A 113136-nucleotide genomic window follows, 5' to 3' on the forward strand; every position below is an offset into this window, starting at 1 on the left:
TAAAGAGCATCATTACAACCTGTTGTCCCGCTGAGTTAATGGCAATCAATGATATTTTAAATGCTAAAAAGTCATATCATATGGATAAAATCAATGTAGGATGCTTATAATATACAAAATACAATATGAAAATTGCATCAGGAAAAAATTCAAATCATAATCAATCAATAACCAAACCTTTTTCTTAAGAGAAATACCTTAACCCTCAGGGTCAAGGTGACCCGAAAAGCCCTTAAAACACCACTACATATGTATTCCTGGAAGCCAGGGAAGTCGATCACCTTGACCCAGAGGTAACACAAGGGATACCTCAAACACATTTGTTTCCGGGTCTCAGGGTCAAGATAACAGTTAGCTCGGTGGACATGGTTCCAAGCAGAGAAAAAATGAAAAGCTTAATTCCATCGAGGAATACATTTGTCCTTCTAACATTACTTTACCAAAGTAAAAAAAAATATCAGGTTACATCAATCAGTGGACAAATGGACGTCCACTGAATGATGAAACCTGATGTTTTTTTTTGACTTTGGTAAAGTAATGCTAGAAGGACAAATTATGAACACAAATTTAAGGACATCTGTTGGTGACTGGTGTCTCTCAAACAAATGATTCACAAGGTTGGTTATAAAGTCAAAATGGCTAAGAATAATCATTAAGAACCATTTATGCTTCTTCCTTGCACAGCCATTAAACAGTCACAACTGACCTTAGTAGAGCGAGAGTCTCGGTCCTCTGGGATCTGTTGCTCTTTTGCATTAAAAAAAAATGATTGATGCGTCTCAGACGTCTTGTCAAGATGTGTCTCCAGTAAACTGATGGGGATTGAGTCAAATTTGTTGGAGGCTCCTTCGCTTACCAAAGACACACAAGAGCTTATGACCCTGTTTAAATGCTGAAGGAAAAGTTATAATATACAAGTCATATCGTATTTGTGTGGCAGCAATATCTGCTGCTCTGGTGGAGAAATCAGGCGCCCCGATGTGTCGTCCTCTAGAATCTTGAGCAGCAAGGGAAAGAGGAGGAGGGACGGCTTCTGTTCCAGAGATCCAGTCATGACTAGAATCTAAATAGTGAGTTTAAAGGGAATTATGTTCTCCAAACTACTTTGCAACAACACGGCAATATTGCCACTTCTCTTGGACAGGTTTCAAATGTGCTCGCTCATCCATAGAAAAGCACGGATTTAAACAGAAAGCTACATTTTTATGGCCTTCAATTCTGCCAAAACTCAAAGCCTTGGTCCGCAGTGATTACTGAGAAATGAAAGTATGTGTGGTGTTTACGTCCCTCTTGTGAGTGTTTTTCTTTTTCTTTTTTTCAAACTGATAGTTCATGCACAAAATGTCGAGTAGCTGCTGATAAGGCCGAGTTGGAAATTAATTTACCCACATAATTCTGTCATGGAGGCTCCCCTCCACATGAAAAGCGATTCGTCAATGCGACGTAAAACAGAGACGACAGCCGGGACAGGTTTAATATTGAACAAGCGACCCATACAGAAAGGGCGCTGCATAAATATGCAAAGGAGGAAAAGCTCAAATGTTTGTGTGGCTGTTCGTGTATTTAGATAAGCGGCCAGATAGCTGAGGGAATAAACAAACCGCAGTGCCCGATATGTTTAGATTTAGAAGCCGCCTGACTCGCACTCGACATTCAAAACTTGGTGTAGAAACTCTGATTAGATGAAGGCTGATTTCAAAAGACGAGAATAAACCATTCATTCTGCTCCACAATTTGATAAGTAGGTGGTAGAAGCGCCGTTTTACATTATCCACGGTCACAGCTGGACGCCCACACGCCAGCTTCCCTTCATGCCTCATCTGTATCAATGAGAGCAACCACGAGCACATTGATGTACACCCATGACTGTTCCATGTTACCATCAGAGTTTGACATTTCCTCGCAAAAAAAGGGTTTTGAGTCTAACAATTGTCATGATTTATTCATAATGAATCAGCCGTGTTAATACTGATTTTAGATTGAATGTTCAAAATCCAATGAAAAGTCATTTAAAGTGTGAGAAAGGTTGTTGGACTTTTAATAACTCAGTTACAAAAAAATGAATATAAATTTGATTCTGAATCTACAGTTTTTTCCTTAACATGAATCTGGATCTTAGATTTGTGCACGTAAATTCATCCCAAAACTTAAATAAGTCTTTATTTTAAGCCTGTTTTTAGCCGAAGATGCCAGCAATTCCTAATGTTAAAGCTTCAATACAAGAGGTGTGTGGTTTTGGTTAGAGCTGGACCCAAGTGCAGATACAAACAGAAAAAAACAGAAAGAGTCTAAAAATATTCAATCACAATAGTTGATTAAAATAAAAAAAAATCCTTTAGTGTCCATATCACAGTCCAAAGAAACTAAAAGCAGAGAAAAGACATGAGGAAATTAGAAAAAACACTCACATGGGGTAAAATGACAAACGTTAGGCCAAGGCACAAAGAGAACAAAAACACAAGAAAGAAAAGTTATTTGTTTATAGAATGTAAAGACCGTACATACCAGGGAGTGACATTCATAATCTGGCGCCTGTTGCTGTAGGAGAGGTGGGATTTAAGGTGTGCTGCCAAGGTGGTGATTGCAAGGCGAGCTGCAGGATCTGTCAGAGCAACAGGCGCTGTGGAACTCGGGAAGGACAAACAAAAGAAGTTTCAAAATAAAATCAGACATGACAAGAGGGACATTTTAGATGGGCACCACAAGGTATATAGATGTTTTTAGGACAAACTTTTTTACCTTTAACCCTAAAAAGGAATGAAAATACACTCTGAAAATAATCCCAATCCTGAGTCGAAATTCCGACTTCAAAATTCCAATTTAACTCATTTTCTACTCGCCCTCATATTGACTAAGGGTTGGGATTTTTTCAGAGTAACCTGTACCTTTTCATCTTCCTAATTTTCCTCCAAATGACCCTTAAAAACCTCCAAATACCTCTAATGTTCATCTTGTATTTTGCTAAGCTTGCTACTCGGCCAACATCCTACACAGACAGGAAGTACTCCAGGGAAATGTCGTGAGCGTCTGTGTCGACAATAGACTGGAAATCACTATGCAACGAATCCACTAATCTGTGTTGGATATTCCTGGTCAATTTGAATGAGCCAAACCTTTGATGATTTTAATCGGCGACCAAGTCCGACAAACAGAAGAGTCATTAAAAAGTTGATCCATCGGGGACATATGAAAGGAAATGAAATGTTGCTGGGAATCCATTCAAAGTGAAATTATTTCTCTGATTGATCAATTAAAAGCAGCATCTGTCGGAGCTCCAGGAACTCTGGCAATTATGTCTATTTGCTTTCAAATGCTCTGAGAGTTCATTTTAATCAGCTGCGTTACAAGAAGTAAGTGTTGTTGTTCAGGTTGTCTTGCGGTCCCAGTCCCCGACAGAAGGCTGAGCCATGCTCTCTGCACGCTGATTCCGGAAGCTTTTTAATTATGCTTTGGTGGCTCGGCTCCTCTTCAGAGATCAGGTGGCACGTTTTCATATCCCCAGACAACATGTCCCCCCCCCACGAACCTGCAGCAGTGAAGAGATGAAAGTAGAAGGATGTGAAGATAACAAAAGGAGATGGTGATGAGATATTCCCTTTGAGACCTGTTTCCTTTGGCAGCAGGCGCGAGGTTTTCCCAAGTCATCTGGGCAACTTTATACTCTTATCGTCTTATACATACACCACAGTAGAATCTCTTCTATCAACTCTATCACCGCCCCCCCCCCCCCCCCAACTGGTCCACCCTACCTGCACTTTCTTCTTCAGCTTTCTTCATCTCTCCAGCTTCTCATCCATGGATATCAGTTCCCAGATTTAGGCTCTTGATCCAATTTCCTGTAGCACATCAAAAGATGTATGATTTTATCCCAACAGAGTGAAAAATTAAAAAAAAGTTTTGTGTTATTTTGTTAATTGTTATTGACTAATTAATGTGTCAAATTGTGTCTTTTTTTTCTTCATTATAGAACAACACAAACAAAAGAAAGATATTTAGGCATTGAGTGTTTTAGGTTTGTTAAATTTGTAGATATTACAAGTTTTTGGCTTGTGATTTAATTTTCATTAAATTTCAGTTTTAGTTCATTTATATATTAGTATTAAAGTAATATGAGACTAGTTGGCCTCAGCACAAAAAGATACAGGCAACATTTGTAAGTAAGTAAGCAAGTAAGTAATTTTTATTTGTATAGCGCTTTTCCAGACCAGGGTCACAAAGCGCTTAAACAATCAAAACAATACTCAAAAAAGTATACATTTTAAAGATCAAGATAAAACTGATAACACAACAGGAGTTCCAGAAAATCAAGGAAAAGCCTGAACAAATAGAAACGTCTTAAGATGTTTCTTAAAGGAGTCAGTATATGTTTCTTGAGGACATTAGTACACAAACTAGTGTCGACCGAAAAACACTATTTTTATCAAAATATTTAGACAATTACGAAGGTAAACTCTAACTATGAACTATCTACTTTTATTTACCAAAAATAAAAAGCAAACAAAAAACGATTTATATATTAGTTTATCTGTAATATGAGACTAGTTGGCCTCTGTGGCAAAAAAAGAAGTTTGGTTTAAACAATAAAAATCTTGTCTCATGATTTTTTCAAAATAAGAGCTGAGGTCAGTTTAACATGACAAATACATTCGAATTTTTACAAAAACTTGAACTGTGTTTTTTATTTGGAATGTGGTAATGATGGGTTGATGAGGTTCATGAAACAGCTGTGTATCATGATACCGTGTCTTAACTTGGAAAGGCTACTGGGTGGCACTATGTTTGAAAATTATGCTAGGTTTCATTAAATTAATAGATCAGAGCCAAAGATTGTAAAGCAGAGAGTGCCATCTAGTGACCTTTCTGAGTCAAGACACTGTATCATGATACACAGCTGTATCATCAATCCATGACTAGAATTTAGTAACGTCTCAAAAATCCATTAAAAACACATTTAGACAATAATAAAGTTAAACTGTTTCCTCGGTTAAACTGGTTCCACGCACACGGTTCAGGACCAGAGGAGAGAAATCTTTTCAGGCTGTTGCTCCTAAGCTTTGGAACGATCTTCCTCTCCCTCTGTGTTTGATGGATCTACTGACTCCTTCAAGAAACATCTTAAGACGTTTCTATTTGTTCAGGCTTTTCCTTGATTTTCTGGAACTCCTGTTGTGTTATCAGTTTTATCTTGATCTTTAAAATATATACTTTATTGAATATTGTTTTGATTGTTTAAGCGTTTTGTGAATCTGGTCTGGAAAAGCGCTATTCAAATTCAAATTACTTACTTACTTACAGACCTCATGGAACAAGTTTCTAAGCCGCATTAATTCCGTACGTGTTCCTCCGGGGCGGCCGTTTAGAAGACATTTATCAACGTCCATCTCAGGGGCAGCCTTGTGACATAATTCTATTTTTCACGAGACAGCAAATCGCAATGCTGTGGCGACGCTTCCATTCGCGGCGAGCGCGGCGTTAAGTGTTGCGGACGACGAGTGACAAGGTTTTGTGGTATCGACCCAGAAGCTGTTGCTTCGGTCGATGGATCCATGCATGATCATGATGGATGTGCTCCTGAACATGAAGCTGGAAGCGATCTCAAGTCTTTTAAACCTACAAGTTCATTCAGGAAATGTAAGCTCGTCGGTTGCAACATAATTGTAAACTGCCGGCGTGAGGATTAGTTTTTGTGATAACTTGTCTCTGTACACACCGGCCTCGACTCCCGGCTTGACAGCAGTTGATAGCTGACGTAGTCCAGCAGGCCTTCAAGGTGGGTTTTTGGAAACACTTGCCAGCTGAACGCTCGCCAAGAGTCAGGCCTTGTGCAGTTTATTTCAGTTGTCATATAAACAAACGTCTGTATTTCATTTTAATATGCACTCAAAGATCCATACAGGAGGTTTATTCAGACAGATCTCAGGCCAGATCAGGTTTTAATAACAAAACTGACGTTTAAAATGTTTAATATTCAACCAAAAGACTTGCTGGAAAAATATGTATTTAAACTAGACAGTTCTTTAAAACTCCATAAAAGTATTTAGCCCTAATTCTAGGTTTACTATGGTTTTCTGTAACAATAGTTTGTGCGGAAAAGTCACTAAATCTATCTATCTATCTATCTATATATCATCTATTTACATTATTTAACACTTATCAACAAAATCCTCGTTTGTATTTATATTTAAATTTTCTTTTTATATATTATTGATTGATAGATAGATTAATTAATGCCATTTTTCCTTCCTTTTTTTTTTCATTTAACATTTTATTTCTCCATTTGAAGATGGACGTCTTTTAATTGAGTTCTTGCCCTCTTCTCAGATGTAATTGTTCGTTCCTGATGAGGACTCTTGCCGATCAATAAGTGATTGATAGAACGATTGAGGGGTGGAAAATACAGGAATCTCCTCAATTTGAAGCTAAAAATAGAGCATCACGATCACTCAATTCAGGTGCAGGCTTCATGGTAAATCCTCCCAGGGGAATATGTGGAAAATGTAGATAAAACAACCACACAAAAACACAATTTTACAACAATAACAACAAAAAACAGTTTGAATACCTCTGCCAGGGAGCTAATGGAATCATAAAACACACAGCAGGTGGATAAATCATTAACTTTTATGATTTAGAAATTGTGTTTTTACTGTGCACACATTAAATATTCATTTTTTAAAAATCAGATATTGACCAGGAATTGAATTTAAGCTGCAGCGGAAAAACAAACCAAAATCCTTACTTCACTGTCAACATGTCAACCCAGAAAATACCCACGGTGGTTTATTACAATTTATTTATTCGTTTTTGTATTCCTTGGAATCTGTGAGCAATATGGGGTGAACGAAGATACCTTGAAACCTTCCTATGACCGGATGGAATTCTCTTTTTTATGTATATTTAACTAATATTTTATCCAAGATTGTGGTTATTTTGCCAACAGAACATAACAGTCAAGTAAACACCTTGGCTGAGGCAACTATGTTTAAGCATATTTAAGAAAGTGACTCTATGGTCTCATAAATCAAAAATATTTCTTGCTTAAAAAGCGTCATGAGTTCCCTCCAGATGGTGTTTAGACACTCGCTAAGAGATGGGGTGAGATGTTAAAGGAATCTAGGAGAAAAATGTAAATTGAAGTCCAGTCGCTTAAACCTTGCTGACATGTTATGAACTGCTCGACTCAGAGAGTTAACACAGAAGAACACGCTGACTCACCACCAGTCCACTGCTGCTGTTATTAGTCACTTGCAGTAAATCAAGCGATTAGACTTTCGCCTCCAGGTGCTCACAAACACCTCCATTAGTCACGTTCTCTGTCGTCTACTCCGCTCTCTCTCTCTCAGACCTTCCATCACCATCAGTACAAGATCCACTCTAGAAGCAGGGAGGAAGAACAAGAGAACTTTACGAGTGTGTTGGGCAACAAGCCACGAAATGAATGCAGAAGCTGAACGAGGTGTTATTAGGGTACTTTATCCTTCACGCTCTCTGGCTTGTGCGAACTCACCGACGACTCTGAGGTCAGCGCCAGTAATTAGTTTGGAAGTCGGAGCTAATGGAAATTAATCACCAGCCGTGGATGCTGTCTTGACAACATCATCAAGCACTTAAATAATTTTATCCATTTAACTAATTATTATTAAGGGTTCGATTTAAATCTCTTGTTTTCCGGCAAACTCCTAGGCAAGTCTTTCTCAAGCAGTCAAAGGATTTGTCTGCCACTTTTAGTCAGGGAACTACATGAGTAAATGCAATTTTCCTAAATAATGTTGCACTTCTATGAGGTTTTAAGTGATGCTTTTGTGTGTGTCGCAGCGGTAGCTGCAGTGTAAAGAGACTTTTTGTGTGATTTTGTTTCCTCACCAAAGGCATTTATTCTGGCCACATGAGTTATGTGTCTGTGATGAAACAGCCCTTTATACTTGTTTCTTTCAACCGTCAATATGTAACTCGGGAAGAATGATTGACTCCACGTTACCATTCCTGGGAGTCCAACACTGATGCCTCGGGCTGGTGGTCTGGGATGCATTATTGTGTTTTGATCATTGATATAATCTCATTGTGACGTAGCTGCTGCTTTTTTTTCTGTTTAACTAACTTTCAATGCAGGAAGGATGTATTGTTTCCATGGAAACCACACAGACTTGGAGTGATATTTTCAGTGATGCGCTGATGTTGTGCTCATTTGATAACGCTCTAAACTTCTTATTGACCAATGACAATGCACGATCGGATCTACATGGTGTATAAATAACCTTGAAGTAGGTATTGAGAGGTGGATTCATTCAATCGAGCGCCACCGAAGTATTATTTCAAATTATTCTGATAGTCCTTTCAGACAGCTTCTCACTTAACATTAATATTCATTAGCTGAGAAGTGATTCCAGAACCCTCTCGTTCAGAGACAGAAACAGAAACCCCAATTTCTATTTTTTTTTCATCAAGCAAAACATAGATTCATTGGTCCTGTATGAACTGAAATTCAAAATGTACACTCAACAAAGGGCCACATAATGAGAGACAGTAACAAAAGATACAATAAAAACATACATAAGCATTAGCTTACAAACCCTTAATCATTTTAATACATTCAACATACTTTTTTATATAATATTTGAAGTAATTTTTGGGAATTTGTATTTATGAATGTGAAATTTGCTGATAAAAAGGAAAATATGTATCAAGTGCTCAATATTTTATCACTATGTTGATAATATAATAACATGTTTTTTAACCTAAAATTTAAAGTTAATACTTCTTTATATAAACAGTTCTAAATCCTGTGCGGAGATGTGGTTGACCAACGTTGCTATGTACTGTACGAGTCGTCATTTCTAAAGGTGTGATTGGTCGATTGTAAAAGCTACAAAATATACTTATAAATAAATTGTATGGTGTACCTTAAAAGTATCCTTTATTATTTTATTATTTACTTGCTAAAGTACGCAGCATTGCTCAGGGATTTTTATTAGATACTAAAGTGTGAAAAATATTTTAATAAAAAAAATGCAAAGGCCATGAAATTTTATAAATTCTATATTAGCATACTCTTTAACTTTTTGACTATTGCAACTTTTAAAAAGGCTGTAGCTCAAATTTAGTTTCAATCTAATTTGGCCTTTGCGGCCGGATAAGGCTCGTCCTGTCTGGGCTTTTTCTGATTATCTGGGTTTGGAAGTGTGAGGCAGCTACATCGTCTAGCTGTTCCTGGAGGACCCGAGGCCTTCCCATACCAGCTTAGAGACATATGGTTCATTTCCAATACAAGATCTAGAACCGTGGGGCCAAGTCTCATTCAGCCCGGCACTGCTTGGCCCACGCTTGAGTCGTGTTTCGACTACAAATAGAAGATTAAAAGTGGTGAGTTGCTCGACGTCAACGTTGCAAAATGGACGTTGCTGCATTCGTCCCTCTGCATATGTAAACATGTGTTCACAACAGAGATCTGAAGTCCAATCAGTTTATTATCATTAGAATAAATATGCAAATCTATATCAATAAATTGTGTTAACATAGGTATAGTTGTGATTTTCTGTTTACACGTTCATTCCTAACATTATCAGAAGCACTGATCAGGCATGTTTACTGTTTAACAGTCTTTCTTTCTTTAATCAAAGCCGTTTTTTTTTACATTTGTTAATGGATTGCATTGAAAACAGATGAAAACCGTCATCAGGTTATAATGTTGGATTAGTTAGAATGATGTGTACAACATAAATACATGTAAAACTTATATTAATAGATATAGATGTTACTTATACAAGTAATTAAATTTACCTAAATGACAAGACAAGATTTAGCTAAATAAATACAAGTATTGTTAAATTATTGAGAAAAATACAAGTATTAAACAACTGTACACAGTTGCTGTGAGACAATTACTCGTTCAACAGGTCTCAGAGGACACCGGAGAACACCTGGTTGAAGGGAGAACTCACCTCCATGTAGCTCTCTTGTACATCCTGTTGTTTTAATGAGCAGCAGGTCCTCTTCCTCCTCCCTGGACACAAGACATAAATATGCATAAGAACCAGAGTAACTTGAAGTAAAATACACACCACTGAGGAATTATTTAATTCCTAGCTTTTACGTTTCTCTCTACACTGCTTACACTACACTGTTCTGTCCACCACTTCCAAAAAAATACCTTCTTGTTCTTGGTCGCCCCAAACATTCATTCATTTCCTGTACTGTTTAATCCTTTATGGGGGTTGTCGGGGACAGGACACGCGTTTGTCGCAGGGCACACAAAGACACACAACTATTCACACACACAATCATACCTACAGACAATTTCCTAATATACCTCTGTATGTTTATTGACTGTGGGAGGAAACCGGAGTAAACACACGCGACCCATGAACATACAAACTCCACACAGAAAGGTAACAAGTTGGCTTCCGCTCGACCTGGAAGTGAACCGGCAACCTTCTGTGAGGCGATTTTGCTAACCACTGTGTTCTTCATTCCAAAACCAGGCTTCGGCAGGTTCTAAAACGATGCCTGATCCCCACTAGGAACCAGATCTTATGTCGCAGAAACACACAACTGGGGTATGGCCCTGTATGGCTATAGTAAGTAAGTAAGTAAGTAATTTATATTTATAGAGCGCTTTTCCAGACCAGGGTCACAAAGATCAGTGATGTAAGGAGGAGCTTGACCATGACTAGCTCTGAAAGAAAGTACCATGATTTTAAAGTTGATCCTGAAAGAAACTGGAAGCCATTAGAGAGATTAAGGATCAGAGAAATGTGAGTTCTTCTACTAGAGCGGGTCAGAATTCTCTCCCAAGCCACCTCGACTGACTCCTCTTCTCTATTCCGAGCCTCTTGACCTTAGGTAAGGGTGGGGATGTAGATGGACCGATATACAGAGAGCTTTGCCAAACCGCCTGTCAATCTCACGCCCTATTCCTTCATCACTCCTCAACAAGACCCAAAGATACTTCAACTCCTCAACTTGGGCAGTATCTCATCCTGAACTCGGGGAACGCCTCACGCCTTGATGCCGCTTAACACTCGGTTGCAAACCTTTCTGAAGGTCACTGCCAGAAGAGGCCGACAGGAACATGTCATCCACAAAAAGCAGTGACCCAGGAGACCCCCCTTGGGTCACCAAGCTCACTCAAGTGCCCTTTCTAGATATATATTTCATATTTGGTATTTGCCAACAACAAACATGATTCCTGCTTCATCCAATCTGTAGCGTTTCATTGTTTCACTGCCATACAGTGTTTGGTGAATATTTTTGACAATATATTTTCCTTACATAAACTTTAGGAAAATAGCCTGAAGACTTTATTGATCAATTGTGGAGACAATTCCGCAGTCAGTGGGCATATAGACAATAGAAATCAGTGTGTTGCCTCCAGCACAAATGCAGACGTGTAAATAACAGGAAATTATTTTAGAAAACAGCTATTGAGCAAAGATTTTGATTCCTAGGATCCATAAAGACAGTTTGAGTGACAAGGGGGAAAAAAAAGCTTTCATGTATTAGACACAACTTAAATCTTGATCTTGCAGGAAGCTTTGATGTAAGACGCTGTCGAAGTGAAATGTCGGCGAACACACACATGAACAACATCACAAGGATGGAACGCTAAATGAAATCTTCGTCCGGGACTTTGATGGGACCAATGATGATGTTTAGGGTCCAACATAAGAGATGATGTCAAAAGTCCATGACAAAGACCAAGTCCAGGGGCCAAAACGCTTATTTTTTTTTTAGCTTTGTCAGCAGAACTCGGGTTCCATCGCTCCTATTGAACGTCAACGCTGTTGAGTTATTTGTCATCTTCTGCAAATATTTAACTTGTGTCTGTGAATCTCTACGTCTTCCTCTCTCTCTTCAAGACACATCAGAGAGCGTTGGTGTCAGTGTGAGCGTTTGCTGCTCATTAAAAATGAAAGACTAGCTGAAGTTTTATGGTTAATAATCTTTTGAGGTGAAAGACTTCATAACATTGCTTTTTCCCCTCAAAAAGATAAGCATCAAAAACCAAAGTTTTCAAATCAATCTACCATCATCCACTGACGGAATTTATGATTTATTGCTTAACTTTTTTGTGGCTTAGCTTGCTTTTTAAAATCTCAAACATTCAGATTCGGTCTTTTTTTATTTTAAGAGGGTAGTGGTTCAACTACATCTGCTGATGAATCTTGCCATTATTTCACCTGCAGGAACATCTTACAAATGTCATGTCCACAAAACCTTAACCCTTATGTTAACCTAGTGTCCCAAAATCCCTTGTGTCGAAAAGGGCCGAAAACAAATGTGTTTGAGGTATCCCTTGTAGCCTCTGGGTCAAGATGAACGACCTCTTTGGCTTCCAGAAATAGATATGCATTGGTGGAGGTTGTTCATCTTGACCTAGAAGCAACAAGGGATACCTCAAACACATTTGTTTCCCGGCCTATTCGGTATATAACAGAAGGATTGAGTACAAATTGACCTCTTTCTCAACAAAAGCCTATTCTAAGTTTGTCAATTTCAGCTTTAACCAGGGTCAGGACTGTAATTCAGGTGGGTTTTGGACAAACTGAAATTAAGGTGAATATTTTAAACATTAGTTTGTGGATTTGTAGTGCAAAAACAATCTCTAATAATCTTTTTGAACAGATAACTGTTGTGAGTTCAGTTTCTCCAGCCTTCCTCCAACACTTTTTACGTCTTCCAACAATCTGTCCTTCTGAACCTTGTTTTCAAACAAAATGTCTGGTATGATCTTTTTTTATTAAACTTGGACTTTTTGGTTCACCACCAACGATGCCTTCAGCATTTTCATCTTGCAGTCTTTATCAATATTAATTGGGTCGTAAGCCAGGCAGCTGACTGGATTTACTTCTCACAACTATATAATGGACGTTGTAGTTCTTCGGTTGGATGAAGTTCATTTCTTTAAGCCGTAAAATCGAATTCCAGACTGGATTTTAAATGTTTTGTATTCCCAGGTGCGAATCACGCTGAACCAACGGAAAAAGAACAAGTTACAATCTAATTAAAAAAAAAAGTCAATTTGTTCAGAGTATCTTTTTTCTCACAATTAGATAAATGTCAAGCAGAATAAAGAAAAGCATTTTCGGCGATTCGGGCCGAAACTTTTAGCCAACGCTGCTGTCTGTGAACTAAGAGAAGTGTTGATTACATTTTCTTCAACGCAATTACGGTCGACGAGCGTGAGGTCAGAGATGTGAAGCGAGTAGAAAAACCATTAGATGAAGACAAAAGGTAAAGCCATGCAATAAAAGTAGAGGATGGCAGGGAGGTGAGTAAAGAGAGAGCACTGGGAAGTAGAAAGTCTGGAGGTGCCGCAGTGTACGTTTCAGAAGGGTAGATCGGGGGGGAGGTTAAAACGTCGGGTCAAAGAAATTGATGTAGTGCTGGATTGATAAGGAAGTGTCCATCTTGCAAAAGTGTTTCAAGGAACCAGGGGGGTGAGGGGAGGCAGTGGTAAAGGGGGGAGATATGCAGCACCAATGATTGGGTGAGTCGGAGAGGAGGGAGGGGGCTACATGCAGGGACTCTGGTGGGAAATGAATGGTTCAGAAGGAGACGGAGGGAGCTACTCAAACGGACGCAACAAACAGTCGATCCAACATCAGGGAGGAAAATCTCTCGGCGCTGGATGGAGTGATTCGGAACTGGACTTTAAGACGAGGAGGGACGGAAGACCGTTGGAGATAGGTAAGATGAAGATTTCAAAATATTATCAAGTGTAAAAATGACATCAAGGAAAGTGGAAAAAGTGAAAGAAAAAAAAAGAATTAAGAGAGTCATCAGCAGGTTTAATGGCACCAAATGCATTTTTAATGTCCCTGCATTGTCGGACTTTATGAGGAAGGGAAAGAGGGGGGGAGAGAGTTGAGGGCGCGTAAGATTTATATCTGCAAGGCTGTGGTGGCAGAGAGACGACAGTGGAGTATGTGTTGGACTCTGTGAATAAACCATGAGCTAGGGGGCGCATCAATCAACAGCTTACAGGTTTGACAACGCTGGACAGCAGGTTTAATATTCATGCGGCGACGGCGTGTTCGTCTCCCCAGGCGTTGATCATCAACCTGTTCGTATGCAAGTGTGGGCGAACACAAGTGCGTTAATGAGATATTCACGGGGCGGGTGAATCAATACACATTTTTTTACGAGTGAGGCTGAGGTGAGAGAGCGTCGCACATTTTCCCCCTGAGGTTTGTAATCCATTAAACGCCACCACAGCAGCGCACACCTGCATGAAGGCCAGCCGGTGCTGCTGCAGTGCCGCAGGTTTGGACCAGGACTCGCCACAGGAACCAAGTTTCACCACGAACTCCACGAAAAAGAAGCGACGCAGGTTAGAATTAAAGGCAGAGATGATGGCGGGAACTTTTTATTTTTTAATTCAAATGTTTTTTGCTACACCTCTCTTTAGGAAAAACTTTCCTGCTGCACCTTCAGGACCAAGTGGTCGCAAAAAAGGCACTGAGTTAGTGCATACCTCTGCCAAGATGCTCACATCACATTTATTGAACACAGCACACAATAAAATATATAAACCTTACATGAACGAAATTTAGTGAAAAAGCAAAGGTAAAACTTCCAGGTTGTGAACCCACTACTTAGCTTAGTTTGAAACCCTGAAACAATTTTGATTCAACAAAAGCGACAAACTTTGTAAAAGCACATCAAGTTTTCAGTTTCCTTGTCAGTTTAGAAATAAGCAACAGTGGGAAGTTCTTTTTTTTTTCTTTTTTTTTAGAATCCCTTATTAGTCCCGCGAGGGGAAATTCGGTAGTGCTTTTTACAGCCATTCACACACACTGATGGGAGTAGGCTGCACACCTGCGCCAAGTCTACCATCAGGAGCAATCAGGGTAAAGTGTCTTGCTCAGGGACACAACGAAGTAAACTGCGATTCCTTGAAACCAGAAAAACACCAAAAACCACAATGATTTTCTTGTTCTGTCCTACGTTTCCTAACAAGTTGGATTCGAAAAGCCATTTTGCTCTCTGTTGTTTTATCAACATTTCTCTAGGCCATTGTCTTTATGAGGACTGGGAACCTTTCCAGAGTGTCCACTGCTTCTTGCCCAAAGAAGCCTTATATTATCAAAAGGGAAATACCATAAAAATCATAGTTGTATGCTAACAGTAATCTCAAGTGACATTGCCTAATGTTCTTTGGGCTTGTGTTTAAAAAGTCGAAAAAAAAAATACAATAAAGCAGTTGAAGTAGTCGTTGACATGGCCAGGGAGGGGGATATGATGCTCTCACTTTTGCACCTGAAGAAGAGCCATTCACAGTTTCCGCTCTGTGCACTTGTATGGTACACATACTTTCATGACGTCACATACTTGTTCGGTTTCATTCTTTTCCTGCTAACAATCACGTTTTAATATATATTTTCTTGGGCTCATCTACACTTTTCATTGGTTGACTCTGGATGCAGCTCACTGGTTAGTTGCTGGTTAGTTAACTACCCTGAGCGACGGTGCTGATCCTCCGTTCCACCATGTCGGTCCAGCTGCTGATCCTATCCCTGACCTTCACACTGTGGTGAGTGACCTCTCGTCCCGCGTCACCTAAGAGGTCAAGCGTTCATATTGACATATCGACTTATGAGTCTCTATATGGAATTCATGATCAATTTTCAATCTCGAGTGTGTTTTTCCAACCAGTTGCTGCACATTTCCGAACCATCCGTGGGGGGATTGGAACGATTCACAGCTTCAGCCGACCATCCAGAAGCTGATGAAGGGATATAACCGATATCTCAGACCCAATTTTAACGGTAGGAATTCTAAAGGACAGTTCAGTGGAGTCGAGGTAATGACTTTTGTTCTCTGCTGGCAGCGGGTCCGGTGGAAATCGGAATGAGTCTGGATATAGCAAGCATTGATGCCATCTCCGAGATCAATATGGTAGGACACGCTTCAGGCCGGACGGTCCCAAACATCAGTCATCAATCTAAACAAGTCCCTCCGCTCCGCAGGATTACACCGCCACCATCTTCCTCCGACAGAGGTGGCGCGACTCCAGGCTGGTTTTCCCAGGAAACGAGAGCGTGAGCGTGGACGGACGTCTGGTGTCGCTGCTGTGGATTCCCGACACGTTCATCCCCGACTCCAAACGCTCCTTCCTGCATGACGTCACCGTGGAAAACAGGCTGATACGCATCTTCAGCAACGGCACGGTTCTCTACGCTCTACGGTACTTCGACATCCTCAAATAGGACGATCCGTTCACAGACGTGATGGTTAGCCTGCTAGCATTGGTGCGGATGCTGGTTTCCTTTGGCTCAGAGTGTGACTCAATTGAGAATGAATCCAATTCTCAGTCCATTGTAGAGCTAAGTGTTTACATATCTTGCAGTATCTGGCGGTTCCCTGTACCTACTTAAGTTTTGACAATTGTAGATGATAGCAAACTTCCCAATTCATGATCCAAATTTTAAGGAAGTGGCCAAAAAACAAGAAAGAGGCAACAAACTATTGTAAAAGCCTGATATCATGAAGTGCCACAAGATCGTACTTTCTTATTTTTGACCAGAGAACACTACAATACTGCCATTGAAAACATGGACGGTGTTTCATGAAGCTTTATCTATTCATCAATGTCATTTGGGGGCCTTTTAAACAACAACACAAGTATCAGGAAATGGTTGAAATTGAAGGATAATGGAGTAAACGACTGCTCTAACACATTAAGAAAAGTAGTAAGGATGGCTAGGATGTCTATGCAACGTTAGCCTTGGATGATACGATGAGTAACGGAGGTCCCGAAAAGACACTGGAGGGATTATTTAGGACCGAAATCTGAGATGTGAACACAAAAAAACTTTAGCCCTGGGTTTAACGCTTGTGTTATCTCAGGGTCAAGGTGACCCGGAGGCCTGAAAACAATTGAGTGTTGTGGTATCCCTTGTGTTGTACCTGGGTCAAGGTGAATGACCTCCACCACTGCCTATGTATTTCTGGAAACCAGGGAGGGCTAAGATAATACAATTGTAGAGGGAGTAGTAGTAGTAGGGTGTGATATTTTGCCAGAGTCAACTCTGAGCGAAACACAAAAACAGCAAAAGCAATCAGTAGCAAGGAAACAAGTTTTTGAATCAAAATTCTAGGGGCATAAAAGAGGCAAACGCTGATGTTTTCAGCCACATCAGCAAGCTTGGAAACTCCCAAATGAAAGGAAGTAGTTACTTCAACTGCCTCTGGCCCCTCGAAAAAAGAAGGATGAACCACATTTAAGTCAAATTTTCTTTGACGAGGCCAAGAAGACGCAATGCTTCAGGTCGTATCACAAACCATGCATCATCATTAGTCAGTGGACTCTGTTTGATATTTATTGTTTATTTCCCTCCAAACAAAGAGTCACCGCTGCCTCCAACTCTGTGTGAGCACGACATGATTTTTGAAAGAGGGAAGCTCGTTCGTTCACCTCATCTGTCGTCTACGGGAGAGGGCTCTGGGCGCTGCATATTTTATGGTTTCAGCAAATACGGCGGATACTGTGAAATAAAGATGACAAGCGTGACTGAGCCAGCCTCAAAAAGAGGACCTTGGGTATTATAATTGCAGGTTCTTTGTCAGAGAGTTTTTTTGCTTTTGTGTTCATGCATTAGCAGCCGTCGAGCCTTTTGGAAGTATCAACACAGGAATCTGTCAGCTATGTTCCATCATAATCAGCAGCAAACTATCGTTCACGACATGTTCTTGGATGTACATCAGAAATACTGCATGTTTCGCTGTATTATACTAGCAGGTTGATGGATCGTGTAGTGGAGGCCCACAAAACATCTGGACATAGATATAAACAAGCCCTTCTGTCCCTGGACAGGCCTTAGGTTTAATAATGGAGGCCATGTTAGTCCCGTTTTTATGCAGCATTTTTTGTAGAATGTCAGCTTGTTTTTGCTGTTGTAATGCTCAGTCAATTTAAGTGGTTTCCTCTGGGAACACATTTTAAAACCAGGAAAGAAAATTAGGTATGAACCCGTAGGTCGAATCTGGCCGACTGAGTCATTTTGGGTTGATAGAGGCCACAGGGTCGACAAGCAAAAAGAGATCTAGAATTGTGGTCGAAACACGATGGCAAAACATGAAGTAAGAAGGACTTGATAGAAAATTATGACATTTTGCAAAGGTTTTTGAAAAAAGCAAGATTCACTGTGACTTTATCATCTATTGGTAGGGATTTAATAACATATATAAACCATTCAAAACTATAAAAAAAAAACATAAATGTCATAAAAAGGCTCTTTGTTTTTTTAAGAAGAAAGTGAACCAAAAAGTAAGAATATATTTGTCATGGTTTTAGTTTAACCAGTGACGAGTAAAAAAAAAGAAAAAGCACTATACAGTGGCTGTTAAAGGGCCACTAAGTAAAAATCAAGGAACGAAAAGTATACAATAAAGTAATGAAATCAAGCCAAAATTATTATTTGATTATATTTAACATGACCTTCATTAGAGTATATATATATATATTTTTTTTTATTGTATTTTATATAACCTTCATTAGAATATATATATATATATATATATATATATATATATATATATACAAAAGCATGTTTTTTCTTCAAATATCTTTTCTAAAATTATTATTTTAATTTATTTTAAATAGCCTTTACTAGACAAAATATATACAAGCATGTTTTTTTCAAATACTTTTGCTAAAATTATTATTTTATTTTATAGAGCCTTTACTAGAATTGTTTTTATATAAAAGCATGTTTTTCAAATATTTCTGCTAAAATTATAATTCGATTTTACTATATACAGCGTTCATTAGAATATATATATATATTAAATATATATACAGTATATATATATATACACACAAGCATGTTTCTTTTCCAATATTATTGCTGACATTTTTTTTTTTTATAAATAGCCTTCATTAGAATATATAAATATAAATGTATATAACGTTCATTAGAAAATATATATTTAAAAGCATGTTTTCTTCAAAAATACTTTTGCTTCCATTATTATTTGATTGTCTTTTATACAGCCTTCATTAGAAAAAAAGAAATATGAAAGCATTTTTTTTTCATCATCTTCAGAGATTCCAGGTCCATTAAAATCAGCTGCCGCATAATTTCTGAGATTTAAAAAAATCAGATTTCATTTTAATGTCATTCCTCATAATTGCCGCCGACATAATCAAACCCACGAAAACCTTGATTTTTCTCTTCCTTCTTTTGACGATAAAATGAAAACCAAAAATGATTTTCCTTTCGCTCCGATTGATCCCTTTACCAGGATCACAGCCACCATCGCCTGCAACATGGACCTGACCAAGTACCCGATGGACAGACAGGTGTGCACGCTGCAGCTGGAGAGCTGTGAGTACCTGCCATCAATCATCCCCCCATTTCACAGAGAAATCATTTTCATTTCCATCTTCGCCGGGGAAGTGAGTACCAGCTCAGTTTAGTCTGACATATTGGGGTTTGCAGTAGAAGGTCCATTTCATGGGTGTGTGTGTGTGTGTGTGTGTGTGTGTGTGTGTGTGTGTGTGTGTGTGTGTGTGTGTGTGTGTGTGTGTGTGTGTGTGTGTGTGTGTGTGTGTGTGTGTGTGTGTGTGTGTCAGGGGGCTACAACCTGCAGGACGTGGTGTTCTACTGGACCAGAGGGAACGACTCGGTGAAGGGTCTGGACACACTGCGTCTGGCCCAGTACAGTGTGGAGACCTACTACACCTCCGTGTCCCAGGCGGTCTACGAGACCGGTGAGGATCCAAGTTGATGAAGCGTTAATGAACCTGTGACACATTTGTGTGTGTGTGTGTGTGTGTGTGTGTGCATGTGTGTGTGTGTGTGTGTGTGTGTGTGTGACCTCACAGGGCGATACCCCAAGCTGGTGCTGCATTTCGCACTGCGGAGAAACGTTCTCTTTTTCATTTTGGAGACGTACGTTCCCTCCATTCTGCTGGTGGTTCTCTCCTGGGTGTCCTTCTGGATCAGCCAGTCCTCCGTACCCGCCCGGACTTGCATCGGTGTGTTTAACCGACCACACACACGCACTCCCAACCGCAGTCATTAAAAAAAGAAGAAAAAAAAGAAATATCAGTTGCTACATATTATAACGCTAAACAAACAAGTGCGTCATTTTCACTTTCATCTTTGACGGAGTTTACAGGAAAGTACAGGAGGCTGGTTGCTAACGGTTAGCATCGATGGTAACATAAGTAACCAGAATAAAATTGACTTGAAAAAAAAAATGACAAAGGCAAAAGATAATAATAATTCAAATTAAAAACAACACTTTGATAAATATATTTTCTTCTACTTTTATTATTGGCTAATGTCAAGCTAATTTTTTGTGCTGTTTATACCAGGATTTTAAGTAAAAATACTATATTTATACTTGACAAACATGAAGCTAGCTGACCAAATCTTGCTTCTATTCTTTTATTTCTTTCTAGCATTATACGTTTATTATTAACTGACGCCTGTAGCTTTGTTTTTGTTCATTTATTGTCAGAAGAAGTACTTTTTATTAGTTAGCGTACATGCTATGTTTGCATTCAAGTATACAGTATAGTATTAGCTTACATCTGATCTTCACGATTATATTGTTTGAAAATACGCTTGTATTCTTTCTTTCTTTTTCAGCTAAACTCTCTTTTTTCAGTGATGATACAATGAAAAAAAAACAAATATGCTACATTAGCCTATTAGCATTTCATTGGATACATGTTTGTTTAATGTGTCAGAAAAGGAAAGTTATTGGTTAGCATAAATACTTCTTTTTGTTTTCAAATATAATCTTTTTTTTTATTGTTTTTCTTTTTTTTAATTATCGTCAAAGCAAACAAGAATTGCTAACATTTTATGTGCTGATTTTATGTATTATTAATAGAGTATACAGTTGTCTGCGTGCCAAGATAAAATGTGTTTTTTATGGTGGAAACAAGCTAGCAGGGATGTTAGCCGTAAAAACGTCTCCATTAAATGTTACCTCGTCGATGTGTTTCCTCTGCTGTGCCTCGCGGTCGAATTGTCACATTATTTATTGACGCTCGGTCGGTCCTGACTCATTGTTTGGGTCAAAATATGACCTTTATGACGAACGTCTGCTCTTAAAGCATCTCAGGCTAAGAACCATGTGTAGAAGTAAATAAAAAAAATGACGTGGTCTCTTGAACAGGAGTGACCACCGTCTTGACCATGACCACCCTGATGATGGGCGCCCGCACGTCCCTGCCCAACGCCAACTGTTTCATCAAAGCCATCGACGTCTACCTTGGCATCTGCTTCACCTTCATCTTCGGCGCCCTGCTGGAGTACGCCTGCGCTCACTTCTACACCATGCAGCACCAGACCCTGGAGGAGCTTCAGCGGGTCAGTGCCAGTCAGAACCGGGTCCTAACAATGACACAGAACTGATCTGCTTAGAACTTGTAGAAAATGTTTCAAGAAAACATTTTAATTTTGTGTATTTATTATTGTGTTAACCATTAATACAACTCGATTAGGTTCTTTGGGCAACACTTTTATTAAGAAGTTAACGCTAAAAAACACCTTAGTTCTAAAGTAATAGTAAATAAAAAGTATTTAGAGAATAACTTTGATTACTAGCGTTTCTCTATTTACTCTTTATTCAGTGTAACTACCATGAGAAGAGAGATTCACCATTAATAATACTGTCACTTTTAAAAGAAAAAAAGAATACATATTAAAGTGTTATTTGCTGCTTAAAAACCTAAAAATAATTATTTGTTATTGTGAATATGTATGTATAGTCGTTAGGAGGCTGTAAATACTCATCACTATGTCAAATGATTGTTAAAAAAGCATGAACTTTAGAATAAGGAACATAATCACAATTACAAATACTTGTTTTTTTTATATTAAGGATGATTTTAATATGTTTATATTCATGCTTTTGACCTTTAAAAAGGGACAGCATTATTTATAGATAATTACTTCTTGCATGGTACTTACACCGAATAAAGGGTTAGAGAAGCTAGTTTTCACCAAAGTTTTTCCCTTATTATTTCATATTAATAATAATTGATTAAGGTTCCGTGTCTCCTTAATGTCACAGTATTAAGGGTAGAAAATAGTCACGATGAACGAAGTGATGGTTAATTAAGTGGCTAATTTCCCTGTTAATACACATGTGAATAAGTAGCTTATTCATTCTTAATATGCGTTCACTTTAATAAAGTTTTACCGTTCTTTGTATAGGAATTTATTCCTTATGGTGAATATTGAGAGAATATTAAGATTAAATTTAGTAAAAATAGTTCTTTAATATCTGTCTTTTTATTTTTTTTTAATGAAAGATTCATACTTTATTTTATTGTCATAGTTATTTTAATGTTTATATATATTTGGCTCCTGGCTCAATGGTCCCTCACAACAGCTTCAGTATATAATGCGGCCCCCCCTTGAGGCAGTTAATGGAAGGCAATGAGAGAAAGTCCAGAGTCGTCTATGATTGTACCCGTAACTTATGTCTTGTTTCATTGAGTCAGACTAGATGCTACAGTACTATAGTAGCAAGTAAACATCTTTGTTTTAATGTTCGCCAGGATCCCGAGTCATTTACGACATGATGTTTTCCCCGAGATTGTTAATAGAGCAAAGAAAACAACACAAGTCAAAACCGAAAAAACACTGATTAGTTCTGTCGGGACAAAGAGAAAATCCTGCAGAAACACATAAAACGAAGGCAGAATGTTAATGTCTTTCCAGGGCTGCAGACAAAGGTTTCATCTTGGAGCGAACAGTTCATTTTAAGTGGCCATTTTTCCACGCGGGCCTTCTGTGGAGAAGTCGATGTCAAGCTGTGATGTATATAGTTTTTGTGTGTGTTGTGAGCTGTGTGTGGAATCTTAAATCAGAGAGATAGAAAACTGCTTTATGCTGAGTTAAACCAAACAAAAAACGAATGCTGTGCTGGTGAAGCTTCACGAACCATCACTCATCGCCCTCAGAGCTTCGTCAGGAAGCCGACTGTATCCTCTCGTCCTCAGGCACGGCAGGATTTCATTGTTCCTAAACATTTAATTGCATCTTTCAGGATCTCCTGAGGGACTTCAAGGAGTCCAACGGCCACGGATCCTTCCCGATCGTCACCTCCACTCACCCCAAAAAGCCGGCGGAGATCGGCTCCGCGGAGCAGGATCCCGCCGAGGAGCCCCAACCCGCCGAGACCTCCGACCCCTCCTCCCCGCCGGCGGAGAGCACGGCGGTCCAGACCTTCAGCCTGGCCTCGGTGAAGAGGGCGTCCCGGCACGTGGCCCAGGTCTTCACCGTGGAGAACCCGCACAACATAGACAAGCACGCTCGCACCGTGTTCCCCACCACCTTCTTCTTCGTCAACATCCTCTACTGGCTCTATTACCTCTGTTTCTAAGCGCCATCTTAAGTGACCGCCGACAAGCTTCTCTGCCGGAGTCGGCGGGCGAGGAGTTTTGTTCGAAGGTAAGTCCGGGAACACGAGTGGACGAGCCTTGAAACCAGTTGCCTGAACTGTCTCCACCTCAACTGTGCTGCCTTGATAAATGTAAACGCTTACGTTGTTACTTTGTACCAGAACATCTTCAGGAGATGGTCATGTGACATGGAAATAAAACTGTGATTTGGAATGTACCAGTGCATTGTGGATGATTTCTTAAGTTAAGTTAATTCAGGGTTATTGCGTAAAACTTGGCTCTAAATCCCCCAAATACGAAGTATTTAAAGCAGTACTATGTCAGATTAAAAAATACACATACATATTTCCTTTGAAGATTCATTTTGATGTTCAAAAGTAAAAGTGTCTTACAATCATTTTAATTTAAGTTAATCACCGTGACCACCAAACTGCTTTATGGCTCTTGGTCAGTGACGGTGTTTGCATTTATTTCCATAATGGCGAAGGTACTGGGAGATGCATGTCACAACATTGCAAATTCACTCTAACTCTAACACCAGGGGGAGCCACATACAAAACAAGGGGTAAAAAAAACTTTTTGTTCGACCTGTTAAATAGACTTTAGACTTTCTTTTATTGTCATTGCACAGAAAACACAGCAGTAAAACTGCAACAAAATTTTGTATATATATATATAAGTATAAAAATAAATATAAATAAGTTAAAAATAGTGCAATATAGCACAAACAGAATAGATAAATAACATTATAAATATTGCATATAATAATGAATGTATATAAAGTATAAATAGAAATAAGTTAACAATAGTGCTAATATGTTATAAATAGAATAAATACATAATATTTTAAAATTAATGTATGTATGAATGTTTCTAAATGACAAAATCACATTTAAAATCCTTACCTTAAGGAAAACATCCATGTTCTTCGAAGTCTGTTGGACTTGGGACATGGGTGAAGGACGAAGCTACACTGGAATCAAAAGTCGACATGACATTCGAAAACTGGAAAAGAACGGAAAATGCATACCTCTGCCAAGGAGCGCATTTAATCATTTTGTAAAACAGCATGAAGTCAGATCTAAGAATTGCGTCGCCACCAATGACCTGCATTCCCGTAACCAAGCTAATGAAGCAACACTAAAACAGTGTAGAATGAGCTACAATTGTTCGTCATCGTAGCTCCATGGACATAGATTTGTTTGTATTAATAAATAGCATGAAGTATTTATTATCCCTTTTATTTTAGCCAGTTCTGAACGGAGCAGCAGCAGTTTGAAGCCATACAAGTTGATGACGAGTCCATAAAGATGTCCCATTATTGACATTTTATTTAAATACACTCAGAACTTTTTAAAGGTTTGTTTCTGCCCTCGACGGAGGAAACTAAAATGATTGGAAACAAAAAGAAGATTTTTAAAAACTGCAGAAATGATTTCATTTTAATTTGAAGTGTTTTTATTGCATCAAATAGACAACAATTTGTAAAAGATTAGAGAATCATAAAGTGCAAAACTTAACGACAACGGCTTTAAGAACAATTTAATATGATGGAACTTTGAGTGGTTTTGAATTTGTGCTCTGCGGCTGATTGGTTCAAACTAAAACGACGGTCGTGACAAGAGCGAACCGAACATGGTTAAAATGTTTAAAAAAAAAAGAAAAAAGTAGTCACTTCTCTATGTACACGCATTAAAAAAAATCCCTCTCGTCTAGTCTTGACTTACCTACTCTCTTCCCTCTTCTTCTCACCTCAGTCACTGCCTTCACTGACGAGACAATACACAAGCTGTACCTCCACCTAGTGGTTGGTTCTCGTCATTACAGTAAGAAATAGAGGCAACTTGATAAAGAGTTTGTTTCAGGGTTGATTGATCCAAAAACTGCTCTTAACTGGTGCGATAAAGAGTCTCTGATCCATGATGACTTTCTTATTTTCCTTTCTTTGACTCCCATTCCTGAAACAAACCAAAAGAGAAACATGTTTTATATAGATTTAGATTTAATTTTTTAATATTATCAGAAAAATAAACTTGTATTTCCAGTGTCGTGGCATTACAGAATATAAAAATGAAATAATGCAACTGAAATAAAAGAGATTTATAAAGTAAAAGACAATATATTCAAATAAAATAAGATATTCTTATGATACGTTGAGTTCTTTAATAAGTCATGATTGTCTTATGATAGTTTGCAGTAAATATATTGTAAAAAATAAAATCTTTCTCCTTCCATATAATTTTTTTAAGTAAAAAAAGGGAAAAAGTACCTTTGCTTTCTGCATGACTGTGCCTGACGACGCATACACGGATGGAGGTCTTTTGTGCATCTCGTGAGCACAGTTTACTGGCAATGAATCGCTGTAGATGTTCTGGGTCTTTTTCCTTGAACTCTGAAATTAAAACCAAGGTTAGCGGAAGATCTGTAATTTGATTCTTTTTAATCATGATTCAAGTACCTTCACTGGTGCTACCTTCTCCACGGGGGCACCCAGAGCTCCGCCGGCCAAACTTTTCTTGATGTTTTCCTGCACGTGAGTGAGTCTGAGCTCCAGGTCCACCCTCTCGGCCTCCTTGGCTCGACACGTCTCCTCCAGCTGAGACACTCTCTGGTTCAGAACCAGCTTCCTTGTGTCTGATTTTTAAAAATATATTCAATATTATGTAGTTTTAGATGCCACCTAGCGGTCTGTTAGGAGATTACAATCCCAAAGATAAAACATTCTTTTGTCGATATCTTGATTAAAATAAAGAGTATGGAAGTATTTAATTGTCATCATAATATTGAATGTTTGAATTCAAGATTGATTTTACAACTTTGATTTTAAAAAAATTATTTACATGTTTGATAATCAATAAAAAATATTTTTTCCATAATCAATAGTTTTTTATCTGTAGCCTGTTAAATTAAATGAAAAAATGTTAATCTAATAGTGTCAACATGAATAATTGTTTGAAGAGTTTGACATCTATCGTTTGAAATTCTATATTTGAACTTTTAAAATTCAAAATTTGTTGAATTTAGAACATTTTATTTTTAATAAAACATTACAAGCCAATCATTTAGAATATTTTTTAATCTTAATAACGTTAAAAACCTCCAAATTAAATTTCAGATAAATTCCCATTATTAAATAAGAACAACTGAAACCTTTAAATATAGAAAATTTAATCATTAAATATCCTTAAAAATCCCCCAAAATGATGGAATTGATTAATTTACATACATGACTTTTTAAGAATTGCTGTTGAGTAAACCAAAAATAATTATCTGAATGTAATGGAAAAGTTTGACCCCAATTGGATTTATAAATTAAAAACTCTCCGGGTCTTAAAGTCGTGAGAAAAAAGCCAAACATGACGTGAGCAGCTGTTGTTTTTCTTACCGGAAGCGTTTTTTAATTCCTCTTTCAGCTCCTTCTTTTCCTGCCGCAGAGTCACCAGTGCATTCCGGATCCCGTCTCTCTCCCTTTCCATCTCCTCTTTCTCCTTCAGGTATCTCTTGGCGTCCTCCTCCGCTCGTGTCTTCCCGTACTTGTTGGCATCTGTGAGGAGGGCAGCAGATACCAGAGGTCACGTGAGGGTCGTGGGAAGAAAACGAGACCAACGTCCATTCTACAAAAAAAGTCTATAAATTAAGATCCAGCAGAAGAAGGTTTGAAGCCGTCCTGACATGATATCTCGCACAAGACGAGGGAGGAGGTCAGGAGGCGAGGGAGCGGATCTAATGGGAGTGTCCAATAAACCTCAGGTTACTAACAGAGACGCTCGCCGTGACGCTTTGATGTGACAGAACCAGGACAAATCGGAGGTGAATCAGCGCCGGATAGAAGTGATGGCAGAAACTCGAGGAGTGCGAGACCAAACCAAATTATTCTTCAGAAATACATTTTAATATTAGTGTAAAAATCAAGTTTTGGAGTGGGTTAGCAGACACTATAAATCTGACCCGGACAAAGTACTGCTTGGGGGCCGAACATGGGTTCCTTGACTCTACCTATGCGGCCCACATGAACTTAAAATAATATATTTTTTTGTGAAATGCTTCTACAACTCAGATTTTCCCAATGTGGCAAGAAAAAAATAATATCAATCAATCAATCAATCAATAAAAGCGGATCAATTAAAGCAAGTTTGATAATGACTTTGAAAATTCGCATTTCGAGGAGAAAATGCAGTGTGAAGCTGAATCTGCTGAATCTGTAAAGTGAAATGCTTAAAAGAACTGAATTAATATTCAAAATAAAAATGTGTGAAAACAGTGGCATAAAGAAAAAAGACTGATGTGAAGATGTTGAAATAAAGTGAAAAAGGTTGAGAAAAGGAAAAAAGACGAATTTGTAGTAGAATTAGAAGAAGTAGAAGAAGTAGTAGAAGAAGTAGAATAAGTAGTAGTAGTGCAAGAAGTAGAAGTGGACTAATAATAAGAAGTAGTATAATAATTAGTAGTAGAAGTAGAAGTAGTGGGAGAGGAAGAAGTAGTAGAAGTAGAAGTAGAAGAATTAATAGTAGAAGAAGTCGTTGAATGAGAAGTAGAAGTAGTAGAATTAGTTGGAGAATTATAAGTAGTAGAATTAGTTGGAGAAGTAGACGTAGCAGTAGAAGTAGTAGTACAAGTAGTAGTAGAAAAAGTAGTAGAATTAGTAGTAGAAGTATAATTAGTAAGAGCAGTAGTAAGATTAGTAGTAGAAAGGTGTGAGTAGATGAATGTACCTGAAGGTCAAAGTAGAAAGAGTTGAAACAGGAGTTGAAGAGTTTCCCTATTCAAGTGAATGGGGGAAAAAAAGTGTAGAAAAAGAGGAAAGGAAGAAAGAGTTGAAGTGATAAAAGACAAAAGTATGCCTTTAGCGCTCACACAATTAATAAATACAAGTTTCAGTTATATTTTATGACCTTTTTTAATGTCTTAACACATCAGCTAAAATCGACTTATAATGTGGAAAAACAGTTTGTGTCATTTGTATTTTTTGTTTAGATCACGGGTGTTGAAGTCAATCACACAACTAGACAAAATCTTCTCACAGTTTAAGTCACAAAGAATGATATATTTAACAAACTGTTACAGTGTCGAGTCTGAGAAACCCATACATTTGTGACCTAGAAAATATCTTATCTTATCTTAAATAATAGTTTCTTTAAAGCTCACAATATAAAGGTGGAATTTAATTTTCTTTGATTTGAGGCAACCATCCATCATTTACTCCACCAGCCATATTTGGCCCCTGAGCCATGAGTTTGAAAAAGTATCTTGGAGATAAAAATCACTAAAAGAATGTGTTTTACGGTAATATTCCGAGCCAACAACTGCAGTTTCAACTTACTGGAGCCGGACCTCTTGAGCGAGACTGTGGGTTTGGTCTTGTCCGAGTCGCTGCTGGAGAGACTGGAGCGACGCCGGCCTTGACCGCCGGGCTTCTGCGAGAAGAAACATGAAGATTGATTGATTGATGATTGATTGATGATTGATTGATGACGCACTGAAGGGCTGGAGGTGAGAGGTGAGAGGTGAGTGCTTGTCTGGCAGGTTAGAAAAGAGGTTTCACCAGCCGTTAAAGCTACATGACCTTTTGACCTTCTGTCAACTGGAGAACTGCTCCTCTCACTCACTACACACTCGCCTTGTAACTCTCTTCATGTGAGAGATGTGTGCACACATGATCATGTCTGAAGCCTTACGTGTGCTTCGTTTACATGCTTTAAAAGTGTGCGTTGTTGCCGTGTGTGTACGAGTGCTTGTTCTAAGTGTGTTGTGCATGCGTTGCGTGCATTTGTTGTATTAGTGTGTTTTGCATTTTTGAGTATGTTGTGCGTCTGCAAGTGTATGAATGTGTGTGCTTTAAGTGTGTGTGTGTTGAAAGTATGTGTGTTTTGAGTGTGTGTGTTTTTTTTGTGTGTGTGTTCTGTGTGCGTTTTTGTTATGTGCGTGTGTTGAGTGTCTGTTTGTTCCGTGCATGTGTGTTTTGTTCGTAGTATGCGTTGTTCGGATGTGTACTGTGCGTTTTTTTCTGTCGGTTGTGCATATGTTTGTGCATGTGTGCTGTGCGTATGTGTTGAATTTGTTTTTCTGCATGAGTGTTGTTTGTGTGTGTATGTGTTTTTCCTGTGTTGAGTTGCATGTGCTGTGTGTATATGCGTGTGAGTTCTCTGTCTGTTTGTTTGTGTTTGTGTGCATTTTGCCTGTGTTGGGTTGCATGTGCTGTGTGTATGTGCTTGTGAGTTGTCTGTTTGTTTGTGTGTGCGTATGTGTAGGTGTGTGTTGTAGGTGTGTGTGTTTTGCCTGTGTTGTGTTAGATGTGCTGTGTGTATGTGCATGTGAGTTCTTTGTCTGTTTGTTTGTTTGTGTGTGTCTTTATGTGCCAGAGTGTGTTTTGTGTGTGTGTGTGTTTTCTTGATTTGTGTGTGTTTGTCCATGTGTGTGTGTTTTGTGTGCTTTATTTGTTGGAGTGTGTTTTTGTTTTATTTCGTGTGTGATGCGTTTTTTAAGATGGTTGTTTGTCGTGCATGTGTGTTTGTGTGTTTTGCCTGTGTTGTGTTGCATGTGCTGTGTGTATGTGCATGTGAGTTTTTTGTCTGTTTGTGTGTGCGTGTGTGTAGGTGTGTGTTGTAGGTGTGTGTGTTTTGCCTGTGTTGTGTTAGATGTGCTGCGTGTATGTGCATGTGAGTTCTTTGTCTGTTTGTTTGTGTGTGTGTTGTGTGTGTTTTTCCTGTGTTGTGTTTATGTGCCAGTGTGTGTTTTGTGTGTGTGTTTTCTTGATTTGTGTGTGTTTGTCCATGTGTGTGTGTTTTGTGTGCTTTATTTGTTGGAGTGTGTTTTTGTTTTATTTCGTGTGTGATGCGTTTTTTAAGATGGGTGTTTGTTGTGCATGTGTGTGTTTTGCCTGTGTTGTGTTGCATGTGCTGTGTGTATTGTGCGTGTGTTTTGTGCCACACACACCTGTGTGTCCTCTAGTGGAACTTCGTCATACGTCCTGAAGTCTGTGATGACCCTGCCGGAGGACGTGGCCCATCTAAAGATCAGAGGAGGAGTCAGAAGTCAAGTGTGCATGCGTTGAAAACATCCTGCACTTTACTGACCCTCACATGACCCCCAAATGACCCCCCCCCCCCACCCCTCTAACAACCAACCCCTCCAACAACCAACCCCTCCTCGTTTGACTCACAGGAAGGAATGTCGCGCGGCGTCGCGGATGTTTGCAATTGTGTCCACGTCAACGTAGTCATAATGAAGGGACTCCGGTCCGGCCGAGGAGCCGGTCTCGGCCAACAGGACCCCGAGCCATTTCCCAAGATCGTCGGAGCTGCAAGCCTGAAAATAGCAGAGGAAACGTCCGGAATCAGATCCCGGCGATGAGTCTCGAAACAACAAAAGTTACCTCAAGAGCCGCCACTGTGGTGCTGGTGTGAAGAATCCTGAAGGCGAAGGGATGCTTGGGCCCCAGCCCCGGGATGACCTCGCAGCCGTGGAGGGGCAGAGGGTTCAGGGAGGTCCGGGGGTCTCCCCTGTCGTGGTAGAAGTGGAGGAAGCCTCTGCACACACAGCACCAATGCTCCTGCCACACCTGGTTCACCAGCACCAGCAGGTATCCTGTCACACAACACAACGTTATTGACGACAAGAACAACTTTTTTTTTCTTCCGCCTCAGGGCTGCGGGAGGTCGCGAACCTTGCCGGGGGTCACTGCAGGCGGTCCGAGATTCTCCCGGGCGAGGCGGCTTCTTTTTTGAAAAGCTGATGATTCGAGTGATCTTCCGTCCGGCGGCGAAGGCTCCGCGCTTCACCTTCCCTGCGTTACAAACGAGAGTCGGAGGGTTCCGTCAATCAGCCTGGCGGTCCTGGCCTGACAGTCCGGCTCCACTTCGAGTCTGAAGAGCCCCTCGGGGATATCGCTAAATGACATGTTCGTACACGTTTGGCAGAGACAATCTATGATTAAGGAGGTATAACAGAAGCCTGTTAAACGAGTCTGGCAAAAAAAAGGGCTCTAAAAGTCATCGTGAAAATTGCTTTTTCAGTTTTATGGTAAACGTTTGCAGATATCCTGGCAAACCAAAGTGGATTCGCTGTTGTTTCGTGGAACTGACAGAAGCATGTCTGCACAAGTTAATATTTTTAAGTACCGTGTGTCCCAAAGTTTATATACAAACAAGAACAGAAGACCTCTGCCAAGCAGCTCATTTACACCTATTTTGTGAGTTAGAATCAGTAATCAACATTATTAAACAAAATGTATTTTATCAATACCGTTAGAGCATGTTTGTCAAAATCTACCACACAAGGGGGCAAAACCAAATTTATATTAATAAACAGGAAGTATGAGTCTAAAGGCAAAATGTCCTTTTCATTTTTTGGAGGCTAAATCTATCCAAATTTTCTCTTTGTTTTCCTCCATAAAACACTACAACATCAGTTGTCGCTATTATCTGATGTCACTTCAAATGTTAACATTGATAATCTAACAGATAGTAGGTAATAGTTATTTTTAAAGCACCTTTCTAGACCAGGGTCGCTAATGAAACTAAAAATCTCTGTGTCTTATATTAAAAATGTTCTTTTATCTTTACAAGTCAACCACATGAAATGCAATCTATGATTTTTAGCTTAGCTTCCGAGCCATGAGTTTGATATATGCACGTTAAAGCCATTTAATGAATAAAGTTATAAGTAGGGAAAGATTTAAGAAAAAATAGATACAAGATATTTTTTTTATCAACTTTGACGTTTCAACGTTTAGTTCAACAATTAACATTTTTTGTGATCCAATTAAACTTATGGCCACTAGATGGGAGCAGTGAGAAAATCCTTTGTAGCTAAATGAACAATAAGATCCCACTGATCCCGGCGATGACTGTGGATTAGAGGATACAGTCGATTCCAGTAGCTTTTTAAAGCTGACGTTTGGGAAACTTTTGTTACTTTAAAAATAAGTTAAACCAGAGTTTATCAAGAGTCATGCGGACTACAAAGCCAGATTCAAGTATGGATTTATGGAAATATATCGTAATGCTGCCCCTGTATCGTGATACGTATCGTATCGCCAGATTCAGATAGAGGATGAGTCATATAAAAGTTACTACAAATACAATTTGAAACTTTTTTAGCATTTGAAATCTTGTTCATAGCAACAAGCTTGAAGATAGGTGGCTGAGATGTTCAAGAAATCTACATCCATATTTTTATCAATATAATCCGACACCTTTTTAAGCATTTGAAATATGTTTGCACCACAAACAGTGATTCATGGATCAGTTATTTAGCCATTTTGAAGGGCGCAGATAAAGTACTCACCATTTTCTCGGCACGTCGTCTCCACCGTGGACACACCGACACTGTCAGAGTCGGATGCGTTTCTCTCTGCAGACAATCTCTGAGGAAGAATAAGAATGTTAAGGATTTGGAAAACAAACTGGAGGACTCAGCTTTCATCTCTAACAACAGGATGTCGGAGGATGAAACGAGAACGTCTTCCTGACACGTCTGTTATTGACTAATAAATAAGTACAGATGACACAATGAAAGAAACACTGTCATTTCCTTTCTTTCTCTCTTCCTGTGCTTTCGTTTAAAGATCTGCCCCGGTCGACTACTCCTTCATGACGGTTCCCCCCCCTTTCATTGGCTCGTAATTACCCCACACTTACAGAAACACGGGTTAGAGTGCGCAACAATAGTTTAGGGTAATTACTGCTGACAGCACCGTTGATGCATGTGCTGACTTTTCCTCACCTCGGCTGCTGAAATGAATCACGTGTCGGTGCAGAAGAAGAGCCAGAAAAACACCCTCCTCCTCGCTTACCTTATCGAGTTCTGTTTTTCTTGGAGCGACGGGAGACGCAGACTCCTCTGGTGGGGCGCACTGACCTTTGACCTCTCTGATAACCTGATGGAATACGTCATGTTTTATTTCCACAGTATCTTAACATTCATTTAAAATCAGAATAGTTTGGAGGAATTTACCCTCAGCCATCTGTGCGCCTGCTCTTTGCTTTGAACAGCCAAGACGACGACGTCTCCGTTGGCGAGGGTGAAGCGCAGCTCGTGGTGCTTCCTCTTGCTGTCTTTGGGGGCGTAGACGACGGTGCACTGTGGCAGCAGCAGGTCCACGTAAGGACACGTGTCCTTTGAGCTCTTATAACACTGCAGACAGAAAATTATAGTTTAACATCCACGTCCAACGTTCAAACGCGTTTTCTCATCTCACCTGAAGTCGGTTTTCTCGTATGACCGTGAGCTGTTTGGCCCACTGACCGAAGCGCTTCTTGCGCAGGAGGAAGGCACAGATGCGACAGTCCCGGACCGGAGGCATGGAGCTCTCGTCGGAAGGCCACTGATGCGTGAGGCGACCGGCGGTGCTTCGCTCTTCCTCGTCCTCTTCGTAGGACTCGTAGGAGCTGCTCAGAGCGTCGGAATCATTGTCTGGGTAAAGAAGAAAACTCAATAAAGTTGGATGTTCAGGCTTGTTCTCCCTTAAAGATGGTCCTTATGAGAAGAGAAAATAGTTGATTCTGATGATTATATTCACCCATTTTCTAACAGAAATCATCTACATGTGCTAGTTTGTCTAAGGGTGATGAGGTGATACAATACGTATTACTTCTACGATTTGATATTTTAAGAACTAGTGTTGCAGAATTTACAGACCACTTGACTCTTTCATTGTTTTTAAACTAAAATATGTCTAAACGTCAGATTTAAAACCTGATGGAGTCGACTGTATCCTCTCATCCTCAGTCATCACTCAATTTATTGTTACTTTAGCTGCTGAGGATGTAATTCTGCCATCTAGCGGCCAGAAGTTTAATGGCAACACAAATATGAATATTTGTATGTCATTTTTAAATAAAAAATGATATATTTTAATCACTTTATTGAAATATAATCCATTAAAGAATTGATTTATAAATCAATTCAGTGCTTTCAAATATTTAGTATTTTGAATTTTTTATTTTTATATTATGATATTTTCCCTCTCCCTCGTTTTGTAGAAAATGCAATTCAGCAACTATGAAGACAATTTGTTAAATAATATTGAGTATTGCTGCTTTTACTCACATGAGTTTTTGCGTTTAGAGTTCACACAGTTTGCTGGGTAGCCATTTTCTGCTTCCTCGTATCCGTCCTCGATTGAATTGGGAGGACTGGTCCTGACTGTAAAAAAAAGAGAAAGAAAGACGTATATTAGAATATTATTATAACAAAATCCACTTTTCATCACTCCTTTACTTTTTTTTTCTTTGCCATGTAGGCTGATCAAGGTGAAGGGGAGAATGTGGGGCTAATTAGAATGTCATATGATTTTTTATTTTATATATAATAATTTTACAAGGTATATAAAATATAAAAAAATTATAATTAAATGAGGAATTTCCAATTCCACAAAAGCCCCACATTTTACTTGCATTTTGCCACTTGCTTGGAAAGCTCAATTCGTAGTGAACTCCACTGTGGATCCTGCACTCGGCATTTTCATTTTTACATGGTTATTTTAATGGACAGATTATCAGCATTAAAAAATAACATCTCGAGCGTATTGTGCTCCACCAATTGAACTATCAGGGCTAGTGATGAAGCAGAAGTGGATTGTAAAAGATACAATTCGTATTTAACAGTCGAGGCCAAGGGCCTAACAATGTTTTTTATATTCAACGAACCGTCTTTAACAGGAAGTATGAGTCTGATTACAACACTGTCTTTTCATTCTCCTAAACCAAGCTACCATCAAATACCTTTAGGGCTGATATCTGATGCCAACCACACCCATGACTTTGCGTTCGACAAACATGTTCTGAATAAAGTTAGAATAAAGTTTAAATACAGACAAAAGCTTCATATAAAAGGGATGCTAATGAGACATGTTTGGAACGCAGGTGAAGTGGTCTGATAATATTGCTGAGTTGACAGTTTCTCTGGAATAGAAACACATCCGTGCAAGAGAGGAAAACCACTGACCTCTTGTGATGATGTATTCAGGTAACTTGCCAGGACTGAGCGGCACCGCCTCCTCGTAGTAGTCCTCGGGAGGAGGCGTGTTGGGCAGAGGAGGAGGAGAGTCTGGGGAGTGAGGAGCTGGAGAGCCTTCACCATTCTGGGAAGATATTTTTTTTACAAATGTAAACATTGATTTCATTACAAAAATAGAGGTAATAAAGTTGTGTGACTGCTTGCCTGTTTGACTGCCTCGTTCCTCGTGTTCAAGTCTTGTTGCGTGTCCTCGGCTCCATCCTTTAAGTCTCCGATTTCACAGTCTGCGTGACGACATCAGAGCATCAACACACTCGGTTCACAACCGTCCCACACTTCATCGCCACTCACCAAATGTCTCAAAGAGGGACTCCACAAAGCTGGTCCCGTTTCTGTACACGGACGAGTTCATGTAGATGTAGTCCGTCCTCGAGACTGATGGCTCGATCTGCTGCAGGAGCTTCCACACCGAGGTCTTCTTCTCCTGTGTGGAGGAGCTCAGGTTCTCCTTGTCCAGCATCTTCAGCAGGACTCCCAGCTCAGTCACCAGCACCTCCATGGCTGCACGGGGGGGGCAAAGGTCAGACGTGAGGATGGCTATGTATTAGCAGAGAGGGCAAAGGTCAGACGGAAGTCACAACAAAGCCCAGGTGCAGGAGTGCACGTCTTTTGTACTTTTTTGTTTGGAGTTTTTCTGTTCCGGTGTCTGCATGAATGTGACACGGGATCACTTCACACGTTGCATTAGAAAATAAACAACGTTGAAATCACGCTTAGTGAATTTTTAATAGTAGTTTTAAATACGCCCAAAATATGTTAGATCCTCTTTGACATACCATAATAATAATGCTGTTGTCGAAGAAAAAACAACATATAATGAATAAGAAAAAATGTAAATATATTAAATGAAATTTATAAAATTCACATGTTTATATTTCATGTTTAATAAACGGAAAGTAAAAACAAAACAAAAATGGTGTTGATTTCTGACTTAGTCCTATGAACAATATTTCAAATGCTAAAAAAGTATCAAAATGTTATAAAAATACATGTATTGCAATAATGATTTCATATATAACAACACAAAGAATAATGATAACAACAATATGCTTGTAGATTTCTAGAACAACACAACCCGTTTCTGTCCTATGGTCCTCATTGTTTTGGAAATATTTCAAATGCCAAAAAAGGATTGAACTGTAGTACCCGCCTCGACATCTTCTAGTACAGACAGAATAACTCTGAAGTTGCCATTTCTCATGTAGACTCATAATCCATTTTAAAAAATACTAATTTAAAACCTGGAAATACTCAAAAATTATATTTCCTTTATTATGTATTATACATTTTATTATAATGATTCCTTTAGTGGTGCTTATAAGCGTGGGATGAAAAGTTTACTTTGTTTAACTGAACCTGACTCATCATTCCCTGAAACAAATGTGCTTAAAACCACATTTATCTTGCTTAACATTGACTCCTTTTGTACTTCTGTGTAATCTTAAAAACTTGATCACCGCCTGAGTCACTGCTGCTGACTCTGGTTTTCCCACACAGTCCAGTCGTCTCAGACCTGCTGGACCGTGCAGCCGGTCGGGTGATGCAGAGGACACTTGCTGAGCCAGAAAAGTCTTTGTTTGACCACCAGGCAGATTAAAAAAAATAGGTGAAGTTGAAAGAAACTGAACTGATTAATAAACCAGATAAATGACATTGTCTGTAATGAGAAGTGACTGAGAAGCTCTGAGACGTTCTGGTGTTTGTCTTTGATCCTTGTCCCACTTTTGCTCCACTCCTTAAAAGACAGAAATACCTCCTTTAGGTGGGTCCTTCAAAACAATATCCTGCAAGGTCAGCAGAATCCACCGCTTCTCCACTTTGTCTTCTTTACTAGTGTTGTTTCCTTCCATTGTAAGGAATACGTGAGAGACTCATTCATAGACCGTGATCAGATCCACTCGGGGGGAATGAGGAAAAAGGAGGAGCTTTTTTGGCACAGGGACCGGGTGATTTCTCTCTTCCAGAGGTTACAGCTGTTTGGGTTTTGGTTCTGGAGTGTTCCTGGGTTTCCCCTTTGCTTGTAAGAAAATCAGAGGGGAGATGAAATCCAAACCTCCAGCTCTTTCTAGGAGTTGGCTGGAGCACTGACGCAATAGTCCTAAGGACTATTCTGCAGTTCCACTTGGAACGAGGAAAGCGGATTATCCAATATTACGTGCTATTTCCACTGGTGCCAGAGTGAGCAAAGTGCAAACACTGTGTAGTGTTTGGCACGCGAGACGTATAAGACCACCCTTAAATCCCCTCGTCTGCTTTTCAGTCAAAACATAACAAGTAAATGTAAAACGGTTCATGACCTGCTTGTAGTTCTATTCTCACTCTCATTTTTTTTTTTAAAAGCAGCAAGTGTAAAACTGCATCATGTTTAATATATATTAATTAAAAGTTAACAGAGCTTTCTAGCTCAGAAGAGCAAACATCTTTTAACAATCTCAGTCATTGGCGGAACAAAATGTATATTTACCGAGCGGGATGAGTTTAGGATATTATCTTTTTATTTTTGGAACATCTTAATTATCTACGAGTCTGTCTTCCTTCAACAAACACTCCCCTCACATTCCTTAATATCTTAAATACAACATCTTAATAGGTCTTCATTTCAGCATGAGTTTGGGGTCATGAGTTTGACACAAGTGCTCTACAGCTAGGGTCCCCAGCCCTTTTTCTACCGTAGACCGGTTAAATATCAGGATAATAATCACGGACCGACGTTCAGATATAAAAAATAAAATATAAAATAGCATGGCCCATGAAAAAAAACGCTGAATAAGCAAGAGCCATGGACTGGTTACAATTGTCACTTGCTAATGTTATTTAATATGTTGTTTTTTTTCAAAACAAAACACCTTCTAGGCAGTAATAATCAATAGAACAGTTATTTCTTGTTTTCATTCTTTCTTTGTGGCCCGGTAACAAATGACTCAAGGACCGGTAACGGCCCCCGGACCACTGCTCTACAGAGTTAAGCACTACAACAATTTAGAGATTAGACCATGAAAGTCAAGTTTAAGTTCAGTGTTGGAACTACTCACAGCAAACAAAGATATCAAAGTTCCATAATGCACTACAACAGTGACAGGTATGTATTCCAATTACATCGTTTTCATTGAACATACTTATCAGAGTAAAAACCACAAGTTTATTTAAATACCAAATAATGTATTCACTGAAACTAGTACAGGGTCTCCCCCTATAATGTGTATTATATTGAGGTGAAAACTAGTCAAGAGAAATAATACTTTATAGGATTTAAATTCAAATAACGTGTTGAAATGTTGAAAAAATGCACTTTTATAATGAAATATTCTGACAAATATCATGTTGCACGTTAACATTGAGGCATAAACAACATGTCTATTTTTGGGACACTCTGTACACTGCTGCTTTGATATGATGTGTCTTAGCAGCAACTCTTGCAAGTCCTTTCTTGTTCACCCTGATTTGTCAAAGGAAACAAACCTTTATTTTGCAACCCTAACATGTTTATTAGCTCATATCATGACTAACCACTTGCATCAGTAAAATGTTCTAAATATCAACCTTTATGTTTTACATAGAATTAAAAGGAAAACACCAGAAGCGGACAAACTATAGTAACTTTTCACGGAGCGTCCACTTCCAGAAAGCGTTTCTCATGCTTGCTAAACACAAAGTCAACAAGAAGGGGTGCAGGCGGTGAACTGGGCTGGCAGGAATGTGTGAAGGCATTATAAGCTTTGGAGAGAGTCAAACATTTACCTCTTCACACTGGTGTGACTATAGCCTGTGCACAGTGCACACATTCCTCACCTTGTTAACGGTGCAAGAGTCTGCATGTGACTCATGTGAGCGCTGACTCTTATACTCATGAGTGCACTGACTCTTATACTCATGAGCGCACTGACTCTTATACTCATGAGCGCACTGACTCTTATACTCATGAGCGCACTGACTCTTATACACCTTCAGACATTGACACTTTGGAGCTTCGGTGTGCTAGCGTGAGTGAAAACAGTCGGCTGATGCAGCACCTGTGCAGACACGTCTATGAAGATGAATAGTGTGACCTCAACAGAACGCACGGGTTTGGGTTCACCCTCCTTTTTTTTTAAACTCATGCTGAGTTCAAGTCTTTCTGACACACATCCTAAACTGTCAATATGACTTGATTAACTGGTTGGGAAAAAAGAGTTAAAGCTACTTAAAACCGTTTCATTAGATTAAACCTCAAACCAAAATGGATAGAAAACTAAAGATTTTTAAACACACGCAAGATGTTTTCTTTAATTTGCAGCTGTTTAATTAAAAAATACTTTAGCAAGTGTGTGTTAAAAAAAGCCGTAACTTCCTCACTCACCAAACCATTCATCACAACTACTCCACAGACTTTTAGCTTTTAAATATAATATCAAACAACTTGAATTTTTCCACTCAACTCGACTTAAAACCAGGACAAGAATCCAGACTCACCCTCGACTGTGGTGGATGAAAGCCCCACCATCACGAACAACAACCTTCACTCACACATCCAGCAGATATTCCAGGCCGGAACTCTTTCAAACCCTCTTTGTGGTGGAAGTGAGGGATCGCCTTCCTGCTGCTGAGTTCGCACACACCTACCTCCACCCCCCCGTCCTCCCTCTGATCTCTTATCTCTCGCCCTCCTCTTTTCTTTCAGGGGGGCAGGGAGATGGTGGTGCTCTGTGTGTTGGCTGTAAATCCCTGGGATCGTATAGCACCTGTGAGAGGCTTGTTCTGTAAACACACACGTGTCCTCTAATAGGATTCTTTATTGTTCCACATTCCTCCTTTCCGAGCGCATTATTAATTTTTAACTAGCAGCTGAGAGAATCATTGAACCCGTATCCATTAAAGCCGCATTGTTCATCCAGGGGATCCTATAGTTTCCGTCTAATTGAAGACATAAAAGTTGCCAGATTTACTTGTTGGAAATGTAGCGTAAATTCTTACCTATTATTGGGTATGTTTTCAAATTAAAGCCAGGTGGAGATGAAGGAAAACTCTCTTAACTTTAATAATAATGCCCTTCAAAGGGTTCTTAACCTTTCTTGTAGGTGCAAAATATTAAAAACGAATTAAAATTTCGTATAAAATCAGGACCAAGTCAAGTCAAGACAACTTGAACGCTTGTTAGAATTGTGATGGATACACACTAATGCAAGTTCACCCGTTTACCAGTATCTATTTATCTATCCATCCATCCATCTATACATAACAAACTCCCCAAAACTATAAATATGACAAAGAGCTCTCTAAAGAGCCATAGAGATGCTAAAGTTATTAGGTAAAAAACATTATTAAACTACCCCGAAATAATTTGTAGTTGGACTTATATCACACCTGTCACCTGTGCTATTTTTTGGAGGATGGCCTGATATTGACTTGTTAAATAATACGTGCAATTTTCTGGCCTCTGACCCAGATTTTTGGTCAACATTTTGGCCTGGCGTGCGATTGAGTCAGTCACCCCTGATCTCGAAAAAAAATGAATCCAAGAAAAGCACTAAGATAGCAAGGAGCTCATTTCACAAGAGTTAATAATAAAATCACAGTACATTTTGTTCACCCTACCATATTCATTGTATATTTTATTTATTTTACACTGTATTTCTTTCTTTTATTAGTTCAACTTTTATGAATTGTGAACCGTTTGTTTGAGCAGCAGCAGAAAGAAGCCATTCAAGTGAATCTCAAAAAACCTTATACGATCCAGAGCAACTACTGGACACCACCAAAATCTAATACTTTCTACATAAACCCACTTTTTACCACTCTAGTTGAGCCGTTAAAAATTAAATGAATCAAAAACCAGCAAAAATGTAAAACTTTTGTTAAAAATGTATATAAAACTAAATTGAAAGCTAACATTTGGTTCCGGGAATAACATTTAGGGACTAATGTAGACTCCCGGAATCGGGACTCGAAAGTGATAACAAGTTGATCTACAAGTTGATGCATGTGAACAAGTATTAACTGGTGAATATGATTTCATCAACCGTGAAACAACACATTTTCACAACTGCTAAACGGAAACATAAAAAAAATAGCATTATTCAAGCATGTTTACACTAGTTAGTGGTCGGATATTAATATGAATAAATTACAAATCCCCAATGTGGGACAAATAAAGATTGATTTTATCCTTATTTTAATGCTAAAGCTAACCTGTGTTATTGCTATTTTGGTTACCAGTTTTAGCAGTTAACAGACACAACAGTTATTATTAAAACTGACTCATGTATTCTCTGTAATTCCACCACTTCATCTCTTAATTCTCTTTTTCAGGCCATTAAAACAACAGTGTTTTGGAAGCCGATGTTGAAAGAAAACACTCATTACCTGTCAAACATTACAGGTCGTCTACTGGACCCTAATGGACGTAATTGGCCCTTGAAAGGCTTTAAGGGATTAACTGGAGTCGAGCGAGACTGGACGTGCACGTAAGAAGATGATGTCTGGTGGATCATTACTACGATTGAGAATTAGACAAGTCTTAAAATTAATGAAAGTCAAATCAAAGTTATATTTCTAAGTAAACTGAAAGTGAATGTTTTAATCTTCTCTTGGATACATTTCGACAGTCAGAGTGAGTGAATTAGATCAGGCAAGTCGAGACTCTTGCTAAGTTACAGGTGGATGACTTGTTGCCTGGAGGCAGGCTCTCTGGCACCGACACGACCTGGCATGCCCTCCGTCGCACAAACCCCGCAGCTATACAAGACAAATACACAAACTTTAACGCAACAGTGAGTCACAGACGTAGACAAAACACAATCTTTCACTAAAGTGCAGGATCTTGCCGTCTCTCGCTCGTTGATTGAGCCGATAAAATCGGTGATTTAGTACAAATTGTCAAAGTTGAATATCGAAATACCAAATACCAGAAGTTAAAAACATGTACCAGCATCATGGCGAGACATTTGAAATGTTCAATTCCGTTATTTCATCTATACATTCCAAACAAGTCACATCAGGATCCATGTATAGACACCAGTCATAAGATAAGAAAAAGAAACTGAGATCATGGATGTATACAATTGTACAGAGATGTCCAATAACAATAAACTTATATTAAAAGTAAGGGATTTAAAGTGTTTGATGAAAGAAAACAAGAGCAGAGACATTTCATATACTGTACATTAGATTAAATTAGATCAAACCAAAAAGGAAAATAAGATAACAGATAAAATATATATATTTTTAAAAGTTTTATTTTATTCATCAGGATCTAAGGTCGTCTATTCCAGGTCTAGTCAGGACTTGGTTTGTAAGGGACTACAGACTGTTCTGATCTTGTTGTGAACTTTTTATCCTTTAAACTTATCCATGTTCATCATTCAAGTCAAATTTTTCTGTGATGTTTTTGTCAGAAAAAATGCTTCATCACTCAAGCACAAAGAAGACATGGCCAGAGAGTTTTTACCAGTATTTGCAAACATATTTAAAAAAAAAAAGAAACTGTTGAACTCTCTTTCCCAGTTTAATGTTCACAGTATCGCATTATTTTAATGGACAGAATGTACTCCTACTTAAGAACATCTCATGTTCCATTAGTCAGCTCTTTCAGAGGTGGAAAAGGAAGTCTGGGATCACCTAATGAAACTCTTAGTGGATTAAGATAATGATCTTAATACGTTGGGAAAATCACATCTTTGTAGATAAAAGGGTCTCATATATTGTCTTAAAACAACATTTAGAAGGAATTTAACTCATTAAAGATGTCGAGAATCTTTCATACCTGACAAATACATTCCAAACATTTCCAGAATCTCTCAAGCTGGGACAAAAAAAAAACGGCACTCCCTGCGTGACTTGTTTTTAAGTTAGAAAAGCACTCCTCGCTGTGACTGAATACGACCTCCGACCTTTGGAGCAAAGCTGTGAGTTCACGATGGAGTGTTCAACACAACAGAAACCCACTCACATCCTTTCACCTCCACTGTACGAGCGACGCAAACATGTTGAAATCCTGCTGCCTTAAGACTCTGCAGGAGATCAATGAGAAGTTCTGGGGATTCCTTGAAGTCTCCCCGACTCTATTATCTTTGGAGACCTAAATGTGAGGCTGTTTCTTAACTTGATATGACATGAAAGAACAGGTCAAAGTCTTTTGACTCACCACTGACTCTGGAGCATGTTGTCTCCACTGAGCTGAAGCCCAATCTTATCTTCAAGAGACTTTCTGAGGCCCAGTTAAAATCTTATCTACCCGCTGTGTGAGCATCTTCTAAACACCAGCATCTCACTTAGTCATCACACCGGGGATGAACAGAAGAGATGAATCATTAAAAAAAACAACTATAGATTCAGAGTTGATTATACAGTGAAACCACAAGCTCTCATTTCCTGCGCGGAACAAAAGGTGAGGTCAACCCGACAACCAGATGTGCAGTAATAAAGGTGATCTGTGCCAACATTGTCTCTCCTCGCCAGCCTGCGCCCCATCACGATGAAATCCACTCCCACTCTACCCTCCGGATTCCAGGCATATCCCAAGAGTGACGGTTCTCTAGGGCAGGAAAACATGCCCAGACACTCAGAGATGAGAATACAGAGACAGTTTTGGTTCGTTGAGTAGATTCCAATCAGTGTGTCAGTGATCCAAACCTTAGGTTTGTCTGTAGAAAACTTCAACAGGAAACAAGAAAAACACATATTTACCCATGCGTAGGTGTCCGCGAAAAAGGGAGAGATGAGAAAAAAAGGAAATTATTTTGAGCAAAAGACCACAACCTTTTTAAAAGAAACAAGATTTGATTATGTATTTCAAATTAATAGTATATGATATTATATACAAATATATCATCATTTTAATTAAATATAGTAATGGAAACTTGTAGATAAAGTCAACAAATATTTAACAAGAATATTTGGATTATGAAATAATGAACGACGAGTAAGACAAGTTATTATCTTGTCAGTGGAATTGTTTAAGAAAGGACTGTCAACAGTGTGTTTATGTTTGAATCATCAAAAACCTATTTATTTATTAAAAATATAAATGTAAAAGCTGAATCCAACTTTACAAGAGCCAAAGTTATGCATCTTAAACCATTCAGTTCCTGCAAAATATACTGTATAAAACATGTTTTTCTTAATAGATGGACTTTGACACCTCTGGACTAAGCGGTAGGTTATACCATCCAGATGACAGCCTGACCACATGACCAACAGAGAGTTGGAAGTGCATCCACCACTCACTCATGGAAAGAGAAAGGCTGGAGCAAACCAAGAGGGGATCCCCGTGTTTGCTGGCAGGATGTTGTGTCAAGTAGGTGAGAACTATGAACTCTGACGCTGGACTTTGGCCAGCAGCTGGCGCACTTCCGACAAACTGGCGCACTTCCGACAAATAGGGAGGGTCTAGGTTGGCACATGCTATACCCAGGGGACCAAATAGATGGCGATAGAATCCTCCAACAAAAACAAAATTTTAAAAGAAGAGTCAAAATGTGTCTGTTAGTATCGTTTACAGAATATCTCAAACTTTTATGCAAAAGTTCACTTCTAATGATACACAATTTTTGTTTTGTGTAAATCATACACATACAATTGTAGAAGTTCAAAGTATAACAGAATCTGTAATCGACCAATTATGAAGTATAATCCAACAATTTCCAACTGTATTCAAACGATTTATAACTGAAATCCAACAATTTTCAACTGAAATCCAACAATTTTTAACTGTAAACCAACAATTTAACTGTATTCAAACAATTCTCAACTGAAATCCAACAATTTTCAACTGTATTCAAACAATTTTCAACCTGTATTCAAACAATTTTCAAACAATTTTCAACTTGAATCAAATGGTATTCAACTTTAATCCAACAATTTTCAACTGAAATCCAACAATGTTCAACTGAAATCCAACAATTTATAACTAAAATCAAACAATTTTCAACTATAATCAAACAGTTTAAACTGTAATCAAACCATTTTCACTTGCAATAAAACAATTATATAGCTGAAGAAACTTTTCTTTTTCATACTTTACTACTATTTTCGTAATACTTTAATTCAGGATTATTTTTCTATTTTTTTTTCTATTTGTTATTCATGTTACAGAATGCTGACTTTATCATGCGACTATTTTTGTGTATCATGTGAAGATTGTGTGTTTCAATCATTCTTTTATGGGGCTGCCAATGTTCATTTGTATTTATTTTTTTTTACACATTTTTACTGCTTACACCGATTACAGAACTATTGATCTGCCTAGTAGTTTGAACATAGGGTTGAAAATTCATTAGGTTTGAGTTTAAATATGATTTGAAGATTTTTTACATTCAATGTACAGATTTAGGTAAGAATGAAATATATATTCAAGAAACATTAAATGTTATTTCTGTTTTACACTTCACCAAGCATGGGCAGGAAGGAACTAAATATCTGTCAGTGGGGTCAAAAACATAAAGCACCAGAGTGAATATTTCAAGGTCGTGACATTTGCGATAAGCAAACAAGCCCCTGAAGAAACATAGAAACACAACAGTGTAGTGAGGATGCCCTACATGGTTCTCTACAGAGATGTGCTTCCTCCTCTTGTTGGTGACGTTACCTATCACCTCCGGCCTTCTGTTTCCTCTTCCTGTCTGCCCACTCACGTTCACGGCACTGTCTCTGGTGACCCCCACGTTCATGACGCTCACTACATCTGACATGTATGAATTCAACTCCACTCAAGCTATTGTATTCAATATTTATTGTTGTATTTCACAGCAGCAGGTGGTTCTGCAGAGAGCGTTTGAGGTCAATTCCCACAAACTTGATGATCGAGACAAATGTATTTTGGGCTAGAAAAAGTTTGGCCAAGCGTCCAGATCTGGCCCTCATGAAGTCAGACTCAAACTGACTACATGTTAAAAGTCTGTATAGTAATATTTGTAATAATAGTCTTCAATAAAAGTGTGAAATATAAAAAGGAAAAATGGTTCACAGGCCGCTCAGAACACAAAGTGACCCATTCATAAATGTTATTTCCTGCCCCTGAATTAGGCCAGCAGAGCCCTGAAGTGTTGGAGCAGCAGGTGACAGAAGCATGTGGAAGGCATTATTTAGACGGAGAAGTCATTAAAAGGATACGAACTAAGCCGAGGGAGAAAACATGTTCTTCCTCGCTGTTGTTAATTGTACATGGGGAGATGCTCCAGGTCATCATAAACCACAGCCATGCTCTCAAACTACACCGCCACAATCTGATTAAAGAAACACTTTAACCATCAGAAGAATGCTTCAACTCAAGACTTCTGTGATCTGTAAAATCAGCATTCTCTGCACATCGTTTATCTTCAGAAGTCTTCAGAAATCTTTGAAGTTCAAAGTGTTTTCCCAAAAAACTTATAACTACCTACATTCTGCTGCTTCTGTGCTCACAGTCAAGTGAGACTTCAGGCGATAGACAAACATGTTCAGTCCCTGTGGTGGTCCATAGAAAATAGAAATAGAAATAGCTGTCTGTGCATGTGTGTTGCTAACCGGTTTAAAAGTAAATCAACGTTCCTAAAGGCTTTTAGGTGAATGTTGAACGAATAAATGGCCTTCAGAAAAAAACACCATAAATTAAAAAAAATCCACATCCTTCAAAAACCAAATGTTGCATCTACAAAATTACTGTTCATGTCATCGTGACGCTAAATCATCAGGAGCCCTGGGCTAGTATTTCTGTGGAACAAGATGGTCCCATATAGAGTTTGTTTTTCACTCATTTTATGTCGGAACTTTTTTTTTTTTACTTTACATATTGCACCCTAACTATATGCGTAGGAAAATATTGATTTAAATAACTTGAATTACGTGATATTTAACAGCACTGTATCAAAAAAATGTTTTTTTGTTAATGGCGTTTGTTAATTTTTTTTGTTGCAATTAAACTTCCGACTGCCAAATGCCAACTAAAGGCAAAATAAAATCCTGCAAGATCCTGGCGATGACTGAGGAAGAGAGGATACGGTCGACTCCAGCAGCTTTTATAGTTGACGTTTGGATATATTTTGGTTTCAAAACAAATGAAAGCAGTAACAACTTTGTCAAGTCATGCGGTCTCTAAATTCTGCAACGGAAGAGGAAAGTAGTTGGAAAATACTACAAATATATGAATAATATACCGTTTGTTCATACAGTATCGCAATATATTGTATGGTTGCACCCGTTTCATGATGCAAATTGGATTGCCAGGTTCTTGCCAATAAACAGTTGTAGTCCTGTCAAGAGTACCATGATAATATGACATTGTAGAGAAATCACGTATTTTTTTCAAAGACTACCTTTTAGGCAATACAAGCGAATTTAAACATTTTCTTTCCCTTTCTGTGCATCCGTATCGAATGCCTTGCAGACCGGTAATGGGCCACGTCTATCAGTTTGGGGACCTCTGGTCTAAGGCACCAAGTCTGCTGCTAAACGTGGATTCAAATTGTCAGATGGTTCCATTAGATTTGTCGATTGAAATGGTGGTCAACGTGAAAGGTCGCAAGGGTGAGAAGTCTGTGTTGAAAGCAGTCTGACTGTCAAGCCTCTTCTTGCTCTGTAATTTCTCATCTCTGATTTATTCAGGGCTAAGACGGCGCTGGGCTCTTGACTCACTGGCTGCCGTACAAAGACCCCACAGTGCTGCTGCTGTTTTTCCGACCCAGAATCTGCCTAGAGTCTTATGAGATCACCACATTGCTATGCCATCTCACAAAAACGTCTTCTCACAAGTGAGGAAGATTCTAATCCATCTGAGGAAGCTCTGTATCATTGATGCTGAGCAGACAAGGCTATCACACACACAAACACACCAGAAGAGAACTGCTTTGTGTTCTTTTTTACATAAAAATGTGTTCTTCTCACCAAGATTAAGTGATGTTTAAAGAAGGATTAGCAAAGTAAATCCAGCCTGACAACATCAGACACTGTTCAGCAGTATCACCATGACAAGCAGAATCACAATATGTAAACACTTCGGATAAAAAGTGATCGTAAATCCATCATGTGAACAAAGTATTAATCACTCCCTCGGACTGAAGGATCATCTATAGCTGGGGAATCCCAGACTGACGGAAGTGGGTTCACGATACGGACGTGAAACCATTTCTCAATTAATCGTCGTCATTGGTCAGTACGACTGTGTATTGTTAAGAATCTGGCGATACGGTACGTATCACCATACACGGCTAACAATACGATATATTGGGATACTGCAAGAACAAGGATACATTTGTAGTATCTCCCAAGTACTTGACTCTGGCGTTGTAGAATTTTAACTTGACAAAGTTGTAATTTTTTCCCTTTGTTTTGAAATATTTCACATTTTAAAAACTGCTGGAGTCAACTGTATCCACTCGTTCTCAGTCAGTGCAGGTTTACCAATACAGTATTCTGAAAATAAATGTGCAATGTACTAGTACATAGATATTTTCTCACACCCCTAATGGGCAGTCATAGAAAGAAAGTCTAACATAAACCAAATCTTCTTGCTTAAATACATTTTTTCCCTCCAGTTTCAGCTCTATTAGATTGTTTTCTAGTTTAAAGCAGAATTGTTGTTGTTTTAGTAAATTCAAAATGAAGTTAAATGTAAGAAAACAACGGTTAAACAAATGTGGCCATGATGACAGTAAGATAACAACATATAAAATAAGTGGAAACAATTATAAAGTTGTTTTTTTAAGTAACAAAGTCAAAACAACACCTACATGGAATCAAAGTCTCCAATAAAACATGATGAATAGTTCTGATTCCAATGATCTCCTTCTTTCTATTTACATTTTTTAAATAAAATAATTGGGAAATAATCTCATATAGTAGCTCCCCAAAACTGTTCTTACTTCTTAGCATAAACTGATCCAATTTTGAAGTTTTATTAGTATTTCCACTCAAAGGAAATAAGGTAAAGATCTGTATTCCTAATATACATATTTAAATAAATATTAATATACAAGTCGACTTTAAACTCAACACTTTTAACAACAACACAATATATTTGATGCCTCTCTCACTTTCACTGAAAGTTGCATTCACCCTTCACGCTGTAATGTTGTCCAGCCCCGTCACCATGGCAACCATGAACAAGCATTCCCTACAGAAATTCCCAGCATGCACCTCAGCCACATGAATCACAGTGATCTCTTCATCTCGTCGATGTTAAAGAGGGAAATTCCACCCCTCCCAAAGCTGAGCTCAGTCGTCAACCCTGATTTAGTGCTACATGTGTACGTCAAACTTAATGCAAGGAAAAAAAAGAGGGGGACTTCCTCCCGTGAATAGAAATTTGAAGTGATGTCTTCATACATGATGTGGATCACAAAAAATAACCAGCAGAAGAAAAGTTGGAGGTGCCCTCAACCATCAGAAAAACTTCCATAAAGATAATTAAAAAATAAAAGAATTTACTTAAATCTTCCGCTTCGTGCATTGCTGCATTGCATATTTCGAGTAGTACGAGTGAATGATATACACAATAAAAGAAACAACAATTCAATCAGATGCCGACGTTACACTGCTGACGTCAGCGTGCTCCAGTATTACATGCGTCCATGTGACCTGCTGACCGACACTACGCTAGTCTGGAGGAATAAATATTCACCCGCCGTCTCCATTACTCAATGACACATTTAGTGAGGGAAAAAAAATTCTCCAGGACAAACAAGCAGACACATGAACACACACCAACACACAGGTTCCTTTTTTCTCAGCGGAATGTGTGGAGAAAGAGAGAGTGTTTGTGAGTGACACTAAATGCTGCTAGAAAAGCCCCGTGCAGGATCAGGACTGGGGACCATGTGTGGCCATTGGATTGGATTTAGGTGGTCCTGATGAGGTCAGACTCAAACTAATAAACAGTTTAAATGATGGATAACTAAACATTTAATATCAACATTTTTGTATTATTGATTACACGTCTAAATACAACAGGTGAAAGTTTAAAGATTTTTGTACATCATTTTCTTTTGATACAGGATTTTTGTGTAGTATCCACAAAAATGTTTGCCTTTTGCCATAAGGGCGGGATTTAATATCCACCAGTCCTCACATGTCCCAGCACTTAATTTACAGAAAGTAAATAAGAAGGAGGGAATGTTTAGATTCAATTTTTGGAAAAGAAATTGGATATACTAAACATCTTTACCTAATTACAGGGTGTAAGTGATGTGATACGTATAACAATACAGGGCAAGATTCTCCTTTAATTGTGATACTGTCGGAAGTTGGAACAACATATATTTGTAGTACTGCCCCGGGACTTGACTATGTTGCAAAATGTACAGAGTGCAACACTCTAGTCAAAGTCTTTACTGCTTTTATTTAATCAAAGTTTGCCCAAACATCAGCTTTGAAAGTTGATGGAGTCAACTGTACCCTCTCGTCCTCAGTCATCGCTAGGATAATCGCTGGGTTTTATTTCACTTTTAGCTGCAGAGAACGTAATGATTGCTGTCGTCTAGTGGCCGGAAGTTTAATTGCAACAAAAAACAAAGAAAAACAAAACATAAAAAAGGAACGCTCCCTGTGAATATTTGCATTTTAGTCATAAAATTAAATCAAAATATTTTATTTTATACACACTTTATTAAAATATAAACAATAGAATAACTACGATTGAAATTAAAAAAAAGAAAATCAAAATATGAAAACAATAACAATAGAAATCAATACAGTGCTATTGAATATTAACCAAGTATAGTTAGATAATAAAAAGAAAACTGTATTGATATTTTCTTAAAGGCCAAATTACTTAAATAAAAATTTCTGTATGTGCTCAAGTTTTCCTTCTTTTATCCAAAACATTTCAGTAGATGTTTTTCCTTCTTTTCAGTCTTTGTCTCCATTTCCAAACTCTTTTTTATTACCTAGTTATGACACTCCATTTTCTTTGGCATCACAGGCCCCTCACAAAGATCTCCAGCTCATGTTTGTAAAGCGTGCATCACTGCTTTAACCTCTAGCTGCTCCACATGTTCAGCCCTGATCCAATCGCCACTTTTTGACAATGACAATCCCAACATTTCCAGAGAACTCTAGCGGGACCGCCGCTCCCCAACACACCCCGCCTGATGCTTTCCAGACTGGATCCACAAATGTGTCCTTTATTACACTGTAGCTGCTCCAGCTGGCAGCCTCCGAGCATATCAATGAGTCAAGCTCGAACCTGCCTGTCATTCTCACAGCCACAAGATAAAAGAAGACAAAAAGAGGAACAACTCTGCAATCTTTGGTTTTGTAATTATCAATAAAGAGGTGAGAACCGGAAAACAAAATGAAGCTTAAAGATGGTGCGTAGAAGCCACTGGTATCCGTTCCTAACAATCAAGATCATTCAAGACAAAACAAGGAAATGTGACTCTGGGTAAATAAAGTAGCCATAGCTAACAGAAACAGCAGGAGGCGCACCCCAGGGAGCGCTACTACTCAATGTGAGTTTTCTCCAGCGGCGTTTACACAAACATAAAAAGTCTGTCCACCTAAATTCCTGAAGGATTGAGTGCGAGGTGTTGAAATATGCGACGAAGACGGATCAGCACTTCTGTGAATGCTTCCTGTTTTAGATCCTTTATTTACACAGCAGCGTCAGGTGAGACAGGTAGATCAGCAGACTAATGATTCTGGGGAAAAAAGGCCAATTTTGACGAAACATTTCAATGGAGAATTCACATAGGGATAACTAATAGTGGCTGGAGTTACCTAAGATTATACTTCAGTTAGATATTGTTATTCCTTGACATTTTTTGACTTGGAGCATTCTTATTTATAACTTAATATATGTTTCTGTCCATATCTATCCATCTATATTATTTTAATAAATCAAGGTTGCGTTAAGGGGGCAGCAATCTCAGCCAAGAGGCCAAAAATGCAGTCAATACCAAAGGAATAATAAGGCAGGAAAACCCTTGGATTCATCTTTCCCCCCAATCCTGGGTCTGCCCCGAGGCTTCTTCCCAACTGTACATGTCCAACATCTCTCACCAAGGAACCATTTAGAGGATCAGTTTGAGCCATTTCAACTCACCTTTCTGGATTCAAAGTAAAAAGTGGTGAGGAATCAGTGATCTTAACAGGAAACATTCCCGTGGCCACTGACGGTTTGATGAGTCAAGAGGGATTTTAACTATAAAAGATGGAATAAAAAGGAAATCCTGCATGCCGTCGGTGCAATTTCCTTCACGTTTACTCTGTCAACTGGAAAAGTCTATTAACTTTGGCTCTATAATCACTCTCACATGTTCACCTGCCTGGAAACAAGTTGGTAAAAAGCTCTTTAAGCTTCACATAACTTTCACTTATGGTGTTAAAACATAAAAAAAAAAATGTATTTCTAGCTCTTCCTAAATCAACACACTCCGGCTCTCTGCAGGAGTCAGATATCAGACGATGACCATGACGACCACCTGATCCCTAAATATCCCGACTCCACATCCAGATATTTGACTTGAATCAGGGAGAGAAGGATTCACTTTCAAGACAAACAACCTTTCCTCGGATGGTTTGTGTCTGTATAAGCAAAGACTTTATATTTACAAAAGGAGGCCACTTAGGTTCTTCTTAGATCTTATTTTCTTGAAAAATAACAGCAGTTTGTTAACTGTGTAATCCATATTGTATCTCCAATTAAATGATGTGAATAATTCAAATTGAGCTGTTTCAACTTGAAAAATACTAAATTAAATGTATTGCATTATGTATTGCATTTATCTAATCCTAATTGCATTATGTATTAACATTATCATCAACATAATATTAACATTACTATGAGTCTTTGAACAATAACAAGTGTATGAATGTATATGCATGCGCAAATGTAAGAGGATAAACATTATATACATTAAAATTCCCATTACAATGTCTTTAAAAAGTAAACTTTAAGCAATTTATTTTAGATTAAATGCATTTTAGTATGTGAACAACAATTCACTATTAGGTACAATCAGCAGAAATGGAGATTTACTGGATCAAACCTTGCATGAGGTCCACTAACCTGCTGACACTTCCTGCTGATCTCACGTCCACTCGTGCAAACCCTCACAACAACTCTTATCTCACCACAACTCTTATCTCCTCCTGATCATGCAGATTCACTCACATTTGCTGCCTTTGCCGTCCATCCTGCAGCTGATGCTGTCCCACACTTGCAGCAGCAGTTTTCGAGTCAGTCCATCCCTGAGTGTGTGTGTGTGTGTGTGTGAGAGACCAAACTTTTGCTCTCTGATCCGATGGCAGGAAGTCAGCGGCGGCAGCTGTTTACCGCTGGGTCCTAAAGAGAGTTACACACATTGGCTATTAAACCTCAAAACTTTATAAAAACAAAGTACCAACTAGTGGACGCAAACGTTTTGTGAATATTTGTCATACTTTAAGAACACACATATTGATAAAATTTCGGTGTTAACGCAACATTTTATTTCTTTCAATTGATTTTAAAGTGTATAAAATGAGGTAAAGCTAGCAGTATTGTGTTAGCATGATGGATAGTCAATGCTAGTCGTGTAGCAACATTCCATTATGTTTTATTTGATTAAAAAATGCATTTACTGTGTCATAATAAAAAGTTGTTAAAAGAGCACTTGCCTTTGGTTTTGTAAATAATTTCTAGCATTTAAAAACCTAATGTTTGATACCAAGAGAAGACATTACAGTTCCTTTCTGCCACTAGCTATGCTAACACAGAAATAATACTAGCATTAGTCTCTATTTAATGTTATTAAAACCTGATACAAAGTTAAATCCCATATTTTTCCCCTTCAAACAAACTTCCCATCATTTTTTTCTAAAAAATATAATAAGTTCATTTTTAAATATATAAACAGAGCTAAAACTAGCTTACAACAACTAGCTAACAAGTATAGTGTGAATCGTGTAGCAACTTTCTAATGTGTAATAAAATTTAGGAAAAAATGCATTTACCGTGTCATAATAAATTATACTTGAAAAAGAACTTTACCTTTGGTTTTGTAAATCATTCAATTTGTAGCATTTATAAAGCTAATGTTTAACCGTAGAGAAGATACGATACACAGTTCCTTCCTGTCACTAGCTATGCTAACACAAAAATAACATCACTTTCTATTTGATGTTTTTAAAACAAGAAAGTAAGTTAAGTCCTGCTTTTTCTCACTTACAAACATATATATGAATAGAGACGTGATGTTTTTTTTTCTTTTTGTTAAGTAAACAAAACGACTCATGTGTATTTAAAGGTTTATTGGTGACAAAATCAAAATTAAAGAAATTGAGTCAACTCACAACCCTGGATTTTTCTTTTTTTTCTTGCAACATATTAACAACTTCTTTCATAAAATGTTTAGGTTTTCACATCCACATCCTTCAGCTGGAAATAACTAGCTTTGGTTTTTATGATCACGTCAATCCAGGTGTGTTTTTAATTGTCCATAATTGTTTTTTTTTCTCAGTCAACTTTCAGGGATGACAATTATTCCAGCAGACGCAGGAGAGATGAGGTGTAAACAAGCGGAACTCTTCATTCACACGGATAAAGTGACAGAAACAAACCACTGCAAATACATTCTACAGGTTGCTGGTGCTGCACACACAGATCTAAAGAGCAAATAAGGCAAAGCCAAAAAGTCTCCTCGTACTGCGAGGTCTGGTCACACACTGTCTCCGGCCTGCGACGTGCATCTCTCAGGCCAGTCCCATATATATTGCTTCTTGCACACACTTCACGTCAACGCTGGCGCGACCAGATTTTGGGGTTGGATCTAGAACAGGTTTTCAGCCATGGCAGTGAAACTGAGTCTTTTTTAACAACAGACGTTGTTGTTAAAAGAGTCTGGCCTGCTTCTTGAGCTCGTTCCTCTTCCACAGAGCCAGACGGTCGAACTCCTCCAGGGTCATCCCGAACACTTGGCCGAACTCCTCGGGGGACAAGTGACGCTGGCGAGGGACGAGACAAAAATAAATGAGGGAGAATGTATTTAAGAAAGAAAGACAATTGAAGAAGAACTCACCTCCAGCCTCGCTCTGTCCACATCTTTGGGAAGTCTGTTGCGCCCCCTAGTGGTAACTATCAGCGCATCATAAGGGTACGTCTGAAAGAAAATCCAAAATGAAGTATAGAAGAAAATAATAACGCCTTTTTTCATGCAATGAATCAATAGAAAATCATATAAATACAAATTATAATGTAGTTGCTTTTTATGTTGAGACATAAAATGGAACACGTCTGATCAGGGATTTATATTTTCTCCAATAAAGATAATTTAATGTAAATAAAATCTAAAATGTCTTAACAAAACATCTTTAAATGGTTAATCTGGAACATTTTTTTTTATTATTAAAAACATTAAAAAGCAGTAGTATTTTAATATAAATATATTATAAACAACTAAACACCTAAGGTTCTACCTATAATTCAAGTATACCATTAATTTATACTGGGCATAAATATAACGCGAATAAACTGATAATCTAAATAATAGAAGATAAAAACAAAAGCATACCTTGTATTCAGCTGAAATCAGAAAGTGAAATTGATTTAAAGCGAGTTTTAAGCAGACATAACAGAATTTTCTCGAGTATATGATGTCATATGAAATCACCTCTGCAGCCCCAGTTGAGCTCACTATTGGTGTCATACTGGTACTGGTAGCAGTCTGCACTTTGAGGCTTCATAAGAAAGAAAAAAGAAACGTAAAGAATATGTATTTAAGAGGATAAGCACTAAGTGATGTAAAGTTCTCACCCTTTGGACGCCATTGCGTCCATATCCTGGTAAAGATGATGACTTACAGGCGAAATCTAGAATGAAGAGAGTCATACTTTTCTTTTTAGAACATTCTGCAAACATTCTTTCTTGTTTTAATGTTGTATTTATAGTTTAGATTTCTGGGTGCGTTTATATGTAATACACTGTTTCGCCAGAAGATGGCGGTAGCAGGCCTTCTGTATTTACCTCCCAAACGAGTGATCGATTTTTAAGAAAATAAAGTATTTCAAATATGAAACACGTCATGAGATGTTCTAACGCTTTAAGAAAATAAAATTAAAAAATTCTGCTGACTCACCACTTTCTATGTTGTACAGCGATCGAGGGGCTGCAAAAGAAAACAAATAAAAATAAAATTAATTCTCATTTTCATTGAATTTCTAAAAGCTCAGTTCAGATTAGGGATTTATGAGAAACAAACAAGTGTAGCTGCTCCATCCAGAGCAAAAGCTATAATGAGAGATCTTACAGACCATCAATAAAGCAGGATGTGGGACACCAGCTGTGAGCATAGAGAGCGAGACGTTCACTGAAAGACGTGGAGAGATGAGGGGATGACGAGCATGCAGGGAGTGGGGGGAGAATAAATACTCAGATGATGGCTTGTTGGTATTTAAATGTCAGAGGCTAAAACAACTGTATGACTAATCACGCCGAGTCAAAATGTCAAGTTTGGTCGACTGCATGTGTCTCAAAAACACTTAAATCCAACTACAAAAAAGGACAGCGATGATGATGATAACGTGTCACACTTGGCTCATGGGCCCAAATATGGATTATTTGAAGTGCTACGTTTGGATCCCAACTTATACGATGTTAAATTTTACATTAAATTATATTTCTAGTGCTAAAAAAAGTGTGCCACCAATAGGATAGGACATACAGAATGTAACATTTTAACAGAATAAATAACATAAAATGAAAAGAAAAGCTGATAAAGGACAAGTAGACTCAAGGGGGCAAAACCGGACCACCAGGTCTTTTTATTTACCCCCGCAGAAGGTTGGCCACATAAAACCCAAAAATAATTAAATCAATGTTTACTTCACCTTTAAGGTAAGGAACAAAAATTATCTAGGAGTGAAACTGGTGTTGAAGTAAATAAGAATTAAGATAATTCTCCTAAATAAAAAGATAATATCAATTGAGATTCATATTGGTATCTTAGCCTATGTTAAGAATTATATTGTTAAATGAGCATCACCATCTTTCTTAATTAATCTGTCTTTGTTCTTCATGGTGGTGATAATGATCGTTCTGCTACAAGCCTGTCGTTGAACACTGAAGGTCACGATGAAGTAACACGTGTCTTGAGTAAATCTCTTAAAAAATGTTGTTTTCTTTTAGTTTCATGAAGACAGTTGCACATGAGCTGCTTGCTCTTCACCAGATCAGGTCTTTCCGACTCAATAAACCAACCACGGCCTTCAGCCATGACCCTTTCTGACTTGACCCCTTCACCTCGGCGACAGGAAATATTGAGGTCCATAAAACAATCTGACGGCACGACCGGATGGAAAGTTGTGCAGATAAATAAAGACTCCTTACATCCGTTGACTGTGTTGTTGTACGCCGTGTTGCTGTAGCCCGGAGTGTTCAGCGTCTCTTTGCTCCCGCAACGAGAATTCCTCGCACTGCCCCAGGGGTCGTTGTCATAGGAACCAGATCTCGCTTTCATCTCTTCCTTGAGGATCATCCTCCCGATGCCACTCCCAATCTACGGGAGACACGGGCGCACATGAAGACGGAGGTCGGTGTTGGTGTTGATGGATAATGAAGCGCTTACTCTTTGAAGACCGCGACTCCAAGTCTCTTCATCTCCTCCTGTCGAGAAGCGTCTTCTTGGCATTCGATAGGCTGAGGCGAGAAATTCCCATGAGTGAGTTAAAGTGAGTGTGAACATGGAGAGACAAGCTTTAGTTCAACAGTAACGTCCCTTTTATTTTGAGAGAGTAAGTTACACGCTGCTTTACAAAAATAAATAATGCTAAAGTAGTTTTCTTATTTATAAATAATGATTCTTTTCACATAGAATTTGGCCAGAATTCGATGCCAGTATTTAAACTTTTCTTAGTATCCATCCTGAAAAACTGTATTTTTTATGACCAGATATCAGCAAATCTGCATTTTAAAATATATTTTCTAAATTTAAATCGAATTTAAGATACACATAGATTATTTTTATTGTTTTTAATCCTATTGTCGATATTTGTTTGAACTTTATTTTCACATTTACACAAAACTGGCCAATTTAAAAGTCATTTATTTCTTACAAAATAGAAAAATTGTATTTAAATTATCAGATTTTGTTTTTTAAGTGTCACTCTGTTAAGTGTCACTCTTATCAACAAAACACACATTATACAAAAACTGTATATATAAATATAGATCTATAAATACATTTACAGTATATATATATAAATCGTCAAAGAATAATTATTTTATTTTCAATTTTAAAGCATTAAATGCAGGTCTTCAAAGAAACTGAAATTAAAAACAGATTTTCAACACTTGTAGTGAGTCCTCCTCACCTCTGGGGGAGCCGGTGTAGGAGTAATAGTCTGCCTCAGACTGAGCATAGGGCTCTGGAGAGTAAGTGGACAGTCTGGACGACCTCATGATGTCTTCGCTCGTCCGGCTTTTCGTGGCTGCAACCACGTGATCTGTCAGAAAACAACTTAATAAATAAAGATCCATTTTAAAAAAAACGGTGGGAGATCATTACTGTTTCCTCCCATTTACATTAACAAGGTCAGGATCTCAAAGAAAGGTCCTTCCTGCAAGTAAAGCACCGTCTGTAAATGTGTGAGAAGTGAAATGATCGGCCACTTTTCGGTCGGACAATGAGAGAAAACATCCTATTCAGGTAGAACAAATCGTCGTCAACCAGGTAGCCCATGCATCGGCTTCATCTCCAGAGGAATTCTCGTCGGAGAGCAGATCGATATTTGAGGCGGCTGCATGAAAATAACCAGCAGGAAAGAGCGCTCAGTTTCAGCCTGAGCTGCGCTTCATAAACGGCGTGAGGAGATATCGATGCCTCTCCAGACTGGAGCACTTTCAATGGGGTCGACATGTGGTATAATGTCACACTGATCACTCTCCACTCTGTTAACCATTAGCCACGTCGGGCCGATCCATGACCCATTGAATTCCTATATCACAGTTTTTGTCAGTGCAGTTGATGCGGGTTTTCATGGAGTTTCATTTCTTCACATAGTTAAGATGAGAATGAGGCTGTACCAAACACTCTGGGAATATCTGTTCGCTAGTTAACTTTTGTTTGTGTTGTCCTGTTTATGTTATGAACAGTAGACAGGTAGTCATGAAACAAGTGTCAGAAGTGTTGATGTTGAGACTTCGGAAAACCTGCCATTAGTCTTAATAACTTAAGTTAGATTTGAAAGATGTGCATCAAGGAGCGCTCTTGGTCATAATCAATCTTATATAAAACTTTATAGCAATGCAATGTATGGTTCAACTTATTATCTAAAACTTTATAATGAACACAATGTATAGTTTGACTTGTTATTTAAAACCTTATAATAAACCCAATTCATGGTTTCATTTGTAATCTGAAACTTTATTTCAAGCACAATGTTTGGTTCATCTCGTGATGTTAAACTTTATAATAAACCCAATTCATTGTTTGATTTGTTATCTGAAACTTTATAACAAACAAGATGTATGGCTTGACCTGGTATCTAAAACTGTACAACAAACACAATGTATGGTTCGACGTGTAATCGAAAATATTATAACAAACATGATGCATGGTTTAATTTTTTATCTAAAACTTTGTAACAAACAAGATGTATGGTTCAAATTGCTATCTAAAACAAAAGAACACAATGAATGGTTTTACTTTTTGTCTAAAACTTTATAACAAACAAGATGTATGGTTCAAATTGTTATCTAAAACAAAAGAACACAATGAATGGTTCGACTTTTTATATAAAACTTTATAACAAACAAGATGTATGGTTCAAATTGTTATCTAAAACAAAAGAACATAATGCACGTTTCGACTTTTTATCTAAAACTTTATGACAAACACAATGTGATGTTTCAATTTTTATCTAAAACTTTATAACAAACAAAATGTTATGTTTAACTTTTTATCTGAAACTTTATAAGAAACACAATGAATGGTTCGACTTGTTTTCTAAAACTTAATAACAAACACAAATAATGGTTCAACATTATCTAAAAGTTTATAATATAAACAAAGTATAGTTACATTTGTTATAGAAAAGATTATAACAAACAAAATATATGGTTACATTTGTCATCGAAAACATTAGAACAAACACAATGTATGGCTTGACTTGTTATCCCACCTGTAAAAATATTAATTAAATGAGTAACTTACACATCTCTAAAGAAGAAAACTAGCATGTGTCGACACAAACAAAATTAAAATTCTGTTAGCGTGTTGAATCTGAAGTGCGTCGCTCTAATGGTGGGCAAAGTTCACTTGGGTTGTAATGACATCTCATGCATGAAATGAAACAGCCACACAAAATCTTGTAACTCTCCATAAATTAGCCGCCATGTTTGTTTTATTGTTGAAGCAGGACAGAGTACTCTTATTAAGTAAGTAAGTAAGTCATTTTTATTTGTAAAGCACTTTTCCAGACCAGGGTCACAAAGCGCTTAAACAATCAAAACAATATTCAATAAAGTATATACTTTAAAGGTCAAGATAAAACTCATAACACAACAGGAGTTCCAGAAAATCAAGGAAAAGCCTGAACAAATAAAAACGTCTTAAGATGTTATTATGTTGGAATTATTTGTAAAATGTAATCATATTTTTAATCGGCAGGGTTTAAATATACATTTATACCCATTCCAACAGGAGGCCGAAAATCTTTGAAAGGCATGTTTTTTACAAAGCTGTCTTGTGTCCAGTTGTGATATTATCTTTTTCCTTCTTGGAGGCTCTTTTTATTTTAACAATCTGTGAGTTTTTCTTCCTTCACCAAAACACCACGATAAGATGTTTTTAGTTATCAGATAAGATAGACGAAGGTCATCATATCGACATGAACATTTATCTATTTTAATTTTTACTGCCACGAAAAGTACTTGGCAGCCAGATTTTGCCCACAGGTTCGACGCACGTGATTTAGATCTATGAGCCATAAGTGCTCACATCCTGCAATGATTCCGACTGAATGGATGGTGGAGCCCATCTGTCACTCCTAAATGAACGCTGTCACGGTTCAACTCATGCACTGAGCTAAATTTAGAAGTTTGGCGGCGGCGCTTTTGTCAACAAACAAATAGACGAGAATCATCAGGCAAACGGATCTATTGACAGGATGAAAACAACTGAGAGGAGGGAGGTACTTACAGCAGCAATGTCACCGGGTTAAGTGGAGCAGGAAGTGAAGGGAAGTGAATAAAAGGGATTGGAATGCATTCAAAAAGAGGTGAAAAGGGGAAAAAAAAGGTTATTGGAACATCGGCATGAGAGATGTGGCAACAAATAGAGGAGTGGAGTCGGGAGTGAGTACATAACCAGCCGACGACTTCTCGAGTCCGTGTGGCTTCGAGATCATCAATCATCGTTTTATTGCTGAAGTCATAATCGATGACTGAAGGGAACAGAAAGTTCCATGTGCCACTGAAAGTGTCTCAGATGGATTCTGAGAGATGATGATGAACCGATTCATCATAATGAAGCCTCTGAAGGGCCAGTGATGTACTTCCACAGGAGGGATGGACACAACTACAATTCATAAATACACACAACGAAGCATGCGAGAGGAAATGATCGAGGGACTTGAACTACTGCGTCAAACACCTTAAAACAGGGGCTCATTCACGCCGGGATAAAAATATCCACCACAATCCAGGCCGAACAAAATGTACCTTATATATTTGTTAACCGCTGGCTCTAAACTACAGAGCCCCTAAGGGGGACTTGGAAGAAGACTTCTTGAGAAGTAAAAAAAGATCTTGAGAAGTTTTTTAATTACCCTTTTCGGCCCGAGAGTCACTGCGAGACTAACAAGTGCTGTGATTTATTTCCGGTTCAATCTGTGGACTTCTACTTCAAGCTTGGCCTCGAGTACAAGGAATTACAATGTGTTCTTGAGATAATATGTGAGAGTGAGAGACACCTCGAGCAGATAATAGCTGCAAGAGGACCATGTTCGTCCATCCCTTATTTTTTGGGGAATCTTAAAGTGGTCTTGCAAAGTCTTCCTACAAAGTCCTAGACCATCATCTACTAAACCGAATTTCATGTGATACTTATGACAAACAGCGACGAAAAAGTTAAAAAAAAATCTCGGGAGGTCAACTTCTCAAGATGTTTTTTAACTTCTCAAGATGTTTTTTAACTTCTCAAGATGTTTTTTAACTTCTCAATATGTTTTTTAACTTCTCCAGATCTTTTTTTTAACTTCTCCAGATCTTTTTTATCTTCTCAAGATCTTTTTTAACTTCTCCAGATCTTTTTTAACTTCTCAGGATCTTTTTTAACTTCTCCAGACCTTTTTTAACTTCTCAAGATCTTTTTTAACTTCTCAATATCTTTTTTAACTTCTCCAGATCTTTTTTAACTTCTCCAGATCTTTTTTAACTTCTCCAGATCTTTTTTAACTTCTCAGGATCTTTTTTAACTTCTCCAGATCTTTTTTTCTTCTTCTATGTTCCATTACAGGCTCCATACTAAACAGATGCGACACTAGACTTAAGATTTCACACTCTATTCTATGTTTTTTCCTAATTTTAGCATGTACTAGACTATCTCATTGAATGCTTTTAGATGATGACAAAACAGACCTTTAGTCAGTGTGTTACTGTCACAAGATAATAGAAACTCTTTTTAAATCAGTGGATGAGCTTGATTTAACCATCATTCCTTGTGTTTAGCACATGCAACTTAAGCGGTTATGTTATTAAACTGGTGCCAGAAACAGGTGCCTGTTATTTGAGTCAAAAACAAATGTACTCTGTGACTTCACGTCAAATCATTTTAAAATATGAATAGCCTTCCGCTCCACTCTGTTCCCATTGTTCTGGTTTCATTTAGCGAGTCCTCCGGGTCGCATGTACTCAACCCATGTCACGCCTGAAAAACCCTTTATCTCATTCATGGTTAATTCCAAGGTTATTTTCAGACACGAAACCATCATCATGCACGCACAGGCGGGCGAGCCAATCCACAGAGTTCTATTTCCATTCCCGCGCTTCCTCTCGCACGGTTTGTAATGCCTTCAGCTTAAGCCATAACTCAAACGTCGATTCACATCGATACGGTCAGCGGCCCCGGTCGCGTATTGACCGACGGATCAGCGGCAACATCCATGTGAGGAAGTTGGAATGCAGCACGACTACACTGACGACCGGACAGGCAGGCTAAGGCGGCGCTAACTGCACTGTACCCGTTCTCTGATAGATGGGAGGCTTCCTGTAGATGTTGGGGTCCACTGTGGCTGAAGAGAGAGAGAGGAAATGGACAGTTGAAATGGAAAAGAGCGATCGTTGCAACGACGGCATGGGAATTCAACCACTCAAGACAGGATTTTAATGCGGAGCACCACAAGGGTCAATCATTGACCCATTGGTGTTTGCATTATAGACAAAATAGAATATGTTTCGCCACACAAAACCGACTGTTTTAGGATATTATCAAATCATAAATGAAGAAACACAGGTTTTGCAAAAGCAACAGCAGCAAGTTCAACTTGTGTTATCTCTGGGTCACGGTGACCCGAAGGCAGAAGAACAAATGTGTTTGTGGTATCCCTTCTGTTGTCTCTGGGTCAAGGTGAATCACTCCCCCACTGCATATGTATTTCTGGAAGCCAGGGAGGTCGTTCACCTTGACCAAGAGACAACACAAAGGATAAAACAATTACATTCGTTTTTGGGCCTTCGGGTCACCTTGACCCAGAGATAACACAACGGTTAAAAACCTTGAAAAAAATTGCAAATTAAATAATTCATGGATGTCCTCAAATACTCATAAACTAATGAAAAAAGTAATGTTCCAAAATGAAATATATTATACCAAGGATTGTATTTGCGCATATAATGTTTTAAAACAATTTCCGACAGGTTTAACTTTAAATTTTCAATTTAAATGTAAACTTTAAGTTGTTTTTTTTGTCCACTTTTAATTCGTTTTCTAGTTTTTGTTTGACATTACAAGCCATAAACACATAAATAAACAAGCATTTCCCTATTAATTAAAAGAATGAAATATCACTAATGATATATAAGTAGGTCGACTACACATTTTACACAGAAAAAGGTGAATTATATCAAATTTGTCGCAAATTTTGATTGACTTTTCACTTCAACCATCAGTAACTGGTCAGGATAGCCGTCAGGAAACCCACAGAGACACGGGAGTGATGCGAGGGTGTGAGTGATGAGGAGGTGAGGCGTCCTACCTGGCACATGAAAATGTTTAGGGGGCTGGTTAGTGGTGGGTGTGCTCGGGCGCCCCTCTTGGCCGTAATAAGGTGAACTCCTGCCGCTCTCAGAGCCTGTGGTCAGCCCCGGCCAAATCGCAGATAAGGAAACATGAGTTTTTAATCATGCAGATGAAGGCATTCAAAGATTGGTCAACTTTTCAAACGTGTGCCGAGACAACATCAAAAAAAATGGTACAGTGTCAACGCACGCGTGGAAAAGTTCATGGAAGGGCAGGAAGCGATGAAGGTCTCTCAATAAATTAATCATATTTTTCTACGCTGAAGCTAATAAAAAGTAAACGTAAGATCTACGTTAAAATGTGATGTAACAAACTTGTCACTGACCAGCATAGCCGAAGTGTTGAGGGGAGCGAGGCATGATGGGTGACATGCCCTGACGACTATACGTGGGCGAGTCGATGTAACCTGGACTAGAGCAGCGTCTCTGCCTGATGTCCAGGCTGTCGTAGTCCTGAGGAGACAAAGTGTCAGTTAAACGTCTCAAACTAAAACTCTTTATTGAGTTGTATAAATCATTTTAATGAAAAAAAACACCCAATAACTGTCTATAGGAAAGACTAGAGCTCAAAATCGAGTCATAGAGCAAAATAATATAAATTGATCGTATTCGTTGTGGCTCCCCCTACTGGTTGGGCAATGGAGTTACAACCGCAAATTTGTCTCCTGTGACCCTGTCAAGGTCAGTATTTGATTGCGTTTACTTTTTAAATAATTGTCATTACTTTGTCTTTCTCTTTTCCAAGCTTTAAAACATTTTCTCATGCTTTTGCCATAATGGAAATGAATGCAAACCCCCGTCCCCAGCCGGTAAGAGCTTAGCTAAAAATTGCATAGTTAAGATGCATTAAGATAAAAGAAACAAAAGTTTAACTTTACAGGGAAAGACTGTTCAAAATGAAAGCAATCTTTAGAGGAAGTATGAAAAAAAGGAATGGACAAATACTACTTTATACTTCACATTTTTTAAATACTAGTATTTTTTAGCTTTGAGTTGTGGTGAGAGGTTGTGGAATCTCAAATAAACTGTCAAAAATATTTGCAATATAGAACATTATTTATTGCAAATATTGAGTTAATTTTGATCAATGAGATCAAAACAAATAAAATAAATAAATAACAATAACTAGAACATTAAAGTTTATTAGAAAGGCTAGTTTTATATCCTAAAACTTTTTTTTATTATTTTATCATAGTATTCTAGATTAAAAAGTTTTTAATCAGCATGATAACTCCTCGGATTTGTGACTGCCCAGAAATAAATTATTGCAAATAAATACATATAATAATAATAATATTGAGAACTGCTTCGGTAGATATATGCTTTTATTTCTTAAATTTAGGCAGGTATTTTTATGCAGTGTGACGTCACTGAATCATGAATGAAGTGTAGAGTCTGGATTTATTACCTGAGAATATGGAGAGAGGGTTCCAAGTGACTATAGGAGAGAGAAAAATGTACTTTAATAACCGTCTATGTGTCTCAAATATGGGGGCACATGTGAGTGAGCAGTGGAAGAGGACCAGTGCAGCAGTTGTACCTCCCCATAGCTGTAAGAGTCTAGATTGTCATCGGGGGTGTATCTGTAGTAGGGCAGGTATGAGGAAGTAATGAGGTCCGGCTGCTGGACCTCGTAAATGGCCTTGATCTTTGGCAGAGCTGCCAGGTCCTTATAATCTAGGAACTCATTCTCCACTCTGGCCTGAGGAGAGGACACACACACACAGACACACACATCCACCAAACACAGAGACGACACTTGATGAGCGACTCCACAGGTTGAAACAGGCTGTGCGAGGAAGCGCCGCACAGCCCGGTGATGGAGTGAACATGCAAACACGTCGGCTGGTCGACCTTCAGGAGCAGCAAGGAGGTGGAAGACGAGCGGGTTGACAAAAGAGAGTCGTGCTTACTCTGCACTTCCACCTCATCCATCACCTGAAGGAAAGGTCATTGATCGTGTGATGGGAGCGAGCGACTCCTGCATGCATGCAGAGGAACCCCTGACATGCCGGGTGACTAACAAACAGCAGGCGTGAGGTGGCTTCGTGGAAAACTGTCAATAACTCCTCGGTGATGCTGTTCATTCTGAACATTTTTAATTAGTCAAATACCTTCTTACTCGCACAATTATGACTATAAACTAATAATAATAAATTATAACTAATTAAGAATAAATGACATATCTTAACTATTATACATTTTGAACATAACAATAACCTTTTATTTAAAAAAAAATGTCAATACACTTAAATATCACAATGTATTCTTTCAGCTAAACCCAATTGATGTTCAAAAGCATTTTTAAAACTATTTTTATCTGGTTTCATTTTGGCTTTCAAATCACAACTTTTGTTTTTATTTTATGCTTTATATTTAAATGAAGTGTGTGAAAAGTAAAATAATTCATTTTTTAAAATTTATAATTAACATACAAATGTACACAGTGCATAGTTATTTTTGTGCTGCAATTTACATTCGAGCCGCTAGATGGCAGTCAACGCGTCCCCTGCAGCTACAAGATTAAGGCGATGACTGAGGATGAGATATTGCAGTCGGCTCTAGTATCTTATTAAGTACTTATATATATATCCTTGTTCCTACAGCATCCAAATATGTAAATTACTAGTCTGAATATCAAAATAAATTTTCCGACTAATTTTATCAATCAATCAATCCCTCTCTTTGCCACTCCCTCTAATTGAACTCATCACAGCAGCCATATGTTTTCAATGGTATTTCAAATATGCATGTCAAACATCATTTAACATGTCCTTATCTATATCTTCAAACATTTATTTTATTTCAATTTCCTTGATTATTGTACTTAAAAGCCAGTGTAACTCTTGCATACATGCAGGTGACTCTGGTCTAGGTTTTGGAGGCTAGTAGTCATATGAGTCTAAAATTCGGATATTCTGCTCTCATTATTTTCTAACATCAGCTAAACCGCAAGGAGTCACAACAGTTTGGAAGAATGCAACAACAGCAATATGATCGTAAAAGCAGCGATGTCAAACTCAACCACACAAGGGGCCAATATTTACCAAACTTTAAGGGTCTGATTCCGATACTTTCATTTCGAACTAAATGTCTTCGTCATCATTATCTTATCTTAAACACACTTTTTAAGTCAATATATCAACATCCATCTACTTGGATTTTGCAGAAACCAACTGGCGGGCCAAGGCCTTGAGTTTGACACGCCTTAAAAAGTCAATACTTGAGTAAAAATGTGTGTAACTGTTGTTTAATGTTGCTCAGAGAGATGTCAACATTAGACACAAAAAGCTCAAACTAATAAAACAGTGACTTTGTCAATTGATGCAGTGCCATATGGGATCGCAGTGTGAGTCGTAGAAGTGTATTAACAAGGCGCGTTATAGTCGTTACCACCGTGTTTGGTTAGTTGTTGAAAGTGAGAGCTGAAGTGTCACATGCTTCCACTGATGACGAGTGAGGTGAGGACACAGACAGCAGGCCAAGGGAGTGAGCAAACCTTTCATCGCTGTGCTTGATTAAATATTAGTGGGAACTAAGGGAGACTCCAGCGAATCCTCTATTTACTCACACATATAACACGACTCGGGGATCCGATGGAAGAACCCGGCGGAGAGATGGAGGCCTCCGACAGTCGCCTGTGCTGTGATGGAGCAACACGAGAAACCCGAATAAAGAGCGTGAGACGACAATGTCTGCTGTTTGATTCGTGAAGTCAATCTCACCCTGAGTCTCCGCTCGGCTCTCGCCGCCTGTTTACAGAGAGGGTGCCACACCTCGCAGCCTGAGAGGGCACAAGACGACATGTCAGCCGCAGTTTGTTTACCTGCGTGGGTGTGAGTCTTATGAGGTTCAGGTTCACCTGTCAGGTACATTTCCTCGCCCTCTTTGAACATCAGGTTGCAGCGGGCACAGCGGGCGCAGGTCGGGTGGTAGTGCTTCCCTCCAGCCTGGAAATGAGGAAAATATGAGGATTCAATAAAGTTTCACCATCCAAAACTAGCATAAAACGGAAAAGTTATTAAAGATTTATTGAAACTTTCCTTGAAGTTTTAGCATCAGAGACTACTACAAAAGTAAATGTATCTACAAGTAAATACTAACATTTATGTTCTGATGTTTTTTATTCTTGTAATGAGATTTGTTTACAGTTACCGTAAAACTATACATCTTTAATATATTTTATTTATTTCAATTTATTTGATTCGGTGAGTTGGATCATGGGTAGGCAATTAAACTTCCAGAGTGTTAAGATTGTTAAAAATAAATTAATAAATAAACCGAATCAAAGAACCAATTATACTTTGTGATAATATTGCACAACGTGAATTTATTGGTTTTTTTTTGGTGTGACCTTGAGTCTTGAGACAGTGGAAAATGAAATGTATTATTGTTATTTATATATATATTCTTTCTGGATTTATTTGTGGAAAGAAATGTCAATAAGAAGTTATATGAAAGTTATTTAAAAATAATTAATATAATGATCATTATGTACGGGGGGAAATATATTAACTTGTAAAAAAGATATTTTCAATCGACTGTGACAGAAATATACAATATAATATTTGAGAATTATGACATAGTGTAGTTACAATACATTTAGGGGACAAAATATTTAATTTAAAATAGTAAAAAACACAAAACAAATAAAACATATTAGGAGAAAACATAGTCATTTAGGAGAAAGAGTGCCATTATAATAATAATGGCAGAAATATATAGAGTTGGTTTGAATTTATTTTTATTTAATGGTTCTACATTTGTTAAAGAGCAATGAATGAGTGCCTTCATTCTTTTTTCCAAGATATGTTGTGAGCGAAAAATAAACTATACGTTAGAACGCTCTGTGCCTGCAGCTCCACAATCAATGCACTTATGTTTGACTGTGTATCGTATTCAGGCGTCTTATGATAGCACATGATACTCAACACTGTTCCTGTTGCTGCCATAATTAGAGCAAAGATCCCTGAAGGTTCATCACATGCTGCAGTGTCAGTAGATTCCCCACAGCCAGGAGGAAACACAAGGACGACACAAGAGGACGACACACGTCCTTGACGGTGGAGCGCGATCCTCCAACACATTGCAGGGGTGAGCGGGAACATGTGAGGTTCACGGTCCTGATGTTGCCTCTCAGCAGGGCCCGAGGACGGGGCGTGTTCTGACCCATCACCTCAGCTTCCCTGACACGCCATTAGAAGATCTTCTATTAATAGCAGTGTCAAGGAGACGTGGGGCGAGTCGTGTAAACCATGTGTGCGGCGCAGCAGGGAGTCACACAGGATGTAGATAACGATAACTTAACATCTTTTTAATGTGGTGTCCTGTGACAGCGAGTCACAAGTTACTACATGGTTTTACACCACTGATACACTATCATCTGACTCTTCTCATGATTCAGTAGAAACTAGTTTAGTAACTTTCAACATTAAATTCATCATATACCACGAGATGGAATGGACAGAAAGACCAGAGTGAAAGGTAGATGGACATATGAGGAGTGAGACAGACAGACGGATGGAGAGACAGAAAGATGGAAATAGAAACATATGGACAAACAGTCAGGTAGAAAAACAGATCACTTAACAGACAAAATGATGGAGAGACAGACAGACAGACAGACAGACAGGCAAGAACAGAGAGACAGACAGACAGACGGGTAGACAAGTGGACGGCGGGACAGAGAGACAGACAAAAAGACAAAACTAAAGGACAGACAGGCGGACACAGAGACAGAAAGACAAGTGGACACAAAGACAGGAAGACAGACAGATAGATAAAATAAAAGACCAAGGGACAAACAGAAAAGATTGAGAGACAGAGACAGAATCATGATCATGAGAAAAACGGATGGACATAGAGAGTGAGACAGTAAGACAGAGAGATGGACAGAGAGCTAGACAGGCAGACATGGAGACTAATCGGAAAAAAGGCATTGAGACAGGCAGGTGGACAAATTGACATAGAAACATGGAGATAGACAGATGGAGACACAGACAGACAAGCAGACTGACAGGCAGAGAGACAGATCTACGGACAGACAGACACAAAGAAGAGGCGATAGACAGACAGACAGACAGGCAGGCACACATGTGGACAGGGAGACGGAAAGGAAGACAGAGGGTCAAAGAGGCAGACAGACAGATTGAAGGACAGACAGTCAGAACAGATGGACAGAGAGATATACTGATGGACGGACAGATAAACAGACAGACAGACAGAAACAGGGAAAAGAGCGAGGTGACCCAGTTAAAAATATTTCAGGAGTTTTCACAAAGTTCTCAGGTGAAGCTAACTTCACTGCTGCCGTCATCTGTGGACGAGCAAACATCAGATCAGCTGCGAGCCTCAGCTGCTGCATCTTAAACCAGCCGATCGTCACGATACGACAACACGACGGCGGAGCTGAATGAAAGCCTGGCGCACATTAGCGTTTCCGGTGTGAGAGCGACTCAAAGATAACGGCTGACAGGTTCCCGTGTCTATAAATAACCTGGAGAGGCTGACAGACAGTCGGGAACAAAGCACTTCACACCCGTCGTCCTGACGAGCTAAAGGGCACAGGGAAGGACCTGTGTTTATTTGTGTTTGCACCGCCGCCATTTACACAAGCGCGCCATTCGTGAGTCTTTTACAACTAATGTCTGATTTACTTCAGTGTCTTTGAGGCTTCGACAACATTTTAAAGCAACACTATGTCACATTTACTTTGTTCTTTTATGATAGTTACTAAAATAGTTACACAACGTTACCCACCAAACTGCTAAGGGGCATTAAGTCGGAGACGGTGTTTGCATTCATTTCTGTAAAGTACGAATGAGACATAGCAGGAAGATAAAACAGGAAAATGACTCAACAGGAGTCTTCTTCGTCTTGTTTTGTTAACCATTGTATACTTGGACTGTTTTTTGTTGTTTTCTCTTTCTATTATTTAACCAAGAAGATAGTTAGTTCATTCAAATAAACATTGCTTCAATCAAAGAATAAACCCAAGTCTTTCAAGAGTTGCTTAAAAAATAATCATAAATAATTCAAACAGATTTTTTTTTTTTTAATTAAAAATATGTACACTGTTTTCGTTGCTTGAAGTTATCTTATTTTATTTAAAAAAAAAATGTAATTGATCCCAAAATAGTTGTGTATCATTGTAAATTCTTCTTTTTTTTCAATTAAAACTAGTGTTTTTTAGGAAACTGACTTCTTTAAGCAACTTCTATTTAGTCAACCTTTTTTTGATTGAAGCAACTTTTCTCAATTTTTTTTTCTTTTTTTTGATTTTTATCTTTTTCTTGATTTTATAATCATATGAGAGGAGCCTAAAAACAAATTCCATCTTATGTATTGCTGCTTTGAGGCACTTGGTCGGTGTCGATACTTAGGGCCACTTACAGAAGCCACTGTAAATTATGTGGCCCCTTAGAAAATAGTGAAATCTATGTACAATTGAATAGAAAATGGTCGAAGGGTACACACTGGACACACTGGAAAGCTGTCCACTTCCAAAAGCTAGTGATACATTTTTCTTATTATTAAAATAGTTCCAATACAACTACTGATCTTAGAGGGAATGTTCATCTGCAACACTTGTTTGTGGGGATTACGAATACAGAAAAGAAGCCGTCGACACTGCAGCCGGATTGTTTTGGAGCCCAGTAGCCGTTCTGGGTCCACTATCATCCTTCCATCTTAAGCCCTGCACCCGCTAAACACATCAGGCTTAAACAGCTGAGACGGAAATGCAGCCGCTCAATTCTGATAAAGCTGATTCCCTTCCCTGGCAAAACTTCAAATGTGTCTCGGACAAAACATGTTGTCGTGGGAACGGTTTCCCCCCCGATCTCACCTCCAGAACTCTTCCGCTAATGTATCTGCTGCACGTCTCACATTTCACTCCGTACTGGGCGTGGTAGTCCGCCTCGCAGTAGGGCACGCCATCCCTGCAACACAGAGGAAGTCAGCACTGAGACTCATTCTCACAGATGATTGTGGGTCACATGAGGACGACACTTACTTGCTGATGTACTCTCCAGTCAGAACCATGTTGCACGTCTGACATCGAAAGCAGTGGACGTGCCACTGCTTCTCCAGTGCCAGCAGGGACTGACCCTGTTTGATTTCTGCTCCACATCCTGCACAATCTGGACAGAAGCATGAGTGAAGTGAGCTGGAAGGGAGTGATATGCCAACATTTTCCTAAAGTACTGTTAAATATGTCTTTAATTTTCCAGGCCAAAAGAAACAGAAGCTCACTTCCTCGCTCTCTTCTTTTCCATAGTTATCTTCATGAGAAACCCATTTTTCCCAGAAAATATTGACACAGTTTTGGGCTTTCTTGGAAAAAAAGAGTGAAGATGAGTTTACAGATTTTTCACAAAACAAAGGCTAGTAAATTCAAATTATATCTAAATTTGCACTTTTTAACGGTAGTTAAGTTTTAGTTAAGAAGGTTGTTAGAACCTACCCAGTGATGACGCTAAAAACCATTTTATTGATTGTCTAACAGACTTGCGGTGTAAATTAATACATTGATATATTGTATATGTAACAGTAGTGTAACAGTAGTCATTAGGCCCTATGCAGCCAAAAGAAACAATTAAATCTTGTAAGATCCCAGTGATGGACGAGAGGATACAGTTGACTCCAGCAGTTTTTAAAGCTGATGTTTGGAGATATTTTTCGGTTTCAAAAACAAATGAAGGTAGTTACGACTTTGTCAAGAGTCATGTGGTCTGTAAATTCTGTAACGCCATAGTCAAGTACTTGGACAATATTACAAACATATACTTGTATGGCAACAACAGTATAGCAAAAAAATATTTTGTTGCCGGCCCTGTATCGCAAGATGCATAGTATAGCCAGATTCTTGTGATTTTTCTTAAATTTGATGTGAGAAAAAGCCTCAAAGGAGTCACATTCTGCCTTATTTTCTTAATGTGTTTTGACCGTCGCACTTCTTTGGATCTATTTTCTGTGTTTGCACTTGAGTGTGTGAGAACTTCTAAGTGTATTTTCTTCTATCATTGTGTCCATAGGGTGTGTGTTAACAGCATGATTTTTTAAATTCATGTTCCTCCACTTATTCTGACGGTGTTTTTTGTCGTTTAACTTTTGTTTCTCTCATAGAAATTATTAAATGATCTTTTAACTTATTTGTCTCCCACCCATCTTATGTTCTTGGGTTCTTATGATGACCTGGTGACTTTTAAAGAAGTGTTTCTAAATTCTGCCTTTTATCCAATATATTGGATTGTTGTAGACGGTGTGCTACACATTTAGATAAACTACTGTGGCCTGTGGTGCAGCAACACACTTCATCATCACTAATGTTGCTGAGCTGTGAGACCTGCGCCCTCAACTAAACACTGTTAAAGATGATTGAAAGCGGGCAGTAAGTAAATGTCAGCACGGCTATTCATATCCATCCATGAGTCTCTAAAGTTGTTTTTTTTAACTCAACACATGGAGAATAGAGTTAAAAAATGATGAACAAATTCTCAGTGACTCTGCTTAACCTTCACCACCTTGTTCTAGAGTCCCCCCGCCTTATCTGAGAGCAGCACAGTCTGTCTCTTAAAAAATGCATTTGAGTATTGAATGTGTTCCCCGCAGGCAATAAATCTTATCTGTCGCCCCCGGGAGATAGTGCTGAGTCTTTTGGGTCCAGAATGAAGAATTGACTTTCGACTGTGTCAGGATGACGTGCAGGAAGAGCTTCTGACTGAGGAAGACTTTAGTCGCTGAGAGCCTCCGAATATGTGTTGAGAGAGGTTTGTGTTCACAAAGTGGACGCTGGAACCTATACCCTTGTGTTATACCAGGGTCAAGGTGACCCGGAGGGTCATCCGCTGATGGCTTTTGGGTCAATCTGACCCAGAGACAACACGAGGGTGCATTTTTTCCAATATATAATTTATAAAGAAACATAGATAATAACCTTTTTACGTTTTTGATCTCTTAAAAGCTTCACATAATATATCAAGGACAGACAAAATTAAATCTAAACAAAAGCACTTTCATCATATAAAGTCTAAAACAGACACATTTTGGTTGTGAAACATGAGTACAGTGGCACCTCATTTTACTACAGGTTATTTCAAAACCTGGCATTGAACTAAACTAGTAGAGTAGTGACCAATTCTGCAGTTGTTTAAATTAAAAACATATATTTAAGACATACAAACTCAACGTTGCATGTGAGGTGCCATCCCTCTCAGTAAGCTTTCAGCTTTGCCGCCCAGTCAACCAGAATTGTTGCTTTCAATCAGCCGTTACTAAATAGAGCAGGGTGAAGCTATGCATTGTGGGAGACTGCAGAAGGTGTAGCACGATTAGGCAAGGGACAACTTTAATGCTTCATAGAATACTTTTGAGATAAAAATGTAATCAAACATAATATTTAGAAAATAAAATGTACTTCAAGGACAGTTAAAATATGAAAAATAACTTCTGCAACATAAAGAGAATAGAGAATAGAATACAAAGAATAATACTAGGCAGGGTATGCGGGGTAACACTGAGCTGATTCCCGTTGTAATACTATGGTGCCGTGACTTGGAGATTAATACTACGATGACCCATGGAGTAATATTAGGGTGACTCGCAGTGTAATACTACAGTGACACATGGTGTAATATTAGAGATAATCAAAGATTAATACTGCAATGACCCTTGGAGTAAAATTAGGGTGACTCCCAGAGTAATACTATGGTGACGAGTGGTGTATTTTTAGGGTTACTCGCAGATTAATACTATGGTGACATGTGGAGTAATACTACAGTGACACGCAAAAACTACTACAATGACTTGTGGAGTAACACTAAGGTGACTCAGAGAGTAATACTGCAGAGTAATATAATGAATAGTCAACCATTAGTTTTTTAATTGTTGGGGGTAAAAGTCTAATATAATTGTGAAAGAAAAGAAAATGTAAGGTAAAATGACACAACCTATATAGTTATATATAATAATATTGTGTAAACACTTGTATCATAAAATAAACTTCATGCACCTCAATATGACTTCAATACTGAATCTCAGAAAACATGATTAAATAGCACATGAATTATTTATGGAACTAATGAAGCAAGAAATGTTGCACTTCGAGAGACATTACATAATTGACGTTCTATAACTGCAGACTCGGTCAAGTCTGGGTGATGAAAGTGTTTCAGGAGAACCATCTGACCAGAATAAAGAAATCTCTGTCGGACGCTCAGCCCTCTGTGATTGCAGTCGCCCGCTGTCTGTGTGAAAAAGATTCACCAGCAATCACTGCTATTGTTATCCTCACCGGTGCACACGTAGAAGAACCTTCTGCCATGTTTGTACCTGTAAATGAGCAACGATTCCTTTTGGTTCCCAGCTGGCGAATCAGAGCGACAGGTCGCATCATGTGTTTGATTAGCTTAACCAGCTAAAACGGGGCCTCGCGGACGTATCATATTAAGCCGGCGGCGCTAAACAGAGGCGACAAAGTGAGGCAGACGCTGGACTTACGGCTCGGCCCGTGGATCTTGATGGGTTCATTTGGCTTGACAAGAGTGTGAGAGCACTGCTGACACACGCAGTCCTTTCCACTGAACGTCACTCGGTCTCCGATGGGGAAGGGTTTACTGCGAGGGAGAGAGAGACACGGGAACAGCCGTCAATTAACAATTTAGTTTGACTAATTAATCGCGATAACAATTTGCTAACACAACAGTTGAGACTTTATTGGCAAAGTGGTGTAGTTTTAGTGACCAGACAAGCTACATTTCCGCTACATTCAGCAGTTCAGTTCGGCTGTCTGGCAGGAGCCGCAGAGCCGTCAATCTCTCCTGACAGTGTGTGTGTGTGTGTGTGTGTGTGTGTGTGCTGCTGACAAACACACCTTCCACCGTCATCACTCACCATAGTTTATTGACCGGCTTCTCTCTAAGACTACACTTGTACATATTTTACAACCCTTTCCAAAAATCTCCTTCAAGTTATTCACATTTTTTCCCAAATAAATTACATTTTAATAAACTTGCACACATTTTACGTGACTCTGAATGTTAACTGTGTAATAACAAACTAACTAACATCATCAGAACTCTAGAATAACGAAAAATTTAGGGATCTAAAAGAATGTATTTTAAATTTTCACTTTTAGGAGAAATATTTCATTTTCAATGTATTTGTGTTCTGGTGTTTTGAGCTGGTTTGGTCAAAAATTTCACCTTTAACTTTTACATCTAATCAAATATGAAGATGAACAAATATATTTAATTTTGGTCATATATGCATCATTATAAAATCTGTATAAAAGATATTTTCAAAGCTCCAAAATTGGGAAAGTAAGACTTTAAGAGAATCCTGGACATGATACCAAGCCCCCCGGATCTTCCTGGATAGGTACTACAGGGCCTGACAAAAAAATTGCAGTGAAAAACTTTAACATTACTACTCAACTGGTCTTCTAGCTTAAATTAAATTCCTTTAGACTCACTCGCTAACTCAATGAAACATCTCAGTTAAGTCACCTTCAAACACTATTCACTCTTGGTCTCACTCCCTCTCAATGAACTCATCACTGCAGCTACATTAAGACACATAATCAAAGATGTTTACTTAAAAGCATTGAGCTCTTGATCCGCTGAAACTGGTCTGGTTCTTTACTTCTAAAAGCAAAGTGAATAGAAAATCTTGTTCCCGACTTTCAGATTTCTTTTAAACGTTCAAACTTGGAAAAACATTCCGAAAGTTGTGTTTATTTAAAATGACCGTGTCAACAGGATTGTCAATAAACGATAGGTTTGAAGATTGTTATTTTTCTACTAGCCTTAAACACATTTAAAAAGGTGAGACGTATTAGGATGCGGCAGGAATGATACAACATATTACAATATATTTCAACACTGTTGTTTAGCCGTTTCCCCTCGTACTCAGTCATTGCCAGGATCTCTTTCAGGATTCCATTGTTAAATTAAATGAAATATGATCTAAAACCCAAATTAGTTGAAAAAATGTCTAAAAAAGAGTGCAATAAATTCAAAAACGAATAAAATGTGTAATTGTTAATAACATTTTATTAAACACTTAAATTAAATTATTTTAAGGCCAACACATTTTCTAATTGAAACATAAATACAATCTTATTATAATTTTAAATCGGACCAGTACTATTAGATCCGTGTATCTATATTTTCTCTCGCCACGATTCCTCGGGTGTTCAATGTCGTCCCAGACAACTGAGACTGGTGATTCAAGTCTGAAACATGACGTTGCCACAGGCTACTGCTTCTCAGTGAGAGTGAAAACTTCTTGCTGCTGATCTTAACAACTGCTTCTCAACAATGTTTGTCTCTATTGAAAAAGTACACACCCTCCCTCGCTACACCCCGGCTCACTTCCTCCCTTGCCCCGCTAGCTCTTGAATAATCCAACCTAATGCAGACCAGCTGAAGAAAAACATCACGTTGGCCATATCATGATAAGCTGTTTTCTGTTGGCACCCGGTTAAGCGGCAGATTGATTTCTGTGTGACTGAGGAGGATGTGAGACGACTGTTGAGCTAAAAGGCTTAGAAAAGGCTGTTTAAAGGAAACAGACAGCACTAATCCTTTTACTCCCCCGCTGAGGCCTGGAGCCCAGCCAGGGAGCGTGGAGAGTCTGGATGCTTAACAAAAGTGGACCAATCAATGAAAACACTGAATCCAGTTCACCACAATTACAGGTTTGAAACAAACTCAGACCTCGCTCTGTCAAGTGGGAGCCAGGAGTCGTCTGGTTCTGCTTTAGGTTTCCATCATTATATATTATTATTGGATCACCCTAGTATTACTTTGCGCGTCACCGTAGTATTTCTGCGCAAGTCATTTTATTATTTTCTCCGAATCCCCTAAGTATTACTCCGTTAGTCACCGTAGTATTAATCTGAAAATAACCATACTATTACTTTGCCAGTCACTTTAGTATTACTCTGTGCCTCAACTTAGTATTACTCTGCGTGTCACCTTAGTATTAGTCCACGAGTCACCTTACTATTACTCAGCAAGTCATTGTAGTATTTCCTGCGAGTCATCGTAGTATTACTCCATGAATAACTGTAGTATTACTACACAAGTCATTGCATGTTTCCTGTACGTCACCGTAGTTTAACTCTGCAAGCACCTTAGTATTACTCTGCTTGTCACCTTAGTATTAGTCCACGAGTCATCTTAGTATTACTAAGCAAGTCATTGTAGTATTTTCTGCGAGTCACCTTAGTATTACTCTGTGAATCACTGTAGAATTACTCTGCAAGTCATTACAGTATTTTCTGCGAGAAAACGTAGTATTACTCTGCGAGTAACCTTAATTTTACCCTGCTAATCACTGTAGTGATCCCCAGCGAATCCCTGTAGTAGAACTCTGCGAGTAACCCTAATAATACACAACGCCTCACCCTAGTATTAATCTGCGAGTAACCATAGCATTACTCTGTGTGTGACCGTAATATTACTCTGCCGGTCACAGTAGAATTACTCTGCGAATCAGCTTAGTATTACCCTGTGCGTCACCATTTTATTACTCTGACAATCACAATACTAATGCGCTTTGTGACCCTGGTCTAGAAAGGCGCTTTAAAAATGACTATTACTTACTTACTTACTCTGCGTGTCACAGTAGTATTACTCCCTTTATTGTCCATAGCTGCTTCACGTATCTTATAGGCATGTATGTATTGGTGAGGATTGAATGTGGAGGAGGGGAGAGTAAAAATAAACATGTAAACGTTAACCTTTTACAATGATTCATTTTGCAGTCAAGTTCAATTGGAATTTTAATTGCCAGCTAATTAATTGAGACGTACAATGACTTATGTTCAGAGACAGCAACACTAACACAGAGGCAGGAATAAGAAAAGTCAGAGTTGAAGATGCTCAGGATGTCATTGGGACTGAATGTTTTTCTTCACTTGTTCATCAACGAAGAACAATAGGTTTTGACCTCAGCTCTACCTGAGAGCAGCTCTCATGCCACTCCCTCCTCAGCCTCTCTCTGCACTTCAAACGTTCACCGTTTTAAAAATTAAATGCCCTTTCAGGCAGCCACAGAAGCTATTTTTAGTCTTTATCTTTTTTGGGAAAACTTCATCATGAAAAGGTGAAGAAGTGGAAGCGATGAGGAAAAAGACGAGGGAGGCGGGATGTTGACGGTGGAGGTCGGGAGGCTGGAAGCGTGGACATGGAAAAGGGGGGGATAATGAGAAAGAGGCGAGGAGCTGCGAGCGATGTGACAGACGGCAGACGGTGGAATGAAGAAGAGATTCCCAGTCTGTCGTCTCACTGTCTCTTCCAGTCTACACCACACAGAACACACCTAAATCACATGTGATGCTCCACTCACTGACTCCAGTTTAGCTCCAAAATCCCACAAAATTATCCAACAAAAGCGCTTCAGATTAACCTCATCACATGCCACTCATTTATTTGTACACAAAACTGCGTTGCTGCATGTATGACAAATAAATGAATCAGCAGCTTTACGGTCTTTCCACAGAGCCGCCGCTCTTTGATTTGTGGAGCCAACAGTCAGCGGAATTAGACCATAAATTCTCGGCCAAATGCTGCAGCACTTTATAAAATTAGATGTGGCCCCGAGTCAGGCGCTGATTTAAAAGAGCTAATTTATAAGATTAGTCCACATTTCATCCCTTGACACATAGAAGGGTAATTCAAACACTTTGAGTCATTTTGTCTGTTTTAGTCTGACAAAAGCACAAATCTATATTATAAGTTAATAACAAATGTTCATGAAAGTATCAGCAAATATATTTGTTTTATATCTTTATTTTCAAATGGTTTTCATGATTTATATCATCATTAAAATAATGAACAATTAAAATTAATTCAATAAAATCATAATTTATGTCTTCCCCGTACAACCTCACATAACATTCAAACCAATCCAAGAGCCAAGGTCTGAGATAGGCAAATATCCAGAGAAAATAAAAAATATATATATATTTTACTTTTAAAATTATATACGGACATTTAACCATGTGGCAGATTATATAGAAATTATGAAAATTTAGGTTTATCTACTGTAATTGTAAGTGAAGTGCTATACTTGCTAGCTTAACTAGTCGAAAGCGCTAGCTAATACATAAGCGAAATTGCGCCCAGTAACACTTTGTATCTTACTTTAACTTCAACACTAGAATGTAAATCCTATAGATGTCCAGTTAAATAAATACAGCTATAATAGTATGATCATTTCAAGTTAATTTGTGTCTCAAATAAAGGGGAATCATGTCTATTAACAGGTAGTATATATAAAAGAATAAGGTAAAATGAAAAAAAAAGCAAGGTGCCTGAGGTGAAATTATGTATTTTTTATTTTGCAGGATATGAGTTTCCCACGTGTTTTTCCTGATTTCTAATGATATTGTAAACAAAAAATCAAGTTAAATTACTTCACCATTGTGTGCGAAGCAAAGAAAGTCAAAAAAGGAAAGGAATGAAATTGGGGTTGCTAAAAATGCAACTTTGACTCTTTTAGGCATTTTTACGAGGGAAACAATGACGCTAGAACACAGAAATCTGCTTTGTTGTGGCCTTCGTCTGCAAGACAAACTAAGAAACATGTTCTTAGCTTGTTTCTTAGTTTGGAAATGTACTGTTTTCCAAAAGAAAGCGCAGGAACAGTCTCCACGGATTGAAAGGAATGATTCGAATCTTGCCACCGAGCATCTCGTCTGACTCATGCTCTCATCCAGCTTCTCTCTAAAACCTCCTCACTCGTGTCTCCTGGAACATTCACCCACAGGAGCATGAATAGTTAACATGCATATCACAAGAGCACCAACAAGTGATGTAGCCGGCGGCAACACTTGAGGCAGCAGTCTGGTCATGAGGCAGGTAGCAGCTATTCGTGGCACCCGGAGAAAAATGAAGGGACGATCGTAATCTCCGACAGTCGTCTGATTCTCTCATATGATACTGAGGACCGCAGTTGAAATAGAGAATCAAGACGGATTAAAAGACCAGATTCTACAGTGTATTCATACATTTTTATAGAATATAAGTTTAAATAAGTTATAGTTAGAAAAGGAGAAGAGAGAAGAATAGTTCATAGTTTTCTGCCCCATATTCTTACTTTTCTACTTCACTACACAGAATATTTTCTTCATGTTGTTTGGTTTATTTATTATTGATGGTACTGAATGCTGACTTTGTCATGTGACATTATGTGTTTAAAAATGTATTTCTGTATGGTATTACTTTTGGTTATTTCTTCATTTTTTAAGAATTTGTTGATTCAGCTAATTATAGTTTTCATTTTGACCAATCTGTCGATGCATATTGTCCCCGATCAATATTTCCGAATGCATGGTACTTGGTTTGTTATACTTCTATACTGGAGTATCTCTTCAATGGGTCACACAAAAAGAATTGTGTGACCACTTTGCTTATTTCAAGGGGACAGAAGTAACAACACAATATAGGTTGTTGAAGGAGAAATCTTTGTCCAAAATCATGACAAATTATCAATAAATCCTGCTTTTTTTCACAATATTGTATTGATATTTACAGAACTGTATCGTTTAACTTTTGTTTTTGCTTTCAAAACGTCCCTTTTTTGATCCGATTTCTTATATTTCTTATATATTATCTGTGGCTAAAGAACATTTCATCCAGCGAGATCCTGGGAAGAACTGAGGACGAGAGGATACAGTCCACTCCAGCGGCTTCAAAGTTGATGTTTGGACACATTTTGGTTTAAAAAACAAATAAAAATGAGGTGGTCGAGAGTCATGCAGTTTGTAAATACTGCAACACCATAGTCAAGTACTCAGACAATACCCAAAAATATATCTTTGTTCCTACAGTATCGCAACATATTGTGATATATCTACTTATCGTATTGCCTGATTCTTCCCTAGTAGGTTGTAAATTAAGTTTATTTTGCTGTGACCTTCATAAACTACACCACATGTAAACTATCACGTGATGTTTTTTTTAATCAGAAACACACTCAGAAGTCCCAAAAAATACCTGCAGACGCTGCAGACGAAGCACTTGGGGTGGTAGGTTCGCCCGAGAGCCGAGACCACCTCCCCGGTGATGAAGCTGTCGCAGCGGTCGCAGCGGGTTCCGTACAGACGCTGGTAGTCAGCCGTGCAGATGTACTCGCCCTTCTTCTGGAAGAAGCCGGATCGCGCCAGATCGCAGTTGCACACTGTATAGGAAAGGAGGAGAAAATAACGGAATAACTTTAATGTGATTAAATAATCAATAATCATCGAGATTGACACAATTGAAAATCATGATTTAATTATGTTTTATTGGCTTTAGTAGTCTGGCCCTGGTTTTTACAGATTATTTCCCAGTTTATTTGAGCGTGTTTGTTTGCTGTCTACACGTTTGCCTTCACAGATGGCTGCTCGGGAAGTTGCTGGGCTCCTGACAGTGGTGAGCCAATTTGCTCTGATGGCAAAATAATGACATAATCACTGGAAAAGCCATTTTCAGCGAAACAATGTGCAAAAAAGGGGAAACCAAACAACAGACCTCAATTTCTCAGCATCCACTGCAAAGCAAATACCAGCGGCGGCACTAATGAAATCAGGTGTGTGTGTGTGTGTGTGTGTGTTCAAATCGCGCTGCCTCAGCAGTGCCTATGTGCTACAGCTTTTTGCCATGAAATGAAGTGAATTCCAGAGGCTGTAACCGTAGAGCTAAACGGCATTTTCACAGATCATTGACCATTGTGGTCGCCACTCTCGTCTCTTCCAGGCGCTCTGGTGAACTGAAAAAAAAACATTTATTCTACCCTCACGTGTTACACTTGAAGTTTTCTTTGCTTAAAAAAATATATATTTCGTTTAATTTTATAACTATTTGGCAACATTAATTGTACTGAAGATTTTACAAATCCAAATTTAATAACATGACTTCATTTAAGTAAATGTTTTCATCTGGATTATGCATTTTTGTAGCCAAATAACTTGTGAAGCTACTGATAATTCAAATTAATGTTCATTTTAAGATGAATTTAATGATCATGCGAGCTGCCACGTTCTTCAAATATATTTATTAAAATAAATAATAGAAGATAACGGTTTTTCATATGTATGACTAAAGGCAAATTTAGCTAAATAGAAATATAGAATTGGAGAGTGCAAGACTCTAAACAAGAAGCTATGTTGCAAATATGTCATCATTACAGACACACTTTGATTTTGTCCTTCAAGCCCCTCTATTAAAATGACCCAAATTTGTCACTGAGATCCAGGTTTGATATAACAGAATATCCTACACGAGGCAAAACTGAAGTTAACCTATTAATTACATGGATTATTTGGAAACTAAATTCCTGAACGAAGAGACGAACGATGAGAAAACTGTGTAATTATATGTAATTAAAATATGCTGGTTATATGCTATAATAAGCTTGACATTGACCTTGACCTGATTTCTGCAGAAGATTTTCAGTGAAAATGTTTAATTATAGTAATAGTAATAGTAATAGTAATATTTATTTATATAGCGCTTTTCGAGACCAGGGTCACAAAGCGCTTAAACAATCCAAACAATACTCAAAAAAGTACATACTTTAAAGATCAAGATAATACTGAGAACACAACATATAGCCATTTATTTTCTTCAGCTTTTTGTTTATTTTAACGACCGGTACATTTGTTTGGAGAAAGATAAGTATGAGAAAAAAAATTGCTGATACAAGTTTAATTTAAGTGCTGATATATAAATATGGTGTTGAGAATTACATGCTTTGAGGCATTCCATGTTCTCTATTTTGTTAAAAATTTCATAATCCAGAATTGATGTTTTTTCATTTTTTCAGCATTCATTTCTGATCAATTGTTGACATTTATAATATCTGCTCACAAGAAAACAGACGATCAAACCTTGAAGCAAAATGTTAACATCAATTGGGTTGTTTTAATTGTTGCTACTTTTTACCTTCAAACTGCATTTCATTTTGACACCACATGGGCCATAAAAAATGCCTCATTTTTTAGTTTAGTTCTTTTTTGTTGTAAAAACCAGATTCATTCCGCTTTATTTATTTAGATGTCTAGAAAGAAATGTCTTATTTCAAGATATTAAACGACAACAAAAAACAATCAGTTAAAGGGCAACTAATGTTCTGATGTAGTTGTGTAATAAAGTGATCTTTGACCTCTATTGTACTCATCAGAGTCTGTTTGTACCAAAAAACTCTCTTTTCATTCAAATAATTACATTAGAAAATGTGTTTAAGCCCCGCCAACTGAAAACACTTCCTTTTACTGGAGAGGAAATCTGGTTTACTGCAACCACACCCACTCTGCTGTGATTGTTCAATCATCAAGGTTCGTCACTGCATGTCATCAATCCCAGAAGTCTCCACCTCCAAGGGACTCGTTATATAAACAATGCAGGGTGTGATTACAGCTAGCAGGAGGAGGAGTGGCGCTATTATTGCTTCATAATGGACTTGTAACCTTTAGTTTTCCGAGATTTTAGACGGGGCAGAACTTTATATAGTAATAAGTTCAAAACATCGTAATGATGAGGGAATTTCTGCACTTGTAGAGGAAGATTTCAACTTTTGAAACATGTCAGTCAGGAGAGTTGGGTTTTAAGATAAGACATAGTTGGCGCCATAGCCCACACACTTATTGAACATCTCAGCCGTGACACACATTCACTGTACTTCCTCTCCGTCCAGGCTCCAAGCTTCTCAATTCTTTCCTAAAAAAAAAAACGATCCGACTGTGGTCGACTTCACATAAAAGATGTTTCCCTGAAACGGAGCGGCGGAGACGAACCGACGAACAATAACTCAGAATGAAATAATGGAAAGAGTAGCTCAAGTGACGGTGCGGTGATCTGATAAAACACAGCTGTGTATTAGGCGGCCGCTTGGCTAAACGAATAAAAACCCTTACGAATGAAATGAAGAAACAGAAATGTGCCTGCGGTGGATGCAGATTGTTGACGGCTTCGCGAGTATAAATAGATCGGGGTGGACAAAAAAAAAAAGGGCCCTAACAGTCATCCGGTGGGCACCAGGACTTCACACGAGCACGTGTCCATAAACCCTTCAAAAGAGACTCATTTAATCTCAAGCTGTTCATAACGGCGGCATGTTGACTTAATGGCATCATAAAAGATCAATGGGCCCTCACTTTAAAACAAAACAATCTTGGCTCCCGCAGGACGACGCCGGCACATAAATCCACCCCGTGATGGGAAACACACGGAGCATTGATGGCGAGGATGAGAACTGAGCGACGATGATGGATCTGATCATCGCGACAGGTCTCTGGCATGGCAGCTTGGAAATGTGGGGCGCGTGAATTAAAACCTCAACATTTAAATTGCTTTACGAAAGTATGTGTGTTTGATGTGTATGTGTGTGTGTGTGTGTGTGTGTGCTGACCACATTTCCAGAGGAATCGTCCCGCAGCATTTTCAAGCACTTGGATTCCCAGAAACCAAATCACATGCCACTTGATAGCATCATGGAAAGAGAAGAGGCGAAGCTCGAGGCAGTGATTTGACTTCACAGTCTAAAAATCCAAGAGTGTCAAAAACAACTGCTCAATTATCCGTATTAGCATATGAAATGACCCAATCCCAGCCGGCCGTCTGGATCTGCCCACGCCGGATTGGAGGAGCCGGCTCGTGGTTCACCTGCCTCGGCTTATCACCATCTTTTTCCCCACCGACGACTTGATTGGCTCTCGCCTTTTTCAGAGGACGGCCCCCAACCTCAGTTGCCATAGCAGACATAAACCTTCTGCAAAGTACCCTGGAGACAGCCTAAATGAGCCTGGTGTTCGGCGGGTGCCACTTCTGGCAATTTGGTTGAATGTAAAAAGAAAATAGACGAGCTCCATGTTTACACACTAGAATAATGATGTTAGAATTTTCGTTGCATTATTCTTGGATGTGTGGTTATATTAACATATTTGAAAGGTAAATTAACCTTACACTGGTGCTGACCATTCTTATTAATGTTCTGTTTCCACTGACTGCAGTAGAGTCTCCTGAATGAAGCTAAGAAGTTCACCACAGTAACTTTGTCGCCGCTTTCAAAATAAAACACGTGCTGATTTAAGTAGATCTTGGACCTCTATTGTACTCATCAGTGTACATTCAGTGTACAGTTGTACAAAACTCTCTTTTCATTTAAATATTTACATTAGAAAATGTGTTTAAGCCCCGCCCACTGACGACGCTTCTTTTTTTTTTTTAGATTAAATCTTCTTTACAATAACCACACCCACTCTGCTGTGATTGGTAAAACATCGAGGTTTGTCACCGTGTATCATTAATCCTAGAAGTCTCCACCTCTAAGAGACTGTTGTATAAACAAAGCGGGTGTGAAAAGCTGGCTGGAGGAGGAGCGAAGACCATTATTACGACATAATGGATTCAGCTCTCGTAACCTCTCGTTTGCCGAGATTTCAGACAGGGAGTACTTTATTAGTTAATAACTTCATAACATCATCATGATGAGGGACTGATGAGAGGAAGACTTCCACATTTGAAACATGTGAGTAATCCAGGAGAGTTGGATCTTGACATTAGTCCCCCTTTAAGAAAAGCGACAAAAGTCCTGTTAAAACAGATTTCAGAGCAGTAGGAACTGCTTTGAGAAAGAGAAGATGTTATACATAGAACACTCCTTCCCTGCAGCTCACCGTTAGAGATGCTTCTATACCGGCTCTCATTGACCTTTTCCAAGTCAAGAGTCCTTGTCAAACAGGATGTGGTGAGGGATCGGCAGGAGAGGAGAGGGATCACCTGAAGTTCCCTTTGAAGCACAATTAACTACTCAAGCACACTCGCACACTACCCAGTGAACTTATCAGGGAAATAAGAAAGAATCTTCTGAATATACAGAATTAGAGAAAGAACAAGACTATTTTTTTTTATCATGAAAAATCAACACTTTATTGTAGTACTCGTACAAACCTGAGGTGATTTTCACCTTACATGGTTTGAAATCTACTTGAGATACCTGTCAGAAGCTTGGTTCTTATACCTTTAAAATCAAAATTCAGGTGTTTTGACTAGCAGTTTTTTTTCCAGCTAATATGACTTTTACAAAATTACCATTTTTTTCCACTTTAATGTTGTAAAATATAACATTTTACATCTATATAATAACACATAACGCCTCTTGTCACATGACTAATGCAAACAAAGGAAAGTATACAATAAGAGTGAAGAGAAGTGACATTAGACACACAGGAAGTTCGAGTGTCAAAAATAAATCAATTACTGTAGTTCCTAGTCATATCGTGGTCTCGCTATTCCACAGTTGTTTTTGAACGCGGCATTACGTATTTAATGATTTTTTAAGCAAACTAAAGTCAGTAACAGCAGAGCTTGTCCACACTGTTACAAACGGGTTACTTCAACACAACCACAAAATGTATTGGGAGGAAATAAACACCGAACCCACATTACTTACTTACTTACCAATTGTACCAACAAAACAGTTGATACAGTGATACTGTATATCAATTCTACGTCTATGTTGCTATGTGACAGATGTGGTTGATTAGCTGGGCGGCAAAGCACTGTTCATATCAGTTAAACATGAAGACGTTGCCTTATAGATTTTTATCAGAGCTAACAAAGTTAAAACCACGAGGGAAACTTTCATCAAAAATCATATTCTGAATGCAGCCAATGATCCACTTTTCAGCCAAAACTGTGAAGCTGAACCTCCAGATCCAACCACATGTAGCAGCTGCCAGCGTAGTGGGTGGAGTCGGGTCGGGTCGAAAGCTTGGTGCCTCGGTTCCCGCAGAGACATGGCTCCGCTTGGCTAACAGAAGAAAGACTTCGGGTTACAGCCACATCAACCCACAACGTGGTATAGAATCCTCCCATAAAAAAAACTGCAACCCAATACGCCACCGTTTAATGACATATATTCATTCCTCGTGTGTTCCAGTCCCGGCCGACGGTTCCGAGTAGAATCAGTCGACACAGAGGGAAGTTGTGCGAGAGAGACGATAAGTCCGGCGATTAGCCGTGAACACGTAGGCCGGCGTCTGCAGCCGCGGTCATTAGAGCCACGCTGATTAGACCCCCACAGGGGGTCCGCCGTGATTGGGTAGTTATCTCAAACCAACAGATGCAATTAAAATTCCAATCTTGAAGTCAGCCCGTACTGGAACCTGAAACAGTTGCTGACCCCCTTCACACGTATCTCCTTGGGACTGAAGTTGTTTCCATTTTTTTTAAGGAATGTCTCATTAAAAAGAGGAGAAAAGTGTTGCTATTTTCTTCACTCGCTCTTTCACCAGTTCATTGAGTTTAACAACTTAAAAAAAACAACTATTAACTATAATTAATGATAAGAAAAGAGAGAAAACCAACAGAATGAATCTGTGGCATGGATCTAAAAACATGGATATATAAATGTGGATTCATAAGCTTTACTAGTTGTGTATGTTAGCAAGAATCTGGCATCACAATACCTACTGCCATACGGTGACAATGTATGGTGATATATTGCAAAATATTGCGATACTGTAGGAACAAGGTAGTTTTACCCGAGTACTTTGACTCTCGTTTCCGAATTTACAGATCACATTTTATTGTAACTGCCGAGTCTTTTTTTTTTTAAAACCTAAATTAGCCCAAAAAAATGTTTAGATTTAAAAGCTTCTGGAGTCGACTGTATCCTCTCGTCCAAAGTCATTGCCCTAATCTGGATATCATTGTTCCTTCAGCTGCGGTGGACTGCTGCTATCTAGCGGTAGAAAGTTAAGTTGCAACACATGAATGAACAAATGCATTGAATATTTGGTAATTGAAATGTGTTAATTGTAAATAATATTTTTTCAAAAACTCAATTTTTATTTTTTAAGTAAATTATATACATATATACAGGTATACTGTATAATATACTGTATATATATGTATTTTTTTTTAACGAAAAATACACTGACACAGTGCTGTCAAATATCTAAAAAGTATTGTGATATATAAATTATATATATTCAATATTAATATTTTCTAACACCCCTAATCGTTACCTATGCACTTTATCATTTCTTCTGCATAAAACACAATTCTTCCCAGTGTGGTATGGATGGTATACTTGCTAGCTAACTGGGTCATTGTGAGGTGGAATCAGCACCCTGTATATAATAAGAGTGTCTTAAATGTCTTATCATTAATAATTTCTTAAAAAAAAAGCTCTACTTATATCCAAATTACCTGATTGATTATTCACTGCTTTTGGCTTATTAACAAAGGTGACTTCCTGTGACTTCCTCTTTGTCCTGTGAAAGGAAACACTTTGAGCTTTGAGTTTTCTTAAGTCTTGCCAGTTGGCAGAGAGTAAGCAAAGGAGAGGGAGCGATAGAAAAAGACGATCACAGATCTCCGAACACCTGCCCATTAAAAACAATGGTCTCATTTAATGGCAACGAGCAACAATTTAAGTATCGTCGCAAACTGCCTCTAAACTTGTTTTTAATCACATACTACACTTAAAGTTAGAGTTGTTCTTCCAGGGAAACTCATACATTTTCAATATTAGTAAATGTAAGCTAGTTGTAAATGCTGAAACACATGTGTGGGACAGCAACGCACCGGATATATCAACGGCAATTTTGCATTGTGTCAGTGGTTGTTTGTCTTTATGTAGACAAGATCAACTTGTCCAGTAGCAGTGGGTGTGTGTAATTCGGCTGGAGACATTTAAAAAATGGTTTAAAATAAAAGTTTTTAAATGTTTATTGTTTTTTAGCATGTTTCTATACTCGGTACTAACACAGTATTCTGGTCGATACTACAGAAGGACAGAAGTTCAATACCCAGCCCTAGCCACAGTAAATGGAAAATTAAAATGGAATTAAAAACAAAGTTGACAAGGTTGAAACCGTTTTCATTTGTTTTAAAACAAAAATACCTCCAAACATCAGCTTTAAAAGCTGAGGGAGTAAGATGTATCCTCTCGTCCTCAGTCATCGCACCACTTAAATGCAAAAAAAAGCTGCAAATATTTGCATGTTTATTTAACATTTTAAATAGAATTACTTTAAATCAAATTTGAGTATAAACTATGATGATGAGAACTATGATAAAAATCAAATACTACCAAAAAATGGACACAGTGCTGCTTAATATTAATACGGAATTGTGAATAAAATATCGCGATTTTAACTGATTTCTTTGATTTTTTTAAATTCTGATTTATCTTTGATCTATGTTCTTTATCTTTATCTTTAGACTTAGATTGTATCATCTTGTTCTCTTTATATCTCTTTGTTCTTGTTCTTATTTTATTTTGATTATTTTTTATGAAAAATTGCTGTATTGCTGTGGATAATTTGGAAGAAAAAAAATTCAATCAATAAAGTTCTACTATACCTTTCATGTGATTATTGTGATTATTTGACTGTTAAAGGAAATTGTCTTTCAAGTACTTGAAAACCAAGGAAAAGCAAATGGTGTGAATTCCACCGAGCAGTTAGTACACATATGTATCCTGACGTCACTTGATCCTGAGCAGTGCTAGACTACTACCACACATCAACTCGTTTGTAGGTCAGTTTTATGAGCCAGACACTGTAACATTCCCTAAAAAATATCCACCAAATGAAACGTCTAAAAGGTCGCGATGTGAATCAAGGGGCGACAGAGACAACGGAGAAGTTAGCACGGAGAGTAACTGTGTCTGGATGACAGGGTTCCCCGAGCACTGTGCTGTGGTGGAGGACGGAGACAGATGGCTGCCCTGTGGAGTCGCTTCATACCAGCAGTCCCTGCTCAGGCCGTCGGCTTTTAACCCTCTGAGACGTGATGACGGACTCAGCTGGGTGGAAAATAAGTGTGGATGAAGGCGCGGGGAAGAGCTCTACACTGGTCTGGGAGCAGCAATAAAATGCACTCAACGCTGAAAAAAAAAAGAAAAAAGAATTTCTAAATAAACAGCTCTTCATAAATCACTTAACTCTACCTTCCAACACACACTATTGGCGAAACACCCTGAAAATCCCTCAGGAGTCTTTTAAGAGTCAAGCAGAGGAATAATCCCTGTCATCTATCCAGATCCTGGAGAGTCGTGGCGACGGAGGAACGCTCGTGTCTCGTTTTCCCTTCTCCGGCGGAATCTCTCCCTAGCAACCAGGCGATGGCGTGGTGATTGGACCAGCGTAGCAGCCGTTGCTATAGTTACAGGAAGCTCCCATTCCCAGTAACCCCCCACTTTTCCTCTGTATTTTGCCTCATGTTCCTCCTTTTAACCTTTTTTTCTTAGCGCCTTCTCCGTTCCCCCCTTTCTTCCCTTACTTCCAATCCCCTCCTCCTCGTATGTAACATTACCAGCACAAATGTTTGGAGATTGTGGGTAATGGTGTCCTAAGGGAGGCTGCAGGGACTCAAACATATTTATCAAGCTCTTGTGAGAATTCTCTTCCTAAAGGAAGCGGTGGCGTGTTGCACTTGTATTCCACGTTATGCATCAGGTTAACTGTGGTCTCCGTGTCATTGGGCCGACACACGGGGCGCACAGAAAAGAGTGGTATTCCAAGCATAGATGAGGGTGACACGAAATGACACTGATTTATATTTAAATATGGGGTTAAAAACCGTGAAAAAATGTGGCTTCTACTGTGTTTCGTCAGCAAGACTGAAAATGTTTGTGGTCCGGTCGTTCGGGTGAAGTCAGCCCTTTTCTGTCTGGTCTAAACTCTTAACATCGAATGTGTTCATCCAAAAACTTCAGCACGTGTAGACACCACAGTTTTTCATTCATTGATTTCGACAGAAATTTGCTAAAAAATACTTGCTGGACTCAGTTAAAGGGAAAAGAAAATGAGGAGCAGTGATGGGAAAATACATAACAAAACCATTTATTAGCTTCAATACCATCACATGTTTACCATACATTTTAAACAAGAGAAAAAAAAACTACTGATAGTATTTAAATCTATGATAGTAGCTGTGTTAGTCTGTTTTTAAAGTCCCAAACTGCATCAAACAAACAAATCTTGAAAATGAGCATGTAGACCAGTGGTCCTCAACCGGTACCGGTACCGGTCCATGAGGCATTTGGGGCCGCAGAGTAAACGATTATTAGGGAAGACATTATTTCTGTTGTATCGACTTACATGTTAAGATAACATTTCGGTCAGGTTTTCTCAAAACTAGGCAGTAAGGAAGAGTAAAACACCAACTCTTGTTGTAGAGAAACCAGCCCGAGACTATTGCTGACTCAGCGTTTAGGCACTTAAAGGTTATTTTTGTTTTATTTGTAGGCCGTTCTGGGAAAATCAAGCTTAAATTTAACCAGTCCGTGGTGCAAACAAATGAGTGGACCACATACTGTCCTCTCAGTGAAAGATTTAGAGGAGAGGGCAATTTGACAAGGTAGAGGAAAAGGGGGCGCACAAATGACGACATTTAAACATCACTTACTAAGTAAGGGATGCTAACAGAATTCCAGCTGGTCATAGGCCATATTTATTACATAATGCATAGTGTGTAAACCTTTTTTGAAACATCCAAAATTATTAATATCCGAAATTAAAATAAAACTTGATAATTGTGTAAAAGAGCGCAGAGCTCTGCCAAGCAGCTTTCAGGTACATGTCAGAGACTAAGAATATTTTTTAATGTGGCCTGCTGGGTGGTCAACTAAAAATTAAAGCCGTTGAAAATTTTTCAAAAAAGATGTAAATGTTTAAGATAAGGAACCGAGGAGAAGATTTCAAATGACGAGCAATTATCCAGAGGCTAAAAATAAGAGTGAAAGGTTGAAGGAAAGGAATTTGAGTGTTTGGTGAAGGACACACATTTATAATTAAGATTGATTGAAACTCTGAGAATGAATAACCAATAATAAGATGAATTCTTACTGTTAAAGACTTTTTGTTCAATGTACATTTTGTTTAGTTGGATATCCACGTAATGTCGTTTCGAAGCTGACCCCAGGTCCACCAACCAATCCATAATCTGCCTTTTTTTCACCTAATCTAAAAACAAATAAGCATAGAAATTATATAATAACAACAAAGTATTATTTACTTAGGCTCGTCAACCATCGCTGTTTTGCTTTGGAACAGAAGTCTTGAGCAAATATTGTCTTTCCTGAATCACCATTTATTTCGAAACTGTATCGCAGTGTAGTTGAAAAGAACACGACTCATGGACACCAAACCAAAACATGGCTGGAAAAGTGCTGGCGGTGCAACATCAGAGCCAAGGATCTGACGCTCACCGGGGGTGAGACGACTATCTGGAAGGCGTGAGACGTAGAAAGACGCCTTCAACGTGGTGTTTGATGCTGATTTGGCCGGGTGAGAAAAAAAAAGATGTACAGAGCTGTGTAATGATGTAATGTGGAAGTTGAAGGGCACCATCCCCCATCTCCCTTTCTTTCCCTGTGCACCCCCCGATCTCTCCAGGCCATGGATTAGCACCCTCTTGTTGGCTAACAGTGACGTCCACTCACTAAAGTAGCCCTTTATATTTTTACCAAAGCAACCTTGAACTACAGTGATTTGTATCAGAATAAAAAACATAAATATACCTTCATTCTGCCTCGAGAAAAAGGAAACAAAAAAAGTGCTGAGGATTATTTTAGGCTTTATATTTGAAAACACTTTGCAAAAACTGGCAAAGAGGTTTTTTTTCTTTAATACATTCATAACTGTAACTTCTAGACGCTACACTCTGAGTCTCTTAAAGATGCTTCAGTATTTTCAGAAGACATCAGTGGAATTAATCTACTTGTTTTCTACATTATTAATGAATTAACATTTTGCAATTTTACAATTATTTGTTGAAGAATGTCTTTTTAAATGGTTTGTAATTTTTTTTTTGGCAAATTTGTGTTACAATGTTGCTGAAAATGGAGACTCTTTGATGGTTGAATCAACTGAATGTAGCCGTCAAAGCGGGTAAAGCAATAAAGTGCACGAAAATGCAGCCACACAATGTTTGTACGTCCGACCGAAGATATCCGTAATTGATGGCGAAATGTATCAAGTAAAAACCTTTTCCCAAATTATTATTTTGTTTGTATATGCAAACTGTAGTAGGGATCAGTACTGAAATCTACATCTAAAATATCAACATTCAATATGTATTTAAGTTTGAAGTCATGTCAAAATCACTGATTCGCAGCCTCCACTTTCTCCCATCATTTTAATGTCACTTTCACACAAAAATGTATCCCAAAATTTATACTGACAGAAATTAGACAGACAAGTTAAAACACATCAAAAGTGCAAGTTGGCTGAGTCCATAATCTTAGTTTACATTTATAAAATACAGAAATGTCCATATTAAATACAAATATATATATGTCTTTAAATATACTAAATTAATTAATTAAGTGAAGCAGAAGGCACTGCTCTGGACATGACCTCAGGGTCAAACATTTCTCTTCAGAATAAGTTATGAACACAAAAGTGAAGAGGGATTTCGTGCACACCCACACTTTCTTCCACAATAACAGCAACAGAAAAGCAGGCAAAGGAGCTTCAGGCAGCAGAGGAGCATGACAAATAGAATTTCTCACTTCTTTGACTCTTAATTTGCACATGTACAGACGCGCAACTGTCATGAGCTTATTTTTAGAGGAGAAGATCGTTTCGCTTATGTGATCGGAATTCACCGTATTAGCGTTAAGTAGAAAACTAGCTTAATGAATTTATTGCTCGACTCCAGCTGACACTTGAAAGTGTTTGTCATTTGTGTGGTAAAAAGAAAAGTTCTTTAAATGAAATTGAACTTATTTCTTTTCATCAAAGCTTCTCAACTCAATAAAATCTGGTACTTGCTTCAAACTAGTCTTCAACAAAGAATGTTTTCTTCTTTTAAACAATCATTTCTAGATTTTCAAGTATAGATATGAAGGCACAACAGTGTACTAGAATCATCATTTTCATATATAACAAGTAAGAAATACAGCTGTGTACAAAAATTAACAACACGTTTTATCTCTTTTATACATATAAACAGAAGGTTGTCATGATCCTTGTATATTTTGTCTCATTTTCTAAGTTTGCTTCGTATTCTGTTGTTGTTTTTCTTACCCTATTAGTGGGAGGTGGGTTTGCACTGAGCTGAGCAGATTAGTGGTGGTCTCTTCCCCCCTTCTAAAGAAGCTTCAAAGCAAGAAGAGCTCACAAGTTGATTTCGCTGTCAGAGTTTTTTCTTCTATTTTCGTTTTTCGCCCATGTTGGAGCCCGTTATTTATTTACTTTGTGGATTTTATTTTTTAAAGATAGTAACTTTTGGATACTCTATCGCTCCACCCGTACACTTTAGTCCAGAAGAAATTAAATAGTTACACAAACTAAAATGGATAAGTACCTAGTAAAATTTAAACAAACAACACAATTATCTCTTCCTCTCACTCCCTCTCAGTGAACTCATCCTTGAAGCTGCATGCATCCACATCGCCATTCACACCAGTTCCATTTTTTTAATCACACCATTGTTCAATTGTTCAAGAATTATTCTACTTTAACTTTTCAAGTATTGTGCACAATAATCAGTTTCTGCTGGACAACCGTAAATACATTAAAGCTCATATTTCTAGATCATCTTTGAGGAGTTGCTTGTTAAATCCTGACAGGATAGTCAATAAAGGGTTAACTGGGAGGATGGGGGGCAGATGGAGGACGGGATGGAGAGATTATCTCCTGGATTCCCCTAGAAGAGATGGAAGAGATTTCCAAGAAAAGATTTTGACCCTTTATAGTTGTTCAAAATTGAATCAAAAGAAGATTCTTTTTTTTTTTTTTAATTGGGTAATTTGAAAAACATGATCCCTTTGTTCCCTTCAACAGGATCTACATCCGTGTCAGGAGGTCAGGAGGTCTCTTCCAGGTCACCAGAGAAAAAAAAAAAGTGGGCGAAGGTGTGTCATTGGACCACAAATGAAAGGGACAGCACAATAACAAGCCAACTTAGCAGGAGTCTAAATCTCCTGCGGGGATCCTGTGATCCTCTCCAATCCCCACCCAGGGCTAATAGTAGCCTCGGCGTGTGCACGAGAAGATGGATTAATGAAGGGATTTGGATTCTCCCAGTGTCAGCGTAGGACAGTCCGCCTGACGGATGACAGACGAGGAAAATACAAATCCATAACACCCGTCTTTGATGGCATCGTTCAGTCGTGATGGACCTTCATTGAACGTGGATGAGAAGGACTTACCAGTGCAGGTGAAACACTTGACGTGAAAGTGGGTCTCCTGGACTCGCACCACCTCCCCTTTGCACACCTCTCGACATCGCTGGCAGCGGATTGGACCAGAGCTTCGCTCGCCTCCGGTTGAGCCTTTTTTAGCAGCTGTTGAGAGAAATAAATGTTACTTTTTGCACAAGTTTTCCCAAATTCAAACAAGATATGTGTGGACTTTGGCCTCAAAATTTGTGTACAATATTTGTTTTATATACATATTTAATAGAAGTTGAAATATTTTCTTAGATAAAATCCTCACTTTTTTAACAGTTGTCAATACAACCAGACACTTTCTTTACGTGACAGTGTTACAACCAGATCCTAGCAGGAGCAAAGGTCCCAAGCAGGTCAGTTCCCAAACATTTTAAAGCAAAATAAACGATTTAAAGCTTTTTTTTTACAACTGTACATTGAAGCCTATGCCTAATTGCATTGCAAATTGCATAAAAACCCCAAAATAAATCAATAGATTTCAGATCTTGTACATGAGACCCTAAGTCACGTTCAAACCAACCAAAATAAAATGCATTTTTATGACATTAAACAAAACATATTTACAGCCTGGTTTTAAAAATAATATTGGGTCCAACTTCACAATTGGCATGGGAGGTGAATAATTAAAAACATTAAAAGTTTGATTATATATTTGTTAAAAAAGTTTTGACTTGACTGGCAAGTAAAACATGTATTAGCCAACATAGTTTTACTGCCTCCTAAAAATTATTCTGGGCCCAAACTCCGCTGCCTGACAGGAGCCTGGCTAAACCCTAAAACTGTATTTCCAAGATGGCCGCAATTTGACTTCATAAACAATAGTTACGTACGATAAAATCGTCAATATTTGTTAAAGTCTACAGTTAAAACTCAATAAAATACTATATCTTGACACGTGATTTACCAACCAGTAACCGAACAAATTACACGTCAGTGGTAAAATATTTGTTTCAATTAGTTATTTCAAAATAAAAGCTTCTCTCGTCAGTAACAGAGAAACACCAGGAAACATCCTTCAACAGCAGCCATGAAAGGTATCTAGATATCGGTCGCTTATTCTCTGAGTATCACTGTAGATGTCGCTGCTAAGAAATCTGGTCCCGCGTCTCAAAGACCTCATCATTGTCGATCTATTAACCTCAATTGAAAGGATTAATCAACACCAAACACAACAACACACTTCACAACCATTCACAGACTCAAGGAGAGTAATTGTCCACTGCAGGTCGCACAAAACACAGCGCCGTTAATTCTCCGAAATCTCTCGCACTCAAGCCTCGACTTCATTGTTCCGCTCACAATGCTGGCGGCACCGCCGGGACCCGCTCGTCGACATTTGATAAATAGAAACACCAGTAGGTCGGAATAGTAATGACGCCTTGTAAACTTCGACGAGGCAGAAAAGGAAATCGAGCGTTTCTTCGCACGAAAAAAGACATCGTCTCATAAAATCACCTGTTTGCTTTTTATTGTAAGTTTGTTTATATTCAATTGACAAAAAGGAATTAGAAAATCGTAATCAATACATAAGAATACTCGTCACAGTGATCAACAACAGGTTTACTTTTACTTTCTTAGGGAATCTCAACATTGGATTATGGGGTCAAGATTCCAATGAGAATACATTTTTGATTGAGAAATCGATTCTGTGATAAATGTGGGGATCAAAATAATTGAGTTTGTATTGATTAGGAATGGGTATCGTGAAGGATTTATCTAATAACGGTGCCAGCTGTTTGTCAGGGGAGTTTCCAAGTGTTATAAGTGGTGCAAATTACTGTCACTATATTTTTTAATACTACAATTTTGTATCTTACATTTTAAAAACTGGGAGAAAAAACCCACCAACTAAGAACTAAGCGTTGGTCCTTTAAATGGAGTACAGAGAGATGTGGAAAAGGTTTTTGGTTTATAAGTTCAAGTTGTCTAGTTTTTGTTTAGTTTTTTATTCAAATATCCATTAAATGAGTACAAGTTTGATACAAGTAGTTTGAACTTGTGGTTTGTCTAGTGGTATATCTAGACAGACAGAACAAAATACACATGAAGTTGAGCAGAAGTACTTAAAAACAATAAAGACTTTGTAAGATAAAGTACTGATACGATATTGACCAAATGAAAAGTCGATTTATTTATTTGTGACATTGAGTTAAGAGGAGAATGCGGCTCGGCGATCGGCTGCGAAGCTTAAGATCTTGATGACATTATCTAAAAGTGTGAAGTGTGTTAACGCACAGGAGCCACTTCTAAATCAGTTCTAGAGCCCTGGAACGACCTACAACCTTTTTTTTTCCCACGCAGAGCTGATGAGTCATTATACCGCTCGCTTAACTACAGGTGCAATGACGCAACAGGCGCCAACATCGGCAGCAAGAGCCTGCTCTGAATCCAGCGAGTGGCAGACAGGTGCTAGAAGCCGGACCTGGGTCAGCCAGAGAGCCAGACAGAGTCCCGGAGGAACCGACCACTGCTGCTATTTATGCTCCTGAGCTGACAGCCACCAGCCAGAGTGTGCTGGGAGCTGAGTCACCGGGGATGTTGGGAAATTGGTGCTGACAGCGAGTTACGGAAGGTAAAAATAATCAAGCTCTGACGCAAATCCGTGTGAAAATTTCAATGTCCATTATATCATGGAGAGCAACAAACGTAATAGAGACGTCCAAATATCATAATAAACTATGAGCGCAAAGTTAAATATAGACAATAATGTAATCGACATTAACAGTTCTGGGGCGATTTTCAGAGCAAGAAACTACAATCGAGAACTTGCAATACAACCCTGGTAATATCACTTTTATAAAACATTTAAAAGCTAGTTTCAGATGTATTATCTCACCTATCTATGTAGTTTAATTTCAAGATCATCTTTTCCTTAGTTTACTTTATAATTGTTTGTAATCAAACCATTTTCAACCGATCTCAAACCATTTTCAACTGTAACCAAACCATTTGCGACTGTTATAAAACCATTTTTAACTGAAATCAAACCATATTCAACTGTAATCAAACTATTTAAACTTTAATACAATTATTTTCAACTGTAATCAAACTATTTTCAACTGAAATCAAACAATTTTCAACTCTAATCAAACTATTTTCAACTGTAATCAAACAATTTTCAACTGAAATCAAACAATTTTCAACTGAAATCAAACCATTTTCAACTGAAATCAAACCATATTCAACTGTAATCAAACAATTTAAACTTTAATAAAATTATTTTCAACTGTAATCAAACTATTTTCAACTGAAATCAAACAATTTTCAACTGAAATCAAACCATTTTCAACTGTAACCAAACCATTTTTAGACTGTTATCAAACCATTTTTAACTGAAATCAAACCATATTCAACTGTAATCAAACAATTTAAACTTTAATAAAATTATTTTAAACTGTAATCAAACTATTTTCAACTGAAATCCAACAATTTTCAACTGAAATCCAACAATTTTCAACTGAAATCAAACCATTTTCAACTGTAACCAAACAATTTTCGACTGTTATCAAACCATTTTTAACTGTAATCAAATTATTTTCAACTGTTATCAAACCATTTTCAATTTTAATCAAACCATTTTCAACTGTAATCAAACAATTCTTGGCTCCAATCAAACAATTTCCTCTCAATACAACCATTTTTATTCAACCCGAGAATTGAAGAAAAAAACGATTATGAGAAAAGAAAGAGATCAAACAAGGTATTATCAGAGGAAAAGCCAGACAAACATAGTGCTTCCAAGTGAATGACGATTTGTATGATATTTGAAACTGTGAATGAAACCTCTTTAGACTTCTTTTCTTCGTTCATCGGCTTCATTTGCTGGCATTCAAAGTCATTTATTATTCACGGGATTAACACAAATTCAAAGCCCTTTCTTGTTCCACAGCACTTGCGGCGCTGATCCCTCAAGCACAATATGAAGACATCTGTAAATCCTCTAATGTAAATAGGTTTATCAAAGATAAATTCTTCGCTTCTCGTCCAGAATCTTTTAAGTCATTCATTCGAAAAACGAAGCCCCGAGTTCATTCATCTTCCGTCAACCGATATCCTCTCTGACACGTTGAATATTAAAGAATCCGAATAGCTCTGACAATTTTCTCCAGAATCTCAAGACTCCTTCACCGACCCCCGCCTTTATCATTCTACTTTGTCGGGACCTTGACAAGGAGCATACATCACGGCTGTGATAGTGTCCACTAGCTGTCGCGAACGTTCAGCCACCGTGTGGAGCGAGGGGAGGGTCAAACCTCTGCTGACACGCTGAATGATCACTCAATCTAACCACGAGTCAAGGTCGCCGGGACGCCGAGGAACCTGGAGAATACATTGTTTGGCACATGGGATGCGTGACGGAACATTCTGGGAGGCGTTCCAACGGGGTGTTCGAACAGAACTGTACCCATGATTTGGTTTTCAAATAATATTTTATTTTCATCATAGTTCTTGAATGGTTTCTATTCGTTTTTTTATCTTATATATAAAGGTGTTTGAAATAAGGTTATTTAAAATATATTGTTTTAAAGTATATTTAACATGCAAATATTCCTCTGTTTGTACATTTTTCAGTCACAATGAAACTTCCATCGGCTACATTGCAACCGTCATTACTACCTACACAGCTTAATAAACAATGAAATTCCACAAAACACAGCGATGACTGAGGACGAGAGGATACAGTGAACTCCAGCATGTTTGGACATATTTTGGTTTCGAAACAAATAAAATCAGTAACGACTTAGTCAAGAGTCATGATGTTTGTAAGAGTCAAGTACTCGACAATACTACACATTTAATTCAAATCAATTTTATTTAAAGTGTCTTATCATAACAAAGTTATCTCAAGACACTTTACAGTTGAGGTAAGACTATAGTTGATTAAGGAAAAACAGATCCCAGTAATTCAAACTCAAGTTGAGATATGTCACTAGAAGATCAGTTGAATCGGCTATAATTCGACATATATCATTGTTACTACAGTATCACAATAATAAATCCTGATATATCATATCATTATGCCTGTATCATGATGTGTTTTGTATCTCCAGATTCTTGTGAATACGCACATATAGTTGGCGTTAAAAAGAAATGGTAAATTAAAAGAAAAAGTTTGTCTCCAATTCTTTACTCAACGTTCGATGCAGCGTTAAAAATAGTACTTAGTTTGGCACCAGTATCGGATGTAAAAAAAAAAAGCTGAGCTCCAAGATGGATCCACTGCCTCACACGGGTCCTTGAGCTTATTGATTAAAATATCGATGACCGTATATTTTATTACTTCTCAGGCGACCGTTGTTAAGTAGACACTTTAAATCTCAACCTTCCACTACTTGTGCATAAGTGAAGTCTGCAGACTGACTTGAATAAGTCGAACGAAAGCTGATTCAACTGATCTTTTAGTGACATAACTCAACTAGAGTTTGAGTATTTCACAGTGATATTGTTATAATTTGACACCAAAAATTGCAATTTCGAGCCAGGAAAATGTAAAAAAAAAAGTGGGAAATTCTGTTAAGATTTGCATCTATGGATCAGCTGTGTCCAGTGAAAATGAACAGGGGCCAAATGTTAATAGTGAAATCTCATTCAACATTTAAAAAAAAATCACATCTGGTTTATCACAAAATTGAGACAGATAGGTAAAACACTTTCGGTATTCAGAAACACCATCAACACTAAGCAGCTTGTTTCATTGTGACATTTTCAAACATTATAGCTATTCAATTTCAATTCGCTATGGCTCCTTGAGAGCCGAAAATTGGCCCCTCGCCCCTGACTCGCCTGGCCTGAACCTTTCCAGGTAGCCGGGCAGGAAAAAAACGTCTCACCAGTGGACTTACTCTGTAAAAAGCCACTGACCACAAGTGATGGAAGGCCCCGAAGATGAAGCGAGACAGTCAGCGCTGTGTGTAATTACCCCATGTGTGTAGAAGAACCTCTGGGCTATCGCACCCAATGCAGCGGAAAAACATTGCACACTGTGCGGCTTAACAGGCCCGTTCATGTCCAACCCCGGAGAGGGCTGTGAGCGGGAGGGGAACATATGTCTGACTGATGGAGAGGAGAGAGGAGAGAGAGGAGACATCTGCCTCCTCTGACAATGACAACACATGAAGCACATACCACAGGTTTCGGACAAGTTTCGTAGCATTCCGACGGAGGGCGTCACACGGCACTGACAGCTCCCTCGTGCTGGCAGCTCACACGTGTTTCTCGACACTTGACGTCAAGACGTCGAATGAAAACAAAAGACTCGTCTGATGTCCAACCTTTCCTTTTTTCTTGACGGAGATATACTGACAATCTTATCAAGTTGACGGCTACGTTTACACACGAGGTGGAGGTGTAAATGCAAGATGATAAAGAGTATTTAGCTTTGGTTGTAGCTTAGCAATCCTGCTCTTATTTACCTTAGATGTTTTCTCTGATCATAGGACCATTTCAAATGTAGGTCCTCGACTTTTTTTTCCCGTCATTTATTGTATTAATCCGTTGTTTATATCTGGATGATGCCTTTAGTCACTCTTATGATTCAGTCTCAACGACTTTGTTGTAAGGCTGCAGCCATTAAATATTTCAGTCATCAAGTAATTATTTTGAAAATGTCATTGAATCACACATTTTACATAGATTGATAGAAAAACATGACATTTCAATCTATAATAAATGGCCAAATAGTTTCCCTTTTGCAAGATAAGCTGTTTTAGTTCACAACTTAAATAAAAGCACACAAATAGCTTGATAGCTTTTAAGTAACAAGAAGGAGCTGTCTCGCCTGCAGTTGATACAGAACTCTGCAGCGATAATTCTAAGCTGCTCTAGTAGAAGAACTCACATTTCTCCAATCCTTAAAACTCTTGACTGGCTTCCTGTTTCTTTCAGGATCAACTTTAAAATTCTGGTTCTTACTTTCAGATCTATTCATGGTCAGGCTCCTCCTTACATCAGTGATCTGATCCAGACTTACACCTCAGCTCGGGCTCTGAGGTCTGTGGATCAGAATCTATTGATGGTTCCTCGCACACGGTTCAGGACCAGAGGAGAGAAATCCTTCCAGACTGTTGCTCCTAAGCTTTGGAACGATCTTCCTCTCCCTCTGTGTTTGATGATCTACTGACTCCTTCAAGAAACATCTTAAGACTTTCTTATTTGTACAGGCTTTTCCTCGATTTTCTGGAACTGTGTTATTCTCGATGTTATCTTGACCTTTTTAGTATATATTTTATTGAATATTCTTTTGATTGTTTAAGCGCTTTGTGACCCTGGTCTGGAAAAGCGCTATATACATTTAGATTACTTACTCACTTACTTACTTATATACTGTATTAGCATAATGAATTGACCAAGAAAAATTGCCTACAACTTAATTATCTTTTATTTTTGTCATAGTATTAAACACTTGGTGTGAAGGCAATATAGTCATAATATAAGTGTTACAGGAAAAGTAATTTATTTTAAATTACTTATCTGTCATACAGCTTATTAAAAAAAGACAAATAGTTTTATTTCAATGAAACTTCTTAATAAAGTTGATATTGGGACCAGGAACCCACGGTAAAGTTATGGTGTTCGCTTTAATTCCATCTGGTTTTAAGAAGAAGTTGAAGGTTTTATCCGTCACTTGTGTGGCTTCTCATACATTCAGAACTAACTTAGAGAACAAAACTTGCTCGGAAATCACAGCTAACATCTGAATCACTAACATAAATCAACTTACATGAAACTGCATTGAAGTGTTGAAGCAAAATTTAAGATGGACACAAGTCTAGTTCCGTAACAATGTTTGTATCATCATTCTAATATTGGTTCTGTTGCATTATGGGATTTATAAATACATGTAAAAAATTAGCTCCTTGGCCAATGTTTTGTTTCAGGGATTTTCTCATATTCAACAAAGAGTATTCTTTCCAGGCTATGGAATTATCTTGACCCTACTTTTTGGGTGGATGTTAGAAGACTCATTAATTTCCCTATTGTGATTAAATTATATATATTTTTGTCTATTATTATCATCCCGTTAACAGGGTTTCAAGGGGCTAGGGTCTAACCCAGCAACTTCTGGCAAGAGGCAGGGACCCCCTGGAAAGGTTGCCATTCAATTTCAAACAGAAAACACATTGTAGCTAGCAAAGAAAGAAAGTCAAACAATAGCAAAAAAAACAGAGTTGCCAGATACCAACCCTTCTAGATCTGTGGGTGCAGACTAAACTAAAAATAGAAGAAATAAATGAGAATTTACCTTCCATAATATCACCCTGATCCTCGCCCTGACCTGTGCTCATGTACAGCATCTTCTCTTCTCCACCCAAAGTTCAGTTGTGGAGCCTTATAAAGATCAACTGGTGTGAACTTGTAAACACAAATGCACAACAGCACTATTGAGTGTTCGCGGGGCCTGCAGGGAAAACACTGATTCAGCTGACAGAGGATCAGAGGCAGAGTCAGCTGATACAGGGTCAGCTTAGCATCATGCACCCCCACCCCCTTCAGGACAGTGGGGGGGTTAAGTTTGACTGATCCAACCCACCAACTTAAGACGGGCAGCGAGACTGGTCTCTCAAACAGACGCTCAGGTGAAGAGGTGGAGCAGCTGGAAAGCCGTCCACCTGAGAACCCCCTCAGTTGGATCTAAATGACGCTCATCATGGAGAGGAGGGAGGAGTAGCAGGTGTTGGAACCAGAACAGCTGCTTTCAAAGTAAGAATCCCATAAAAAACCTGGTGAACTCCGAACAAATGCCACACTGACCCCGAGATATACTTAACTCTAGAAAGCGCTCACCCCGCACTTTCCCAGCAAATAGAAAGTGACAGCAAAAAAAAAAAAAAAAAGAACCTTATTGTGAAGAAGCGTCCCTCGTGTTTTCCCTCATTACGTATTTATGTTTATTGTTCTTACGTGCAGGTATTGTGAATATATCCAAGATTCTACTCACCATTAGAACTCATGATGGGTTGATATCCTAATAAAAAATATGAGGCTACATTGAAGAATAGATTGTAGTGGGGAAAAAAACAAGTTTAAATTACTGGAAATTCAAAATAAAATCCAGAGATGCTTTCCAGATGGATCCAGATATCATGGCAGGGACGGGCGCAGAAAAGACAATTTTGGCAAAAAAAAAAGGAGAAAATGTTGGAAATGAATATGTTAAAAAAACAAACAAGCTCCGCACTGGTGTCGCTGGAGTTCGCTCTGGACAACAGACGACAGTTCGAACACAAAGCCGCTCACACTGGGTTCAGATCCAACATCCTCTCTGAGCTGCTGTCAGAGCGCGCCGCTCACCAGCGCTGCCTCGGAAGATCGCTTCCGCCTTGGTCTTTCAAAATAAGACCAAGGCGGAAAATGCTACTGTAAACGATAAAATACATTACCTGCGATTATATTCCTTTTGTAATATTTAAAAATATATATTTTAATTGTCTTCAGCTTGAAATTTTAAGAATGTGACGTGTTAAAAATAGAATGTTGTAAAACGAAAATAATAATTTAAATAAGGGCGTCTCAGGTGTGTAATGTAAATCAGTTTTTTTGTCACTGACGTTCGTATTGTAACTGACTACGTCAAACAAAGGGGGTGAAACAGATTTTTTTTTTAAATAGCTTTATTCTGAAAACTCAATTGACGAAGGGGGTGGCTTTGATCGGCGAACTTGACAGGTGTGCTTTCATCTTTGACGATACAGTGACGTCACTCTGTTAATGGAATGCACGCTTGCTCCACGTTCGATGAATTAAAGTGTAAGTTCACCTCGTCTGTGGCTCACGCACCTGTAGAGACATGAAAGGATGCTACGCTGTCGATGTTCTTGTTCCAATGACGTGAATAGAACCGAAGAACGAACGACATTTGTTTTAGTTTAGGTGAGGATTTCTATTAGCTAATTTAATAGCTATTAATAGCTCCCAGCTCGATTGTTGCTGGAAACTGCGGTGACACTGCCCCCTGCTGGATAATTCTCGAAGGTAAACTATTTCAGAAACAGAAACTTTTATTGACAGTGTTGTTAACACAACGTTTTATTTTATTATTATTTGTGGTGGCAGTACATAATAAAAAATGAAATAATGTAAAACACAAAATAAGCAATAGAAATACAGAACTAAGAACCAAAGTAGCCATTCTGTGGCGCCAAAAGTAATTACTAAAATAGCGTTTGAATTTAAAACAGTTCATGTAGGAATATAATTGGATTTCATATTTTGTTTTGTTTGAAAATATGTTTAAGTTGTCCGCCTGAATTGTAGATATGTTACCATCTGCTGGTTCAAAGCTTGAACTGCACATTGTTTCTCCCTTAACTCAAACGAAACAGGAAATCATGAGCGATGCTTAGTCATGATTATAATTAAGTATCTATTTTTATCCAGTCTTTAGAAAGATCTAAAGGAAACTGTACAATCCCGGGATGTGAGTGGTGTCTCTCAGTCCACTTTTACTGCAGCAACTGTTTACTGTCATTTAGAAAACCACTAGAGAAGCTTTTTATTAATCCGGCACTTTATAAATCAATATTTGACATATCTGGTTGAACTGCAGATGTATTGTGGCTTCTTCTGAGTATGATTTAAACAGTTAATTATTTATTAAAAAGTACATTCTTATTTGGTAAATTATTTATGTTAGGTGTTTGATCCACCTCTTCTGTATGTCCGACCCCCGGCTTGTGTCACCTGACCAATGGGGCAGAAAAACAGGAAGCTGGTCTTCCTGTGCATTGAAGGCAGCAGGGTAGAGAGTCACAAGGTCAACACATTCTTTTAGAAATAAATGGTTATTATGTATTTTATTCTACTCGTCTCCTGGTTGAGAAAATGTTCAGCCATAGGAACATAATATGGACAGTAACTGACAAATACACAGTGATTCGAACTAGGTGTGTATATAGGAAAATATTGATACACATATAATAATTCTGTATTGAAAGTCAATAGCACTGTATCAATTATTTTTATTTTATTTTATTTACAATTTACATGATTCTATTTTTGTGTTGCAATTTAACTTCCGGCCCCTAGATAGCAGCAGACGTTACGTCCTCTGCGCTAAAGTAACAGTGTAATCCCGCTGACTGAGGATGAGAGGATACAGTCGACTCCAGCTGCTTTTGAAGCTGATGTTTGGACATATTTTGGTTTCAAAACAAATGAAAGCCGTTCCGACTTCGTCAAGAGTCATGTGATCTGTAAATTCTGCAAAACAAGAGTACTCGTACAATACTGCAATATATGGTTGTTCCTACAGCATTGCAAAATATATCACAACATATCGTATCGTGTCATAAGTTCTTTCGCCAATACACACCCATCCTTGTGACTGACTGATTTTCCGGCCAATAGAAGCTAATGGGCCAAAATGAAAAAACTGATATCGCTTTTTAAATTATTGACTTGACATCTTAGAGTGAACTTATACAAGTAAATAAATGTATCCCCAGTGCCCTGGTCCAGGGACCGGTAACTGTCCATGAGGCATTTGTTAAAATATTTTCATATAAGTTTGATTATTTATTTATTATTACTGTCTGAAATGTTTTGTTTTGAACTTTACTTTATTAGTAGTTTATTTAATACTATTAGTTTATGAATCTTCACATGTAAAGATGCTCTTCTGTCAAGTTTAAGAAATATTTTAAGAAAATAAACAGTGACTAAGAAACACAAATATATGATTTCATTTTGACTTTTACATTTGAATGTCAGTTCAGAGATATAAAGCCAACATTAACCTGGACCGCTGTGTAAAAAAAGGTTGGGATCCCTGACCATCAGGATTGTTATTGTTCCTTTAAATGACTTGACTAACAGTAACAGAAAAAGTACAATTGACCATATATTTCTGTAAACATATATGGGATCTGATTTGACGCTGTATTATACTGTAACCATAAGATCACTGGAACAAGTACTATTTAACCGTCACTGTGCATAATATAACCATTTGTTCTTCATTTTTAAGCGTCAAATCTGATTTCAGCAGAATCCAGTTTCCACAATTCATGCTTTTCAATTATCCCTGAACACAAATCGATCCATTGTCTGGCCTGATCGTCCACACAATGTTCCTAATGAAGCTGTTTTGGCTCCTGTTTATCAATCACACCCGTGCAGTTTGTGCCACATTCCTCGCCTCATGTTTTCAAGCCCTGCTCATAAATCCAGGCAATGGTACATAATTCCTTTAACCCACTTGGGTCACGTGTACATCAAACCATTTCCCCAGGTTACTGTTTAACCCGAGGAGAAGTAAAAACAGCAACAAACAACACAATTGGGTCCATGACCTAGAAAACAGAGAGTCATAAAAAGTAGTAATCAAAAGTACGTCAGTGTGTCTCTGAAAGGAATGTGGTCCCAGGTGTGGACCTCACCACGATACAGGTCGTGGGTGCGACAGACTAAACTGGTGCGACTGGTGTTCTAGAATGAGGAAATCAACCTGGAGAAAATGTAAATCCAGGTTCAGAGCGCACATCCTTCTCTCTGACGTGAAGAGGAAGTTTGGGGTTCAGAGACAGACAGAGACAGAGAGAGAGAGAGTTGGGCTGTACTCCTGTCCTAGTTGTTATGGGAGGAGTTAAAGCAAAAAAAAAACCTTCCTCAGAGCCAGTGGCGTGCTGCCCGTGTCAGCCTCTGTTATGCTCGTAAGGGTTTAGGAAACTGACTGAGAAGAAAAAAAAAAAAACTTCCTTGTCCGTTTCAGTGCTTTCTCCTGTGAGCGTTTGGAGCGACAGGCGAGAATGACAGCTGTCATGAGACGTGTCCGGCTGTTCCAGAGCAACGAAAACAGCCCAAAGATACAGATGTGCGCCCGTAGACACGCAGGTAGAGCCAGCTACACACATGAAGACTGACTTGAGAAGACAAAGTTGGCACCAACTGAGAGGTAAGAGTTTCACTCTGTTTTCTCAACTTCTGCTTTCAAAGTTGGACTGAAGTTTGAATCAAAGTTGCTCATTCCTAACATGTTTTTTTTTCCTTGCTGTCTTATCCACGGCTCAGGAGTGACACAGATGTATTGGATAAGACGGTTGTTTCTCAATGAGCTGGAACAGATTGTAGCGTTTGCAAGAGTGCGGGAATCTCCCTGCAGGGAGAGCTCGGTCTGTTCCCCCCACACAGACCAAGCATTTGAGTTAGCTAACACGGGGGTCTAAAGATAGAGACATGTCCCCTAGTCTCACGTTACTCCGCTCACTTTAAAAGTCCAAAATTGACATCCTCTGTTTGTGTCCTCGGACACAAACCAGCCTGTTCGTATCAGACCTGACGCAGCACATGTTTCCTATTAGGTTTGAATTTGTCACGGACCATCAAGTGTCACACAATTGGGGTTTTTTTTGCTGAGGCTTCAGATGGCGTGGAAGTGTTTTTTGAAGGGGGTCATGTTGTGTTGAGACCTCTGATCCCTGTGATGTGTAACTGATTTCTCACTTGAGTGTGTGAGAGAGAAATTGAAAAAAAAAAATTGTTTACAAAACCACATATACTTTAAAAGATGATTTTTATTGGGAATAATATAGTGACATCTAGTGGTGTGGTGGCTCATGACTTATTAAAAACTACTAGTTTTATAAATTAAAAGTGTTTTTCTTCAAACTTTATTTTACTTTCACTCTTACTCTGGGAATTTATTCCGTCATATTGAACCTTATATTTGGACGTCTGTGATATGATATGATATTGAAACTGATTATTTTTTTAACTAAACTGCTAAAATTGCAGCCTTTAACTTTGACTATTAAAAAAAGCACTGTTTGCATCCAAAAAATATAGGGTTGTGTATTGTCAAGAATCTATGACACATATAACAATACGGGGGCAACAATACGATACTGTATATAGTGGTTATATTGAGATACTGCAGAAACAAGAATATGTTGTATTTCTGTCAAATAATTTACTATAGTACATTTTTCATTGCATAGTCAACACACGTTAAAGAAGATGACAAGGAACTTCAGTATAACTGTATTTCACAAGTGATGAAGTATTTGCAAAATTTCCTGGATAAACAAATTAAAAAGTATATGTTTACAGATGTATTACCCTTAAAATGCTGCTATGAATATTTCCATGTTTCCATCAAACAGTGCTTTTGATATCGATACAGTATCATATGGTGAAATTTAACTGTATCGATATTTTCTTAAACCAGTACTTAAGTAAGTACTTGATTATACTTCCAGCTCCACCAACAATAACCATCATTGTTTGAATAAGCTAACAGAGGTTTTCTTCCAAAAAATACATTTACCAAAACCCTTGTATTCTTTTCCATCTAAGAACCCAGAACGACTTATATCTGTGGTGTGACTCACTTTCTTATTACAGTCACTCATAAACCAGCCTCTTAACTAAGACATGGCCCTATAATTGTGGAAAGTTTTAATGTTTTAATAAAAGAAAGCTTTGGTTTTTTTCATAGAACCAATTGCACATTTAACAGGGATCAACAGCTTTGATGTTTTACCATGTGCTGGACTGCTAGAGTTTAGCCCTAGCTTGTTTTTATTACGACCATTTGACACACATACGAGCCTTAACTGTGTCATGCATGAGATTACTTTACAGACTTTGTTCAGATACACATTAACACACACACACGCACACACACACATGCAGATTCAATCACCACCTCATAAACAAGATAAAAAACCTCATCTGGAACTGATAAATGTCATTTCAGTCAGAGTTCACCGTCTCATCAAAGGATAAACAATGTATACGCTTTTCTCTTTCATCTACAAAAACAAAGTAAAGATAAATAATATCTGATCATAATCATGAAGTCAGATGTCCTGCGTTTGAAACTTTTTCTTTTTCATTTTGTTCTGCTCTTATCAGATGTTGTTGCTACATATCCGTGGATACAGTAAATATGTTTTGAATCCGTGATACGTCTTTGTGTTATTGGATCTATATCATCGTGATCAGGGTGGAGGCAGCTATTTAAAAAAAACAAAAAACACAAAGACAAAAGTAAAGCCTTGGATACCTCACCAGTCTAACCACCTCATTATTACATTGTGAGCAGTTCCACTCTGAGTCCCTCCTGGATGACTGAGCGTCTAGACGGCGAGCAGGGGGAAGTCATTTTGCTATAATTTCTCTTGTCATTACTGAGTAATAAGTGTATAATTTACATGAGTGTGCCATTTAAGGAAGTAAAACAGGAAGTCTTAATGTGTTTCATTACGAATGATGAGAGGGAAGTGTCTGCTATAAGTCATTTGTGCTTTTAACCACAATCATTTTAAAACAAAAAAAGTCTGTCTGGGTCCCGAGCTGAAAGAGTGAAGGCTGGGCTCATGGTCACTTTGAAATTTGGAGATAGAGTTCCCCTTGTCAAAGGAAAAGAGAAAGAAGAGCAGTGAGGTTCATGTATGTGGTGAACGACGACTTTAAGAGGATGATCCAGAATATAATAGTAGAAATCATGTAACTGTAATTGTATGTTTGAATCACTGAAGCTAATGTCAGCCTGTTTAAAAGTCAGGGGTCAAGTTAAGGGGTTTATTAAAAAAACAACCTCATACACAAATTAAAAATGTTCTTTCCCTTTTACTTTGACTCATTGAATTTTATTTTATTATTTATTTAAAGTTTTAGAGACTTGAACATGCATATATTCAAACTTATGTATATTTTATGCATTTTTAAATATATCTTGCTGAAATGTAGTTAAATTTAATTAATGAATTTAATTTAAATTAATCATAAATAATTTTTTAAACACTGTTTGCATCCTCAAAAGTATAGAGGTGTGTACCTGCGACTCAATACATATCACGATATAAGGACAGCGATGCAATATATTGTGATACATCGGGAAATAACAATATGTTGAAGAGTTTATCCTTTGGTATAAGTCCGTCTTAGCCGTATTCTAATGAGCTATGTTGTTAGCGTCAGGTCATTTATAAACTGTTATGTGTGCGTGTACAAGGAGGTGGGATTTATTGTTGATTTGGTGACACCGCAACGCACCGGCGGCTCCTCTCTGATGACTCTCAGTTTCGTGGGAAAGTCTAGTCCCACTAGACTGAGCGTTATAAGTGATATTTTTCTCCGATCATGTCAGCACCGAAGCGCGAATATAAATGAAAGGGGAATATCGCAGCCTTTTTCTTTTCTAAACCCCAGGACCTCCCCTACAGTACTCGCGGCTGCGAATGCACGTGGCTACATTTTTAGGTGAAGGAAAAAATATCGAATTTATATTGATATTGCAATTCAACAATATCGAATATTGCACTTATTTCCAATATCGTGCAGCCCTACAATATATATTTTTTGTATTTACAATTGACATTCACATACACAGCATTTGTTCATTTTTGAGTTCCAATTAAGCGATCTGAAGTTAAAGGAACAATGAAATACTCTGAGGTCC

The 113136-nt window shown here is 38.3% G+C and overlaps 3 protein-coding genes across 4 annotated transcripts; 1 reads left to right on the plus strand and 2 right to left on the minus strand.

The window, feature by feature from the left end:
* The first annotated feature begins 13585 nt into the window (after positions 1 to 13585).
* gabrp (gamma-aminobutyric acid type A receptor subunit pi) lies at positions 13586 to 23482 on the plus strand. The gene is made up of 10 exons (XM_087798597.1): positions 13586 to 13686; positions 15426 to 15532; positions 15655 to 15767; positions 15830 to 15897; positions 15969 to 16186; positions 19246 to 19328; positions 19577 to 19714; positions 19829 to 19981; positions 21136 to 21329; positions 23017 to 23482. Exons 2-10 carry the CDS (start codon positions 15489 to 15491, stop codon positions 23350 to 23352), a joined length of 1347 nt encoding a protein of 448 aa, XP_087654723.1. The 5' UTR covers positions 13586 to 13686; positions 15426 to 15488; the 3' UTR covers positions 23353 to 23482.
* A 1114-nt stretch (positions 23483 to 24596) lies between these two features.
* Positions 24597 to 53528, minus strand: afap1l1a (actin filament associated protein 1 like 1a). Of its 2 annotated transcripts, none has more exons than XM_087799629.1 (18): positions 53451 to 53528; positions 35681 to 35890; positions 35534 to 35613; positions 35318 to 35453; positions 34421 to 34516; positions 33570 to 33784; positions 33326 to 33505; positions 33165 to 33248; positions 32657 to 32735; positions 31035 to 31154; positions 30744 to 30955; positions 30531 to 30676; positions 30305 to 30377; positions 28692 to 28785; positions 26757 to 26915; positions 25830 to 26005; positions 25641 to 25763; positions 24597 to 25329 (listed from the first exon to the last, which is right to left on the minus strand). In XM_087799629.1, exons 1-18 carry the CDS (start codon positions 53470 to 53472, stop codon positions 25303 to 25305), a joined length of 2232 nt encoding a protein of 743 aa, XP_087655755.1. In that variant the 5' UTR covers positions 53473 to 53528; the 3' UTR covers positions 24597 to 25302. The 2 variants fall into 2 exon arrangements, with proteins under 2 accessions (XP_087655755.1, XP_087655754.1); XM_087799628.1 differs by lacking the exon at positions 53451 to 53528 and adding an exon at positions 39839 to 39980.
* A 1025-nt stretch (positions 53529 to 54553) lies between these two features.
* ablim3 (actin binding LIM protein family, member 3) lies at positions 54554 to 105959 on the minus strand. The gene is made up of 23 exons (XM_087799643.1): positions 105673 to 105959; positions 96714 to 96848; positions 82556 to 82739; positions 76050 to 76165; positions 72565 to 72691; positions 72397 to 72490; positions 68413 to 68500; positions 68276 to 68334; positions 68122 to 68193; positions 66091 to 66252; positions 65959 to 65988; positions 64877 to 65003; positions 64508 to 64603; positions 63494 to 63544; positions 58625 to 58741; positions 57880 to 57950; positions 57642 to 57810; positions 56392 to 56421; positions 56070 to 56125; positions 55927 to 55993; positions 55828 to 55838; positions 55336 to 55416; positions 54554 to 55261 (listed from the first exon to the last, which is right to left on the minus strand). The coding sequence occupies exons 1-23, from the start codon at positions 105683 to 105685 to the stop codon at positions 55148 to 55150; spliced, it is 2070 nt and encodes a 689-aa protein (XP_087655769.1). The 5' UTR covers positions 105686 to 105959; the 3' UTR covers positions 54554 to 55147.
* Positions 105960 to 113136: the final 7177 nt, after the last annotated feature.

This window comes from Callionymus lyra, chromosome 9, assembly GCF_982586985.1.
Source record: "Callionymus lyra chromosome 9, fCalLyr1.hap1.1, whole genome shotgun sequence".
Taxonomy (NCBI): domain Eukaryota; kingdom Metazoa; phylum Chordata; class Actinopteri; order Syngnathiformes; family Callionymidae; genus Callionymus; species Callionymus lyra.

What these genes read in the sequence shown, in the direction of transcription:
- gabrp (XM_087798597.1), top strand. Translation starts at nt 15,489, where the DNA reads ATGTCGGTCCAGCTGCTGATCCTATCCCTGACCTTCACACTGTG. An exon ending in ACGGTTCTCTACGCTCTACG is followed by an intron (nt 16,187 to 19,245) that starts GTACTTCGACAT and finishes TCCCTTTACCAG; the next exon opens with GATCACAGCCACCATCGCCT. An exon ending in CACGCTGCAGCTGGAGAGCT is followed by an intron (nt 19,329 to 19,576) that starts GTGAGTACCTGC and finishes TGTGTGTGTCAG; the next exon opens with GGGGCTACAACCTGCAGGAC.
- afap1l1a (XM_087799628.1), bottom strand. Translation starts at nt 39,869, where the DNA reads ATGGTGGGGCTTTCATCCACCACAGTCGAGG. An exon ending in AGGCGCACAGATGGCTGAGG is followed by an intron (nt 33,249 to 33,325) that starts GTAAATTCCTCC and finishes GTATTCCATCAG; the next exon opens with GTTATCAGAGAGGTCAAAGG. An exon ending in CCACAGTGGCGGCTCTTGAG is followed by an intron (nt 30,677 to 30,743) that starts GTAACTTTTGTT and finishes TGCTATTTTCAG; the next exon opens with GCTTGCAGCTCCGACGATCT.
- ablim3 (XM_087799643.1), bottom strand. An exon ending in CAAGTGTTTCACCTGCACTG is followed by an intron (nt 82,740 to 96,713) that starts GTAAGTCCTTCT and finishes TTTCCTATACAG; the next exon opens with TGTGCAACTGCGATCTGGCG. An exon ending in CCCCGAGTCGTGTTATATGT is followed by an intron (nt 66,253 to 68,121) that starts GTGAGTAAATAG and finishes TCCTCTCCTCAG; the next exon opens with GCCAGAGTGGAGAATGAGTT.